The 142,355-nt window shown below is 43.3% G+C and overlaps 7 protein-coding genes across 11 annotated transcripts in view; 4 read left to right on the top strand and 3 right to left on the bottom strand.

The window, feature by feature from the left end:
• The window catches only part of LOC117050793 (E3 ubiquitin-protein ligase RNF182-like), a 1,159-nt gene extending 255 nt beyond the window's left edge, over positions 1-904 (top strand). The window contains exon 1 of the mRNA XM_033156641.1: positions 1-904. This exon is cut by the window's left edge and continues 255 nt beyond it. Within this exon, the coding sequence (XP_033012532.1) occupies positions 1-687 (687 nt within the window). The 3' untranslated portion in view covers positions 688-904.
• CEP89 (centrosomal protein 89) overlaps positions 1-38,027 on the bottom strand; it is a 56,330-nt gene extending 18,303 nt beyond the window's left edge. Inside the window, exons 1-18 of one of the 3 annotated variants that reach the window (XM_033156639.1) lie at positions 37,794-37,963; positions 34,999-35,105; positions 33,173-33,334; positions 32,492-32,690; positions 29,716-29,809; positions 28,553-28,581; positions 27,962-28,016; positions 25,924-26,133; positions 23,654-23,796; positions 23,131-23,181; positions 20,175-20,258; positions 19,191-19,294; positions 17,607-17,722; positions 16,202-16,382; positions 14,432-14,599; positions 11,926-12,067; positions 6,514-6,603; positions 5,083-5,174 (exon numbers count right to left, since the gene is read on the bottom strand). In XM_033156639.1, coding sequence (XP_033012530.1) covers positions 5,169-5,174; positions 6,514-6,603; positions 11,926-12,067; positions 14,432-14,599; positions 16,202-16,382; positions 17,607-17,722; positions 19,191-19,294; positions 20,175-20,258; positions 23,131-23,181; positions 23,654-23,796; positions 25,924-26,133; positions 27,962-28,016; positions 28,553-28,581; positions 29,716-29,809; positions 32,492-32,690; positions 33,173-33,334; positions 34,999-35,105; positions 37,794-37,832 — 1,980 coding nt within the window. In that variant the 5' untranslated portion in view covers positions 37,833-37,963 and the 3' untranslated portion in view covers positions 5,083-5,168. Of the gene's footprint in view, positions 1-5,082; positions 5,175-6,513; positions 6,604-11,925; positions 12,068-14,431; positions 14,600-16,201; positions 16,383-17,606; positions 17,723-19,190; positions 19,295-20,174; positions 20,259-23,130; positions 23,182-23,653; positions 23,797-25,923; positions 26,134-27,961; positions 28,017-28,552; positions 28,582-29,715; positions 29,810-32,491; positions 32,691-33,172; positions 33,335-34,998; positions 35,106-37,793 lie in introns of those variants that run through there. The other 2 variants (XM_033156638.1, XM_033156640.1) reach the window with 2 other exon arrangements.
• A 203-nt stretch (positions 38,028-38,230) lies between these two features.
• FAAP24 (FA core complex associated protein 24) lies at positions 38,231-45,387 on the top strand. Of its 2 annotated transcripts, none has more exons than XM_033156636.1 (6): positions 38,231-38,289; positions 40,084-40,219; positions 40,524-40,663; positions 41,409-41,561; positions 43,116-43,433; positions 44,125-45,387. In XM_033156636.1, the coding sequence occupies exons 2-5, from the start codon at positions 40,111-40,113 to the stop codon at positions 43,362-43,364; spliced, it is 651 nt and encodes a 216-aa protein (XP_033012527.1). In that variant the 5' UTR covers positions 38,231-38,289; positions 40,084-40,110; the 3' UTR covers positions 43,365-43,433; positions 44,125-45,387. The 2 variants fall into 2 exon arrangements, with proteins under 2 accessions (XP_033012527.1, XP_033012528.1); XM_033156637.1 differs by lacking the exon at positions 38,231-38,289 and adding an exon at positions 38,334-38,535.
• A 4,839-nt stretch (positions 45,388-50,226) lies between these two features.
• RHPN2 (rhophilin Rho GTPase binding protein 2) lies at positions 50,227-92,880 on the bottom strand. The gene is made up of 15 exons (XM_033156634.1): positions 92,735-92,880; positions 79,128-79,243; positions 76,562-76,690; positions 73,879-73,954; positions 70,436-70,513; positions 69,561-69,685; positions 68,918-69,084; positions 63,374-63,561; positions 60,203-60,359; positions 57,862-57,981; positions 56,434-56,628; positions 55,248-55,324; positions 53,883-54,029; positions 52,421-52,576; positions 50,227-51,762 (listed from the first exon to the last, which is right to left on the bottom strand). The coding sequence occupies exons 1-15, from the start codon at positions 92,801-92,803 to the stop codon at positions 51,508-51,510; spliced, it is 2,055 nt and encodes a 684-aa protein (XP_033012525.1). The 5' UTR covers positions 92,804-92,880; the 3' UTR covers positions 50,227-51,507.
• Positions 92,881-95,737: 2,857 nt separating this feature from the next.
• On the bottom strand, positions 95,738-96,816 carry LOC117050789 (mediator of RNA polymerase II transcription subunit 27-like). Its single transcript, XM_033156635.1, has one exon. It carries the CDS (start codon positions 96,765-96,767, stop codon positions 95,829-95,831), a length of 939 nt encoding a protein of 312 aa, XP_033012526.1. The 5' UTR covers positions 96,768-96,816; the 3' UTR covers positions 95,738-95,828.
• A 4,109-nt stretch (positions 96,817-100,925) lies between these two features.
• On the top strand, positions 100,926-126,682 carry GPATCH1 (G-patch domain containing 1). Of its 2 annotated transcripts, XM_033156632.1 has the most exons (20): positions 100,926-101,031; positions 102,648-102,782; positions 103,918-104,003; positions 104,295-104,455; positions 104,867-104,964; positions 105,401-105,456; positions 106,024-106,260; positions 108,117-108,264; positions 108,418-108,497; positions 109,424-109,628; positions 110,207-110,497; positions 111,039-111,217; positions 111,450-111,577; positions 111,877-112,013; positions 112,293-112,462; positions 113,143-113,362; positions 114,073-114,183; positions 114,980-115,104; positions 115,783-115,940; positions 126,362-126,682. In XM_033156632.1, exons 1-20 carry the CDS (start codon positions 100,941-100,943, stop codon positions 126,390-126,392), a joined length of 2,847 nt encoding a protein of 948 aa, XP_033012523.1. In that variant the 5' UTR covers positions 100,926-100,940; the 3' UTR covers positions 126,393-126,682. The 2 variants fall into 2 exon arrangements, with proteins under 2 accessions (XP_033012523.1, XP_033012524.1); XM_033156633.1 differs by lacking the exon at positions 126,362-126,682 and having other exon boundaries at positions 115,749-115,888.
• Positions 126,683-130,190: 3,508 nt separating this feature from the next.
• The window catches only part of WDR88 (WD repeat domain 88), a 15,356-nt gene continuing 3,191 nt past the window's right edge, over positions 130,191-142,355 (top strand). The window contains exons 1-8 of the mRNA XM_033156630.1: positions 130,191-130,312; positions 131,487-131,597; positions 132,330-132,418; positions 136,744-136,807; positions 138,314-138,452; positions 139,333-139,462; positions 140,227-140,411; positions 141,908-141,990. Coding sequence (XP_033012521.1) covers positions 130,217-130,312; positions 131,487-131,597; positions 132,330-132,418; positions 136,744-136,807; positions 138,314-138,452; positions 139,333-139,462; positions 140,227-140,411; positions 141,908-141,990 — 897 coding nt within the window. The 5' untranslated portion in view covers positions 130,191-130,216. The remainder of the gene's footprint in view (positions 130,313-131,486; positions 131,598-132,329; positions 132,419-136,743; positions 136,808-138,313; positions 138,453-139,332; positions 139,463-140,226; positions 140,412-141,907; positions 141,991-142,355) is intronic.

The following is a 142,355-nucleotide window of genomic DNA, read 5'->3' as shown; positions in this document are numbered from 1 at the left end:
AACGATGAGCTGGAATGCAAAATCTGCTACCAGAAGTTTAACGTCCAGAGCCGCAAGCCCAAAATCTTGGACTGCCTTCACAGAGTGTGTGCGAAATGCCTGACAAAAATCCTTCATGTGGGAGATGGCTCCCATTGCATTTGCTGCCCCTTCTGCCGCCACAAGACAGAGCTGCAGGAAGAGGAAGTGGAGGGCCTTCCTGATGACGCAAACATCATGTCCAAACTCATGTCAAAAGACAAAACAGCATGGAGCTCGGACTGCAAAGAAGTTGTCTTGACGCCAAAGAACTTGGCTTCCTCCAGTCCTTCTCATGGGTCATCAAACTGTTTGGTGATTACCATCATGGAAGTGCAGAGAGACTCCACAAGGACGCCAAGCCAGAACACCCTCTCGGATTACTACACAGATCACAGCCTTGACTCGGCATCTGTGAACTCTCACAGCCACCTGGATCAAGATCTTTTCTCTAAGCTCTGTAACCATGTCCCCAGAATACTGGTGTGGCTGCTTGGATTTTTCTATTTTGGTTCTTTGCCACTTGGAATCTATTTATTGGTGATTCAGAAAGTGACCCTTGGAATTGTCTGTGTCAGTCTCGTGCCATCTAGTCTAACTGTGTGTCTTGTGTATGGCTTCTGTCAATGCCTTTGCCAAGGAATGTGTGACTGTTCCTCTAGAAACTAACGTTTTTGAAAACTGAATTTTGGGTATTGGCACTATAGACCTTCAAATGTATAGGCTATTTAAAGCCTACTGTGGATTTTTTCTTTTTTAAAAAAAAAATCAGTAGCCAAAAATGAGACATCTATATTTAGATGTTCCTAACATTCCATCCCACTCTCCCAACAGGTAGCCACACTTTAGTGTGACCCACAAACAAAACCCAGAGCGGTTACTGGCTTTGACATCTGATAGAAGGCAAAATTATCTATCTCACTAGGGGCTATTTAGCTTCTATCGCAATGTCCACAATCCTGACAGGGTCAAGCAACACTGAGAGGCCCCCAGGAGAACAGTGCCCTCCCTCCACCTCCTAGAGGTTGTGGAGACAAAATAGTATTCCATCCCCAGCATTTTTTTCCACCCCAAAAGTCTAGCTTTTGAGGGGAAAGAGAGGAAGGCATTTCTTTTTTCTCCCTCGGGGGCTGGAGACCAAAATTGGCTTATGAAAGAGGGGACAGCATTTGGAAGGAGAGATATGGCCTTGCTTCTTGTTCTGCTTCAACAAGGGCTTCAACAATGGACAGGAAGCAGAGGAAATGAAGGAGAACAGCAGGGCTGGGAAAAGACTGGCACTATCACGCTATCTCCCCTCTCTGTCAAACTAGATGCCCTTATAGCTAGGATGAAATAAAAATGCAGATCTGAAGAACAGACTAGGTGAAATGGTATTGCAGATCTATTCCTCAACCAGTCTAGAATTTGTGTATTTTGAGACAGGAATGCCAAATCAAATATGATGGAACTAGAGTGTGTATACTTATGTAAAAGGCTATGAAGCTGGGATGGTCTAAAATGAGATCTGTTTTATTGCATGGATTCTCCTGTTCTGGAATAATGTTCCTCTACTTTAAACAGAGATTTGGCAACTTTTCTGATAGAACATACTGTTACATTTTTTTAAAGCCATTGTAATTACAGGTCATAATTACACAATTACAGGTGGGAAAGAAAAATGCTTTATTTTCTGAGTGAAACTCTTGAGGAAAAATTTCCTAATTAAGGCAATGTCAAGTTTTTGGTCTTTGGTACCAGCAGCCTGTTACTTATTTTATGTGAAAGTAACCTCCACTAAGATCGGTGGGCATGATTCAGCAGTTGGAGGGCAAGCTTTAGACCCAAGGATCCAATGCTACCAGCAACTTAATCTGGCCTCCAGGAGCTGTGTACATCTGGAACACCTCCTCCCTAAACCAGCAGCCTGTAAAGGGACCATGGGAGACCAAAGCGACTCTTAGCTGGGAACTCCAGACTAGGGTCTGCTGAAGCACACAGGTTTCTCCTGAAGGAAATGCATGCAAGACCTGGGTGGATGCAGGCTGCTGCTCAGGGCTGTCAACAGGAGTCAGCATGTTGCTGGCTTCATAGGAGAAAGACACAGCTAGCTGTGGCCTGGGGGCTTTGTAAAGGATGGGATAAGGAAACAGCAAACACCAGCACTGCGCCTCCTGAAACCTGAAACTGTGCACTTGTTATTTGGGCCAAATAGTTACTGTACTACCAAGTTTCTCCACCACTATCCCAGCCTCCTCAAAACCTCCAGGACAGGACCTGCTGGATCTATGACTTCCAATAAGGCTCATAACCTCATTCACTCTACCATCCCAAGATGCTCCTTTCTCCAAAGAGCAGAGGTGCATATATGCTCCTGGGTTGACCAATACCTGGCATATGTAAGGACTGCATCAGGCAATGTGGTATGTACTTGGTAGCAAATAGGCTTTTAACCAAGAAATAATCATAGCCAGCCATTAATTTAGAGATCACTATTTTGTCAAACAAATACCGGTAACCTGCCCACTTTTAACTCCGGCCCTGCCTAGCACTTGGAAGGTTGGCCACAAAAAATGTGGCTCTTAGGCTGGTGTATATGCCAAATAAAATACCCCTAAGGATTTGGGGGCACTAATACAAGAAAAAACAAATGAGCCAGCCATGATCACAATAAAATAGCTTCCTCTTTCACACCTTGGATAAAGGTTAACTTTTTTAAAGGTTTTCCCAACTTCTCAGCTCAAGGCAGTTTAATATACTCCAAACATTAGAATACAATAAAAACTCGACAGTTCTGCAGCAACAGATAATTTAATAAAACAGTGAAACCATAACAACACAGCAGCAAGAGCATGTTGTTGTTTTTAGCTGGACCACCTCATGCTGCAAGCTGCCTTATGCTGGTAGGGAAAGGACCAAAATCCCAACTGAATTTTAAATGTTCAAGAAGGTTCCAGCTGGTGCAGGCTGAACACCTGTAAGTGTAGCTGCTGAAAGGACAGGAGGAAGGAGAATGTTTTTCATCCTCTCTGCAAAAAGAGACACAAAGGGATCAAGTGAGCACTGCAAGTGGTGGCACTCCAAAGCCTCAGGGCTCCTCCCAACTGTCTCACTTCCTGGAGCGAAGGCACATGAAGCCCAACCTGTCTGGCCTTGTGTTGGGAGAGGCAGTCTCTAAGCTGCCCACAAAAGGCTAGATTTAGAGCAGAACTGCCACAGTGAAATATGGGACTGATATGTCACAGGAACTGAACTTCATCCTATTACAAGTTATACTTACGTGACTCAAATTCCCAGGGACTGGACTATTTGCTAGGGAGCCAACCATTTATTTAGTACACAGCTTTTCCACAGGACTAAATCATTTAGTTCCTTTATCTATACAATACTGATATGGCATCTGGGAAATTGCCTTACACCTAGCCATAATATTTGCCTCTGTAGCCCACTACTGTCTACTCTGGCAGCAGCTCTCCAGGGTTTCAGGCAGAGCGTGGTCTTTCCCACCACCTGCTACTGACACCAGGAATTGAAGTAGGGATTTCCTTGCATGCAAACCATGTGCAAAACCAATGAACCATCTTATCATACTGCCACTTACCTGAAAGTAAGCCCCCCATAATATTGTGGCATTTGCTTTTGTGTAAAACGTACACAGGATTGGGTTGTAAATCACCAAAAATTAAGGTGTGGCCATCTCACAGCTGTGGATCTTCCTCCTCCCCTTCCTGAGCATAAGCCTTTTCTCAAAGCATCACAGGGCCTTTATATGCAGTCTTGCTTTCAGATGGCCTGAGTCAAGTTCCCAGGTAATGTTTTTCTGCACTGCACATTACAACAATGTATTTGGCCTTGCTCACACATGTTAAGCCAGGGGAAGTAAACCTCCAGCTACCAGGCCTAACAAGTCCCCCTGCCTGCCCCAGGCCTCCCCACTTAGCCTGCAGCATATTTTGACTCACACTATTTCCATCTGTCCCACTCCCAATGTTAGGCACAGGCAGGCAAACCTATGGGGCCAAACTGGGGGCAGAGTGGTGGTGGGGAAACAATGAGTGGTCAGAGGGAGAAGACTGGAAAGAAGAGGAGTCGGAAGTTGAAGAGGTAACAGGGCTTAGTGAGAGAGTGTGTGGCAGAGAAAAGTCCATAATCAGATGCAGAAGCTGAGACAGGCAAGGAGGAAGAGGGAGGACAAGAGGCAGAGATGAGTCAGGTTGGTGAAGAGTCATGGGTGTGTCCCCATCCTACTGAGAGATCCCCTCCCCCCACCATATACCAGAACCAAAAGAGGGCTGAAACAGCTGCAGGAGAGACAGGCTACAGGCAGGCACCATCTCTGACTGCTTGGGGAAAGCCCTCTCCAGGAAAAGCCCTGGACTTAAGATGGCTGGGGGAAACCGGGGACTTTCAGTCTTGGCAACTGATTTGTGAGTTAAGACCTACCGGGGATGAGCTGCTGTGCTCATTAGGCCTGCCACTCAGCCAAATCTGGGAAGATTGTGGTTTTGCTAATAAAGAGTTAACCAACCTTAAACAGTGTGATTTACTGCCAGCTTGCTCTGTGACATTTATTTAGGGAAACAGTCTCAATAACATTGAAAGGCAGAATATTAAACCAATTCTCCTTTTTCTTTAAATGAAATGATTCTGCAAATTATAATGCAGTTCATGCCTTTAATATTGGATGTGGGGCAAGTGTATTTTGTTCAGGATAGGCTGCAGTAGGATCAGCCACATCGTTAGGCATCCAGCAGATGAGTCTGCTGCAATGAACTCCATGAAGTGTGATGAAGAGAAATGTGTCCCAAGCAACTCGAGGGCATCTGCTGTGGCACTGCAAATGCCTGCCACTCCTTTTCACTCACCTACCACACCTTTGTAGATATGGTATTCCCATTATTCCCTTCACAGTTTTCACTGCAGCAAACACAAGATGGCATGTCAACAGCAGCAACTGTCACCCGGTCCCAGGATGTCAGATCTTGTCCACTATAAACGAAAGCCCAGGGTAATCGTACACAACACTGCACAAGCGGATTGGGCCTTCCCTGTTTTTCTCAAAAATAAATACTTAACTGGAGACACTTAGGAGTTGCAACAGCTCATCCATATTTATGAAGAATTACAGTATTTTGATTAGTGGAAAGCTACCCTCAGCTAGCATTTTTCTTCTAAGACTAAAAAAGAGAGAAACAAAAATTAGGCCAACTGCCAATTTCACTCCAGGGCGCTTGCTTTTAATCAAATATTTATCTTAAGGCTGGCTAGAAGAAAGAGAATGCAAAACAAGCCTGTGAAACCAAAAGGGCAAAAGTGCCTCAGCTTGACGCAGTTTGATGCTAAAAGGTTATGATGTTTATCATTACAGTAATTGTTCCAGAAAAATTAAACTGACATTATTTTACAACAACATCTACAGTACAAAACAACTGTTGTAGTTCTAATATGAAAACCTATAATTATTATTCCAATGCCATTTAAAAGCTGGTAACTGAAAAGACATATTTATATCTATATTTTTGTGTGAAAGGGATTTAAGATACATGCTCTAAAAATACTTCCCAAATTAGCCACCTACTGGCAAATACACACATGCAAAGTATCCATATAATTGTTGGTACAATTAATTCTGAGCAGAACTGGAGCTCTGAAGAGAACTTAAACCAAACAGGTCATTCCCTGAAGGGTTCGGCTAGCAAATTATCACAAAACTGCTAATCTTCCCTCAAATTACATGAGTTCAGGCCATTTTTAAAGTTTCAGTAAGGAGGTTACTGAGGAAAAGCAACATGAAAGGGCAAACTGTCTCTACAACTTGTTTGTGTGATTCCCAGAAGCATCTGGTTGGCCACGGTGGGAAGCCTAATGCAGGGTGAGTCTTTGGGCCGGTCCAGCAGGGCTCATGATAAGGCAGAAGTGCCGCAGGTGGGTGGGTGGCCCTTAAGTCCAGAAATTATGTGGATGACCTGTTCAGGGAAGGGTTGCACTTTAATCTGAAGGAACAGGTTCAGTATGGTAGTGCTCCAGGATTCCAGCGCGTCATTTGAGTCCCAAGTGGCTCATGGCTGGAGTGTGCTTATGACCAGTTTAGGCCTGCTTGTTAGCTACTGCCATTCTGGAGCCAGGATAACCTGGCCAGAGTTGTTCGTGCTCTAGTGGCCTCCTGCCTGCAACATACTCCATGCGGAGCTCCCTTTCACATCCCTCTTTACTGCAGAACTTTAGAAAAAAGGCTAAAGAATCAGGGACGAAACACCCGGTAAAAGCAGAAATGAAACAAACCCCATTCTAACAGCATTTTACAGCTTTGTAGGTCAGATACATTTTCCCAGCACATCCTATTACTGCAGAAATCCATGGCATGCATTAGCCAGAAGCAAAACTGCATGAAGTAGTGGCTGTTGCAGCACTTTGAACCAAGCCACATATTTGTGACTGCAGTTCTAAAAAACATTGAAATATATAACAGAAGAACTGTAGTGTGCTATAGATATACTGTCTGCAAACTCTACTCACCTTCACTTTCTCTTCTAACATCCCTAGGCGCATGTTTCCTTCTACTATTTTGTTGAGAACACCATCCTGCTGTCTTTCCAAGCAACTGGTCTGGAGGAAAAAGGAGGGGGAAGGTGAGCTGGCAAAAGATTTTGCTGTTCTGAAATGTATTCTACTGATATATTTATGTATATATCAATTACATTTCTGGGTTGCCCTTTATACCATAGGATCCCAGGGAAGTGAACACATGATAAAATAATAAAATAATTAAAAGGATTACATTCAAATAGTTCGGAAACAAGCACCAGAATAACCATGCCCATTCACAGGCCCCCCCTCAAATGTTTCCCATCACTTGCTACCAGAGACCCTTTCAGCTGAAGATGCCAGGGGGTTGAGCCGGTCATCACTGACAGGCAAAGCAGCTGCTCTACCACAGAACTGTGCCCCCTTCCCTACTACTGCCCCAGCTGAAAAACACTGTTCAGGAAGCATGTGAGCCTTAAAAGAAATGTTCAAAATGTTTTATGCCAGACTAACTAGTAGAAACTACAGAAATCATATGAAACCCACATGCAGGAAAAATGCATTACAGAATGAATACTTATCAGTTCTGGGGGAAAAACACACACACTTAAATGCTGACTAGTTTTCCAAAATCAACCACTTTAGCAACAGATTTCAATCACAGTAATTATCTGAACAACCAAGAAGAGCTATTGCCTATAGATCTCACATTATTGTTCAGTGAATTAATGGAAACATTCTACCTTCAGTTCACTGGTTTCAAAAGAATCATTTATTTATCATGCTGAGGGAAGTCTAAATGCCAATGAACCACATCTCTGACTGCATTTTGAGCAAAGGTCTCCTGTACTATTTTAACCTTACATAAAACCTATGAAATAAATAAATAATAAAAATGGAAAACTGAGAAAAACAGGACAGGAGGCACAGAAACATCCTATTTCTTGACTGCACTTGTCATGAACCCAAAGGTGAAGGGGATAATATATAATGGATTGTTTCAAATATAAACAATTTTTTTTCCAAACCAGGTGGTGGACCATCAATTGCTACAGTTTGCATTCCTCTCCTTGCTTCTCATCAATTATCTTTTTAAAAGGTATTTTTAAATAAACACACATTTCTCAGTCTAAAATTGTGAGTTCATAGGGTCTGTTTGTAAAGCACCTAGTGGTAGGCACTATAGATACAAAAATATTATTTAGATCCTGCAGGCAAATGGAACTACTGCATGCATGCCAGAAGTATCAGCTTAATTTCAATTATATGACTGTGTGTTTGTGTGCTCCCCCCTCACACAATGCTCATGAGGCCTCAGTTCACCTATTACATTAAAGTGTGTTCAGGGCTCAGCAACCTTTTTCAGCTGTGGGCCGGTCCACCGTCCCTCAGACAATGTGGTGAGCCGTTTTACACCTTTTCTGACTTCCTTTGCGATGGCTATGGGAAGCAAGATGGTGTTTTACATATCTTTCTTTGCATACCTGTATCAGTGGAGGTCAAGTGGTTATTCAAGCCTAGACCAGCAACTTTTACGGTAAAGAGATTTCAGCTTCCTGATTGGCAGGGCAATCCAAATGCCCTCTGTGCCAGGTCAATCAGGATTGGGCAGATGTGTCCCTCCACCCAGCCCTCTGCCAACCTCCCCTATGCAGTGATCCCACTTTCAGCCACTGAACAGGCTGGCAGGCAGAGGTGTCACTGCCAGAATTAGCAGCAGCCAGTATAAGATCCAAAATGGGGCATTTGGGGCTGGGGGATTGTCTGAGCCAGCCTGAGATGGATCTGGAGCCAGTCTTTCTGCAGTCATGGGAGGGTATTGGGCCCAACCACTGCACCAGCTCCAGGCTACTGCTGCCATCTGCCTGCCTCATCTGCCCTCCCCCTCCCCTTCCACCCTGACCGGCATGTTCAGAAGATCTGTGAATGTGGCAGTGGTCCTGCCACTCTGTTAGGTTCCAGCAGGCAGAAACTGGGATTAGGATTTCACCCTAAACCAAAACACTCTGTGGTCTGCACTCCAGTGACACTCAGTTTGGCACCTGCCAATTTCAGGAAAATACTATGCAAAACTGCAACAAATTAGTCAGTTGCAATTCTCTGACAACCCCAAAATAAACACTTATACAGTGGTACCCCGCAAGACGAATGCCTCGCTAGACGAAAAACTCGCAAAACGAAAGGGTTTTGCGAGTTTTTAGTTGACTCGCAAGACGAATTCGTCTATGCCTGTTTTTCGCAAGACGAATTCGTCTGGCGAGGTACCACTGTAAGCTGGCTTACCTTTTCGCTCTGGTCGGGAGGGGTGATGTCCGCGTCCGCCATTTTGGATCGACTGTGCATGCGCAGTCGATCCAAAATGGCAGACGCGGACAACATCCCTCCCGACCGCAGCGAAAAGGTAAGCTCCGCTGCCGGTCGGGAGGGGGCCGTGGGATCGTGCCCAATGTCGGGCATCATCCCACGGCCCTCTCCCTCCTTCCCGGAGCCCCGCCGCTGCGTTTTAAGACTGCAACAATCGTTGCAGTCTTAAAACTCGGCGGCGCGGAGCTCCGGTGCCGGTCGGGAGGGGGCCGTGGGATCGTGCCCAATGTCGGGCATCATCCCACGGCCCTCTCCCTCCTTCCCGGAGCCCCGCCGCTGCGTTTTAAGACTGCAACGATCGTTGCAATCTTAAAACTCGGCGGCGCGGAGCTCCGGTGCCGGTCGGGAGGGGGCCGTGGGATCGTGCCCAATGTCGGGCATCATCCCACGGCCCTCTCCCTCTTTCCCGGAGCCCCGCCGCTGCGTTTTAAGACTGCAACAATCGTTGCAGTCTTAAAACTCGGCGGCGCGGAGCTCCGGTGCCGGTCGGGAGGGGGCCGTGGGATCGTGCCCAATGTCGGGCATCATCCCACGGCCCTCTCCCTCCTTCCCGGAGCCCCGCCGCTGCGTTTTAAGACTGCAACGTTCGTTGCAGTCTTAAAACTCGGCGGCGCGGAGCTCCGGTGCCGGTCGGGAGGGGGCCGTGGGATCGTGCCCAATGTCGGGCATCATCCCACGGCCCTCTCCCTCCCTCCCGGAGCCGCGGAGCTGCGTTTTAAGACTGCAGCGATCGCTGCAGTCTTAAAACACAGCACCGCGGAGCTCCGGTGCCGGTCGGGAGGGGGCCGTGGCATCATGCCCGATGTCGGGCATGATGCCACGGCCCCCTCCCTCCCTCCCGGAGCCGCGGAGCTGCGTTTTAAGACTGCAGCGATCGCTGCAGTCTTAAAACACAGCACCGCGGAGCTCCGGTGCCGGTCGGGAGGGGGCCGTGGCATCATGCCTGATGTCGGGCATCATCCCACGGCCCCCTCCCTCCCTCCCTCCCGGAGCCGCGGAGCTGCGTTTTAAGACTGCAGCGATCGCTGCAGTCTTAAAACACAGCACCGCGGAGCTCCGGTGCCGGTCGGGAGGGGGCCGTGGCATCATGCCCGATGTCGGGCATGATGCCACGGCCCCCTCCCTCCCTCCCGGAGCCGCGGAGCTGCGTTTTAAGACTGCAGCGATCGCTGCAGTCTTAAAACACAGCACCGCGGAGCTCCGGTGCCGGTCGGGAGGGGGCCGTGGCATCATGCCCGATGTCGGGCATCATCCCACGGCCCTCTCCCTCCCTCCCGGAGCCGCGGAGCTGCGTTTTAAGACTGCAGCGATCGCTGCAGTCTTAAAACACAGCACCGCGGAGCTCCGGTGCCGGTCGGGAGGGGGCCGTGGGATCGTGCCCAATGTCGGGCATCATCCCACGGCCCTCTCCCTCCTTCCCGGAGCCCCGCCGCTGCGTTTTAAGACTGCAACGATCGTTGCAGTCTTAAAACTCGGCGGCGCGGAGCTCCGGTGCCGGTCGGGAGGGGGCCGTGGGATCGTGCCCAATGTCGGGCATCATCCCACGGCCCTCTCCCTCCCTCCCGGAGCCGCGGAGCTGCGTTTTAAGACTGCAGCGATCGCTGCAGTCTTAAAACACAGCACCGCGGAGCTCCGGTGCCGGTCGGGAGGGGGCCGTGGCATCATGCCCGATGTCGGGCATGATGCCACGGCCCCCTCCCTCCCTCCCGGAGCCGCGGAGCTGCGTTTTAAGACTGCAGCGATCGCTGCAGTCTTAAAACACAGCACCGCGGAGCTCCGGTGCCGGTCGGGAGGGGGCCGTGGCATCATGCCCGATGTCGGGCATCATCCCACGGCCCCCTCCCTCCCTCCCTCCCGGAGCCGCGGAGCTGCGTTTTAAGACTGCAGCGATCGCTGCAGTCTTAAAACACAGCACCGCGGAGCTCCGGTGCCGGTCGGGAGGGGGCCGTGGCATCATGCCCGATGTCGGGCATGATGCCACGGCCCCCTCCCTCCCTCCCGGAGCCGCGGAGCTGCGTTTTAAGACTGCAGCGATCGCTGCAGTCTTAAAACACAGCACCGCGGAGCTCCGGTGCCGGTCGGGAGGGGGCCGTGGCATCATGCCCGATGTCGGGCATCATCCCACGGCCCTCTCCCTCCCTCCCGGAGCCGCGGAGCTGCGTTTTAAGACTGCAGCGATCGCTGCAGTCTTAAAACACAGCACCGCGGAGCTCCGGTGCCGGTCGGGAGGGGGCCGTGGCATCATGCCCGATGTCGGGCATCATCCCACGGCCCTCTCCCTCCCTCCCGGAGCCACGGAGCTGCGTTTTAAGACTGCAGCGATCGCTGCAGTCTTAAAACACAGCACCGCGGAGCTCCGGTGCCGGTCGGGAGGGGTCCGTGGCATCATGCCCGATGTCGGGCATCATCCCACGGCCCTCTCCCTCCCTCCCGGAGCCGCGGAGCTGCGTTTTAAGACTGCAGCGATCGCTGCAGTCTTAAAACACAGCACCGCGGAGCTCCGGTGCCGGTCGGGAGGGGGCCGTGGCATCATGCCCGATGTCGGGCATCATCCCACGGCCCCCTCCCTCCCTCCCGGAGCCGCGGAGCTGCGTTTTAAGACTGAAGCGAGCGAACAGCAGCGCTGCTGTTCGCTCACTGCAGTCTTAAAACGCGGCTTGGCTTGGCTCCGGTGCCGGTCGGGAGGGGCCCCCGGACTTTTTTTCCCATAGGAACGCATTAATTAAATTTTAATGCGTTCCTATGGGAAAAGGTGCCTCGCAAGACGAAATTTCCGCAAGACGAAGAGTCTTGCGGAACGAATTAATTTCGTCTTGCGAGGCACCACTGTACAAAGAATAAGTGCCACCAAATTGAATTGTGCTTACTCCCAGGTTCAACTCTGCATAAGATTATAGCCCTATGTGTATTTCAGCCTTTAGTGCTCCAAACACTGCCCCATTCATGATATAAACAAGGTTTTGAATTCCTTACGGTTATTCCATTTAACCAGAAGAGGCCACGTATAGGCAAAGGGTTTTTTTTAAAAAAAATAATTACCAAGTTTAAAAGACGATTACGTTCTTGAGTCATATTTTCTGTCAAGTTGACCAGGTCTACTAGAATCCGGCGTGCTGCCATCTCCTCTTCCACTGCCTCTTCCAGCTGCTCCTTCAGAAGGCCTATTTTCTTCTGTGATCGTCTACAAGTTATTTTGTAAGGTAGAAAGAGTCTTTAGGAAGCAATTTAGGATCACCAATATTGTAATTCAACTCTGGTGCAATTCCACACCCACAATGACTTCAACTGAAATATAGCAGCTTAAGCAATCACTTAAAATGCATCCAATTATATTTTGAGATATTTAACCAGTGAGGTTACACCACTTGCAGAAAATCTGAATTATTATTATTACTACACATGACTGTTGTTTCAGTAACTCTGTGAGCTAGTGTTTGATTGCACACAGAGCATCTAGCACAAAGAGCTACTGAACTAACAGTCATGTGCAACAAATTCATGAGTTAGAGCCCAGGACAATTTAGGCTATAACTGTGGGGATCTGGCTCCTTCAGGCCCATTCTTTGAAATTAATAGCTCCAAAGCACACTGCTCACTCTCATGAAACCCGTTTAAAATACCGTATTTTTCGGACCACAAGACGCACTTGTTTTTTAAAGGGGAAAAACCAGGAAAAAAATATTTTCCTGGTTTTCCTCCTCTAAAAAACACGGAGGGGAGTGCTGGAGGGGAAGCCCCTTCTCCCTTCACAGCGGCTCATCCCCGCTTCCTTAAAGGGACATGGGGACGAGGGGAGAAGGTTTCTCCCCTCCTCCCCATGTCCCTTTAAAGCAACAGGGGATAAGCCTGCTTTTGGCGTCGGGGCCAGGGTGGTGGAGAAAGCAGCAGCATCCCCGCTGTTTCCTCCACCATCCCATGCCTTGCACCGATCCCAAAAGCCTGCTTTTGGGATTGGCGGGCAGCGCGTGGGGTGGAGGAGGAAATCCTCTACCAACCTCCCTGCCGCCCACCGATCCCAAAAGCAGGCATCACAGCTGCCTCCCCCCACCTCCCGCCGAATACGGCGGGGGATGGGGGGCAGCAGAGATGTTGGTGTTTCGTGCTAGCAGCTCCGTTCACGGAGCTGCTGGCACGATCCACCAACATCCCCTTTGCTCCCCGCCGCCTCCCCACATCCCCCGTCGCGTTCGGCGGGACGTGGGGGGAGGCGGCGGAGGTGTTGGTGGATTGTGCTAGCAGCTCCGTTCACGGAGCTGCTGGCACGATCCACCAACATCCCTTTCGCTTCCCGCCGCCTCCTCCCATCCCCCGTCGCGTTCGGCGGGACGTGGGGGGAGGCGGCAGAGGCGTTGGTGGATCGTGCTAGCAGCTCCGTGAACGGAGCTGCTGGCACGATCCACCAACATCCCTTTCGCTTCCCGCCGCCTCCTCCCATCCCCCGTCGCGTTCGGCGGGACGTGGGGGGAGGCGGCGGAGGCGTTGGTGGATCGTGCTAGCAGCTCCGTGAACGGAGCTGCTGGCACGATCCACCAACATCCCTTTCGCTTCCCGCCGCCTCCTCCCATCCCCCGTCGCGTTCGGCGGGACGTGGGGGGAGGCGGCGGAGGCGTTGGTGGATCGTGCTAGCAGCTCCGTGAACGGAGCTGCTGGCACGATCCACCAACATCCCTTTCGCTTCCCGCCGCCTCCTCCCATCCCCCGTCGCGTTCGGCGGGACGTGGGGGGATGCGGCGGAGGCATTGGTGGATCGTGCTAGCAGCTCCGTGAACGGAGCTGCTGGCACGATCCACCAACATCCCCTTCGCTTCCCGCCGCCTCCCCCATCCCCCGTCGCGTTCGGCGGGATGTGGGGGGAGGCGGCGGAGGTGTTGGTGGATCGTGCTAGCAGCTCCGTGAACGGAGCTGCTGGCACGATCCACCAACATCCCCTTCGCTTCCCGTCGCCTCCCCCATCCCCCGTCGCGTTCGGTGGGAGGTCGGGGGAAGCAGCGGCGATGTTGCTGGATCGTGCTAGCAGCTCCGCTCGCCGAAAGAAGCTTCTTTCGGTGAACGGAGGTGCTGGCATGATCCAGCAACATCGCTGCTGCCTCCCCCCACCTTCCGCCGACCGCGACGGGGGATGGGGGGAGGCAGTGGGAGCGAAGCCTTCGCTCCATAAGACGCACAGCGATTTTCCCTTCCATTTTAGGAGGGAAAAAGTGCGTCTTATGGAGCGTAAAATACGGTAAACTATGGTTTAACCTTAAGTTTGAATCAGGTGGGTTTGATGATGTTTTCAAACCACCTCAACTTTGAGGACTAACCCTCTTATTTCTTATTTAAAACAACAGCGGAGATTTATTTTAAGGAACATTGCATTCATCTATACAAAGCTTGTTCGTTGTTTTTCACATTTTGAAAAATTTAAATTAAAAACAAACAAAGCAATATTCTGCTGTCCAATGCAGACCAGCCATTTGTTTTTTGTGCAGTCAGGCTACAGAATGTTCTTGTGCTTAGGAGGGAAAAAACGAACCAAAAGGAGCATGGAAGAAAACAGGCAAACCTCTTTGTCTTCTGTGTCTTTTCCAGCTCAACTTTGAGGACTGTCTTTTCAGCTGCTAGGCCATTTTTCTCTAGAAGGAGGGCTTTTTTTTCTGCTTGCAGGGATGTCATTTTCGCCATTAGCTGCTCTGACTCAGTCTCTCTCTTTTGCTGTTCTTGTTGCAACTGACTACAGAAAACAATAATGAAAACCAGGCATCAAATAGAAGTACTATTTCCTTTTTAGAAATGAAAAATGAGAATTAACAGATCAGTGGAAAACTGCAATTACAACAAAATTATTGAATGAAAAGATTCTGTTCCAGTCTGAACAACACCCCCAAAGAACCACCTTTATGTGGTATGAAGAACTAACTGTACACTGAGCTTTGGCCACAACCCAGACAGGATTCAGTCAGATCAAGGACCAAAGCAGATGCTGAGTTTAATGCTGAGTTTAAATTATCAAATTGCAGCAGATGTCAAGGCGGGAATTTAACCCTTTTCTTTCTGCACCTATGGGAGATATCCTCCCAACACAAACAATATCTTCCAAGAAGGATTTCCTCAGGACCCTAGCAAGGAAAGAAAGAGTAAGGTCTCCCTACCACACTTTATATGATCCTGAAAACTATCAACTCCCATGCTCTGATGCTATTCACATATTTTAAAACTTGTACAGTAAAGGCAAAGGAACATATCCAGTTTGGCATTGAGGCTGCAATCCTATACCTACTTACCTGGGAGCAAACCCCATTTAACTCAGTGGGACTTACTTCTAAGCATAGATGCCTAGGCTTGTGCTGTAATTTGGAGACATACACCCAGCAACTTCTGCTGCTTGACGACAATACCAACATGGACACTTCTTCCTGCTTAAGGGGGGCATCGCATTTGCAGTTGCAGAGTGTTCATTTTAAAAAGTACTGTGAATGCATACAGGACAAAGGAGTCACAGTACAGATGAAATGGTGGCTACAGTGGGCCACACACAAGGACTGGGACCAGAGGCAAAGTATATGGAAATATAACACCAACACATGAATTCCTCCCCTCTCCTTGCAACTGGGCAGCAGTTCCACCAATGCCTTGTTCTAAAGCAAAGGGAAGATGAACTACATATTGATCTAAAAAAACTGAGTGGCATTCTGTGCTTGTACCGCTATTTTCAAATGTAGATGTGACACGGCAATTCTCCTAATGACTTTTTTTAAAAGCAGGAGGGACAACAATGCTCCTTCCTTCCCATGGTAAGCTCACCCTTCCTGACAAGGGGAAGGACCACAGTTCAGTGGCAGGTGGGCAGGTGAATTGCAGTGTATGGCACAGTGGCAGCTATGCCATATGGCATCACGCCAGTGCAGTGATAGAGCACATACTTTAGATACAAAAGGTTCCAGAATCAGCCCCAGACATTGGCAGGTGGGGCTGGGAAAGAAACCTTGGAAATTAGCTGCTAGCCAAAGTACAGCAAACAATACTGAGCAAGATGGACCATCTTACCCAGTGTAAAGGCAGCTCTCTATGTTCCTGACTTGAGGCTGAAGGATGTTCACTGTAGCTGAGGCTAACCCAGTTCTTCCAGGTTAAGAGTTTGAAGCTAATAAAAAGTGTCTTTAACTTCAACCTTCATTACATTGTGCCTCAAGTTGTATCAACTGACTACAAATAAACTTAAAACTGGCACAAATAAATTGGAAAAGCAAAAGCAAGTAAATATAAATAGCTACAACCATGCATGGAATCCTCCAAGAGGAGTTTCCTCTGATATTTGCAGTTATCAGGCTCCTACCTTTTGAATTTATTGACCAAAGCCACATGCTCCTCCATTGTGATGTGATCTCCCACAGTGGCTTTCAGCTGTTTGTATGCGGAGCGCAGTTCTTCCAGCTGCTTCTGACACTCGCTCAACTCCTCTTCTTGGCTCTGTCTCCTGGCTTCCAAAGTCATCAGCTGTTTTCTTAATTCAGAAACTACAAAAGAGAAAACAAAACATTTGAGGTAAAGTCAGAAGCTGCCTTAGGAAATGACAACAGAGTGTACACAGTTATTCACTTCTGACATTTTTAGTTCACCATGAAGCCTTCTCAGCTTGGTTCAGTGAGTTAATCTGAAGTATTATAATTAGTTATAAATGGTACTTTTCACAAGTTCTGAATGTCAATGGAGATTAGTTCAGCATATGAAAGATGTGTCAAATGAAAAGCTCATTGAAGCACTAAAGTCTCCAAGAGCTTTCCAACAGACTACATAACTCTCTGAATGGCTAGTTCCGGTGACCAAATTCCTTTTATATTGTTAATGACAATCCTCTGTAAATTAATACAAATCTAAGTTTGATGCCATGTAATGTACTGTACACTCTGATGCTCTGACCAGTGCCCAGCTATCATTTTACCACATCTGAGACTAAAAACAATAAAAAGTTAAGTAATTAATAGTTAAGTACTGTAATATTACAGACCATAACAAATGCTCCAGCTCAGGTTCTATGATAGTTACTGATTAGCAACATTCTCATTCTAAAAAGGCTTATGAAGTGCTTTATTTGGTGCTAATGCTAGCTTACACTTCTGCCCATTCGCAATAAGCAAACATCACCCTTGTGAAACCAGGGATGTTCCTGGGGGAGCAGATCTATCAGGTTACACCAGCTCCTTATCTCGCGGAAATCCACTATGTGGAATACCTCACAGCGGCTAGATTAAATGTCCTCGAATCTGTGGTATTGTGGGGAAGGTACAGGGGAGTCCCATATGCCCAGAGAATTTGTCATTGTGCCCTGGGAGAGGTAGAGTCCACTGAACATATTGTCTTGAGCTGCCCTTTCTATACAGATTTCAGGCAAAATCTTATAGCCCCCCTCTTATCTCAACTTAGCTCTCTATCCAGAGAAAGACAGGTTTTATATTTGTTGAATAATGTTATGGGAAAAACAGCTTCCTTGGTGGACAAATTTCTCTTTCTAGCTTTTAAGCATCGTAAGACTAAGATTGATTGCATTGACATGGGTTTATCTGTATAGCTTCATGTTAGTGCTGGCTATGTTTTATTCTAAAGTCCCTTTAGATGTTTTAATTCTGTATGGATAAATGTATCTTTTCTGACTGACAGTTGAATAAAGAATGATGATGATAATAATAAGCAAACATCTTGGATCAACATAGTAGTCTAAAACAGTTATCAAAGTATTTTACCTTCTTGGACATGTTGGCTGAGGTTGTCTTTTGCTTTTGCTTGTTGTATTTTAAGCTGTTCCACCAATACTGTATTTTCTTCTAATACTAGCTTGGCCTGGCTTTGGAGACACTGCCTGTAAATAATGATCAACTTGAATGTGCAATGTCATTCAAACCTTTGCAAAAAGCACATTAACTAGAAAAATAAACACACTTGGTCTGTTAGGCCAGGGCTTCCCATGGATGTCCTACATGGACATCCAAAAATGAGCCTACATCACTCTCACTTTGTGTTTGTTGTGGGAAACATCAGTGTAACACCAGCACCAGCAAACTGTGTTTGCTGAGTAAAGTTTGGAGCTTCCTGTTTCATATTCATGAAGTTTCTCTTCTGCTGTAGAGTTAGTACACACATATACAAGTCATGCATTCGATTGATGAGAGATAAACTACTCAGAGATAATAGTGTTCTTCTGAAGGAAAAAGTTTATGCTTGTAAAAACTATTTGAAAATACACATGGAAAGTTGTCTTTTTAAAAATGTGTACTTTGCTTAAAAATTATAATTATATTGATATTATGTTATATTATTATATTATTATACTTAGTAGCCAAAACTGTTATACATCAAATAGCTGGCTTGTCAAGAAAAACAAGCAGAAAGTAAAGCAGAAAGGGAGAATAAGAATAAAAATAACGCATAAAATGATGCATGAAAGAGGAAAGGACCAACATAGCAAACAAAAACAAACAAACTATAAAGTACGGAGAACATATTAAAATGAAAACTATCATTTACATTGACATTCCAAAAATGTTTTTTTTAATCTTGATTATTATGTATTGCATTTCTCTCATATGTAAGGTTTTCCTTAACCAAGAAGTTATAGTAGGGGTGTATTTTTCCATTTTTATGTAATACACTGTTTTGCTGTACACTGTTATGTTAATACAGTACACTGTTTTACTACACTGTTAGCAGTGTAGTATTGAGATCTAAATCAGTATTAATGACTTCAGAATGAAGTATCAAAAGGAGAGTCGTTTTAGGGTTTCTTGGAAGATTATAGCCTGCACTTGTTCGCATAATATTCAGTACTTCTGTCCAGAAAGGTGTCTTTTTACAACTCAAATATATATATTAAACCCACATTAATTATGTTACACCTCCAACAATGCATGTTTCAACCAAAATTTTACTAATACTGCATGGAGTTAAGCATCACTAGAAAAATTATCTTAAGATCATTCTCTTTCAGGTTCACACTAATAAACATTTTTGAAATACTTTTAAATTCCCATACCCGTTCTGCTTTGAGAACTTTTAAGCCAATATTTTGATTTTAACTGAATTTGTTATTATTTATTAAATTGGTATACCACCCTATACCCATAGATATCCGGGCAGTTCACAACATAAATCTACAACATAAGAAACACAAAATACATAATAAAAATAAGAACAAAAACAAACCAATAATCCCTTCTTCCACAACATGTTTATCATTAAATATTTTTTTTACCATAATTCAAGTCTATCATAAGTTGGTTTTGTTTTTTAACAAAAGAATAACACAATAGTTTTAGAGACAACACACTTGCCATTCCTTGGTGGTCACAGTACTATTTTTACTTAGTTGCTGGTGTAACTGTTCGTTTTCCTTCACTACCTCTTCAACTCGATCTTTAAAGATCTTCATGTCCTCCTGAAAGAGAAGCAGTAAAGAACATACAAAATATTCACGACCTGTTTTAACTTCATGTTATTTCATGTTTTCCCTCAATAATATTTGCATGTGCTAATTATCTATTATTTGTTCATGCAAATTATCAAAAAACAGCTGATCAAAATACCTACACTCATGATAGGGATTTGTAGAGATATGAATTCACACCAGTTGCTCTGACCCTTAAGAAACATCAACATTTTACACAGCCACAAATGTGTGTTTCCCAGTCAGTATGCCTGCCAGTGACCTACAAACAATCCCAACTTTGACTGGCACATTGACATATTTAAATGCACATTTGAGAAACCTCAGGTGTACACCTAAAATATAATACACCTAAAATGTAGTAAGTGAAAAGGGATTTAGCAGAGGTTATGGAACAGGCCCCATATATCAAAGGCTCAATTTACTAAGGTCTAGTGCTCCCAAACAGCAGGTGATGTGTAAACCTGTGTTCCTTCCACATAAATAGCAGATTGTCTAGGAAAAGGGTTCTTGACTAGTCTTTTTTGTGACATTATAGCTTTGTATTGCTTCAGCGGAAACCATTCCATCATGTGATGTGAGCTCCCATCTGCAGGCTGAAGCGATTCAGTCCAGGCACAGGTTTACGTCCCCATTTTCTGCTTGTGGGCAAAAGGTCTGCTATGTGGGCAACCCATGGAGTCTAAGGAGATGGAGGACAGGGAGTCTCACTAGAAGGGAGATTCCATTATGTACTCTGAGGATGTACATTCCAAAGTATCGCTGAGTACTCTTTACAGTTAAATGACATGCACAGCATTATAGAAGCATATTTTTCTTGATGTTCTATGCAGATTAAACAATCTGTAAAGAAATTAATTTGCAAGCTTGCCTCATGTGAAAGAATCAGGTCTTCCTTTTCCTTCATTCTGTCTTCATATGCCAATAGAAGAGGAGATAAATATTTCATATCCAACTAAAGGGAAAGAAAAGCCATTTCAGTTCACTGAAATGCATCTCAAAACTATATACCGGTAATTCAAAAATATCTGTGTAATGACTCTTTGATCAGCTACTGCCTGGGTAAATCCAGTGGGTAAATCAAGATAGACAGAAAAAAGGTTAACAATCTCTCTCCCCCCCCCCACTCCCATACTACATTAACTAAAGGCTGAATAATGAGCAGATAATAAGAGGAGGAAGTAGAGAGGGCAGAAAATAATTTCGCATCAGCTGGAAAAGGCTAGCTGCAAATAAACAGAGGTGAAATGGTCACCCGTTGCCAGTTACGCAAAGTACTGAAGCATCCATCTGTTTGTTTGTTAAAGACCTTGCTAAGAAATTCATTTAGCATCCTATTTTAAAACAAGCCTCCACAAAGCAAAGCAAGTTATGGCCACAAACTTTTAAAATTCAATTATCTGTAGTATTTACATAAGTATCCCTGAAGAACATAATTCCTGTCTGAAATAGTGGATCTTTTAAGTTCAATAATTCTGTCACATTTTTGCACACAGATTGTATCTCCCTGCCTCCAATTTCCCCATAATGGATTGCATAAATTTGCATTACTTTTCCACAGTGTGCCCCTAAACCAGGCATGTCCAACCGGTCGATCGCGATCTACCTGGTCGATCGCATGCTCCTGATCGATCCCCGCCCCCAATAAAGAAACTCAACAACTTTGGGTCTCCTTCCCCCAAAAAAGCTCAACAACTTTGATCAATCCAATGGGTAGATACTGCCAGTTTTTTTTTTTATACTGGGAGTAGATTGCAGTCTCTTGGCATTTGGACATGCATGCCCTAAACAACCGCCAAGTTACAGCTTATACCGATATCTATAGAGCGCACACTAAAAGCCACAGCAGATGCAGAAATATTCTACCACCAAGGCACAACCCCTGGTTCTTCATGATTTTTACACAGGATGACACCAAAACTACCACCCAGTCATTAATTACACCTGAGGACTTGGAGGTCGCCTATGATTTGCTGGTGCTTTGAGGGAAAATGAGAGTGGCAGATGGCTGTAGTCTTGGGTTGCACTTTGCAGTGCTCAGAAGGGACAAGGAACAGAGAGCTTTATGAGTGACAGACTGTATTTGTGGTTGCTGGGAGACAACATGTTGGCTTAGGGCCATGTTTTCTATGTTTGCGTAGAAAAAAATCAGGCACCCCCCACCTCGGGCTATGTAGACAGTTTCTTTCACAGGAAAACACATTTCTTTTTAACATATCCCTGAAATGCCATCTCCAAAGAAATTTGTATGGCCCCCTTTTGCTTGGCCTTCAGGTAAACTCTTCTTAAATCTGATCTGCATCTGAATTATTTTATTGTTATTATATTGAAGAACCACACTTCTGTTAACTACTTTTACTGTTAATTTAAACCTTGAATTTTAGATTTTATTTTATTGGGAAGGTATGCACCCTGAGAAGCAGGCTAGAAATCCATTTAACATTGGTAATGCATCCAACAGTGTGTGTCAAAGCCACAAAAATGTAACAGCTGAATAATAATAATAATAATAATAATAATAATAATAATAATAATGGCATGGAGAGAAGTTGGGAGAAAGCTTTCAGCTGCTAAATTTGTTTGTGTAGGGCTGCTACTAAGGCATAGGGCCAGAACTAGTTAAAAAGTGGGGAGGGGCAATCCAAACACAGCTTCTTCTCTGCAATAAAAAACAAATATCTTGTCAGCTCCCTTTCGTCTCTACCTAATCCAGGGATGGTGGGGAAGCCAGCCTGCTCCAAAGCTTCAACACAGCCTAGATCCTTGTAGCAAAGCATAAACAGAAGTGGGAGGGCCTCCTGGCCTCATAGCGGGAAGCACACAAGGCTGTTTTGCAAAGCCTGCCTAATGGAGGGGGTGGGAGGAGCAACTCCTAGGAGGACACTCCCCTCCACTGTAGGTAAAAGGAGAGGGGAGATCAGATCATTTAATTTTATATTGTTTCCAGGGAAGGCTGTCAGCTGTTATAGCCTATGATAGCAGATCACTCCGAGGCCCCTGTGCAGATACTTTCACGGGATGACAACATGATCCTGGCACATAGCATCTGAGCTAGGATTCTTGCAAGCAGAAGCAGGAAGAAAATAATTAAGCAACCAGGCCAACTAATTCAATCAAGCTCCCCGCACCCCAGTCTCAACTGGAAAATGAAATGAAGACTGTTTTATTCCTTTGGGAACAGACTGGGGTTGTGTGGTTTTTTTGTTTGTTTTTTAAGGAAAAGGCTTTTAATAGTGCTGTGCTGTTTTTATCATTCTATTTTAAAAGAATCAAAACAATAAAAAAAAACAAACGTATTAGCGTTAAATTACTTTTTTATATTAAAGTTTTTTTTTTAGCTTTTTGTGTTTTATATCTGTTGTTTTTAATATGTGTAAATACAATGTTGGTGGTGATGATCCGGACTCTTCCAAGAGCTTGTGCTCCTTTGGAATAGGGGTAGGAGATGACGAATATGTAATAAATAAGTAACATCACCTTCAAACAGCCATCAAAAATTCCTTTAATAAACACTGGTGACCTGATGCTTAATGAATGCTGACTATTAGAGTAAAATAAGGTGCCATCCTAATCCCATGTACCTGGAAGTAAGTCCTGATGAATTCAACAGGCTTACTTCTATGTAGACATGACTAGACTTATTCTAACTCACTGAGTACCATCTGTTTTTATTCAAAGGAACATAAAAGTGAAATAAGGTGTCTGGGAACTGCAACTATAGATGGCTCTCAGGTCACCAAGGAAACAAGAAATAAAATTGTTCTACACACTTTAGAAGTATCTAGCACTAAACTACTGAAACTAAGAAATAGTGGTTTGCTACATACCAGCCATGGGGGTATTGGTTTTTTCATTGGCAGACTTCCAATTTTTAGACTCTAAAATAAGAAAAATATAAGTTACACATTAATATTTGGATCTGTAACATTTTGTATCAGAGTTTTTTTAAAAAAGAAAAATATTTATTTTTGTTCATCCCACAAATTGGCTGCAAAAATTGAACATGGTGCTTCCAAAACAGTTTGACAATTATTTGTTTAAAAAAAACACCAATAGTTACAACAAGCCACTTTGTCAGGTTGCATTGACATGGCAAATTATGGTTAATCAAATAAGGAAGTGAAAAGTTCTGAACTTCACCTCACGTTGTGCTCAGAAGCAGGAAGTGCACAAGTGCAAGGCCCACCTAGGCTAATTCTCCTCATGCTATACTATGGTTTAGCACAACTGGGACACTCCCTGGTAAAGATGCTTATTTTGCAACTGTAACAAATGAGGAAAAGCTCTCAGTCATCAATGTTGGAACAGTACTATTCTTTTCTTCCCAAGAAGCTTAATAGAAAACATTACCTCATTTGGTGAAATTGGTCTGTATTTAGCCTGGTAGCGACTCAATTCTGCATTTAGACGATGAACAGTCATTTTCAGACTGTCATTTTCATCCACCAGTTCCTGGGCCTGTTGTCTTAATAAAATCAATTCTGCAAGTTCCTCTGCATAACAGAAAATTGTAAAACATTAAAGTGCATTGCAATTATAGAAAATCTTGCTGATTATCCAAACATCCAGTGCTTTTTTTCAGAGGGTACTCAAGGGCACACAGTACCGATACCTCTTTTTGTTGTTGTTAAAAAGTGTGGCACTTACTGTAACAACTTCCTGGTGAGTACTGGCACCTGTTTTTATAGAAAAAAAGCATTGCAAACATCTCCTAAGTGAAATAGGAATTCTGGATGCTATAGTTTTTAAAGGTGTTATAACCGCACAACATTATGTAATTATAAAGCATACTTTGAGCGCAGATGTTCCCCAGATCAATTGTGGATTTGATGTGGAAGCCAAGACCTCTATTTGAGACCTTGGAGACCCTCTGCCAGTGAGAGTGGACAATGTTTGGTGAGATTGCCAAGGAGCCTATGTTAATATAATGCAGTTGCCTATGTTTGATGCAGACTCCTACAAGCCTAATAAATTTAATAGAAACACACACACAAACCTTTAAAAGATTATGTTTTGATTGTTTTTTTTAAAAAACAACCTTTTAGAGTAACATTTCTGCAATATAAATACATACTTACATGCATTTAACTTGTGCACATTCAGCTTTAAATGTGTCAATAAAAATAAAATAAAAAGGGGGTGAAAAGGAAGCAAGTTTGTAGGGGAAATGACTTTGTTAATCCCACCCACCATTGAACCCAATGGGTTTTGACAATACACAATTCTGTCTTTAGGTGCAATCTCCAGAACCTAAGTTGTGGGCTTGCTGTACTAAACCTCAGAAGCAAATGGACCACAGTACAAAGCTATATCCATTATAAATACCACTTGATGGCTATGTTTCTATTTTTACAAGGATGTTTCCTTCATATCTTTCTTTAGCATAAAATAGGATCAATGCCAACCCAAATAAACTTCATCTTATGCTTCCAAGGGTCCTTTCCTGCAAAGACTTGCTTCACAGGTCAGATCTGTGTGCATTTAAATATCAAGAACACTTTCAGCAAAATCTACAGGGAAGGGAACCAGCTGAGGGCTCTTGCTGCAGGATGAAAAGAAAACCCATCGCAGGCACATGAGAAGTTCAGCATGCACTGTGAAGCCAGAAAGAACAGAGAAGCTGCCTGATGGTTAAATTCCACAAGAGAAGAACAAGGCCCTTCCAGCCTATGCTCGAAATCTTGCATGTCTATATAATATACACGTGTACAGCTGAATATACACGTGCAGGACTTGAGACTTTAGGACAAATTTTATAACTTTCCCATTAATCAGGTTATGGATCCCTAGGTAAAAAAAGCCTGCTAGCTTAAACTTTTGTAACTTGTGCATTCAAGTGGTCAGTACTGAACTAGACATTTTTACATGACTGGGGATTAAATGCTTTCTCCAATACAGTCGTACCTTTGTTCTCGAACACCTTGGTAGTTGTACGTTTTGGCGCCCGAACACCAAAAACCCAGAAGTAAGTGTTCCTGTTCTGAACATTCTTTGGAAGCCGAATGTCCGACGCAGCTTCTGAAGCTTCCAATTAAGTGCAAGAAGCTCCTGCAGCCAATCAGAAGCCACATACTGGTATTGGTTTTCAAACAGTTCCAGGAGTTGAATGGACTCCCAGAATGGATTAAGTTCGACAACTAAGGTACCACTGTACTTTGATACTGTGATATCATATACTTCATTTCAAACTTCAATAATTACTCAAACTATCTGAAAATCAAGTAAATTATATGCTATCAGCCTTCAAAAGTTATTTCAATTTTGTGTTGGGATACATTAAACAACAACAAATGCAGAGGGAATAGTTTGAGACTATTCCAGGAGATGAAAAATGAGAAATACAGTATTATTCTCCCAAACACTTACATACAAACAACACAAAATAAAAAATAAAAAAAATCCTTCCAGTAGCACCTTAAGAGACCAACTAAGTTTGTTCTTGGTATGAGCTTTCATGTGCATGCACACTTCTTCAGCTACCATGAAAGCTCATACCAAGAACAAACTTAGTTGGTCTCTAAGGTGCAACTGGAAGGAATATTTTTATTTTTTTATTTTGTTTTGACGATGGCAGACCAACACGGCTACCTACCTGTAATACAAACAACAGTCACTCCTACCTTCACTGTGTGAATTTGGTGCAGTTTCTTTAAATCTTCTATTTTCTTTTTCTAGTTTCTTAATTTCTAACTGGAGTTTCTTCATTTGCTGCTTTGTTGCCTCAAGTTCGGAAAGCAGGGCCTGATTTGCATTGTTCAAATGCCAATTTTCTTCTTTCAGTTTCTGGAACTTTTCTCTAGGGAGGGCCATCGGTCCCTGTATTCTGCAGACTTAAATGGAAAAGAATACTCATTAGTCACACAAAAACCAGTCCTAAACTCATTTATACAGAAGGAGGCACCATGGAAACAAGAGCCATTCATTTCTAAGTGAATGCAGATTTACAAATTCAAGATCTCCCCAGATCATTATTATCCTAAACATTTCAGCTTCCATTTTGCTTATGACTGCAGGGGGGGGGGAATCCCAAATATGTAGCTGTGTTCTCTGAACAGTGTAATTTAAAAATAAAACACTCCAATAAACTATACAACTTGAACATAAAACCAGACACCAGTGAAAACAACATCGGAACAAACTAGTAGAGACCAAGGTCTAAGAAGCACTCAAACATGTTTTTGAAACTGGAAAGCCTGGGGAAATGAAAACATCTTCATCTGGCACCAAAAAGACCACAACAAAGGTGACAGTTAAGGGCATTCTACAACTGAAGCATCAGCTCTGAAAAAACCCTCCTCTTAGTAGTCACCTGCCATACCACCATTGGTGGAGACACCAAAAAAAATGAAGTCTGAAGGTGATTTTGAGTTTGGGACAGGTATATGTTTCAACACAAACATAAGAAACTACATTAATATTTTTGAAACCTTTAGTCCAGTGAACTGAAGGCTAATGTAAGATCGTCAGTGGTTGCTCATGAGTAATCAGCCAGAAGCTGAACTTCTAACAACTAAGTTCTTTATTGTGCAAATATTTAGAGTGGAGCTACAGTAAAAACGTCCATCTCATCCCTCAGCAGAGTCCGGGAATGACCGTTTCCGGTTCTTGGTCCAGCACAGGAGGCGCAGGATTCTGAACCCCCGCCTCCCCCTTCCACGTCCTTCCTCCCTCCGAGATCGGAGCGCGGGAAAAGGTCCCTGTTCCCCGCTTCCTGCTTGGTGTTGAGGCTCTGTGATCCTGACACAGCCCCTGCCCCGAATCCCTGCTTCCATCTCCCCCTCCCCACTGGAGGAGTGGTCTCCTCCGGTGGTTCCCTGTACCGCAACAGACCTGGGAATGCTACCTGTTTGTGTGAGGGGGGTTTCCTGACATCCAACAAAACATTAATTATTGTAGAATTGTTTTCCCAGGGAAAAGCCATGTTTATTAAATTAACTTTTAAAAAATCTTAACTCAGCCACAATTCTGCACCTCCTCTGATATTTTAAAGTCACAAAGAGGCTGGCCCTTCTGCAGAACTACTACTTCCCACCATCCCACCAAAGCATACCCTGTAATTTGATGGGATATTACACAATGGGCTAGCATGAAGAATCAGGGGTTTTTGTCAGCAGGAAAAACCCAAAGTGGAGATTTGCTTTCTATAAAATCAAGCTCTTCAGTTATCAGAAAACATGCCGTGAAAGAAAAATTATTATTTTTTCTAAATCTAGAACTATCATGATTCCTGATGGAAAATAAGACATGAGAATTTCACATGAAGCAAAGTGTTATCTTGTGCTATAGAAATATATAGCAGAAGTTTGAACATAATATTAATGGTTTAGTGTTAAAAGGATAAGCCACAAATTGCCTTGGGCACACAATCTCCCCCCTTGCATGGCACAGTCATTAGGAACTTGGAAGCTTCCTCTCAGATTAACCACAGTTTTAGCATTATGTCTGGGTTAGGACCCAGACAAACAATAGTAAATCTTAACCAGTTAATGAAAACAAGCGAGTTTCATAAACTATGGTTTGTCTGGGATCCACTGATAGGAAAGCTGCAGTTAATCTAAAACATCAGCAAAAGCTCCAAACTCCTCCTCACAGCTTATAGAGAATCCAACACAACCCATTTATACCAACCTAAAACAACAACCACCCAGAGTTAAATACCTGGAGTCAGTGGAGGCTTTTCATTCAGTGTACTTTCAGTTGTGCTTTTTTCTACCTAGCAGGGAAACAAAATAATTTGATCTCATTTCTTGTTAGAACCCTTCTATTCTTTTTTTAATTAAAAAAAATCCTGCAAGGACTCCAGAAAGAATAGAAAATAGACTAAACATTTAAAAACCAATTTCCTGCAGTTACAATTTCAATTTGATTAAACAGCAGCATAAGAAAATTACAAGTAATAGACAGCATTTGGAAAGAAGAAAGATAACCTTGGTTTGTAAGTTGTTATGCAAGAGTTATTCTTTAAAACTTCTTTAAACTTATCATTCTTTGTCACTTTCTGGATATTTCCTGCCAAAGTTAGTTGCATCCATATTGTTAGGGTAGGTTTGCAAATGCCCAGATTCAAATATCCACTTGCCAGTTACCAACCCCCAGGCTGACCTAAACTGCTGTGTGCTTGTGAGGATAAAAAAGGGAGGTAGAGCCAGGTATGCTGCCCCAAACGTCCTGGAAGAAGGTAGGATGAAAATAAATAGATAAGGCAGAAAGATCCTTAAATGCACTTAAGTATCTTGATATGAATCCTACCTGAAAACTCACTCCAGAGGGTTCAATTTCTGTAATACGAGACAGAAGGTAATAAATATGAAGTAGTTCAAAACAGAAAAGGAGAACTGCAGTTGATCAGATTTTTTAAAAATTCTCATCACTGAATCACAAGATTCTACCATTTCCCTCTTTTCTAAATTGTTTTTTATTAAAGATTTTCTGAAGTTACAAAAGTGCATCCATCCTTTTACATCATATTACCGTTTGGCTGAGAGATGATTTTGTATGCCTCATCCATCATTCTACTTGTCAAGTTAGAAACCAAACAAGGGTTCCACTTCTCTTTTCAGGAGGGCTGGAGAAGAGGCAATTCATGGTGTAATATGGTTATGCCCCTTTGATACTGAGGTATCAGAATAAGAGTTGAGAGCAGCCAAAACATGGAATGAGAGGGAATCTATTTCAGGGGGAGGAAAATGGAGTGCAGAGGAAGAGAGGGAATTGACATTATGGCTTACAGTAAGGATCCTAGAGGTGAGATGGTCTTAGGGTTCAGGAGATGACCCCCTGGGATTTAAAAAGCCCCTCCATATACTATATGCAGGGATGTTTCAGAAGCAGAAAGGAAACAGCACTGGCTTTCCCTGTTTTTGTCCTGCGGTGGGTGTGTTGCCATTACAGAGCTACAAAATGTGCAGGTTTAGGGTTAGTAGCCCATTAGAGTTATAAAGCAAAATACTGTATATTCTGGCATATAAAACTACTTTTTAATCCAGGAAAATCTTCTCCAAAGTCGGGGGCCGTCTTATACACCGGGTGGAGAATCTGCAGTCGAGTATATCTCAAACTCTATATTTTAACTGGAAAAGTTGGGGGTCGTCTTATACACCGGAAAATACAGTAGGAGAAAGCTGGGAGCAAGGCAGAGGGAGAATATTTTAAAACGTGTCCTTTATCCCTTTCCGGCTCCTGAAACTCTCTTCATTCCATCCAACCAGAGTCCTGAACAGTACAAGGCTTCTCTTCAGAGTTGGATGGCACCCTGAACAGGACCACTCCTCATACATGTGGGGAAATGCTACAGCGTTTTGACACAAGTCGCACTTGTTCAGTGATGCTTTTGGAACATGAACTACCATGGTAATGATTTTTTGAAGTGACGTTTCCCATCATTTCATCTCAAAGCAGAAAAGTGACATTACCTTCCACCTGAACATTTGGACGAATGAGGCAAGTAGGTTCACAGAGAAAAGAATCATCTTCACCATCAACACTAGAAGATACTGGGGGATTTTCCTAAGTAAAAATATTGCAATACAATTTATAAATCCACAGTCCATCTTATGCATAACCTGCATGTTTGCTACATGAACATATTTTACTCACTGAAATTACTATCAACCCTCACCAGCTACTTTTCTTTTTCACTCACATGGGGACAGTCTAGCATTGCCTGAAATTACTACCATCTGGAAGGACCAGTAGAAGAGGAGGAGGAGTTTGGATTTGATATCCCGCTTTATCACTACCCAAAGGAGTCTCAAAGCAGCTAACATTCTCATTTCCCTTCCTCCCCCACAACAAACATTCTGTGAGGTGAGTAGGGCTGAGAGACTTCAGAGAAGTGTAACTAGCCCAAGGTCACCCAGCAGCTGCACGTGGAGGAGCGGAGATGCGAACCCGGTTCACCAGATTACGAGTCTACTGCTCTTAACCACTACACCACACTGGCTTTCCCTAGTGAAGTGGGGATCCCTGACCCATTGGCTAGAAGCAGCCTGCAGCCAGATTTTATCCAGTCCTCTGGGAGCAGCTGAGAGGTAATAAGGCTTTGATGTTGCAAAGTCTACAATTGAATATCCTTTCTCTACAAGAAAATTGCCTATAAGATCGAAGAGGGAAATGCCTCAGTAGAAGGGGCGATTCATGTTACTTGCAAGTATGCAAAAAGCTGTGTATGCATTTTACAAATGTACACAATAAATTTTCAAGGTTACCACTGCTTTCCGAAGTTTGAGGCTTCAAGCAGTTGGGAGCGAGGGCTTGCAGTTTATGTAAATAAGTCATTTGTATTTTTCTGCTAGTATTATGGGGTTATTTTGCTTTTGGCACAGTCAGAGCATGTAAAAGTCATGGGAGGGCTCTTTTTAATAAGAAATGCCACCAGCAAAGCTGCACTTAGGCTGCATTGCCAAGCATGGCTTCTGTATCTTGCTCATGCTAGGACAAAACAGAAACCAAGCCCATATTAAGTATGTCGTGTGGTTAAAGCAATTTGAGTTGTTTATTTTTACTAACTGATGTAATCTATATAAACTTGCAGATGCACTAATCATTTTGAAGAAACGGTACTTTGTCTAAATCTATCTGCCTAAAAACAATCTTTCTCACAGCATGTTTTCTGATAAATGGGAAGCTGTACCTAGTATCAATGAAACCTAATCTCCACTAATCTGGCTTCTGCCCATGGTGCAGAACCCCCGACTGTCAAAACACATGTGCCTCACTAATGAAGGAGAAACTGTTTGTCACCTGAAAAGCCAGGGAGATGCAGGGCAACTGCTGTTGAAATCGTGTTCCACAGCGGGCCTCATTTGACAAGTCCCACTGCCTTCCCCGTGAAAAAGGAGGAATGCCTCTCCTAAAATGCCACCTGCAGTTCTTAACAAGTACTTGTCATAAAAATATGTGTCAGTATGCTGCTCATTTTAACTAGGTGACCCTTTTTAGTTAACCTGATTAATCTACTGACCCAGGCCAAAGGAAGCACTTATCCATTTCATATAAATAAAGCATGGGAAATTGTAGCAGGAAACAGTATGAGACCCAGCCTTGCTGAGCCAAATTATATCACTTCAGAATACAGGGAGGGGGACACTACTTCATATCAAAATCTCTATGTGCATAGGGAACTACCCTGTCAGAGATCAGGCCACCCTAGAACCTTCTGCTCTGCCCTGTTAGCTTTCTGCATTCAGGGAAGCACCTAGTTGCCACCTGCACTTTGAAGCGGGAGAGTCTCAGAAGGGTTGAGTCACAATCTTTTTCTGAACATATCACTCATCCTTTAGTCTTCACTCCTGAACTTTATCTCAAAATCTTCTTATTTATTGCTGTGGGACTAATGTGCAGTGAAAGATTTCAAAACTGTTGGCCTTTCAGCTTTTCTCTGCCTCACCTAAGGACATTTTCTGCCTCCTTACACAAACACTGTTTTCTTGCAAGTTCCCCCTCCCCACCCCTTTTTCTTTCCCCTCCAATGCTTTTCCATCCATTAATTTTTTAATTTCATTTGGTACAACACTCTAACCTGCTGTAATGATAGACTGTTTGCTCCCTCAGATGCAAGCAATACAAATTGACACCACAAAGGGGGGAAAATCAATGGGAATCTGAGGCAGAGACTTTTATTGATAGATTGTTTTATGAATCATAGCGCCTGTCTCCTTACGGTGGCATCACAGCTTTCATTATTTTGTAGAAATGGTCTTGCCAGACTAGTTTCAAAAATAGCTTTTACAACCAAGTAAAACAATGAGTGCTGAGCAGATATTTCAGCTGGTCTGGCTGCAAAGTGAACAGCTTCCTGGAGTTTGGATACCAAGTATGATGCACAGCCTGCTCATAAATTCTGCTGCTAAAAACTCCATTACACTTATCCTCCCAAGATCATTTGGGAACTATTTGATGAAGGAATAGCTCCAGGCATCCATACAAAGGGCTGCGTCAGCCACAATACCATTTTTAATTACTAACGAGTTGGTACCAACAATTGGAAACTGTCTAGCTTTAAGTGAGAGGTAAAAAGCTGGGATCAGGAAACGCAGACAGTGTGAAGGAAAATGGCATCACTGTCAATTATACATGTAACAATAAGGGAACTGATAACAATATAACATTTGCAAATGTGATTAAAAGAATTTATGATTTTTACAACTGTATTCAGAGAGCTGGCAGAAGCGACACTCCAATGCTTACCTGTTTAATTTTGTGTGGAACAGCATAGCAAGCCTCACTGCTAAAGTTTACTTTTTTATCAATAACCTGATACTTTGGATCTGGTTCCTTTTCTGTGTCTGAAGCATATGTATCCATGTCCTCATCCTCACAACAACTGCCTGATACTTCCAAAGACTGCCCAATGCTCCTGTCATCACCATTGCTCTTCAAGTTGTGACTGCAGGCAAAAAATGCATTAATGGATATGAGTCACATAACCTCTCAAGTCTCCAAACCCTTGGGGTCCCTTCCTACTCTGTAATTCTATGATTTGGGTATGTGTGATTTCCATACCCTTCTTCTCATGTCCTGAAGATCAAAAGCATCTGATTTGGATTTTAAATTACCCACAATTCCCCAAGATGTCCCAACTGTAAACAAACTGTCATTTGTTTAAACCATGGTTTCAGATCCTAGCTTGTTCTCAAACCATAGCTTAAACAAATCACAAATGGAAAACAGATGCTTTCTATTTTCTTCCTCGGAAAGCAAGAGAGATAGAGGAGGGTGAGACTCCAACACTCACACAGACAGGCACATTCATTTTTCTTATTATGTCTGAAATGGGCTATAAAATCTTGGGACTCTTTAACCAGAGGAAATAAAAGTTCCATTACAACTTTCCCAACAGTTCTCATCAATACATGCATTATATCCTACCGCATTCGCAGCTCGGTGACTGTGGCATATGGCTCAATATATTTTTCTTGATCTTGCAAGTAACTGGCATCACTCTCAGAAAGAGATCGATGACGTGGCTGAGGGATGGCAATGGTCCGTCCAGTTAGGGTTGTCACAAGAATAGCTGCGGCCAGAGCGGATCTGGAAAATAAAAATAAATAGATATTGAAGCGTTTACAATGGCTTAGAACATTTTATCTCATTTCTGACAGGAATAACCTAAATGTTATTGCGTATAAGCAACAGAAGATGCAAAACAAAGATGGTGGGCAAATTGCCACCTTTGCTTTCCATTTTTGATAACATACCTTGAATCATTAGGAGCTTAAAATGTAAAGTCCGAATTAAGTCTCCAAGGTAATATCACGTGCCTCCCTCTTATCAACTATGGGAAGAAAAGAGCCTTGCACATACTGGCTAGTTTTTTTCAGCAAGCTATGCTCATGTATCTGTGGGGCACTAAATCACAGGATCAGGCCATCTCCTCACCTTTCTTTCTTTCTTTCATTACCTTGAAGAACAAAATGTGAACAAAATGAACCTCTTAAACCTTTTCTGGACTGTACCACTTCACCCTGCAGGCAGGATGCTGTGTATCTGAATACTGGCTCACAATTTTCTTTTTGAAGGAAAGGATTGCTTTTTATGTTGAAGAACATTCAAGCATGAAACCTGTGTCTGAAGGACTACAGTCCAAGAAAAGCTCCACCACCACTTGATTCTCCTACATGCCTACTCAGAAATAAGTCTTACTGAACTCAGGACTTACTTTCAGCCCTGATTGTATAAATTTGCCAGAAGATGCTGCTGTGTTGTGAGCGTGATTTTGAAAAGGTAAAAAGGGAGGAAGAAAGTGAGATTAAAAAATAATCAGAAAGCAAAATGAAGAAACAGTGGTTCTTTTAAAAGTCAAAACAAAAGGTTAATAATGTTTTTAAAGGACTATATTTTACTTAAGTCCATTTTTCTGGGCTAAATTAATTTTAAAAACAAAAACATTTCATTACTCTTATTTGTCAGGTAAACAATAATAATCTTTGTAAGTGATCTCTTGCAAACACTGGTGTTAAATGTAATTGTATATAGAGCTGCAACGTGATTAAGAAATTTTAACTTAGCCCCACAAGTGTTATTCATTTAATCAATTTATCAATTAAATTTGCATGTAAAACAATATTTCTGAAGCAAGAAGCATACTTTCTATGTTTTTAGCAAATGCACACATGTATTTCTCATGTGTGAGAGAGAATATATATCTCCATTGATGGCCTGATTAATCAGCAGCACTTTTAGTCAATTATTTTTAATCACTTAATCCAACTGTAATCTGCACAGTCCCCTCACACATTCTTTGAATGAGTGAGGGGTGTTGTCTGACCCCTTCTAAGGTAATAGAAAACAAAGCTGCAGTCTTTATTATAGTATTAGGGAATGATATTCAACCATTTCCACTGTGATCAGTACAAGCACACCAGTGTAAAGTATATGTCAACTAGTTCTTGCAAAGGAAGGAGAGTAAAAAAAAAAGAGTCATATATTTGTGCTGCTAACTGGACAGTTCCAATTGTTGCTTTTTTGTCACTCATCAGATTTTTTTAGCCATCCTCATTACCAATTTAAAATTAATTTATAATTAGCATGCTTAAATGATTAATGACTTCAAAGCTGCAACCCTACATATTATTGGAATGTATTAGGTTAATGTTACAGCTGCAAGCAAGAGAGAGGCATGCATTTTAAATATATATCTATATATATTCCATGCAATGACTGGTAATCAAGAGATGAAAAACATTAAGACCTACCTGGGCCTTTCTGGAGAAGGGTTTGGACTACGAGGGGGAGGGGTGCGGGGGACGGCAGCTTTAGGTGCTATGGTAGCTGCAGGGATCAGGCCATGAGCTATATGTTTCTAGACAATTTAAAATAAAGTTAGTTGGCAATGAATGACCAAACACAATGGAGAAACACAAAACTAAGTATGCACAATGACTAGAAACAACACAAAAGGGGAGAGCAATTACATGCAAATTAATGTATGTATTGGATCCAGGGCCATAGCACTAAAGAACAGGAGCACTCAATATTGCAGCATGGCAACTGAACAATGAAAGTACAAAATACATGTATTTGGAACAAATGTTGCAGTCCTGTCTGTATTTACTTGGAAGAAAGTTCCTTTGAAAACCGTGGTACTTAACTGCTAAGTAAATATGCAAAGAATTGCACTATTAGGTCTCATTAATTTCATACTTTTAAGTATGTGCATAGAATCCGAAGAGGACTCGGTGCACAGAGTTATATATATTAATTTACTTCATTTAAAAGAGAATACCACTATGCTATATTACAAACTGGTTTGAAACTCCTCTTGGGAAACTGCTGTGAAAGGAAAACAAGCCTGAAATCTTCTGGGATGAGCAAAACTGGCATGAGAGATCTTTAGATCCTTAGAGACAGAGCAATTGACATGTTTCATATGAAATATTTAACCACTTGAAAGCCATGCATATTTTTGAACATGGCTATCATATCACCCCTTAACCTTCTCTTCTCCAGGCTAAACATATCCAGCTCTCTAAGCCGTTCCTCCTAAGGCATCGTTTCCAGGCCTTTGACCATTTTGGTTGCCCTCTTCTGGACACGTTCCAGCTTGTCCGTATCCTTCTTGAACTGTGGTGCCCAGAACTGGACACAGCTGCTGGCTTTAACTGGTGTTTTTTCAGGATAGCAACCAAAGCTTTCATTTATTGAAAGGAGGCAGCCACTTCTAACTAGCAGGGCAGTGAGCTATAGGCATTTCTATTTTTAAAGGCCATTTACAGAAGCATATTCCGTTCCCTGACCCCGCTCCCATAAAACTGCAATATTGTACAGACTTACACATCCATCAAATACTTCTGAGTAAGTATGCACAAGAATAGAGCTCATTTGCATGCTAAGATAAACCATAGTTATTGCTACTGTATTATATTTATTACCCACCCTTCACCAGAAACAATATAAAACACAGTATTAAAAGCAGCTTACAACAAATTGCAGTCACTACTAGGTTGTGTCTTAGGATGCTATATCTCAAAAGTCAAACATCTGGGTAAAGTGTTGTGTCTTTAGTATACCATGAAAGTTGTGCCATGAAGGTGCCAGACATACCCGGTACCTCTGTGGGGAGGAAATTTGACAGCTTATGGGCTGCCACAGATAATGCACTCTCCCCAGTTACACACAACCTTGAACAACTGAGTGTGATGGAACTACCAAGATGAGCCCTTCTTAACACCTGAGAGGGTCTGTACCTTAGTGGTCTTTCAGATATTTGGGGCCTATGTTGTTTAGGGCTTTTAAACACTAGTGTGAGAACCTTAAACTGGGCTGGAAACAAGCTGGCAACCAGTGCAGCTCTTTTAAAACAGGAGTTATACGAGTTCTAAACAGGACCCCATCCAGTAATTTGGCCACTCCATTTTGGAATACTGTAGTTTAAGTTTCTGAGTTGTTTTCAAGGACAGCCCCTTGTAGAGCACATTGTATTAAGGCAGTCTGGAAGATATCAGAACATGGACTACAGTGGTGACACAACAGGACAATTCCCATGGTCCTCCTAATAGTATACTGTGAACATACTGGTCTTGCCCATTTTGCTTCCCCCAGCTAACATGCAACAGAAATAAACCCACAATTCCTGGCAACTGATGCAATACTGGTCAGATATTCAAAAAGTTGCAATTAATGCCACAAAGCAGTTATCAGTGGTGTCTACTTTGTAACCTGTGTTGCTAATTTCTTATGTTTGATTGCTTATTAATATTGTTCTAGATCTGGGGGAATCCCCCTGGCTTAAACCCTAGGAATGAATAAATATTACGATTTTGTAACAATATTTTTAAAATAAAAACATTGAGGGGCTTTTAGGTCACTGTTCATAGGAAGCACATACAGTATATTTATATGCATGGCCCTTCAAGCATGGTAAAGCTAACACCAACAATGTTCAGTTGTATATTGATCTTGGATGAACAAGATTAAACAGGATGATTGTCCTGAAAATGCTGCAACAACAGTAACAGTTTGACACGGATGTCCATCCAGTGTGGGGAAGGAGCCATCCAACTTGCAGTATCGCTTTGCATGGCAGAAGTCCCCCGGGAGGCCTCTCCAGTTAAGCGGAGCCTGAAGCAGCAAAGACTTTCAGAAACTTTGCCTGAGTCCCTGAAGCACCACCACAAGTCACGGAAGGCAATGGTGGACGAGGTGGCTTCAATATACATGACTCTACGTAAAGAAACTTCATGCCTAAAAAATTTACACTATTCGCATGAGAACTTCCCTTTCTAGAGCAAAATGTCTTGTTTCTGGACTTATTTTTAGGTTACTGGCATGTCCCAAAGAAACAGAACAGGGACATGACGAAGTATGCAAGGCTTTCCTCTTCTCTCCCGCTTCTGGCAAGTTTTCCAGTGGGACTCCGAGAGTGGGAGTGGAAGAGTTTCTCGGTCGCCATGGCAACCGGCGACCCTGACAAGACACGGGGGGAGGAAGCACTGGGGGGAGCTTCCCTTCCCCGAACCACCACGACCCCGACCCCGGCCCTGATACTCACGAACTGGCCCCTCCGGCCGCTCCTGAAGCGAAGCGCCATGTGTGTGAAAGAGGGTTGAGCAGCGTACGCAGAAAAGGACGGCGAGGGAGAGTCTTCGCCGCCGCCGCCGCCGCTGCCGCCGCCTGGGAGCGGGGAGAAAGAAGCGATTCCGCCCGGGCAGCAGAGACGCTTCCCCTCTCGCGACCACGCCGGAACAAGCCGCGCGGCGATTGGCCACGGCCTCCCGCATCCACCAATCGCCGCTCGCTTTACTGCTTTCGCCTTCACCATAGCAACCGGGCAGCCGTTGAAAGAGAAGCGCCGCCCATTCCTCTCGTCGCTCGCTCGCGCGCATCTTTTCGTTTTGTGTTTTGACGCGGGGAGGGGGGGAGGGCGGAGCTTTGAGTTGCGATTGGCTGGTTGGCCCGGTGTCCGTCAGGCGCAGAGGGCGCGATCTGCTCAAAGCTGGGGTGCTCTGTCTCTCTTTTTCTCTGGAAGCGGAGCTGGCGGGGATTGGGTGGGTTTTGTCGGGAGGGGAAGTGGGGTTCTTTAACTTCCCCCCACCCACCCTCATTTATTGCATGGTAGTAGCCTTTGCAGAAAGCAACCTCTAAGGAGCACTAGGTGCCAGTGAGGGGGGAGGAAGGGCAAACTGGACCAGGAAAGGAGGCAGAAGCCGGACAAGCACACGCAGGGAGGCGGCAGCAGCTGAGGCTCCCCTGCTTCCTGGCTTCGCATAGGCATCTGGTTGGCCACTGCAACCGTAAGGAAGCCAGGCTACATGGCCTGATGCTGAATGTTTCCTGCCTTCTTCCTAACAAGTGGCTGTTGCTGGGTGGGCGCCTGTATTTTCAGCCCTGCGTGTGGCGTGATCTCTCTCTCTTCCCTTAAAGCAAGGGTCTCCCAACCAAGGCTGGATTTAGGTTTGTGGCTCTGAGCTACTGAAGGTAATGGGGCCCTTTATATGTCCAGCTGTCCTTTGTCAACAACAAATTGTCGCTGTTTTTTGTTGTTGAATATATGCCATAGTACTGTATATGGTAATTTATGGACCTAGGTAAAGGACCCCTGACAGTTAAGTCCAGTTGCGAACGACTCTGGGGTTGCGGCGGTCATCTTGCTTTACTGGCCAAGGGAGCCGACGTTTGTCCGCAGACAGTTTTTCTGGGTCATGTGGCCAGCATGACTAAGCCGCTTCTGGCGAAACCAGAATAGCGCACAGAAATGCCATTTACCTTCCCGCCGGAGTGGTACCTATTTATCTACTTGCACTTTGGCGTGCTTTCGAACTGCTAGGTTGGCAGGAGCTGGGACCCAGCAAAGGGAGCTCACCCTAATTGGTATCTAAAACCATTTGCACATAACAAAAGGCTAGCAGGCGGGGCCCATTATTTACACCATAGGAGCCTACACGACACAAAACACTGTGCTGTATGTAGGTTTTATTTTATTTGTTTTTTCTCTTATATTTTGGAAATGTACATCCAGGTTTTTTTCCTTTAATTTTTTTGGGGGAACCCCCAAGAGAGGGGGCCCTAAGATACAGCTTGTTTAGCTTATACGTAAATTCAGGACTGCTCCCAACCTTTACTGGACAACCAGTGTGCACATTTTGAAAGATGGCAACATGGTGCAGAGGGGGTGGGAGGAGAATAGTCACAGGACAGCTGTCATGAGGTGTGTGGCCTAACACAACACAGCCACCATGTAGCGGGGAAACATGGCATCATACAAAATTGGAGAAAGTGCAATCATGGTGAAGCTTTTCATATACGCAGCTGTATTTCCATATTTTTAAAACTGCACGACTTGATGAATTTATGGCTAGAAAATAAGAAAGTGTGTTGAAGGGAGGTGAAAAGCAGCAGCTCTTGAGAAATAACACACATACCAATTGCAGCTCAGACTTCTCTCATAAGCAGGCAGGAACAGCCAGGTTTCCTACTCTCACAAAAATAAATTAGAAGGGTACCTGCATATTTTGCTTTGTAACTTTCTGTGGGGCAGGGGGAGGGGGGCTGGATGCTATTTTTAAAAAAGAAAACACAACATCTGGAACCTTTGCTTGGTGGTGCCAATAAATGCCACTGTAGGCACTTGGGTTGGTGATCCCTGGTTTACACATTCCTATTTTCTGTGTCCATAATAGTGCTATACAGGGCTTTACAAATGGAGTATATACCAGAAAGAAATAAAAACCTCTGACAGGTGATTTGTTTATTAACGGAATAGCTCAGTGCAGATATGCAATGCTTCTGCGTCTCGTGAATATTTCCTTGTTGCCTTATTTTTCCTGTGTGTTTTATGACAGGTGTTTACAAAACGAAGGAGGTCAGTGATGGCAAATGAAGGCACTCCTGTCCGACTAGGAGCCGTTAGTATCCCTTATGGGCATGTGATTGGCCATGAAAAATGGAAAGGCTCTCTGGTTACTCAGGGGATGCAAGGTAAATGTGTCAATAGAAAACATAACATTTGTGAAAATGTAATTAAAATACAAGCTCTGGATAGGGAGGTAGAATATAATATTTAAAGCCAGATTTTTAAAGTCAGTTTTGATCTTTTTGTAAAGTGTACTTGCCATGAGAAGCTATAGCCCTAAATATAAGTGGGAGTAAATTTTATTGAAATTAATGGAGCTTTTTATAAATAAATATTAATGTTGAATAGGTAAACAAGGTTTCACATGAATTCATACTGGGTGCTCTTATAGTGACCCCATTACTAAAATCTTGTATCTCTTATTTCAAGGGAAAGTTAAACTAAGTCTAGAAGATGGCCTGGGAGTCGTAGACTTCCATCTTTCAAACAGATCCTGTGTCCTTTATATTTCTGAAGCAGACCTGGTTGCAGGAAATGGCTTCAAAAGGAGACTTGTTCGCTTTAGAAACGTAAGTGCTGCCTGAAATAGCTGGTGTTTGCCTGACTCCCCATTTATAGAACTTCCATCAGCAAGAATGTCAGGGCAATTTTAACACAGTTCAAGGACAGAGACTTCTCTTCTACTCAGTGCACACTGATGGTACTATATCTGATGCTAAATATAGCTAGAAAACAACCCTTTCATGTAGTTTTATCTTTATCTGTCTTGTTTCAGAAAACTTGGGGTTCTTCCCTGGGATTGCTATCTTCATTTTCTGTTTTAATTTTATTCTCACCTTTTAAAAAAACTGGCTGATTCACATATTATTAGTAGGTGAAACTTTTCACACTATCTCCATACCAGGAAATGCCTTATCTGTTTGATTTCTTCATAACCCGAGATAGCTGGTTAGCCACTGTAAGAAACAAGATACTGAGTGTGACACAGTGGTCATTGATGGTGTTGGGTGTATCAGGCACAGGACTAGAACAGAAGTGGCAGCCATCATCTTGCTTGGCAGGGGGTTGGACTGGATGGCCCTTGTGGTCTCTTCCAACTCTATGATTCTATGATCTTTTAAATAAGTTCAAACTTTAGGCTGATAAATAAAAGCTTGTCAGCAGCGAGGTCCCCCTCATCCCTACTGAGCAAAGATGAACATGAACAGAAGCAGAGGCTTGATTAGAAACTGAACATACAGATCAAAGCACTTTCCATGTTACTTTGTTACCACTAATAGCTTTGTTCCATCTAATTCTTGTTTACTGTTCAAGGCTTGCAATCTCCAAGGAATTGTTATAGTTGAAAAAACCCAGATAAGCGGTCAGTATTTTCCAGCAGTGCAAAAATTTGTTGTCCTGGAACTTGGGATGACGTTACTTCCAGTGGCAAGCCAAGAGGAAGCAGCACAGCTTATTATCCAGCTGGTAAGTCCCTTCAGGAGCTGTTTATACTGCCAAATGAGTGGAATTGTGCACATGTCAGTCATATTACATTGGACATGGGTAGCAAATGGGGAATGAAATGAAGATGGAACAGATAATTAAACAATTGGACTGTGAGAACTTAGAAAAGGATGCTGTGATTACGAAGACCAACATGGGTTCCTCGAAAACAAGTCATGCCAGATGAATCTCATTTCTTCTTTTGATAGAGCTTGGTGAATCGGGAGAATGCTGTGTACATAGTGTATCTTAATTTCAGTCAGACTTTTAACAAAGTCCTTGGAGAGAAGCTGGTAATGAATTTCAATAGGGACAAATGTAAGTTTCTGCACTTAGACAAGAAGAACCAGCTGTACAAACATAAGACAGGGGAACCATGACTTGCCAGTAGTACATGTGAATAGGATCTTGAGGTCTTAGTAGACCACAAGTTTAACATGAGTCAACAGTGTGATGCAGCAGCAATAAAGGCTGCATCAAGAGAAGTATAGTGTCCTGATCAAGGGAAGTCATAGTACCAGTCTATTCTGCCTTGGTCAGACCACACTTGGAGTACTGTGTCCAGAGTTCTGGGCACCACAACTGGAGAAGGATATTGACAAGCTGGAATGTGTGCAGAGGAAGGCAACCAAAATGATAAAGGGTCTGGAAACCAAGTCTTATGAGGAACAGTTGAGGGAATTGGATATGTTTGGCCTCGTAAATAACTACAAATACTTAAAGGGCTTTCACATGGAGGATGGAGCAAGCTTGTTTCCTCCGGCTCTAGAGCCTAGGACCCAAACCAATGAATTTAAGTTACAATAAAGGAGGTTCTGATTAAACATCAGGAATAACTTTCCAGCATTAAGAGCTATTCAACAGTGGAACGGACTAACACAAGAGGTTGTGGAAGAGGTTTTTAAGCAGAAGTTCAATGGTCATTTCTTATGTATGATCTAGTTGAGATTCCTGCATTGCAAGGAGTTAGAATAGATCATGGGTAGGCAAACTAAGGCCTGGGGGCCAGATCCAGCCCAATCGCCTTCTAAATCCGGCCCGCGGACGGTCTGGGAATCAGCGTGTTTTTACATGAGTAGAATGTGTCCTTTTATTTAAAATGCATCTCTGGGGTATTTGTGGGGCATAGGAATTTGTTCATCCCCGCCCCGCCCCCCAAAAAATATAGTCCGGGCCCCCATAAGGTCTGAGGGACAGTGGACTGGCCCCCTGCTGAAAAAGTTTGCTGACCCCTGGAATAGATGACCCTTGGAGTCCCTTCCAATTCTATGATTTTATGCCACCTTTAATATTGTGTATCTGTTTTTATTGAGGCTTTGCAGTGTGTTTACAATGCTGGTGATCTTCGCTTTTTTAATTTTATTCATTTTCTCAGTCAGCAGAGGAGCAGAGCATACAGAAAAAGGGTTAACTCCTTTTCTAGAAGGCAGGATCAACACTACTACTAGGGAGAGGGGGAAAACATGTAACAGAATGAAATGATTAACACTAAAAGCCACTAGAGGGTGCTCAGACTCTCCTTGTTGTCTGTTCCAGGTGCAGGAGCAAGCTAAAGATCAAGCCAGCAACCCCTTTTTGGCTAAGAAATGTCCCCAGCTCTTAGAGGCTTCTGTATTCCAAACGGTTCAGCAGATTCCGGGAGTTGGGAAAACAAAAGCTTTGCTTCTCCTGGAACACTTTCAAAACCTCCACCGGCTTTGCAACGCATCCGTCCAGGAACTTGAGCAAGTAGTTGGACATGCTCTAGCCCAACAAATCCATGCGTTTTTTGCACAGGCAAAGTAACCTCACCTGGTTGGGAAGGTGGAAGTGAACCATGTACACCACCTCAAGCTCCTTGCTCAAAGGACAAAGGTGGGTTATAAACATAGTAAAAACCTCCATGTAGCCTGCACACTTGTCCTGAACAGCGTCTCAAACACATTTTGGATTTGGGTAGTGACCTTGCTTGTTACCGCTATGGCAGACGGTTGTCGACTTTTGTCTGAAGTTACCTGATGTAAGCCTTGTATCTGTAACACATAAGTAGCACAGCCAGGATCCTAAGAACTGCAGCTTACCCCACATGCCTAAGAAGGCTTTTTATCATTTTTCAAACATCAGCTTCCATTTCCATAACAAGCTTCCCCTGAAATTGTGGGGGGTTCGCAAAAGCAGTTTGCAGGTCAAAAGACCAAATGAGATTACAAGAATTCCACTGAGTGCCCACCTGGAGCTGCTATTTGGATCTTAGCTACCGTACTTTTCCTTGGCAAGTCGAAGCACCCACTTAATATAAAACTTCTAGTATAGGATGAAATGCCCTGAATGTTAGGGTTAGGGTTAGACGAAGAAGCGCTCTGCTCACAAATGCTTAAGTAGTGAGTTCTCAATTATTTTTGGCTGCCATTCACACACCCTTTTTGCAAGAAGCTTTGGTTTTGTTTATTTTGGAATGACTGGGGAAAAAACCACTGGGGGTCCAAGCCTCTGGAGAGTGAAGTGGTGCCTAGCCTGACTGTTGCAAACATGAAGCCAGCAGTCGAGCTGCCATTTTCTCCAATAGGGACAAGCAACTTAAGAAGAACCATTGCTGTGGTTGCCTCAGACGACTCATTAGAACGAGGCTCCTGCTGTCACAATTGCCTGGGGAAATATATTATCACAAGTGGTGCTATGAAACCAACCAACCCCCCAAGTTGATCGCAAGTCTGTGAAGCCTTATTTATTGCTGTTGCATCAGCTTTCATCCGCACCTGACCTGACCAGCTGCCAGGTTGCTTTTGCGTAAATCATCTTGTTTCAGGTGACATGCTTGCAAACCGGCTGTCTTGGAGCAACCTGAAGATCACTTTTCTGCCAGGCACCTGGGATGCTGCCAACCTAAAACACGTAGGAGTGTCAGAGTTAAAAAGGGTGCCTGACTCAGACTTCCTCATCTGCCGGTGGCATTCTGTATGCCTTTCGGTGGAGTCATGCTTTCGTGAAACTCAAAGGTTATAACCAGGCCCTTCTGGGCAAGGCTCCCAGCCTGCTGTTTGGTTCTCTTCAGAGAAGTGGACACCTGGGAGAACAAATGGAAAGTGATGCATCTCTCTTGATTTTTTACTGCCTGCAGTCCCATTTTAAAGACATCCCCTGTGGATGTTCCTGCATTTTGGCTATGGATGAATCCACTAATTTGGTTCCTGTCCCTTGCACAGTATTGGCCATTACAAGCACTCATTTCTAGACAAGCAAAAAAAAAAAAAAGATTTTGCTAATTAATTGTGTTCTCCAATTAGTGGTCCTTTGTTGGTGGAAGGCATCTGGTAGCTGAATGGTGGAGGGATGCAGTTTTCAGTTATTCCTGTGTGGTCTCCAGATCTGCTCCAGAAGGTCCCCCAACCCTCTGGAGCTGATACTTTGGGGTTGGGGGCTCCCATGTCTTCATCACAGGGACACAAATTGGACAAACTCTTAGTCTATAGGCTGCCGACGCATTCTAATTGTCTCCTCTTAACAGGTTAACTGATTCAGTATTGCTTTTCATCACTTTTGAGGGTCTTTTGGTTAATTTGAAAATTTCACTAAAATTGCTTCTTCTTTTTTGCTATTTTCACTAACACCTTTATTTTAACCTCATCTAAAACCAAGTCTCAATACATGTGTCTGTACTTGTTCATAGTCTCTCCTCCTATTACACTCTCCCCTCCCCTCTGAATGCCCCGCAAAATTGTGATTTGGACAAAGACCCATATGTAATTCTGTAAAATATGGTGTATGGCTTTTATAAATAAAAATAAAATAATCACTAAATGTTTTGCAAGCCCTAGGCACAAGAACCACAGGTGATCAGTTCTAAATTTCATTGATTTAATCTGAAGTGAATAATTTCAATGAACTATAGGGATTTTTGTAGTCCTTGATCTGTGATTCTACTGTATTGAAAGAAATGTGAGAAGTGGACTTGGGGAAAACAAATCATTGAAGGGTCCTCGAAGGCCATGTGGGACAAAGACCCATAGAGGTCCGTCTTGGCTAGGGTCTAGGAATCTGTGGAAAGTGGCCCTGAGGTGGCCCTTGACTCCTCTTAAACTGGAGCACATGGGGACTCTTCCAAATCCAGAGCCTTTTAGTGGGATTGCTGTTTGTTTGGGATCTTCTGCCACACATGGTGCCTATTTCCAGATATCAAGCCATTTGGACTAGAATTTTCCAAGAGATTTCTGGCATTGTCTCTCACATCATTCCACCCTCCCCTCAAATTTGCTCTGTTACCTATTCTCTCAGAGCAGCTGCAACTATTGGAAATACAGCCTGCATTTCATGTTTGATGTTTAAAAGTATGATCTTTTAGAGAAACAGATGCAACAGAATAAACTTGGTTGAGGAATCTTCAGAGCGGATACCTTTATTGAATCTTGGTGGCTTACACCAAGCATGCTATCAAGGACAATAGCACCAGTCACCCTTCCCAGGGGTAAGTTGGTAGAACGATGGATATGACTTGCCTTTGTACATTAGGCTACACTTCATGGAACCATAGAAGTCAGAGGGTTCTGTGCACACAGACCTCTCTTGACATCCTCTATCCAGGCAAGCAAGTGGCATTATCGCAGTTGAAGTCCATGTTCCAACCAGGCAAAAGCAATCCAGGTAGGCAAGGAGGTTGGGGAGAGGTGTGAATGTGGGGGCAGAATGCTGAGAGCCAGAAAGGCCTGAGATTCCCCACACCTGCTTTCCATGGTGAAGCAGCTGCTCCAACTCCGCTGTTTTAATGTTGCACTAGCACCTTCTAAACCAAGCCTTCTGTTAGGTGTAGCCGAGCACTACAGGTGGGCTCTTGGGGTTATCATTCAAACATCAGTGCTAGGAAGTTCTCTGGGAGTTCAAAAGCAACCTTTTGCAATCCAGAGTGCTGAGGCATGCAGAAGCAGGAAGGACATTCAGGTTTCGACATCAGGTCTTTTCATGAGTCATCAGAAGGGCAAAAGCATTAAGGCAGTCTTGCACTGAAAGATAACAAAAGGTGCCCTCAGGCACACAGACTTCTCAAGGAAGCTCAGCTGTGGTCATTAAAGAGAAAAAAGTTTTGTCTATGACTAAAGCCTTAGGGATTTAGGTCATAGCTCAATGATCAGATACTTTGCCAACAAACTTGATTGATACAGTATGTGTTACATGTTGAATCATGGATGAACTAGGCCTTACCCTACAAATACTTGATGACAAATACATCAGTTTTCTAGGTGCCACAGGGCTTTGAGTGCTTTCGATGTTGGCAGAATAACATTTGGAATGCAAGTCTCTATTTTGTAAACGTACATTGCATGTATCTCTGCAACCCTGAAGATTTTTTTAAAAGTATTTCTGAATGCCTGCCTTCTAGAATGTTTATTTTTTAAAAAAACAACAACAACCCACATATACATCTAGCTTTGTAATTAATCATTAGGCTGTTGTGGCTTTGTTTAGTTTAATCTGAGCTGCAAAGCACTATCTGTTGCAAGGGGTTCTCTTTGCTGCCTCCATTTAAGCAACTGACCAGCAGCAGCTCAGCCCGTGCCTTCAGTCTGCGACTCTTTTCAAGTCCTATTAGGACATGCATTGGGCCTTCCACTGTGTTAAGAGAGGAGTTGAGTTGTGGGCCAGCAACATCTTGAATGCTGCAGGCTCCCCATTGCTTGCGAAGAGAAGCCAGGATCAAACCTGAGAACTTCTGAACACAGATCTCGTGTGTTATTACTGAGCTGCAGTTTTTTGCTGCGGTGCTTCTGGGGCAATTTAGAAGCCCTCCGGGGACCTCCCTGTGAACTCCTCACTGAAGTGTGGGTGCGCATACTAATCTCTCAAACAGTGGAGGTTCTGGGATGGAAATAATTTAATCACAGTTGTTGCAAAACATTACTACAGTTCAAATGCAAAGAGGCTGCATTTCCATAGCAATGCAATTTTATGGGGATGCAGATTCCCATATTCCATAGATATGAGTTACTGGAGCCTCAAATATAATTATTAGATTGCCATTGGTAGTTAGGATTTCTTGCAAAAGCAGGAAAAGTGGTGGCTGTGTTGGTGTTGTTTGATTGTCTGAAGTATATGCCTTCTTTCTGGTGTTTCTTTTCCCACTTGTATATTTTTCTGCTTTGTGTGTACTGAGATGCCTTCATTTGTTGTTTTCCAGTATGTACGTCCAGTTAATTATTTTAAATGGTTGGCCTGTTCCATTAGATTAAGGAAACCAAGAACATGAGTAATTAAGTGCAAGGGCTGTTCCTGCTAATGAAGTTAAAGTCTTACTTCCTAATCTATCAAAATCTTTATCACAATTTGTGAAACAGCCATGCTGCTTCTTTTTCACACAGTGGGGTTATGAAGATTTTAAAACCAAAGTATTATTTTTTTAAGTAAGGGTCTGGGCACACAAGGCTAACCTGTAACTCTTAACACATCCTAGTGATCTTGGAAAGGCTTTGGAGAAGAGGCAGATCTGAGAATGAATTGTAGCACTAAGCAAAAAAATAAAATAAAATAAATAGCCAGGGGGGCTGTGTGACATTTCTTTTGCTTCTGTGTCCCTGTCTTGATCTGGAGTGAAAATATGCAAGGGGGAAGTGGAGCCAGAATGCTTGAACAAAACTATTTTCCCTATTATGCAAGAGGGGACACAGGAGAGTGGGTGAAAGAAGGGAATTTGACTTGGAGGAAGCATGTCCCCCTGTTTTCATAAATTTCCACCACCACCTCACCCTGATCCTTTATTGGCTCTTGCAGCTTAAAGAGGAGGGTGTCTTAGCTCAATGGTTGTGCACCTGTTCCTTATGCTTAAGAACCCAGGTTAGGAACAGTGAAAACTGCTTTAAACTGAGTCAGAGGAGCAGACAATCTACACTGACTCGCAGCAGCTCTTCATGGTTTCAGGCAGGGGTCTCGCTCAACCATACCTGGGGTTGCAAAGCAGATGCTCTGCCAAATCTGTGGCATCTCCATTTAAATGGATCAGGCAACAGGCGATGGGAAATACCTCTGCCAGAGACCCTGGAGAGGTGCTACTAATCATGGAAGATGATATTGAGCTAGATTGAAGAACAGCAACTGTGCAAGATTGTAAAATTAACACAATATATCCAAATATACCATACAGTTTTTCAACAATTTAGATATCAAAACGTTATATTAAAAAATAGAAATGCAAGTATTATACTGTCTGTGTTGCTATATGTAATATAATGACATAATCAGAAGATTCGCTGCTTGGCTTGCTACACATATTTTATTAATGGACAGATTGATTCCACAGTGTTAATTCAGATATTGCACAACAACACAAAACAATAGCAGCAGCTGCTATTTATGATTTTCCCTTTCACAGAAGGATCATTATGAAGCAAGTTGTTTTAAATCTGCATTCTAAACAAACGTCAACAGTCAATCAGAATTGAAACTGTATCACACTGTTCATATTCAAATGGAAAATAAGTTGTTCCTCAGCAGAATTCACCTGCAGGACTCATTCTTAAATAAAATCTTTTAAAATTTATATATTTACACCCTACAATGTATAAACACAAAAGCCTAAGAAGAATCATAACAAAGTTAGTGGTCCAGATCTTCCAAAAACTTTCCACTTGAAACATTCTAAAATTTCAAATCAGCAGAAGCAATCTCAACTCCAGCACAACCCAAAGCAGGAGCTCAGATGGAGTTAAGATTTCATCCACTTAATCTGTATTGACCAAACATTGTAAGATCTACCCTGTAGACAATATTCCAGTCTAACACAACCGTGTTAGCAACCTGCAACTTTACAATGAATAGAAGTTATAGCAGCAATAAAACACAAAATTATGGTGTGGGGGAGAGATCACGTTTACCAGCTGGCTGAGTTCCGAAGTCACTGGTGAATCCCTAAATTTCTCTTTAAGGCACTGTTAATTACATTGGAAGCACTTTGGAATATTACTCCAAATACAGTGGCACTATGCAAACTGCAGCTTGGGGTTGGGGCTGTGACCCTCCAGATGTTGCTGGACTACCAGTCACAAAATCCCTAACCAGCAGGCCTGCTAACTGGTTCTGATGCTGGATTCCAACACAATCTGGAAGGTCACCAGTTCCCCAGCTTTGCTGTAACTGAACTATACGTTTTTACAATGGTGTGAGCTTGATCCAGGCCAAAAGCAATTTTTTTATTGCCCCTCCCTATCTTTAACATCTGTAGCAATATATAACCCGGATAGTTTTAAAATTCCACCACAAATTGCCATATTTACAGTTATTATTCGGCTTCACAGAGGTAAAGAACCTACAGCATATCATGCAATTCTGAAATATTAGGACTGCTAAACCTTTTTTTGTGAAAGGTATACTCAATGCCCTCTGCACATTACATAGCAGCACCATGGAAGATGCATTGCTGTGGATCTATCCCGTGGTGGTGCTGTAATGTTGGACTCTAACCACACCTGGAGGGCCAGAGGTTCCTCACCACTGGTTTAAATTCATGTAACTTCATGGAAGAGAGGGCTATCAATGGTTGCTAGCCATAATGGATAAGCTCTGTCCTCCACAGTTGGGAGGCAGCAGTGCTTCTGAATACCAGTTGCTAGAAACCACAGGAGGGGAGAAGCCTCTTGTGTTCGAAGCCTGCTTGCTGGTTTCCCACAAGCAACTGTGAGAACAGGATGTTAACTAGATGGGCCATTGGCCTGATCCAGCAGGCTTTTATTCTGTTCATAACTGGGACCATCTTCCAAGTTTGAGGGGACCTTTGACAAGTGCTCTTGGATGAGCCCCCCTCCTAAATTGACAAGCCCTAGCAGTGGGTGATGCACCTTGATCGGCACTGGGCTGCTGCCATTTTAATTTCCCACAATGCTCTGAACCTTTGGGGCATTATAGAGTACAAATGGCAGCTGCCCTGAACTGACGGGAGCAGTGGTTTTAAATGGTGACCCAGGGAAGGAAGGCAACAGCAGGGGTACTGTGGCACAGGAGTGCCGAGGGTACCAAGCCTGGGTGGAGTCAGTAATGTTGGTTCCTTGGGGCCTTTGAGAATTTCATGCAGCACTGCTGGTGAAGCCACAAAAAGTTGCTCCCTTAAGCCACAAAGGGCACCAAAGTGACGTGATGTTCTTCATCAGTGGGATGAGGAGTATTCAGTTGCTCTTTGTCAACGCCTTGGCACCATGCAAACCTTCAAAAAAGCAGTTTAAAATGTGTTTGGCTCTTTCTGGGTGTGATATTTTTAATCCTTAATATTAACTTGACCAAGGGATGGGGGAACCTGCTGCACCCCTGGTATTTGGGGACCCCCAGCTGTTTCTACCAGCTTGGCCAGTGATTAGGGATTATGGTCAGAGATTATCTGGAGGGCCACAGGCTCCCACCATATCAGTTTCCCCTGTAATCTTTGCTGGATTTCAATGGCTCCACATCAATGTACAGCAACAGGAGAACTGCCCCTAATTCTATGGCATTTTTGCAAGCAATTGTTTTCCTTCGTCTGCCAGTCTAAAGGGGACATTCAATCAGCCTTCCTTTAAAATTGCTGTTCATCACTGGTATCATGTCATGAACTTGCCCCTGCTATATACAATGACATTTTAAAAAATCCTTCATAACTCTTTGCAGCATATACTGCATGCTATAAACAACTTTGTCTATAGTTTTGCAGGACAAATAATAACTAGGACAGAAACCCAGACAGGAATCTCACATGTAGTCTGGTAGCAACGTATGTCATTTTCTTTTCAAGCAAAAGGACTCCCAAATCTCTCCTGATGACAATGCTGTGCTTCTCCAACAGTGGCAGCGCAGGATCCTTAAAAAGCATGTAGGGTGGGCCAGATGTGAGTTGGCAGTGCCGTAACTGGGCTTACTCCAGATTCACAAAAGGGTTACATTTCAGATTTATGGCACATGCATTCAGGGAACATTTCCAGCAAGAAGCCTCTCTTTTCAAGTCCTAGTACAAGGAGCTGTCCGTACTCAGAAGTGTGAAAGGCGAGACAAGTTTCTTCTTGGTTGGGGTGCTTCCAGGCACAGCGGAAGGCAGGCAGAGTGTGCTGGCTGCTTTTTTTCTGTTCTTCGTTCCCCAACTCAAAAAGGAAAGTTTAGGAGTCACCTTCTTGGTCTTATCTATTTTATCTTCTTCCATAGCCAAACAAATCAGAGAGTATGTTTTCTGCATTCCCGCAGAATAAGTTGCACTTTTGTTATGCTAGGAGGGAAAGAGCATAAACAATATTAATAATCAGTCATCCATGATGGGTCAGCATTTGGAAGACAACAAAAGGGCATGCAGTGTGTGAACCATTTGCTGAGACAGACTTTGCCATTCTTCAGCATTAATTATATTCCATGATGGACACAAGCCAATCTAGACCACTGAACTTTGCTTGTTAGGTCTGGAAAGGCTCATAGGGGGAAGCACGTTTTGTAAGAAGGCAATTTGTCCAGAGCTGCCTGCTTTTGAAAAGGGCTCTATGCTTAGCATTAAATCCCTGAAACATATACTTGGACAGATCACTAGCAGCAACTTTGGGAAAATAAAAAATACTAGTCTAGTTAGCATGGAGGCTGTGGAGAAAAGGTGAAATCCTTTCCCTAGTTCCTAGATTTAGAAAACATCCAAAACCAACACAAAGTCAACAGAAAAAAACTTTAGAGGGAAACAACCATAGCTCCTCGCCCAGACAGTATATTCAGTGGGCATGGAATGCTGGCAGGCCTTTTTTTGTGGGAGAGCGAGAAGGAGAATGGAATGGAGTGTCTTTAGAAATGGAATGGCTACCTAGTGCCTTGAACAAGAGCACTCCAGGTGGCAACGTTTTGTTGTAGATTCCCAGCTCATATTTGAGAGAGAACTCTTTACTTACCATGGACACTGTGTTATCTTGGCAGCTGATGACCTGGATCTCAGTCTCCTGCCTGCTGACGTTTCTCAGTTTTTCCAAGACCTCACTCACTCCCAGCCATTTGCAATCCACGCCTTCAATGGAAACGACACAGTCTCCTTCTTTCAGACCTGCCAACTTAGGATCATTGGGTGCATCTTAGTATCTGCTGAAAGCAACATGGGCCCCTCTGGACATCCTTTTTATTGCTTATATCTTTGATGCTTCATGCTCATACACAATCCTATTTTAGTTCTGTTTGCACATTCAAATCTTTTGGGGCTTCATTTCATTACAGATTCTGTAACTTCCTGCTAAAATTCCATGTCAAATATAACAATTGTCTGGGTTTTTTGGGGGGGGGGTTGTTTGGTCCTCCAGACAGCAATAATGTGGTAGCATTGGAGAAGTATTGCAGAACTACTAGTGCATCATTATTGTGTCAAAAAGATGTCACAGAAGATACCAGCAGAAAAGCCCCTGTCCAGAGGGGCTCCAGGTCACATTCTCTGGAAATATCTTATTTCCTCCTCTTCCCATATATGGCAAGTAGTATGTGAGTGGTCAGGTGCTGCCTAACCCAGAGAATGCTGCCTCTCACAGTGAAGGACAAGCATAATTAAAGTCACAGGTATGCAATCCTATGTACATGTAAACTGGGAAGGAAGCCCCATTGAAGAGAGTAAACATGCACAGGACCACACTGCTAAATCTGCACAAAAGAGACTGACCCTACCCTCTCTTCTGGGAGCAGGCATGGCTCAATGGAAGAGCACATGCTTGGCATGCAGAAGAACCTTAGTTCAACCTCCATCATCTCCAGCTGAAATAATTCAAAGCAGTGGAGCCAGGAAGGGCATGCCCGAGACGCTGGATCTGGGGTGGGAAACATGTGACCCTCAACATCATCTTACTCTCTGAGCACTGCAGGCCCACTCTTGCACCACCAATCAGAGAAGGTAACAGTTGGCTGACTCAATCTAGAAGCACCTTTGTGAGACCATATGATGACTTGGGGGTGCTATTTCTTCACATGGTTTCCTTTTCAAATACCTAGCCTTTTCTCTCCACTTGCTGCTCTTTCTCTTTCCATTTCTTATTCCCTTCCAAGGCTGTGCCCCAACTTCACCTTGTCCATACCTGAAATAGAGTCTGCCTCCACTGACCCACCCACTTCACAGGCCTGCTATTGTGAGCAAGACCTCAAGGTACAGGAGAACAGATTTCTTTTCCCCTCAGGCCTTCCTACCTCTGCTGTAAGGGGAAACCAAACAGCTGTGCAAGAGAGGGAAGGTTCAGCTTTTGCAAATATTTAACTCTGAATTTCACTGAAATTAATGCGATACCCTCTACACCAAATATGGAAGGTCCCAGTGTGCAGTAAAGCTTTCCCACAGATCCATGTAAGGCCAGTAGAAGGCAGCACAGGGAGAGTCCTACTTACTGATGCAGGGCAATCTGGATCCAGGCAGTAAACGTGCACTGGGGGGCCTCCTTTCAGGGTAAACCCCAGACCCTCAGCTTCACACTGGAAACGGACGGTGCGAGGAGCAGTCCACCTCTGCTTTGCTGAAAAGACCGTCAGCGGACCCTGAAAGAGGAAGAGCAGTACAGTCCATTATCCTTGGTTATCTGCAAATGTTAAGGTGAGCCACAGAAACTCTCCACCGCATGTGGAGGGCAATGGCCTTGTTAAATCAAGTCAGAAGGCAGGCAGGTGCAAGCTGGCTGAGGGTACACTGAAGCTGGTGAGGCAGTGCTTCACTAGCCCCAGTGGAACAGCCTCCACTACACATGGTCATCCTCCCTCTTTTTCTCTCCTTTCATATTACCTAGAAATGTCCTTGCAATTTTTATGACATTTATGCCATCCTGAGCTCTTTTGGGAGGATGGGCAGGATATAAATTTAATAAATAAAACATAAATAATATTTTCTTAGGCCTGGTACAGATGTATGGCCATTTGATCAATTAGGTCCAATGTTACGCATTCTCCCGACTAGTTCGCTAAACCATAGTTAACATTAACAATAATGAATAAGCCATAGTTAAAGCTGTGAATGTACCAGTTCCCAGAAACTACAAGTGGGGAGAGTGCTGTTGCACTCAGGTCCTTATTTCAGGCTTTCCAAAGTTGGCCACTGTGAGAACTAAATGCTGGACCGGATGAGCCTTTGGCCAGATCCAGCAGGTTCTTTTATGTTCTTAAGAGGAAGGTGTACACAAGGCCAAGGGTGGCAGGAGAGGAGTGCTCAAGCCTGAGGGGTATTCCTAATGTCTTAACAATAGGTACCAGGAAATGCTCTGTCTGCATCAGTCTGTCAGTGAGGATCCAAGAGAAAAAGCAAATTTTACTTTTTACCCCTCTTAATCCAAGTGGTTCATGGTGGTGTGCGTGTTTGTACACAAACATGCACGCACACGTAGCCTAAACACAAATAGCTTAATCCACATTAACACACACAAATCTATAGTCCAGACTAAACAGACATGTACTTCAACCCACCTGACAGTCAAAAGATCCTGGCTAGGTCTGGCTAAACTGGTATAACCCTGACTTGGGATGAGGATGTGCCTCATCTGAACAGAATGGCTAATTCTGTATTCAGATCACAGAAGTACAGTCTCCATTGCTAGTCACAAGGGGTTCAATGTATGCAATTTGAAAAGCTTCCCTTAATGAGCTCTATTAACTGCAGACTCATAGTGAATTTCCCTTTAACGAGAAAAGGAATTTGCATTCATTAGAAGCAAAATTACAGAGGGGCACTCGAGCAAACAGGAACAGGCAACGTTGCTTCATACATACCAGCTTCTCAAAGAAGTCTTTGACTTTGACCTTGGAGAACAGAGGAGCAACCGCTTCTATTTTATGGTCTGTCTTAGCTATAACAAAACAAAACAAAACTTAGTATTATTATTATTTTTATCCCACACTTTTGGCAAGGAGTGCAGAGCAGCACACATCACTTTCCTAGCCAGCCCCCATTTTATCTTCACAACAACCCTCTGAGGTTGTTAATGCTGGAACAGGGAGCACCTCCACACAGAGAGCACCTCCATATGAACTCCTGTGACGGAATGGAGAATCAGTGGCACCCCCAGATGTTGTTGGGCTCCAACTCCTGTCAGTCCCAGCCAGTGTGGCCAGCAGCCCCAAGGCCAGAAGTTCCCAGCCCTGCTCTGTGAAATCTGAGGCTTTCTGACAAGGCCCCGATTAAGCCTCCACCTTGTCAGGAAGACAGACCACAGGCGGCTTGTTTCGCCCCCTTCCTCACAACGCTGAGGCATTTATTTATTATTTACAGTATTAGAGGTCACCCAGTAACAAAGCCATTTATAATGAAGCTGAAAACAATGGGTTTTCCTATCATATTGTTGGGAATTAGCCTTTTCTTTTAGTATTTTTTTTTGGCTCCTGGTTGTTTTCAAAACAAGCTTGGGTTTCTTTTGATCAGTTTTTTTGAACTGAGATTGTGATACAGTCGTACCTCGGGTTATGTACGCTCCGGGTTACGTACTTTTCGGGTTACGAACTCCAGTAACCCGGAAGCGCAACCCGGAGCGCGCGTTCTGCGCATGTGCAAACTACTACTTCCGGGTTTTTCGTGCGCTTGCTCGGGTTGCGTACTTTTCAGGTTACGAACTGTAACCTGGAACCAATTACGTATGCAACCCAGGGTACCACTGTAAAGTTTTTCTAAACCACCCTGGTGCCATTTATTTGAAAAGCGGTATAATAAGGAAACTAACAAAATTAGTATGCCAAAAACCTCCCCCTGCCTAGTGGGTCCTGGGCCGACACAATATTTGGATGAGGCCCTTCTCAGCCAGCAGTTCAACAGCTAAAGTTCCCGCTTGCTGCTGCTGCTGCTGCTGCTGATTTAAATCCTGCCTTTTTCCCTGACAGGGATTCAAGCTGTCTTTCAGATAAAACAGAAACAGTATATGGAAGGGATTCGATTCTGGGGCACGCCAGACTATAAAGGACTTACGGAGGATATCTGGAGCCTGCAGCAAACTCGAAAAGTCATCTTCATGCTCCTGCTGTGAATATTTGAGAAGGGACCGCTTGTGGGCAACTGACAGGATTTCCTGGAGCACCTCAATATTCCGGAGCTTTTTGCACAAGCCACAAACCCTCAAGGCTTCTTCATGATGAACAATGGCTCTCCGCAGGTGGGCCTTTGCTGGGAAAAGCAAATATACAGGACCATAACACAAGGGTTAGCTCCTAAAATATTCTCCCCGCTCCCCGCCACTTCATGTTCCATAAATGTCAATGTAGATTGGCCCCATCACAACCAGAAGCCTAGCTGTTGTGGTCAAACACCCAATTCCCACAATCCTTAGCAAAACTGAACAAGCTTTGCAGAAGACCGGCATGCAATTGTAAGGATTGTTTCCAATGAGGACAGGAACATGGGATCTTCTGAAATTTTAATGCCTGACTTGCTGGCCACAGCAAAGCAGGTACATACACACACACACACACACACACACACACGCCTGGATTCACTCTTGCCAGCTGTATGGAAGAGCAAAACAATCACCTGCGTTTGAGTCACTGTGCAAGAGCCAGATATGGGAGCCTTGTGTGCATATGGGGCATAGCTGTCAACCGGGAAATTCCCTTATTATAGCATTGGGAAACAGCAGGGAGGGTTGACAGCTATGTATATAGCAGTGGGGAACAGCAGGGAGGGTTGACAGCTATGATAAGGGGCTTGAGAGCTTAGTCATCGCAGATGCTCCTGTCACAGGAGCATTCGCAACAGAGGAGCCCTTTTTAAATCATTAAATAGGTTGCCTGCTATCTTCAGGCAAGGGTAAGGCAGGACACATGGCATCCTATCACTATCTCACCTGAAAACACCCAACATCTACTGCTCGTTCTTCAACCTCCAGATATATGGTTATGAATGCTGTCCAAGTTTTTATTTATTTAATTTTTGCATCCACATCTCACCTTTCCTTCAAAAGGTTAGAGATCAATAATTTTCAGGCAAATTATTCTTTGTGCTCCTAGGTGGGTAACGCTGCCCCTGGGGCATCTCAGTGCTTGGGGAAATGGGGGACACAGGTAACAATCCCTTTTGTGACTCACAAGTGGACATGAGGATCTGGCTAGCTGTGAGTGGAATAATCAGGGTTCCTCTTCTGTCCCTCCACACCTTCAGTCAACAACCTGCGCACTGAAGGCAGCAGAGCCATGTGGACAAGTCTTACTGAGGACTGGTGGGGTGGCTGTATCAAATTGCACCAGTTTGGGGAGGCATGGGAAGGTGGCTGGAGCAAAGACCAGAATCTGCCTGTGTGTCTGGGTGTTCAATCCATGATTTTTTGTTCTAAACCAGGGTTAGTGAAAGCCCTGGTTTGAGGCAATGTCTGGACTGAACCAAGATAAGAGAGCTTGCCCTCACCAAGTTGTTTCCGCTGAACTCGGTCCCGCAAAACGGCCAAGGGGGTCAGTCCTTCCGGCATGTGGTCATACAGCTGGGAAAAAGCCTTTTCCTGTTGGTCTTCATCATCATTCTGGCGCACTGGAATGGTGTAAACAAATGCACATGAAAGAGAGGATAAATACTGGTTTACTTTCATTTCCGTCTGGTGGAGATGCCTCAAGGTCTGCTAAGTGAAGGTGTGGCCTGAAAACATGAACAACAATCTCTAAAACCTGTTTAAGTGGACAACTCTTTACATTATTTTGGATTCTTCATAGGCTCGTTTTGCTGACAGGTGCCTGAATGTCATGGCATGCTCACCAAGGCTACTTTACTCAGAATGTTAAAAAAAAGCACACCTTTCGTCTTCAAACCTGTTTGCAAACATTAGCTAATTGCAGAATAACAAGGAACTAGAGGGCAGGGGAACTTGAGCTCTACCAAAGTGCAATTTTATTATTTAGTTTAAGATTTACTGCCATATGTAGCAGATTTTTAGATCAAGTATGGAGAATCTTCCCAGCCAGAGGGCCACATTCCCCCTTGTTCAAAGGTCCAGGGGCCACATACCAGGTGGGTGGGGTAGGTATGGCAAGGATCAAACACACAAAGTTTACAGAGCACCATTTTTGAAATTAGACAGAGGAGAGGAAATGGCAGAGCACAAAAGGATAATTTCTCTGGCATAAGGTGCATATTAAGATACACAAATAATATACTCTTCTTAAGCTGGACCATTAGGGTATCTTATTACCTACCCTAAATAAATTGGTAGGTGGTACCAGTGAATCATCACCAGCCAAGCTTAGCAACTGGCAGGTTTTTTAGTGATGTAATTTGCATACATGATATAATAATAGTTGCCTCCTCCTCAAGTCTGCATGTGCTGGCTAAGTAATTCCTCCCATTTTTTTCATCAGGCTGTCCAAAACTGCATTAAGCAAGCATCTGGTTGGCCACCATGAGAATAGGATGCTGCACTTGATGGACCATTGGCCTGATCCAACAGGCTAGTGTTATGCTCTTAAGTTCTTAAACAGACAAGGAAACCAATTTTCCAGATGGGGAATGTCAAAGTTATTAAGAGGCTGTGTCCATGGGGGGGGGGGGTTGTTGTTTTCTGGATAAGGGTGATATGATCCTCAGACAACAATCTGACTCCATCCCTACCACACACACACACACACACACACACACACAGGCATGCATGCAGTTTGGAAGAATTAAAAAGAGGCTTTTATTTTGCTGATCAAAATATCCTACATTTCACCCGTGAAAAAACAGAGACATTATTGCATTCAAATGCCTGCTGTAACCAAGTATAAACACCTGTAACTAATTTTATTTTATTCATTTGTTCGTACATAAATACATGAATTTATTCCTCATCCAAATGCATAAGCATCATTCAGGTTAGCTTCCAGCAGTTAAAAACGCAATCATAATAGCAAACGGATTCTTAGTATAAAATGTGAGAGAGAGAGGCCAGCATGCTGTGCTTTAAAGCTACTGATTTCCTGGCGAGGCAAAAGCCTAACGGAACAAAAAGGACTTTCACTAGCCAGCAAAAGATCATCAAACGCCTTGCAGGACAAAGTGTACCACAATATTGGCACAGTCACTGAGAAGCCCCCACCCTCTCTGTCTCTCTCCCCTTACCAACAACCATGTCTCTGCCTTTGGTGGGAGACAAAGTAGAGCTTCCTCCTTGATCAGATTTTGTGCCGTGTGTCACTCAAAGACTAGCCTTCCCCACCCTGGTGACCTGATGTTTTTTACTACAACTCTCATCAGCCCCAGCCAGCATGGCCAGGGGTGATGTCAACTGTAGTCCAAAAGATCTGGAGGGCATCAGGCGCGGGAATGCTGGCTTAAGAGTGTCCAAGACGTCTGCTGGGCTATCTCATAAGAACAAAAGAGCCTGCTAGATCAAGACAATGGCCCATCTAGTGCAACATCCTGTTCCCACAGTGGTTGAACAGTTGTCTGTGGGAAACCAGCAAGCAGGATTCGAGCACAAGAGCAAAACTCTCTTCTCCTGTGGTTTTCAACAACTGGTATTCAGAAGCATTGCTACCTCCAACTGTGGAGGCCAAGAACAGTCACCATGGCTAGCAGCCATCAATAGCCTTCTCCTCCTCCATTAATTTGTCTAATCCTCTTTTAAAGCCATCACTGCCTCATATGGGAGCAAGTTCCATAGTTTAACACACACAAGTCTAACACACCAATTCCTCCCATGTTTCTTGGCTTGTGCCATTTGCTGAAACAAAGCACTCTGGGTAGGTAAAGAAGTGAATGAATACAAAACCTGACTTACGTTGGTGGTCACTCAAAATTGTTGCAACAAAATAATGTGCCAACGCTCTGAAATGGTCCGATTTGACTTGGGCCAGTTTTGACCAGGAATAAGGGATGTTCTCCTTGACTGGTGCTTGACTCATTGCTGTGTTAACAAGCATGTATGTTTCTCCAACCTGAAAACAAAAGCACAAAGTCAAACTCTGAGACATTTTCCTTGTCATTAAAAGCTCAGTCATCTGTGGGTAATGCCAACCATTTGCGGATAGTTAATAGGGTGTGCACACCTAGGAGGGTTTGTAGGCTGGAAAGGTAGAAATTAGGAAGGATTCAAAACAAAAACTGTAAACCATTGGTGTTTTCTCCACGTGCATTCACCACATGAGTGTAGAAGCTGAATGGCTGAAGCAAGAAGAGTGACTTTAAATGAAACAGGAAAAGCAACAGTCTAAGGCCTCCTCACTGGATAAAATCTGCCATGGACCCTGAGAAGTGCAAGCAGAGTTCCACTCAAGCTTTCTTGCCTTATCCTTCCTGATGAGGTTTGGGGGGCCCTGAAGAGCAATGTGTGATTTTGTGTGCATATACAGCAGCAGAAAGGAAATCCATGGGAATTGGTTAGTGCACCCCAACCCCTGGCCTAAGCAGAAATCCTTTCAGCTATTGCAGGAGCATCTCTGGATGTTGCCTGTTGGGACCAGGGAAGTCCCACCCAGCAATGCCTTAAGATCCAGGGTGGCTTGGAAGTAACAGCCACTGTGATACTATAGGTAAAGCTCAAGGGAACCCTGACCATTAGGTCCAGTCACAGACGACTCTCAGGTTGCGGTGCTCATCTTGCTTTACTGGCCAAGGGAGCCGGTGTACAGCTTCCAGGTCATGTGGCCAGCATGACTAAGCTGCTTCTGGCAAATCAGAGCAGCACACGGAAACGGCATTTACCTTCCCGCCGGAGCAGTACCTATTTATCTACTTGCACTTTGACGTGCTTTCGAATTGCTAGGTTGGCAGGAGCAGGGACCGAGCAACGGGAGCTCACCCCATCGCGGCGATTCAAACCGGCGACCTTCTGATCGGCAAGCCCTAGGCTCTGTGGTTTAGACCACAGCACCACCTGCTTTTGTACTATACAATCCACTATTCTTTCTCAGAGTCAAAACTTTGCCTCTTGTCCTGCCTCCTTAAAACACCAGGTTTTGCACAGGAAGCTGCTTCATATCAGGTCCATCTACCAAAACTAATGACACCTCTTCAGGGTCTCTGGCAGAGGTCTTGCCCATTGCCTGTTGCCTGATCTTTTAACTTGTAGGGGTGGGGAGGGGAGAACCGCAGGCCTGAGTGAAGTTGAAATGTGGCCCTCTGGGGCACTTTATCCAGCCTTTGGGGTTCTCCTTTGGTCACGTCCCCTTCACCAGCCCTGCACTGCACCTTCCTCAAGTGCTTTTTCTTGGCTGGAATGCATCCTGAAACTACAACAATGCCTTTTGTTTGCCTTAGAATGAAGGATGGATGTGTGTGTCTCTCTGTGTGTAGAAACCTCTGACTTGCAAAGCCTGTAATGTAGACAACCATACAAAGGAAAAAGTCACACCCCTTGTTCTACCCACTTTGGCCTCTGGCCCCAACCACCACTGACATGTGGCCCCCAGATAAGTGACAATAAGAGGCATGAGAGAATAAGGCACTGAAGTAGAGGACAGAACCGGATATCTTCTCCATGCAAGGCATGTGCTCTGTTACTGAACCAACACTATCCACATTCTCTCATTACCAGCCAGAGAGTTTAACCCCCTTTTTAAAAAAAGGAAACAGTAGAAACTTATTTGTTTTCTAATGAATGTAAAACTTCACATTCTTAGTGTAATCTAGATTTTCTTGACTATGAAAGGGCACTGTCTGAGTCCTTTATACTGTGGAATATGCTGTGTAGAAACTGTACCTTTAAAGCACTTAAGCACCTTCCATCCCTTCAAACAATTCTGGGCACTGTAGTTTCCCTCTCACAGAGTTACAATTCTCCCAGCAACCCGTCACAAACTACAGAGCCCAGAATTCTTTGTGGGAAAGCAAGTGCTTTGAATGTGCTTCAGTAATCTACCTGCTATAATGGGGGTTGCATAACTGGTAGGCAAATCTTTCAGTTGCCTTAATGAGAAGAACTGCTGGCAGATGGCTAATTTAATAAACGTGCACTTGTTTCCGAAGAGCTAGATTAAAATCTGGATTTAGGTTCTGCTTGCAACCATGCCACTGGCACTTAGCATTTGCAAGCCAAAGTCTGCAGAGGCAGCTTTAAGTCATGTGCTCCATGACCTTCGTTGGCCGCTGCAAACTGAGGCACTTTATTTGCTCACCAGGTTATGCAGTTTGGTCATCAAATCCAATTTCTCTCAGGCACAATTCATGCATTCCCTGGCAACCTTCCTCTGCCCGTTTGGAATTCTGAGGAGGAGCATTCTGTTTCTGAGAATCCCAAGGTAGGCAGGGCAAAATTCCCAGCTGCAATGTGCATACCAAATGCCCCCCACCCCCGCTCTTTTAAAAGTTTGGCTGGCAGTAGAACAATTGTTTGCAAGTCAATTCCAGCAGTGGGAGAGATGGGAGGCAGGACCCATTCCATCAGCGCTGATGGGACCCCATCAGACTCCTCCTGTCCTTGAACTGTCCCTATTCCAATTCCATTTCATTATAAGAAATACTATAAAACTTTTAAAAATTGTGCCTGAGCTAGCCTTTTCCTCTTCCCTCCCCATTTCCTCTTCCTTATGCATCACATCTTTTTTACATTGCAAGCCTGTGGGGAAGAACTGCCTTGTTTTTTAACTGACTGTATGTAAGTTGCTCTGAGAGCAACTTTCTGGGAGAGTGGCTGTCTGCTTTGTAAGCAGGAGGCTCCGGTTTGGTTCCAGGCAGATCCTGATAGGGGACATTCCCAGCCCTATCTGCAACCCTGGAGAGCTGCTGCCAGCCAGTGTGGACAATACTGAGTTAGATGGACCAATGTTATGACTCTGTGTAAGGTTCTATGTGTGTTCCTATGTTTCCATTTTTAAAAAAGTATTCCATTCATATTGACATAAGATTATATGAAAGTTCTACAGTTATGATTCTACGATGGCTAGTTCAGACATGCCATAATCAAATAATAAAAACATGCCTATGTGAACAGGACCTTCACCTTGTCACCTACCTTTGCCACTTCCTGGGCCATTTTCACAAGCGTGAAAAATTCGTTTTGTATTCCAGGAAGGCAAATCAGCTCAAAGTCACATTCCTGAGCCTGAGCCAACATCATCTTGACCAGCACACTCAGCATGGCAGGGCTCATGTCGTAACTTGGAGTGTGAGTAAAAGTCTCTTTTAGGTAATTTAAAACTCCTGAAATGGGGAGGGGAGGGAACAAAAAAATGTTAGTAGTGATATGAGGTTTATAAGGTATCATGATTACTGGCTAACAAAATATCGAGTTTAAATTAAAACTGTAACAGCAGCTACTTTGGCTGTGTGTGTGGCGGACACACTAAAGTATTCAGGTGTGGGAACCTTTGGCCCTCCAGCTGTTGCTTAACTACAACTCCCAGAGACCCCAGCAAGCATGGCCAATGGCCAGGGGTGATGGGACTTGTAGTTCAGCAACAACTGGAGGGCCAAAAGTTTCCCATACCTACATTAGCATTCAGTATGCATTATCTGAAGCAGGCCAGACTTTGATCTGCAACACAGGTATCCAACAAGTGGGTGGGGCTCCTTTTGCCCTTGCAGTTTTGAAATTAAACTGCATGGGCACAAGGCCCAGAGCAGCACGTGGATGTCCTATGGCTCATTGGCACTGACCTGGAGCCCGGAGTGGCTCTTTGAAGCCCTGGCAATCTACTGATTACTCAAAGGTTCAAGAAAGGGCAACAAAATGATCAAAAGGGTGGAGTGACTCCCTTATGAGGAAAGGTTACAGCTTTTGGAGCTTTTTAGTTTAGAGAAAGGGCGAGTTAAGAGGCGACATGATAGGAGTTTATAAAATTATGCATGGAGTGGAAGAAAGTGGATAGAGAAAAAGTTTTCTCCCTCTCTCATGACACTAGAACTTGTGGACATCCCATGAAGCTGAATGTTGGAAGATTCAGGACAGATGAAAGAAAGGACTTATTCAAGCGGCGCACAGTTCAACAAAGGAACTTGCTCCCACAGGAGCTGGTGATGGCCACTGAAGTGTAGGTGGATTCCCAGAAGGCAAGACATAGTGATAACAGCAAGAACCTTTATTGAACTAACAGAACTGGACAACAGGGGCAAAGCAACTGCTTGTATACATTTCTGAAGGCCTGGGCCACTCTCAATGTGATTGGCTGTCTAAACTTCCAATCTGCGAATCATGACTAAGAGTTTAAGGGCCAATGGCAGAAGTCCAATTCCTGAAATGTTCTGTGATTGGATATCATGTATCGAATCAGAACACAGGAGCTCAGGATCCTTAGTCCAGACTCCAGCTCAGGCAAACACAGACCACCACTGATTACATAACGGCCACCAACTTAGATTGCTTTAATTTATTATTATTATTTATTGAATTTATATACCGTCCTATACCTGGGGGTCTCAGGGCGGTTTAAAGATGATTAGCCAAATTCAATGGCTACTAGCCATGATGGCTATGCTCCAACTCCAGAGACGGAGGCAGCAATGCTTCAGAATCCCAGTTGCTGGAAGCCACAGGAGGGGAAGCTGCTCTTGTGCTCAGGTCCTGCTTGCAGGCTTCCCATTGGGGCCAACGTGAGAGCAGGATGTTGGATTAGAAGGCCCACTGACCTGATCCAGCAGGCGATTCTTATGTTCTTAGAGCACCACACATAGTTCTACGCACACCTCTTTTTGGCCCAACTCACTCTTTACTTGCTCCACCCCTAGCATCATATATGACATCAGTTGGGCAGGTGGGTGAGTCTTGGCCAAAACTGCCTCAAAGGCCAAATGCGGAGGCCTGGTGGACCTAATGAGGCTCATGGGCTGTAGGTTCCCTACCACAGAGTTAAACTGTGTGCACACTATATGTATAAAACACCTTCTTTCCCTCAAAGAATTATGGGCACTGTAGTTTGTTACAGGTTTCTGTAACACTATGAGTGCCCAGAATTATTTAAGGAGAAAAGATGCTTTGAATGTGCTTTAAAGGCACTGTGTGCACAAAGCCCCAAGAGTGCAGGACTACTACCAAGGAGACCCAGGTTCCAAACTAACTCTGCCACGCAGCTTGCTGTGTGATTTTGGGCCAATCACCCACTCTCACTCTGGCCTACCTCACAGGGTAGTTGTGAGGATAAAAGAGTGGCAGTGAAGAGGAATACCGCAAGTGCTACCTGAGTTCCTTGGAGGAAATGTGGGATAAAAACAATTGACAGCAACACTGAAATGGCATAGCAGTTAGGAGAGGGACGAAAAAGAGCAGAGACATTTGAGGGTCTGAGGAAGAAGAGAAATCCCTGCGCAACTGAGCCAGGGCACTCCCTTGAGCAGAGTCTGGAGCCGAGCCAGAGCTCTGCAATAGCAGAAAGTAAGCCAAAATGAAGTTAGACAACAAACTATCCTTTTGGAAAATTAAAACAAACATTTACTGTAGTATAAGCACTAAAGTAATACTTGCATGCTGGTGCTGAAATCTAATCTCAAAAATGCACCCTACCCAACCAGTTTGTCAAGATTCAGAAGCAAGTTTTTAATTGCCCAATATGACAGAGAATGGAGCATTGCATTATTTGGTTCTGCGAATTCCCCCATCCCCCACTCAAGGGGGGGGGTTACTGACATTATGGTGGAGCTTTTGCTAGTTTTAAATTTCCTGCTTCCATTGTCATATGAAAAGCAGCCTTGGGTGGGGCAATCTTTTATTAAATGCTCCATTTCTACATTTCTAATACGTTTTGCCTTAAAAGCGGCTGTAATAAATTCTGGGAGCAAAGGTTCTTCTCAACTTCTCACAGAAAAAGATGTCAGCTTTAGATTTAAAAAAATTGCCAAAGCCTCAATTTCTTAACAGATCTACAGACAAAAGTCCACAGCAGCTTGTCTTGGTTTAGTTCATCCTTACATCATAAGTACTTAAGCTGTGACTTTTTTGTTTTCTTTTTTTCTTTTCTTTTTTTGGTCTCTTAAGTACATATATGTATGCACAGGGTTCTGTTTATAGACCAAAGCCATAGCAACAATCTTCCCTCTGTCCACAAAGAACTACGTGTACTGTTATGAATGATAATGCATTGTGCACAATGCTATGTGGTCACGCCCCACAGGTACAATGAAAAGCATTTTGCTGGAAAGGCAAACTGAAGCACATCTTTGAAGCAGACAGATTTAGGCTGGGTGCCCATCTCAGAATAATCTCAGCTGGGCCTGTGTGTAGTTTGATTGTGTTCAAGGGTGGGGGAAGCAGAATCCTGCTCCAGGGGCGAAAAACAGATTCTGTGCCAAGTACAAATTATGCAGATTAGACAAACACAAGTGGGACCTGCAATAAAATGTTGCAGTGTGTAGCTTGAAGCTGCTGTTCAGAGATTAAGCCATTCCAATTCATTCCATTCCTCCCCCTGCCAGCCAGCCAGCATTCCATGACCACAGATAACATTTAGTCCTTGTTAGGCTGTATCAGTCAACCCCCCGCCAAAAACAACAACAAACCCCACAACTTTTTTGGACTTCTGAATATCTTGGCTTTCTCCCAAGTCTTCTGATATTTCCCTCTTGTGCACAGATGGTACAATTTTGGAAAATTGTCCTGCCAGGCTTAGCTAGGTCACAGCCCCTTGCCTTGGGAGGAAGGGCTACCAACCCCTTTGGGTCTTTTTTTCTTCCACCATGTGAACCCAAACAGTACAGATGTCTAAGCTGGATGCTTGAAGCTTAGACCGCATGGCTTTGCCAAGCCATCTTTGTATTATAGAAAGTCTTATCATTTTTTAAGTTAAACTGCCTGTCTTTTGCTGCTGTATGTAAAAACACATGAATCTGACCTTTGAATAATTTGTAAGTAAACCATTTTTAACTTGCCAAATGTATGGTCTCTTTCTATGCTAAGATAAATGGGTAACTTTGGAAGCAACTTAGAAGGGAATATTTTAATGGTCCAACAGCCTATATTTCCACACTTATTTTGCTGCATGTTTTGTGATTTTAAAATCTCTGCTGGGACTCTCTCACCAAAGAGTATTTGTCCCAAACCTGGATCTGGGCATCCAGGGAATTCTCCTTATATTTCTCCATATTCTATTTTTCCCTTTAACTAAACCAAATTAAAAACCAGCAAAAATAAACTTTAGGGCACAGAAAATGCCCTCAGTCTCCTGTGACCACCACTGCAAGGAAATACAAACCAAGGTATGTGCTGGGACCCCTGAAACGTCTGACCCGTCAGACATTGGTGTGCACAATACAGGATGCCATTGCACTTAGGGTGGGGATAATTTAAAGCATGGATCATTGGAGACACAGGAAGCTGCCTTACACCAAATCAGACCCTTGGTCTCTCCAGCTTAGTACTACAGTGACTGGCAGCAGCTCCCTATGGTTTTAGCCAAGAGACTCTCCCAGCCCTACCTGAAGATGCTGCCAGGAACTGAACCTAGGACCTTCTGCATGCAAAACAAGTGCTCTGCCACCAAGCTACAGACAGCCCTTCCTTTGGAGTATAAGCTGCAATAAATATTAAATACCAGCCAGTGCAATGCCTACGTTAGGGAAGGAGAGGAGAAAGACCACATTATGAGACTAAAAAAGCTGTTAATAATAGACCACAGTCTCTAAGGCCTTGAAACTACAGCTCATTAATTGTTAACCATAATATTCACTTTGGGTTACATCCAAAGTTAGAAAGGAAACCCATGAAAATAGCTGAGTATAACTAACACTGTCACTTTATTTCAATGGGTTTACTCCTGAATAAAACTTAGGCTGCATGCACACCACACGTTTAAAGCGTGCGCGCGCACACACACACACACACAGACAAAATATTGGGAATTGTAGTTTACCCCTCACAGAGCTACAATTCCTAGGGTTTGGGGGGGCAGGGGTTATCAATATACAGCGGTACCTCGGGTTAAGTTCTTAATTTGTTCCGGAGGTCCGTTCTTAACCTGAAGCACCACTTTAGCTAATGGGACCTCCTGCAGCCGCTGCACCGCCAGAGCACGATTTCCGTTCTTAAGCGGAGTTCTTAACCTGAAGCGTACTTAACCCGAGGTACCACTGTATGCTGTGTATGTAGCTGAAATCGGATACAACCCTTAGTCTCAACTAAATGAGTTACTTGGGCAGTTTCCTATTTAATGGGACTAAACTTGAAAAGCGAATCTTTTAATTATTATTGTTTTAAGTGTGTGCCCCTCTCATGCTAAAAACCCGTTTAATCCTGGGTCTCTTTTGAGGGCAAAAACGTTGAATTCACAGTAAATGGAGGCTGTGTACACACTATATCTTTAAGGTACATTTGTTTCACATTCTTTCCCTCAAAGAATTCTGGGCACTGTCATTGGTTAAGGACTGCTGAGAATTGTAGCTCTGGGAGGATGAACTACAGTGCCCAGTAATCTCTATGGGAAAAAACACACCTTGGATGTGCCTGAAAGGTACAGTGCGTACACACAAGCTCATGTGAAACGTGTAAGGCTCTATGCATGCAAAAGAGAAGCAACTGGATCAAGCGACTATCCAAAGGTGTTTGGGGAACCAACACACAACTCTTCCCTACCTGCTGCTTTCTGAAAGGCCTCAATGGCCTTCTGAAGCCCAGCCTGCGTCTGCCGATGGCACCTTGTGCCAATCTGGGTGTAGAGCGCTCCAATGTTGAATAGAACACTAGCTTTTTCCAGCAACAGGTTCTTCTGGCAGACGGGAACACCAGTGAAAGAGTCGTACCTTCAGCAAAAACAGAAACAAAACCTAGTATGTATGTAATTAAGAAGAGTGGTGTGGTGGTGGTGGTGAGGGGATTAGAACAAAGAATAGACAATTTTAAGACCCACGCCCAACCCTCTTAGCTACAGTTAAGCATCTGACAAGCATTACATTTGCACCAGCTCATTGATGGGCTCTTTTTTACTTTGACTAAGAGTCAACAATGCTCATAATCCAGGGCACGTAACACACATTAATTGCTGAGCTTTCTCAACTAGAAAGCACATTTCTTCTTGCTCTCTTAAAAGCAGCACACCCCTTCCTTGCAACGCTTGACTGGATCGCTAAGAGCTTTTTTGGCCAAATGGGAGGCTTTGCATTTTGCCTCCAGGAACACAGGCCTGCAAATCCTCCAGGTCAAATTTCAAACCCACTATGCAAAGCTGTACTCCCAATGCATTAGAACCAACGCTAACAACATTCTAAATGGAACTTACCAGGTAAATAAAATCCCCAGGTGTCTGCTTGGTGAAAAAAATCTATTCTCTACAAAGCCGAGCTGAACAAAATAGCTCATCAACATCTCAACTCCCGATTCATCTCTGCTGGGGGTACGGCAGGCCTTCGAATACAAAACATACATTCACCATGGTATGTCATCAACATGTGCTATGTAAATGGATTTTACATCATCACATTAGTACAGAGTTCTGAACACATTTTCATAAGCCGCAGCTCACTTTGTCATGCCCAAAGTGGCTTTTTAAATGATTGGGAGTACACTTACAAAAGTGAAGTCAAAGTGAAGGCAAATGAAAACAAAGCATGGCTACACTGTTAGGCAGTGTACAAATGAACACAAGATCCAGGCCATAGCTATCAACTTTTCCCCCTTTTCTTGCAAGGAATCCTATTCGGAATAAGGGAATTTCCCTTTAAAAAAGGGGAAAAGTTGACAGCTATGATCCAGGCAGCGGGGGTATCCAAATTCCAATTATTTACTAGTAATAAACTAATGGATAGCAAGCAAACACCTAAAATATGGCAATTACTTTTTTGTAGTGAGCTCATTTCTCCCGGCATCTAGAGAATCATAGAGGTGGAAGTGACACCAAGGATCATCTAGTCCAACCCCTTGCAATGCAGGAATTACAGATACTATGTCCATAGTTTATACAGCTACGGGGGTTTTCTTGGGGGGAGGGTCTAGTTCAAGTTCCTATGTGGCCAATGTTTCTTTGGGGAAATGCCTAGGGCCAGTCTTGCATCTAAATCATATTTTTTTTAAGTTCTCATGTACAGTTTTGTTTTTTTTGTTTTTTTTAAACCACAACTGAAATCCAAGTCCATTTTCTAAACAGATTTAACTTACTTGTCTTAAGTCCATAAGATCAGCAATTTCATTTTCGTATTCAGAACCTTCTTCACTGTAGTGTTCCAGAATAAAGTCCTGGAAATGATAAAGGAGACATGGTACAGTTCAAATCCTGAACTTCTTCACCATGGCTGCACAAGTATTTTAAAAAAAAAACTTTGACAATGCTATCAATAAGTAATGAAGAGCTCACCTAATCATGTAGCCCTGAACTGACATGTGCATTTGCCAAAAAGTAACTAACCTTAAGCAAGTAGAGTCCTTGACTCTGTATGAAGCCTAAATCCTCACCTAATTTTTAAAAAAGCCCCAAGCCTTGAAGGCTGGTTTATAACACTGAAGCTTGGCCATTGAATGAGATTTGTTCAGCATCTCTTAGTAAAGACAACCTTCATCCCCATAGCACATTCTAAGAGACAAAACACCCAGAGAAGCTCATGTCACACACACACACGCACTGAAAATTGAAATTGCTGCTTAAAGGCTATGACCACCGCTATGCAAAAGATGACCCAGTTTCCAATTTGTATTTGTCAATGACAGAAGTATGTGAAGTATGCGACTAGACAGTATGCACACCTGGGATGGAGGAAATGGACCGAGAATTTCTCTCTCTTCTGTCACATTAGAATTTTGAGTCATCCAGCAAAATCAACACCACAAAATTAATTAGCAGAACTGACTGCCACAAGGCATGGCGATGTCTGCTAGCTTTGCCTGAACACAGGAATGATCAAACTGGATGGAACGAGGGGGCACATACAAATCCGGTTCCCCTCTCTAGTATAGAACCTTCACATTTAGAAGCAGTCTACCCTTGAATAGCAGTTGCTGAGGAGCAACATCAGGACTGTGTTTTGACCTTGATGACCTGCTTGTTGGCTTTCCGGATGCATGTGGCTGGTCACTATGAGGAAAAGGATGGGTGGCCCTTTTTCTAATCTAGCAAGACTCTTCTTACACTCTTGGGTATTCTAGAAATTGCTTCACGTCCACTTTGCTCCTCTGAGATTAAAAGGCTGACTATTCACAACTGGCCAGGTTAAAAGGGGGCAAACTCAACTTCAAACCTTAGAAATGTTTGCTGGGAAGATCAGTCTGTTGCCTAATTCTGACAATTCTTTGCCCTCTGGCAAAGACAGGGTTTCCTACACACACATCTGTTTCATAATCCCCTTCAGGGCACAAGAATACTATTGAAAATGGACTGTGCATTTTTACATGAAAGGGGGCAGGGGGTAAATTAGCAGAATAAACCTAGATGTGCACAGCATTGTGGGAGGGTGGGTTCATTTGGAGGGAGGGAGAATGGCCATGGAGAGGGGTGGAGAACCTGATTTCATTCATGGTGTAAATATTTGCCCAGCTCCCTAGTGCCTCAGACAGAATCTTGATAAATCTTTCTCTGTCCTTCTCTGTTTCAAAAGGGGGGTTGTTCATGTGATTCATTTACTGCCCAGAAGCAGCAACAGCACTTGAAACAAAGTCTATTAAAAGTCACAACTGCCTGCCTCAGCCAAAGCCTGCTCTCCATTCAGATTTCTGCGGAGATTTATTTGGTGTTTTACTCGTACCAAGAAAATTTAAAACCAGAGCTCTTCAGTCTTGTGTGTGATTGGCTCATTAGAAGGCACATGGGAATTACTTTGGGCAGACAGGGAATTTTTATACCACCAATTCATGGAGGAAGGCAATACACACACACAAAAGCAGATCACTAGATCAGTCTAGGAAAGAGAGCCATAAAACCTCACGACGATATTGCAGTAAAGCCAGTAAAAGCTGTCTACCACTTGCTAAAAACTACAGGCCAACAAACCAGCCTTGGCCAACTTAGAACTCTGGGGCCCTTATCTAGGTTATTACACTGCAGGGCTACCAATGGCCTCCAACATGTGACACTCACTGCCCTTACCCCAACCTCATAGTGGCTGCATTCAGATTTCAGCACCCGCATTCCCTTCATTCCTACCTTTGCATGATCCTGGCAAACAGGCTTCTGCCAAGAAGTCTTCCATTAAATGTCGCCCAAACCAACAAGTTAAGGGCTTTGAAACAAGTCAGGATATTGACTTTAAACCATAGCTTAACACCCTGGCTCATCCCAAAGCTGTTAACTACAATTTTGGACAAAATGGGTTGTAACCAATGAAGTTCTACTTAAAGTAAACCCACTGGGCACTAGCACAATGAGAGTCCTCCCCCTGTGTGTGCCTTCCACCATCCCCAGATCTGTTCCAGAGAGTTGGGGGAAGCCCCAGAACAGATTTACAGAGGACATACAGGGAGAAGAGGGGTAGATTTCTCCATTGTGCATGGAGAAATTCTTTCACTAATAGAACAATCTGCTTAATGCTACGTTGATAGCAACCCATTTAAATTAATGGACCCAAGTCAGTATTGTGCAAATAACATTGGATATCACCCAGTGGCAAACTATAGTTCATGGAAGACGTCTGGGTTTGCCGGAACATGCAATGGAACTGATTGTGCAGCCAAAAGGGTTTTCTATAGTTCAGCTTAATGAAGCAAAAAAACAAAAAAACCCTGCTTGGCAGGGGGTTGGACTGGATGGCCCTTGTGGTCTCTTCCAGCTCTATGATTCTAGGATTGTCTGAATATGACCATTGACCCAAGTCCCATTCCTCATGCTGCTTTCATTTACTCTGCAACAGCCAGTCTTGAGCTGTTTTAAAAACCAAGGAAGGGGTTCATTCTTTCACGTAAATATATCTTCAAAATAGCACAAGTGACTACAATCTGTTATCAGCTGTGTAAAATGAGCCTCCCCAGTCTGGGGACTGGCAGGCTGTGCATTATGTGGTGTACTAATGCTCATCCATGTGGACTTGCACATCTGTGCAGGAGAGTAAATCCAGCATCTCACGGTAACATTTGATAAGGGTAGGGAAAGGCCCCTATGGGCAAAAATGGGCAAAACATCTCTCCATATTCCTAAAGAAATGGTTCTTCGCTAGTGCCTCCACCACAGTCTCTGGACACAATAGCACAGTAGAAGAACCACAAAGAAGTGTGCAATTTTAATGTTATGACAGCATGAATGAGACAGTATTGTTTTTCTCAAAAGACAAGGTAATGCCTGGCCCATATTTGTAATCTGCTCCTGGAATTTAAAGCATGAAACTCACTTTTTTTTTAATTCTCTTAGAGAGCTAGAAATAATCTAGGTGGAAGTGATAAATTTACAAGATTTTTCTTAACAATGAAACCCTGAGATTCACTGTCGAATCATGGTTTTTATTGTGAACCTAAACCAACTACAGATATTGTGGCTTCTAAATCCCTCTTGAAACATTTCCCTGGGGAGCAAATTCATAATGAGAATTTGAATCTGTCTTATCACCCCAACATCTGCAGTGTATACTTTTTCCTGCCAGTGTAAAATATTGCTAAAAAAAGTTGCTTAGTAGAAATGCTACCTTCAAAGGAACTGCGAAGTCAACTTCTTTGGTCTCTTTCAAGCCAAGTGGTATCAGAGGAATGCTGAAAGCCTCCCTGTGTTAAAAAAAGAAGAAGATTAAGATCAAACCTCACCTCCCCCAACTTTTCAAAAACCACAAATTGATGTAGGAAAGTGGTTGTTCTGTGAACCTCTATATAGTGTCCGTAAGTGTAGATTAGCTTGTTTGACACCTACACCCCAATAGGCTCAATTGCATCATTTAAAAAGCAAGCAAACCAAAAAGTGGTTTGCAAACTCTTCCTTCACCCTCTGCAACAAACTGCTTCAGTAGGCAGTGATCCTTTCCATTTCAAAGAAGAGGAAGTGGAGATGAAAGTTGAAGTGACTTGCCCAAGGCCATGCAAGGAGTTAAACATAGGCAGACATTCATAGGCAGACATAGACTGACCTCTCTTAAGGTTGACCTCCTGGTTCACCTTTTATGAGCCTGAGACCACACTTACAAAATGGGGAAACTGCTGTGGTCACCACCCACTCCATGCCACCAAGCACACATGCCACTCAGCCTATTCCAATGGTGAACAGAACACTTCTTTCAAAGCTTAGTTTCAGAAAGGAAAGGGGACCCGGCAGGCACCACGTAAGGCCTCTATGGACACCCATGGGTGTATGTGTGTCACCAGTTCTGTTGTTGTCACCAACTCAGCTCCTGAATCTGACTGCGGGGGACGGGACGGGACAGTGTTTCAAGGGAGGGTGAGTCTGCTAGAGCCAGCACTGACATTGACAAGGGAGGAGGGTGACTCCATCGTTCTGTGATGATTGCAACTGCCATCAAGCCAGCTCTGCCTGAGAGAAGGACTGTGAGGCAGGAGCTGCCATATCCTCCCAGTCTGGACACTGTTACCTGCTCCACTCCTGAATCTGATCTGGGAAGAGAGCTTGTGGGGGGGGGGGCTGCTCTTTATCAAGAGATAAAGCCACTGACTGGAGATTGCTTCTTCTGCCTCCCTTTTCTCATGGAGGAGGGGGCTCTTTATGGCTACTATCCATGATGGCTATTGCTCTGCCTCCACAGTTGGAGGCAGCAAGGCTTCTGAATGCTGGTTACCACAGGAGGGGAGGTGACTCTTGGGCTCAGTTCCTGCTTGCTGGTTTTCCACAGGCAACTGTTTGGCCACTATGGGAACAGGATGCTGAACTAGATGGGCCATTGGCCTGATCCAGCCAGCAGGCTGTCATGCTTTTATGTGTGTTATGGCTTTCTAGATTGTGAACCTGAGGACAGGAACCATCTTAACACTGTTTTTGTAAGCCACTCAAACAGCCTTTTTGGTTAAAGTATGGAGTATAAATGCTGCAAATACAATACAATACAATACAATACAATACAATACAATACAATACAATACAAATGTGTTGTTCAACTCTAGCATAGGGAAGGGCTCCATGAAAGAGGGTAGGCCTTCCTTTAAATACAACCCCTCAGCATTTTCACATAAAAGTCTGCCAAAGTAGTTTAAGGCTCCCTTCCTCCCAGCCTTCCTTCCCCTCATCACTGATGTACAAATAAACAACCTGATGCAGAACGGGTTACAAAACCAGTCATTGTTATTCACAGGCATACCACTCTCAGAGAAAAAGGAAAGGGTGGGGGGGGGAACCACATGAAATCAAAACCAAATCCCTGGCATTAACCACGACATTAAAACGAACCCTTCGCTTGTTGATTTGAGGCATTCCCCTCTGATCCATCTTTATTAAGTTTGCCATGTTTGTGCACAAATTTCCATGGGCACCTGTGTCCCTGCCAGCTCCAAGATGAATGCAGGGTGGAATTCAATCTCTCATTGTGACCCTTTGAAATGCCAACCTCATGGTGGGAGAAATAATAAACTTCTCAATTTTGACTGGCAGCACACAAAACCTTTTTCAAAATGTCCCTTAAATCTATGCTAAAGTGTGGGCTGTTAAGATCAATCAAGCAAAGCAGCAGCAGCAGCAGCAGCAACAAAAGCATGGGGGGTGCTCAAGAGAACTACAGTATATTGCCTTTAAAAAGCAGGCTGGGATATAGGTTTGTGACAGTGCCGACAATGGGCTTGAAGTTTAAGAGAATTAAAATGTATACCCCTGAGAGGAATATTTATTTATTTATTTATGAGAGAAAGAAATTATGAGAGACCCAGCCAGATGGGCGGGGTACAAATAATAAATTATTATTATTATTATTATTATTATTATTATTATTATTATTATTATTAAATGAGAAGGACAAATAACTATGAAAAGGGAAAGAACAGCTAAGCCTGGAATTAAATGTATCACTGCAAATCAGCGCCCCACTTTGCCTGCTGGCTTTGTGCAGCTTAATACCAAGAGGAGAAGTTAGTTCTGGCCTTCTCTGCCACTCCCCATTCAAGCCACCTCTTCGAAGGCATTTCTGAGGATTAGGGATCAGAATTAATTGCTTTTAATACCTTTCCCAAGGAGGAAGGTAAATACCCGCTGTAATCACCTCAGTCAACAGCCAGACCAAACTGAATATTTTTGCCTCTCTCCTGTGCACTTTTGTTCTCTGCATTTTCCCCCCTATGTTAGACCAATATTTGTTTTTGTGGGTTTTTTTTTTTTTTTTTTACTCACAGGTAGCATACTTGTCTGGGGAACAATACTACCATAGCTCCTCCCCCACTCACTCTGTGTTCTGGTAAACCTCAACAGAGATGTTGAGTCCTTCCAGCTCCTCCTTAAGGATCTGCAGGTCTGAGTTGACGAAGCTGAGTTCCAGTAGCACCTGCTCGCGCACCTTGTTGCTGGTTGTCGCCCTGCCAGGAAGGAAAAGGCACACACACACATACACACGTCAGAACATCAGAAAAGCCAGCTGGATCAGGCCAGTGGCCCATACAGTCCAGCATCCTGTTCTCACAGAGGACAACCAGATGCCCCAAAGGGAAGCAGGACCCAGACACAAGAGCACTTTCCCCTCCTGTGGCTTCCTGCACCTGGTACTCAAAAGCATTGCTGCATCCTATTGTGGAGGGAGTGCTTAGCCATTGTTGATAGCCTTAACCTCCCTCAATGAATGTGTCCAATCCTCTTTTAAAGCCATCTAGTCTGGTGGCCATCATTGCCTCCTGTGGGAGCTAGTTACATAGTTTAACTATGCGCTGCACCTTTGAGAACGCTTTGAGGACAGCCTCTTTATTGTAGAATGGGCCTTACCGGCATTCTCTACATTTCTGAGATTTCCCCCTTAAGAACAGACATGAAAAAAAAATTCTGGCTTCAGAATTGATATGGCCCACTGCCAAACGAAAAGAATGTGGAATGGCTTTCAAGACAATATTCGTGGCACAGATACTATTGTTATGATTGTTAAGCCGAAGAAGACAAACAAAGCAACAGGCCTGCCTAACAATTCCACTGCAGTTTTTTTAATGGCAATGGTTTCCATTGACCCATAGCACTGTAGCCAAGGCCCACAAATACAGTTGACAGGTCGCCAAGTGGCAGAGCTGAGTGGCAGAGAGAACTTACAATTTATCCCTCACTTCTTCTTTTTAAAGCTGTTGCTTAGGGCTTGCCCAAGACATTTTGCTACCTGAGGTAAAAAAAAGTCAAGATAGTAGCCGCCCACATAACTCTACCAGAACAGCTGTTGAACTCTGGTGACAGGAGTATCCTTCACTGAATGTGAGGGCAGCAGGCTAGAGTTTAGAGAGTACAGGGCAAGCCACACAGCACAAACAGCTTAGCCCTCCATCGGAATGAAATGGTATGGGGGCCCCAGGAAGAGCAGCTCTCTGCTGTCCCTGCCCTCCCACCTGGGGCAGCTGCTTCTTTCTCTAAAGGTAGGGCCTTAGTGAAAGGTTTACTTCTTTCAAAATGGTGCCAGGCTGGGCTTTGTGCAGGGGCCCAGCATGGATCAGAGGAGTTGCTAGCAACAAATGTTGCACACACACACCACACTTTAAAGCACATTTCACCACTCAAATAATTCCAGGCATTGTAGTTTGTTAAGGGTTGTTGCAAATTTAACTCTGTGAGGGGTAAGCTACAATGACCAGGATTCTTTGGGGGTGGGAAATTTGCTTTGAATGTGCTTGAAAGGCAAAGCAGGTACGCAGCCAAATCTAGGCTTATTATGCCCAGCTAAAATCTGCAAACTTCTCACCTTCTCCAAGCAGGACTAGCTCATATTTTTGCTATGGTTTCAGCTTCAAAACTCTGAACTAGATCCCTTTTAATAAAAGGGGGTCATTTTAATAGCTACCTTTTGTCCAGGCTTTTGATGGACTATGACAATGTTGCTTTTGCTGCTTGTGCATTGTCAAAGCTTTCTGAGGTTGTCTGGGGCAAAGACTGTTTTGCATATTTTAAATTAATTGCATTTAAATTCATACATTTTTGTATGAATGTGTCAACATTACAATGTTATAATGTGCTGAAAGTTCTTTGGAAACTGCTGAGTAACAAGCAACAAACAAGGCTAACAAACACCAACATGCACAGCTTTCAGATGTTTGCTTGGATCCCAAGTTAACTTAAGAAAGTTTGGGGAAGGAATGTCTCCCCACCCCACTTCTGTGCCACTTTCTTTGGGATGGTCCCTATCCCTGATTTCAATTTGCTCAGAAAATGAGGGCCCCCAAACCTCCAGTCAGGTTGCATGAAGAAGAAACGGACGAGAAACTTTCCTTCTGCAAAATTTCTTAATTTACCTTATCTTAGAACCCAAACCATTATATTTATGAAATGAATTGTTTGAAATATTGGAATCATATTGTGTACTGAGCTATCCTAGCTGCCCCCTGCTGCTGAAAAATATTTTTATTCAATTATTATGACATCAAAAGATAGCTATGAAATTATCTATTATTGTGTTTGTTAGAAATGCTGACATTGTATCTGTTTAAGATTGCTTTTTCATTATTTCTGTTATGCAGTTTGGAGTAAACACTGAGTGAGTTGTTTTAAATGGAAAGGCAGTACACAAATAAATGTGATTTCTTTTAAATAAAATAAAACACGTGTAAACAAAAGCAAGGGAGAGCTTTTAGAGCAGACAAATATCCGATAGATGAAAGACTAAAAATACTGTACTACATGCAGGATTATTCCCAGCTACAATTTCTTCAGTGAGATGCTGGGGAGTCACTGGGCAGCTGGCTGGGAATTAGAGGCTGCTCCTGTTGGATAGAACAAAGGCTGCATTCTGGGGCTGTGGGCAGAGGGAGGAGGGAAGTCGTGGGAACATACCGGAGGAGGTTTTCAGCGCCAGCTCTCATCCTCACCGCCTTCAGTATCTGCTGGTTGAGGACTGCTCTTTGGTTCTGCAGTTTGCTCCGTCCAGTCTCCGCAAGAGGGTTGCATCCCTGGATTACAGAAGTACACATCATTTATCAAAAGTGGATGAGCAAAGAACTAAAGAATGAATGGACACCTCCCTAAGCAGATAACACTGATCTCCACATTTTTTAACTAAAAAATAAATCCATTTATGTCATCCAACACAGTGTTTCCCAATCCTCTTACTAAAAAGGAAGCAAGGGGGAGTTGCATCTTTGACCCAAACCAAGATCTCTTTGCCAATAGCTTCTGTCCTTCTGCAAATACTTCTGTGACTCCAAGCGTGCCTCACACAGTAACAAGTGGAGCCTGCAACAAAATACTGCAGCGTGTGGCGCTTGTGATCAGGACACTCCATTCTATCATCTCGCCCTCCTGGTTTTCTTTTTCCAAACCCTCCAATAGTCAGCCCTCACTGAGCTGTTTGGGGTTTCTATTCCCCCCCCCCTTAGAAGTTGTTTTTTCCACAGATTTATTTCATACCTCTGCAAACCTTGGGGTTCCTACAAGTCTGCTCATATTTCTTTCTTGAGTGATGCTAAATAAGGCTCTGCCCCCCCCCCCCAGTCCCTGCCAACCGCGCCAGTCTTGGCAATAGAATACATTGGAAGAGGAAGGCAGTTGGTGGGCAAGAGGAGGTCATTAGTATTAATATTATTAAGATTTATATCCCACCCTTCATCGCAAAAGTTTTCAGAACAATGAGCAACAATCCATTTAAATAAAACAAAATGCTAGCAAATAGAAAATTTGAGATCTCTTTCCAGTACTGGCTTTCCAGATGGTTGAAAACATGGCTGTGTATATGAGGGCTTTATACAGGGTGTGTTTTCCTTCAACGTTCAATTACAAAATATTGATTAGATTAAAAAGAAAAGTCTTGCTTGCATTCCTGGTACAATCTCACAAAGAAAACCAGAAGGCATTCCACTTCTGCTATATTGATAAAAGCATAAGTGTTTTCATTTTTGTGGTCAAAATCCTCTTACAGGTGGATAAGGAGTTCAAATATTATTATGACTGAAGAACAGAGTTAAAAGGGTTTGTTTAAGAGCAAACCCAGTCATGGGAACAAGGCCTTGAGACCAAGAAAAGGCTGGTATCTGAGGCTTGTTTCAAGTTTTAGGGGCCTTGTTTGGACCAGTTTGAGAGGAGGCATAGCAAAAGTCCTCCAGCAAGGCCCCACATACGGGCTTCCAACTGTGGGTCTAACCTGGCAGCATCAGACAAGCAGTTTAATTTCCCATAAAGCCTCAGAGTGACACTACATTGCAGATATTGTGAGAAAGATTGGCTGAGGACTAGGACTGTCCTGTGGAACTCCCAAAATAGGTAGAGGTTCAACAAGAATAATTCCTGCCTTCCTTTAGATGTCTCCTAAAAATGCTATTATTCAAGGAGGCCTTTGCAATGTTGATTTCTTCTTACCAGCTAATATTATGTTGTTACTGGTGTTTTATTATCATTTTGTATGCTTGTATTTTTTATGAAAGTGCAGTTTATAAATATTTACATAAAAATAATATTGTCTAGAGTGGATGGGCAACCCTGTCTCATGGTGAGTCTGCTACCTTTCCACAGATCTGGATTTAGCTGAAATTACCCGGTAGTAACACCCATGATATACTATTAGCTATAGTGTTTCAGGAAAAAAAATTGACATTTCTTTGAACTAGGATAACCTGGCTACCAGTATTGCACAGGATTGTTGCTTAAATTGCAATTTCTTGGATTAGTACCTAGGATAACTGTCTCACAAGACTGGTGGGTTGCTTAGGTACCTTGTCTCCATAACAGCATTCAAAGCCTTAAGTCTAAATCATGTCTTTGTTTAACCCAATGACAAAATAATTGCTTAATCACCAACACATCCTGCTACAGTTTTTTTCTCCATGAAACACAGTGTTCTAAACCTCTACATGAAGTCCAATTTCAGCAAATGCTGGGGCTCTTGGAAGAAACATGCATCGTAGGTGCTGAGACTAAAAGCATCACCTGATGTTCTCCATTCATTAATGGGACTAATTCATTCTGTGATGTTGATGAAGTCTGAAAAGCACACCCACCAACACTGCAAATATGAAAAGAGGAGCAAGCCAGTAACACCTCCATCATAATTGCAAGTGATTACTGCCCAATTCCAAATTACACATTTACTACATTTGGATGTCATGCAAAAACATAGCATGCATCCATGGGCAACAAAACAAGTTGTGGTTAATTTAAATCTAAAGCAGAAGCAAAAGTTTTCAAAGTCCTCTTCACAGCTGGGCTGGAGGTGGGAGAGAAGAGAAATACATGAGCCAGAGGCTCATCATGGCTCATTCTCATCACATGAAACTATGGCTCTTCCATTGCTAAATCTCAAGTCTGTATTTATTTACTCTAAGTATAACAGCATGCCCTGCAATATTCTCAAAACCAGTAAGATGTTTGGTCATTTAGTTGCCTGCCAGTTCAAACTGAGCTTCACCAGCACAGGAACCTTAAAGTTCACATGTGTGTGTATGCACACATTAGACACACACATACATCCATGCCCTTAATCCAGACTTAGTCAATTGGATACAACACAGAGATGTTAACTTCCACAGACCTGAAGCATGTCAAATGTCACAACTCACACTAACCAAATCTCAATAAGATGTGCCCCTGAAAGGGGGGGAGCAGGTGCAGAGTTTTCCCATGGACATGTTTGAGAAAACAGGGGGCTGTCCCTGACCAATAGGGACGGTTGGAGTATGTACCGGTATGCAAATTGGCCCAAGAACTTGCATAATCATCTCTAGGAAGCTTCATGTTTGCCAAACTGCCTGAACAACATGTCACCGTGAATTAATCTCTTGTTACTGATGAGCTTTGCTCTCTGAAACCAAGTACAAGGGAGAGCGGAAATGCAAAATCTGTGGGCCTGCTAGAGGCACTCCTTCCGGAGGGAAATCTCAACCCAATAAAAATCTCAAGTTTACATGCTCAGGCCTTGCCCTGTAGGGATAAAAGCAATATTGAATCCAAGCTCTGCTGTACGTATTTCAACAGAGGTAATGGAGTGCATGCAGCTCACTGGCAGAGCACACACTTTCCCAAGTGAATCCTTAACATCTCTAGCCAAAGAAGGATCAGGGTGAGCAGGGCCAGCCCTACCATGAACAATGTTAAGCTACATGGCTCAGGCAGCAGGCTGGGAAGCACAGTGGCTTGTGTTCTCCCAATCTCTCCATTCAGTGACAAATCATGCCAACAGTGCCCTTCAGCTCTCTATATTGGACAAACTGGCCAAACCCTACGCCAAAGGATAAATGGACATAAATCTGATATCAGGAATCACAAGACAGAGAAACCAGTAGGAGAACACTTCAATCTCCCAGGACATTCTATAAAAGATCTCAAAGCAGCTGTCTTAATACAAAGAAATTTCAGAAATAGACTGGAAAGAGAAGTGGCTGAATTGCAACTAATCACCAAACTTAGAACCATGGAGAAACCTGGTCTGAACAAAGACATTGGATTCTTATCTCATTATACATAACAAAGCTATCTTTAGCCATCTCACCCCTTGCCTTTCCCTGCTCACACAGGTTTTCCACACCTATCAGCTGATCACCCATTCCCACCACCCTTCTGAGTAATACCCCTCCCCACTCCCTCACTATATTTAAGGATCTGGTGACTTCTGTTTCAGTGTATCTGAAGAAGTGTGCATGCACACGAAAGCTCATACCTAGAACAAACTCAGTTGGTCTCTAAGGTGCTACTGAAAAGAATTTTCTATTTTGTTTCGACTATGGCAGACCAACACGGCTATCCACCTGTAACTTAAATCATCGTATGCCACTGCTGCCCACCCAGCTCACTTGTCCACTAGCTGTGAAGCAAAGTAGTGATGTGGGCACTCCAGGTCTTGCTTAGCACCTGTGCCAGTTTTCTGTAATAGCAGCAAACTACTATTTAACATTTTATGGAAAGGGGGGGGGCAGGTAGCCACCACACCAGAACTTTCCTGGTGACCTTGCCCACAATGCCTCAAAGGAAAGGGTAATCAGAGTTTAATCACTAGGTGGCACTGGGTTTAGATGCATCTGGGAGGAGTAAGGATCTCCCTCTGTCTATAGCACTCTAGATGTTGCTTCTAGATGTTGCAGCAACCACCATATATGACCATTTGCCAGGCTGCCTGGCACTGAGAGGCACTGGCCTTCCAACAATACCTGGAGGGCCACAGATTCCTCAACCCTGATGTAGATCCCACATTTATTGTAAGAATGGATATATACTGGAATTCTAGCAGCCCAAAATACTTAAAAACTGTCCTTAAGATTATTATTTTGCAAACGGGGGCAGGACGAAAGAGTCCCGCTGTTGTGCAACTGTTGTTCACCTGGAGAGAGAGAGAGACATAAACCGCCAGTATTCACATATTTATTTCTCAAGTGTACAGATTGCTTCATAGCAGGGGCTCTCAGAAGTTAGCAATAAGCTGACCCTGCTTAGGCAATATCCCACTCTTAACTGCATTAATGTGATAATTGATGGTGCTGCTATCAAATCTGGAAAAGCGAAAGATGTAACAAAACAGAAGCCAGATATACCCATCCACTTCTACACAGACTCTCCATTAAACACTGACAGTGTTGGATTTTGAAACTGGAAGCTGCAGTTGTGACATCATTAACAAAGCTCTGATTGCCAGATTATTCAGCGGAAGAGGTACAGTACTGAATGTATTCAGTGCTGCCGGTGGATGAGATATTTCAAATGATGTCATGATAAGCTGACAACTGATAAGCTGAGATGCATGTTAATGGCACAGAGAAGTTGAAACTGAGTTGAATCTGGGTGTGCCTCAGTGGTTAAAGCAAGGCATTCTGCTCCACCCTGTGTTACTGTCCTACCTCCAGAGCAAACAAACACTGACACAGCAAATACTCCCAAATACAAAAAGGTTTCCTCAGACAAGGGGCTCCATTAACCCCTTTGCTTTGTATCCTTTACATTCCCATGTCTGTTAAAAATTTCAGTTACTCAATGAAAGGAATTGATTCTTCGTGTGACATATCACCAGAGTGATACTACTCCACTACCCCACAATGTGGCAATTGCTTGGATGGCTTTTTAAAAAAACAGAAGGCTCCAACAATTTTATGGGAGGCAGGAGACTGTTCATTCAACCATAGGAATGGCTACACAGCAAGGCAGTGGACTCTCCCTTCCTGGGTGTCTTCAGAGAGTGGACAGCCATCTCTATGGTTGGTCCAGCTATAGAGCTCCTACATCAAGCATACAGTTGGGCTAATGCCCTGCAGGGCACCCTCCAACTCTACAGTTCATTCTGTGGGGCTTCTGTATGTGGGGTGGTGGTGGCCATCTAGTCTTTCACCTCAGGCAACAAAATATCCTGGGGCCAAGAGGGCATCTGGCTGTCCATTGTTTGAAACAAGAATGCTGAATTAGATGGACCTCAGTCTGAGCCAGCAAGACAATTTATTCCTATCACAGAATGGTGTCGCTGAACATAATAGGGAACCTGTGTCTACAAGTAGAATTGGGGTGAATGGATATTAAAAAAAGCAGCAGTTAATATATAACCACCTTCTGTGTGTACTCAGCACATAACAGTTACATAAATCTGATACATATTTGTGACAGCCAGAAGGTGGATCATAGCATAGAGGCCTGAGGCAAACTTGCCAACACAAGCTTTTAGGAAAGTAGCTTGACTAAGGCCTGTTAAAAGCCTTTTAATCAATCACCAGAGGCAATGCAGGAATACCTCCATGTTCCCAGGCAGAAAGGCTGGGAAAACCTGTAATCTGCAAGATGGTTTGCATATGCACACTTTTATCAGGCTGTAGCTATTGACATGAAATTAGACAAGCAGAGAGCCCTTAAGCAAAGACAGGGGAAACCAATGGTGCGTCCTATTACATTAGGGATGGGGGAACTTGTGGCTCTCAAGATGGTGTTGGAGTCCCAACTCCCAGCAGCCCCAGCAGCTGGCCCAGTCAATAGCTAGGGATGCTGGGAGCTGTAATCCATTAACATCTGGAGGGCCACAAGTTACCCGTTCCTGCCTTAGATAAAAAGTGTGAAAACTCCATGAGACTGTGTAAATAAAAACTGGCAGGTATGCTGACATTAGCCTTCTGCCCAGACTTCCTGTATTTACATCTTTAAAGGCATGGGTGGGTGTTCAAAAAGATAGAGGTCCATTTAAGCTCTTCCTCTTTTTGTATAATCATTGACAAAGGCAAGGACAGAAAGTTCTCTCTCCTTTTCAAATTTTCAAACGGTGAAAGCGGGCAAACAAAACACATTCCTAAAATGAAGCTGGGTCATTTCCGCTTGGGCTTCCGCACCACCTGCAGCAGCTCAACCTACACTAAAGCACCTGTTCCGTGTAGCTTTTCTACCCTGGATCTCTTCAATATTTTAGATCACTCCACACATTCTACATGTGAAGGGGTCCTGACATAGTTGATAGGGACAATGATCACACTGCTGACCTCACCTCTGCGTCACATGGCTTCCTTTGGCTCACCTCTGATGTCCACGCATTGGTCATGGATAACAGAAGGAGGAAAGCCTATGCATGCACATCTCTCTATAACATTTCGTGGAAGCTGGTTGCTTGATTGCACAGGGCCCAGCTTCCAAGGAAGTCTATGGGTGTAGGCTTTCCATCTGCAAGTGTCTGTCAGATGCTGGGAAGGGGCGAAGCAGGGACAGTGGGTGCTGTTACGTCCTGCTCATGGGCTTTCCAAAAAGATATGGCCGGTTGCTGTTGGAAAGAGAAATGTTGGAGTATACAGGCCTTTGGCCGGGGTGGGGGATGGGGGTGTCAATACAGAGTCACAAATTAAAAACTTCCCTAAACAGGGCTGCCTTTAGGTGTTTTCTGAATGTCAGGTAGTTGTTTATTCCCTTGACTTCTGACGGGAGGGCGTTCCACAGGGTGGGCGCCACTACCGAGAAGGCCCTCTGCCTGGTTCCCTGTAGTTTTGCTTCTCGCAGTGAGGGAACCGCCAGAAGGCCCTCGGCGCTGGATCTCAATGTCCGGGCTGAATGATGGGGGTGGAGACGCTCCTTCAGGTATACAGGACCGAGGCCGTTTAGGGCTTTAAAGGTCAACACCAACACTTTGAATTGTGCTCGGAAACGTACTGGGAGCCAATGCAGATCTCTCAGGACCGGTGTTATGTGGTCCCGGCGGCCACTCCCAGTCACCAGTCTAGCTGCCGCATTCTGGATTAATTGCAGTTTCCGGGTCACCTTCAAAGGTAGCCCCACGTAGAGCGCATTGCAGTAGTCCAAGTGGGAGATAACCAGAGCATGCACCACTCTGACAAGACAGTCTGCGGGCAGGTAGGGTCTCAGCCTGCGTACCAGATGGAGCTGGTAGACAGCCGCCCTGGACACAGAATTAACCTGCGCTTCCATGGACAGCTGTGAGTCCAAAATGACTCCCAGGCTGCGCACCTGGTCCTTCAGGGGCACAGTTACCCCATTCAGGACCAGGGAGTCCCCCACACCCGCCCACCTCCTGTCCCCCAAAAACAGTACTTCTGTCTTGTCAGGATTCAACCTCAATCTGTTAGCCGCCATCCATCCTCCAACAGCCTCCAGGCACTCACACAGGACCTTCACCGCCTTCACTGGTTCTGATTTAAAAGAGAGGTAGAGCTGGGTGTCATCTGCATATTGATGAACACCCAACCCAAACCCCCTAATGATCTCTCCCAGCGGCTTCATATAGATATTAAAAAGCATGGGGGAGAGGACAGAACCCTGAGGCACCCCACAAGTGAGAGCCCAGGGGTCTGAACACTCATCCCCCACCACCACTTTCTGAACACGGCCCAGGAGGAAAGAGCGGAACCACTGTATAACAGTGCCCCCAGCTCCCAACCCCTCTAGCCGGTCCAGAAGGATGTTATGGTCGATGGTGTCAAAGGCCGCTGAGAGATCCAGCAGAACCAGGAAACAGCTCTCACCTTTGTCCCTAGCCCGCCGGAGATCATCAACCAGCGCGACCAAGGCAGTTTCAGTCCCATGATGAGGCCTGAATCCTGATTGGAAGGGATCCAAATGGTCCGCATCTTCCAGGCGTGCTTGGAGTTGTTCAGCAACCACCCGCTCAATCACCTTGCCCAAGAATGGTAAATTTGAGACTGGGCGATAGTTGGCCATATTGGCCGGGTCTAGAGATGTTTTTTTAAGAAGCGGTTTAATGACCGCCTCTTTCAGCGGGTCTGGAAAGATTCCCTCGCAGAGGGAAGCATTCACCACCGCGCAGAGCCCATCGCCCAGCCCTTCCCGGCTAGCTTTTATAAGCCAGGATGGGCAAGGATCTAGGAGACAGGTGGTCGGTTTCACTCGTCCAAGCAGCCTGTCCACATCCTCGGAGGTAACAGATTGGAATTGATCCCATGAAACATGACTAGAAAGGTCACTAGGACTACTGCTTCACAGATAATAAAAGAAAATAGTGAATGATTTGTCGCAGGCCACCCACCCTGAATATGTCACACAGAATTCACTAGAAATCTTTGCTTTTTAACTTTTGGAACTATGCACCTTTCTCTCTCCGTCCCTTCCTCACATGAGATTTTTTTGGACAGCAGTATCTGGTTGATAATTCTGCTCTATAAGTAAAAAGGAACATTGTGACTTTAAAAAAAAATCAGGAAAGAATTCCTTTTTCTCATGTCTTTGCTTCCTCCAGAGCTCAAAAGGGGAACACTATAGGAAAACAAGCATTTTTCTAACATAGCTTTATAGGGGGTTTAAGTGAAATTTCTCAAAGTCTTCCCCAAGTACTTAATCAAATGCAAAGAAGCCACAGGAAAAATGAAGGTGGAATTAAATGTGGTCAAAAAGTATGTCTTAATTATTGAATCCACACTAAGAAAAGTGTTAATAAGATCACTTGCCAGCTGTTTCAACTGAGCAATGCAAATAAGAAAGTCAAACAGAATTTGAGCCAAAGCTTGTTTTCCTTTGTGCAGGTTTTATTTTTTCTTCTAAACGTGGGGAATGCACTCAACATTTCCCACCCATTGGCACATGCACTGTCCACGTGAAGATGAAGACTGGTCACAAATGTTCATAGCCCTTTCATTCTCCAGAGTTAATTTCTCACTTGCCTGCATCTAAATATATAGCTGCGTACTTAGTAATAAGGAAGTCACCAGCTCCAGCTTCTTGCTGGTGAGTGTGTTTGCACATTACAATGGAGTAGCTACTGTCCATGCAGCCATGTCATGCCCTGTGATTAATCATTCAGCTATCTGTTCCAACAGGCACAGGGCTGCAATGAATGGCACCTCTTGCCTACATTTGCCAATGCTTGAAAGTTCATGTGAGATAGATTTTAAACTTCTTCCCTGAAGAGAAATTTCCAACTATCTCATACTCAACCATATCTACCGGTATATTGTAAGAAAAACAAAACTAGGTTACTTTTAAAAGCATGACTTTATTTTCTTTTTTTGCACCATATGAGAACTTGCCTTTAAGATTATCTCAACATTTATTGGGCACATTTCTTTTTTTTTCTCTGGATAACTCTTTAAAGCTCACCTCCTCTGTTAACTTTTACAACCTTCAAAGCCCCTAAACAAGGACTCCATCAATTCAGTGACTAGCTCTGCATGAGCCATAGCTAAATTTTGTCCAAAGTTTCCTTCCCAATACGCAACTGACTGTAGACTTATCCTATGCAATGACTGATACAGTTATTAATGTTCTATTGATGCAAATGTTTTACTGATAATTTTTATATTTGATTGCTACCATTCTGAAACTTGAATATTTTTGTTATGACCATTTGGTACAACATAAAATGACTACACATGATTTACTGTAAGAGGCAGGTGGGGAAGATTTTTCAGACATCAGGATTGCTTCTGATGGATATGAAAAGACTCTGCCCAATCCACAGCAAGAACACCACCTCTCTCTGCCATTTGCATGACTTCTGTTATCATATACATGATTCTAATGAGATATGCAAACAAATCAGCCTAGATTATTTTTTAACATGATCCTTGCTAACGATTATGCATGCAGCTGAGTGGCGAAAGCAAGGCTTTGAATGAGGTTCAGCTGACTGGCAGTTATGACAACTGCCATTAAGCTTTGACAGTTGTCAGCCACGATTATCATGTCAGGTGAATGACAGGCAGATGGCCTCAAAGTTGTCTGGGTGTGAGAGATAAGGATCTGGCCCACAGATGGAATCCTGTTCCCACCCCTGCAGTAGGGCATGGAAAAAAATCAGATGAAAATTGAAAATGTTAAAATTTGAACTTTTCCAGAAAACCCACATCAAATCTCTGTGGCTGAGCAGCGATCTGAACTTGGGTCTTCATAGTTAAATGCTCCAATACATGGTCCCCAGGTTCCACAACTCTCATGAAGAAATAGCAGATTGAATATGCAAAGATGGCGGAACTCTGCCTCCCCCAATTACTAGAAAGTAACATATGCCCAGGGCTGAGGTTGGATACATTTTCCTACAGGGAAATGTCCCAGCTTCTGCCAGCCTAGCAGTTTGAAAGCACACTAGTGCAAGTAGATAAATATGTACTGCTGTGGTAGGAAGGTAAATGGCGTTTCCGTGTGCTCTGGTTTCCAACATGGTGTCCCGTTGCACCAGAAGCGGTTTAGTCATACTGGCCACATGACCTGGAAAGCTGCTCCCTCGGCCTGAAGCAAGATGAGTGTCACACCCCATAGTTGCCTTTGAGTGGACTTAACCATCCAGGGGTCATTTACCTTTACCTACATCTTCCTAGACCGAAGTGCTTTCTACGCAGGAATTCTGATGTTTGTACCACTATTTAAAATGGAAATTGTTCCCTGTCTACACATTATTAGGTCTGATGGTATGTTACATAGAATCATTGTAAATGGACAAAGAGTTCAGTCAAGCACATATAGCAGCACTTACATAACTTTCTGATGAGGCACCTGATGAAACCTGTTGGGAGCTCACAAAATGAGCTGCCAGAGTTTCAGAAGTGCCCTAAATTTAACCCGGGTAATCTGATATGCAGGGAGAGGTTTACAAACCTTTTAAGTACTCACCTGGGGCTAGCTGCTGTATTGTCAGGCTCTTAGCCGGCTGAAAAATGCCCTAATCTAAAATGCCTTATCTAGTTTCCTTTTGAATAGCTTTCCCTTTACAAGCCTGGGGCCAGCAGTTCCCTTTATTAGCTGCTTTTCACTAAAGTTAACTCAAGTTTCAGACCAGCTTCACAACCCATCAGAGTTAGGAGAATGTTTGAGGGGAAGGGGTGTTTGCACTGTGATCAAGTTTGCAAGCCGTTTTACCAAAGCTATAGTTGTGGTCCACATTGTTTATTTATAACCCATCTTTCTTCCATGGAACTCATCCTGGCATTGACCAGACCTGACCCAGACCTGCTTAGCCTCAAGGTGGAGGCTGCATCATGGAATTTCAAACATTCCCCGACTGGGACACAAGAAGCCACCTTTTACGGGGTCAAATAATTTGTCCACCTTTCCCAGTAACATCTCCTCTGACTGGCACCAGTTCTTCCTACAGGGTCTTTCCCCCATACACACAATACACCTGACCAGTTTAATTGGAGATGCCAGGGATTGAACCTGTCTGCCTCTGCATGCAAAGTTAGTGCTCTACCCCTGACATACAGTTGCATCTCCTGGGCTCAGCTTTAAGCCCAAGCGCCCCTGCTGAAATAGCTTGTGGATCCCACTGCATGAGGGCTAGTCTAGAAATGTAGACTGCAATACTTATTATTTTTTTTAAAAAACTGTTGCACTAAAGAAACCTTTACTTTAGCTCACTAAACCACCCACTTGGTTTGGTCTGGAAACTGCAGACACGCACGCTTTAGTAAAAAATTAAGCTGAGCTGGCTTCTGGAAATCCCTGCCAAGTTTATTTTCTGCAAGGAGTGGTGAGGTGGTGGTAGTAGAGACAGTGTTACATTTTTAAGAGGCTGCGATTCCCATCTAAAAGTACTGTACAAGAGTAGCAAAGGGCAGAGGTCACTTCTATATCAGATTCTGATAATTGCAGCAGTCTCCAAAATGGGAGGAATACACCATGCCATGCCATCCAATCTACAGTATTAAAGAGGTTGCTTACTACTTGTTTTCTTACTTAGATGTACCTAGTGCTGGAATGTACCAAATTAGTACCTAACTCTGCAGCAAACTATCAAGTTGTACCTATTTGGATGGTATAATAACAGCTTCCTTGTTTTATAATAGGATTGAATAAATCCTACTCTATAATGAGTTTCTACCTTCTGAAATTTTGAGGGCAATAGATTTGTCTCTCTCACACAGTTTTGAAATATAAAACTATGGGCTCTCTAGACATTAGAAAAAAAATATGTTATGAAGCTGAAAGTTGCAGTCACTTAAAAACTGGGAGTAGTATAGTTTGTTAATTTCATTGCAATTTATTTATTTATTTATTTATTTATTCCCCACCCATCTGCCTTAGTTTCCCCAGCCACTCTAGGCAGCTTCCAGGACATATAAAAACATAATAAAACATCAAACATTAAAAACTTCCCAACCAATAAAAACTGGGAGTAGGTACTATTGAGTTCAATGTGAATAACTTCCACATAAAGGCAAGGATTTGGCTGGATACAAATTATTTTTTCATTTGGTAAATGTTAGCAGTTACTTGTGTATGGGCGTAGGTGGGACAGACCTTTTTTTGGGGGGGGGAAGAATGTCAGTTTGCTACATATTTTGATTGAATTTTATTTATTTAGGGGGGAAGGGCCCTTCCCTGTCCCCCCTTGGCAATGCCTATGTACTTGTGGCTACAATCCTATATATGTGTACTTGTGAGAAAGCCTCACTGAACACAGTAGCACTTATTTTTGAGTAAACATGTCTAGGACTGTGCTCTCTCTTTCTCTCTATTTCCTCTGATAAGAGCTAACAGCTGTTCCCAGCATAACAGTTCCCTGCTGGGGACATCTGTCCCTGTTTAATTTTTGTATGTCCAGACACTATTATGGACAAGGTAGCCCTGCTAGGGGAAATGGTAGCAACTCTAAAGATTATGCACGCTCCTTCTAGAAGGCAGCAATGTCTCCAACAATTCCAGCAACTGCTAAATGCCCTCTCACGGTCATTTACCGTATGTTGTTTCCATAAGATAACTGTTATTATCAACTTGCTCTAGGCAAATATTCAAATCCCCCAAAGACTCCCCACCCCACCTGTTATGCTTAGCTTTTACTAGGAGGAAAAAAAAAACACCCTTCAAAAAGCCAAATCAAAGTTTTGACCATACAGGCAACAGCATAACCGCCTCCCTTTCCAAATTCCCGGCGGAGCGAAGAGTTCTTCAGGTCACAAAGTACTGTATAGATCGGGGTGGCAGGCAGATTCAATCGCGCTGCGCCTTGCCTACGGAGCGCCCGGGGGGGGGGTCTGCGCTGCCTGCCACCCCACCCGCCTGTCCGCAGGTCAGGTCGCCGCGATGCTTTTGCCTCGACTTACCTTTCGAAAGTAGCAGTCTCCCCTCTGCTCCGCCGCCCGGCAGCCCGAGGGCAGCAACGCGTCCGTCATAGCCAGAGCAGCAGAGTCCGGGGCAATTCCCACCTCTCGCCCTGCGATAAGAGACGAGAGTCGCTGCGCTTGCCGGCCAGTCGATGAATGTCTGAGAGAGCCCGGATCCCGGCTGCACTCTCGATCCCCTCGCCTTCCGTCGCTCCTCCTCCTCCTCTTCTACCTGGGGAAGCCCACGGGAGATCGGGGTGGGGTTGAGGGAGGGAGGGACCGCCTCCTCGGATCTCCTGTGTATTTGTGGAGCCAGGCGGAGTCCGCTCCTAGCAACCGCACTATCAGGACAGCTGAGCCAGCCCTTCGGAGAGTCAACAAAGACACCTCGGGGTGTGCAGGGAGCGGCAGTTTCCCTCTCCCTAACAGCAGGCAGAGGGAGGCTCCTCAGCTGATGCGCCAAGGAGTTTTTACCGAAAGTTAACGCTGATTCAAGCAGCCGATTTGCCATGGAAAACTTAGGGTAAACACCAGCCAGGAACCCGATTCCGCAACTGCCCAAGCGACACTATTTGTGTCCTCCTGAAGTCTTCTGAAGAACCAGGTTGCCTCCAGACTGTCAGCATTTTGCAGGAGGGAATCAAGCACGTGCTGGATATTTAGAATGGCAGTGCTAAATATTTTACCCTGGTGTAAAAAAATCCACTTTTAAAAAAATTAAGTGATGTTGAGGAAAGGCACTGAAAAGTGTAGAATGAATGAATGAGGAACACGGAGGTGAGGCATGCTATAAACACTCCAAAGGCAAATCAGGAGGAAGGCTCATTGTCCAATAACTCCATGCAAGCAAATTAGAACTGATGCTCAATAAAGGCCAGAGATAGACTAATAATCTGTGTGTAGGTCTTGTGTAAGCAAATGAATGCAAAATAAAAAGGTGACCTGGAGGAAAAATCCCCTCCTCCATAACTGTGTGTGCAAGAAAAAACTCTCCAAAGTCTTTGTGCTGATAAGGGTTGGTCAAGATTTGCTTGCATCTGAAGGGGATGTCCACAATGCCATCCCCAACGCCTGTGAATACAACAGTAACAGTGGTGGGACCTGCCTAGCTGTCAAAGGTGGGCTATGGGCATCAGCCAGAGGGGATGAACCAGGAGAGGGCAACCAGCAGCTGCACAATAAGCCAGGAGTCAGGGCCAGAGCAAGTCAAGAACCACACATGCACCAAAACTTACCAACCAAAGCAATCAAGGATGCCAAAGTTCAGTAAGACCAGTGTGGGCAGGTACAGTCAGTCAGGGGCTGGAGTGCCTTTTCCCAAGGTGGTGCCACTTGCAGTTCAGTGGCTTACCAAAGTGGGCAGCTGCCCATAGATCCAGCCAATTGTGGGGGTTTTCTTTTTAGAACAAAGTGTTTTATTGGGGGGGGGGGTTATCACACAATAAGCAAATTTGTCGATTTATTCCTACTCTCTGCTTCCTCCCACTTAACCAATTCCTGATCCACAAATGGATGTATCCTCTTATTCCTTGACTGTGCTAAGCTTACTCTGGATTCTTTGGTGAGGTAATTTGTTGAAAATAGTTTTGGCATCACCTGTTGCCAAGTTCCTTGGTTGTGAATTTCTGCAAAAAGAGTTCTCCATATACACTTTTGTTGTTATTTGGTCCAGTTTTTTGTAGAATGAATCATTTTATGAGTAGACAGCTACAATCCTTGAAGAACATTAATTCTTAAGTTAATTCAGAGCAAGCTTTCCATTGCCTCTTTGGCATGGGCAGACAATCTCAAGTGGCAGCTGTGTGAATCAAAGGAAAACAATTAGTTGCCAGGAAACTCTTCCCTGCTGGAAGCTTTCCTCTCCCTGGTGTTTTAGAGCTGCTTCTTTTGTCATCATTTTGTCTCTATTTCTGGAGAAGAATTTTCTTTCTTTCTTTTTAAGGAGAAACAGCACTGTTTTATTTTTCTTAAAGGGAATGCAGATCCTCTAACTTTCACATTAACTTCTATGTATGCCCCAAATAAAATTCAGTTAATTTTGACCTCCACACTTAAAAGTTTCAAAATTTTGCAGAAGGTAGATTAATCAATCCTAGTTAGAGACCTGAACTGGGCAGCTGATCCTGATTGGGACAGATCTACACCATTATGAATATGTAACTGTTAAGAAAACAAAATCAAAAACTAATTTTCTTAAGAAATTTCTTAAGAAATATTATTTGATTGATGTACAGAGATTTCTTCATAAAGAAAAGGATTCTAGTTCCTACTCACAAAGGCATGGGGTGGTGGTGAACAGATTATATACTTATCTCCACTTCACTTAAATTCAAGAAGCAAAAATTGGCACATTCCTGGTGACCTGATCCTTCTCCAGTCTAGTCTACTATTCCTATTTTAAACATGCATGGAACCACACAATCATGGCATTTTGATGCTACATTACTAACCAGCCAATTAGCTGTGGAAGCCATCTCCACAATCATCTCAGAACATTTTGAACCTATTGCAGATATAGATTTACCTAAAAAAAATGATGTGTGGTACTATGAAAGCAGCAGTATGGCAGGAAAGAATAAGATAAGTAAACAACTTGAACAAATAGCAACATCCTTACATATTGCATTGGAAAAAAATAAAACAGCACCATAAACCAACTGGATCTACAAAAATTAGGAAACAAATCAAAGTTACATGTCATGAATCGGAAACTAGAGAAATTACACAAATAACAAAAAGTCTGCTGTATCTGAAACAAAAATAAATATGAGAAAGGAAATCAAAATTCTAAATTATTTGCCAATAATTTAGGCCACTACCGGTACAAAGGCCACTACTCTCTCTCCCTGCACCTCCAAATGCTCCTCTAAGATGAGTGCAATGATGGGTGAGACCGCCAACTCCTCCAGTCCCCAACACCTACCTCGTGTTTATTTTACATTTTTTCCCCAGCCAAGTGCATAAAGCTGAATTTGTACAAATTAAGTTGCGAGTTGTCTATACAGATATTTGGAAAAACAGTAAAGAGGTGTTTATTGGGACCCAACTTCTGAGTCTGTTTTCTCCACAGACTTCTGTCAGCCTCCAGGTTGTACTACTGCCTACAGGTGTCGTGGAACGCCTCCAGTGTCCGAAAGTCCCGCCATGTGGGTGGTAGACCATCTTGCAGAAACCTTCCGCAGAGCTGGCATGGAGCCTGGAACAGCTTTATGTAACTTCTTAACCAGGTCATAAATGACCTGACCACCACATCCGGCATTTGAGGCAACTGGTAATGCAGTAAGGCAGTAGTAGCATGATCAGTTACCTTTTGAAACACTTGATAGTTGGACTTGGACCATATGTCAAGCTTGCCATCGTCCGTGTATACATTTTCATGATACCCCTTGACAATTGTTCGGTCAATGAACAGGCCCCACATTACCACTATGACTTTTAACACTTTCCCTAATGTAACCAGTAACATTGCAGAGGTCCCATTTGGCCTTGATAAGTGGATGGACATTTCAGGAAACATTCTATCAATGCGGCTGATCACATCATCAACGTACTGAGGTGGAAGCACTAGGGTGGTAGGCTGGGCTTTCGGCCTCCGTTTGGCAGACTCCCCCATTTGGTTGGCTGACCGTTTCAAAGACTGCTGATTCAGAAGACCAGACGCCAGCCGTGCATGGTATTGCAACTTATTTGACCATTTATAAGCCTGAAGCAGCTGGCTGTAGAGGGGTGTTTTGTCCTGAACAGAATCTAAATTCAACAATCCACTATTGTGGAGAGGATGGTTCTCCAATGGCTTGCCTACAAGATTACTTAGACGTTCCAGTTCACCCAAGTCTCGGCTGACAGAGTGGAGGCTCTCTTGGAAGCTGGAGAGGAAGCTCTTCTCACGGCCCTCCAAAGCCTCCTTGTTGTGTCTGCCGTCCTTGAGGCAATCAAAGACGCGTGTGAAGCTGGAGCGCAGCGCCTGGATAGCCGCAAAAGCCTGGGCAAAAGCCTCCAGGTTGATGCCTGTGCTCAACACCCCATCCGCCATCTCTGGCCAGCAACCTCTTCAAGAATTTTCTTTCTATTGTTTTGCTTTATCTTCTGCAACACAAGAGATAATGTGGTCACTATGGCTCATTACCCTTCCCTCTTTCATGACTGAGTCATTCTCCATAGGGTGGGGAGCAGCTCCAAAATGCTATTCATTCACAAAAAAGGTCTCAGGGTGAATTGCAACAGATTTACACCCAGCATTCTTGAACACCCAGTGGTGTTCCAGTCAGTGGGAAGTACACATTCATAGTCTATAAAAATAGAAAGGTACGTAAGAAGGCTTTTACAACAACCATGGCCAAGATGACAAGTGCTATTTTTGTAGTGTTATTATTGAAAAACCCAAACCTACTATTCTAAAAAGCTGTGAATTTAATTTTCTATTCGTTTTAAAGTAACATCAAGGCAGAGCCATAGCTACAGGAGTGGGGTGGGGTAGCCAGTGGGCTTCAAGAGTACTTCAACACAGAACCCATGGCCTGTACATCATTGCACAGGAGAAGGGAGCAAGGTCAAAATTTGTCGCCCCACCCCCACCCTTCATGCTGATTTCCCAAAGCCAGATAAGTAAGGTGCCAGATTTCAGAAAGGAGGTGCAAGGCTCTGTCAGAATTCTAGAGCCGTACCACCTTCTTCCTAATGCTGGGAAAGCGCTAACTAGGCTTTGGGAAGGAGATTGGAGGACCCGAGGACCCTGTCAGAATTCTCATGCCTCCTTCCCAAAACCAGCACCTCCTCAAATGCTCCAGTGGGCTGACACAAAAGGCCTTGAGGTGGGCCTTGGGCCACATGTTGGACCGCCCTGTTTAAATGTAGCACATCAGAATCAAAAGGCCAGATAGAAATTAAATCAGTCAATAAGTGTGCACAGGATTGCCTAAATTAGTTGCTACTGGGCAAAACAATTATTGATTATACCTGCAGCAGTGGTTCCTAAACTCGCCCCATCCCCACGAACTACTTGAAAATCACTGAGACATAGTGAGCTCATGGCAGGAATTTGGTATTTTTGACAAAAGCATTATTAGTCATCTGTGATAAATATTTTCATCTAACACACCTCAGACTAGGCAGGAATCATAGAATCATAGAGTTGGAAGAGACCACAAGGGCCACCCAGTCCAACCCCCCTGCCAAGCAGGAAACACCAGGAGATGATAGATAGATAGATAGATAGATGATATTTTCTGTGGGTAGAACCCTCGTGATCTCAAGGGTCAAGGGTTCGAGCTCCACGCTGGGCAAAAGATTCCTGCATTGCACGGGGTTGGACTAAATGCCCCTCGTAGTCCCTTCCAACTCTACTATTCTATGATTCTATATATATCTGGTATGTTTGATCAATCCCAGCTTGTTTATCTTAACTATTATAAAGCTCTAGGTGGGGTGAGTGTGTTGTCAATTGTAAAAAGATTCATGTGTATGTGATGCTAGTGACGAATGCACAACTCTACCTGTAGTTCTAAAGGTCAGGCAGAAATTTTTATGGGTTGTCCAGCTAATATGGCAATCTGATGAGTGAGTTAGGATGACTATGTTGATAAGAACTTTTCTCTTAAGGCTGCCAACATGTTCCTAGGCTGAAGATAAATGGATAGGAAAAAGATTATTATTTATTGAATTCATATATATGAATTTATAGAATTTATATACTGCCCTATACCTGGAGGTCTCAGATACTTTCTTTTGCACTGAATAAAATATACTCTTTTTGGTTTGTTAAAGTGAATATTCAAAAATTAAAATAAAATTTGACAGTGATTAGTAGAATGAGAAAAAAGACAGAAAGGCCTCTTCAATTTTATCCACAGAACAACCTTGCGAGGTAGCTTAGGCTGAAAAGGGCTGACTGACACAAGCACATCCAGACAGTTTTGTGGCCAATCATGAATTTGAATACAGATCTCCTGTTACGTACTCTAACAATACTAAATGTACACTATTTATTTATTCTTGTATTTATCCCATTCCATTTATAAATCACTTATTATATGATATCTCAAAGTGATAAATAATAAAAAACCACAAATTAAAACAATCAAAATAATTCCATTAAAAAAATCATAACCAATACAGATACAGGTTGGGATAAAAATATCACTTAAAAGTCTAGTTGAATAAGAAATGTCTTCAACAGGCACCAAAAAGACCAAAAATCTCTTCTGCAAATTTATTTTGTTTTTTCAGCCTTAAGTCATTTATCTGCACTCAACCTGAGGGATTAGTTTTTTGCATTCAAATTCTGTTGGTTGGAGACATCTTTAGGACTTGTTGATCTGGTCTACATGAGTTTTTACTGTTGTTATACTTCATGCCAACTTTGTGCATGGACACAAAACTATAAATTCAATTAACAACAACAACTGCTTTCCTTCAATAATTCTGAAGTTATGCTTGAGTATGTTTTATATAGATACCATTTTACCTTTAAAGATTAAAGGGAGCCAGAGGGAAAAGTGCAGTGACAACATCCTTGATGCAATGGCTTATAGTCCTGAAAGTTTTTATCATAATAAATGTATTAGTCTTTAAGGTGCCCCAAGCTCGATCATATCCATATCATACATTTGAATCCTGGAAACTGACCATTGTCACTGAGCTGCAGTTCCCAGGACTCTTAATGAACTGCACTTCCCAAGATTCTCTGGAAAAAGCCATGACTGTAAAAAGTGGCACAAGAGTGCTCCTACTCTACTTGCTGCATCAAAATGAGAGAGCAAGGCTTCTGGCAATCCTTCATGCCAAAGTCTAGACATTGATGATAAATCCTTGACTGACCTCTTCTGGCCAATGTATGACAGGTTTTAGAAATGTATTCTTCAGAGACATGGGGTTAACTGCCTCATAACTTTTAAAACTGGGGTGGGAAAAGTCACACATACACATATAAACCAGCCAACTAAGGATCAGATGCATGCATTGTGCATCTGGCAAAGTAGACTCTTAACCCAAGAAAGCTTATGCTACAATAAATCTGGTAGCCTTCAATGTGCCACAAGGCCCTTGGTTGTTTTCACTGTTAATCTTTCAGGTGCCAGAGAATACTGGGGTGGGTTTTTTTTTTATTTTAAGAAATTGAACTGACTTCCTGGCCCTTGCATACAAAGCATATATTTGAAGCACATTATTTCAATCAAAGAGTTCAGGGCACTGTAGTTTATCTGTCATAAAGAGACATTTCTCAACAAACATTCACAAATCACAGTGCCCAGAATTATTCAAGGGCAAAAAATGTATTTCGAACGTGATTTAAATAAGACAGAAATACAAGTGGAGTTCATTCTCAGTGGACCCTTTGTTGTAGGATGGGGTCCAAGGTGCATCCTAAGTGCCTAACGGTTGAAGTCAGGTTGCTGTAGTAGTGGTTAAAGTGTTGGACTAAGACCTGGAAGACCAGGGTTCAAATTCCTACTCAGCCATGAAGCTCACTAGGTGTCGTTGGGCCAGTCATGGCTTTCCTACCTCACAGGGTTGTTGCAAGGATTAAATGAGAGGGAGAACTTCCTTGGAACTCCTTGGAGAAAAAGTGAGATAAAACGCAACAACTACTAATAGTAACAATAACAATAGCTGAGGAACTGATAGACTGGTATCGACCTTTTTTAGCATTATAATTCGGTCTTCCCGTTATATCGACGTTATATATATTCGCTTCCGAAAGGTGCTCCTGTTTCCCTCGGACTTTTTTTTGACACCCGAGGTGCTTATTTTCCAGGACCTACCTTATCCTTGTTGTTGTTGTTATTATTACGTTATGATCGGAAGTTGTTCCCGGCTGTTTTCAATATTGTGTTTTGACGTTGCAACCTGCCTTGGGGCACCTTAGGGTGGGGGGGTGGGTAAAATAAAACAAGGAAAGAAAAAAAATATCCACGCTATTGTCCTTCGTTATAAAAGGGTCCATTAAATGGCCTGCTGGCTGGCGTTGTGGTGGATGTGTAGTCGCTATGGCGTTTTGTGCAACCGTCGCCGATGAGCCGACGGTCGGTGTGGGGTTTTGCCTTTCACCTCAGGAGCAGCAGGAGATCCGCCCCGTCGGTTCCTCCGCCCGCACTCCCGGCCGAGGCGTGCCAGGCCGCGGCGCTGAGCTCGAAGGCGCCGCCCCGCTGAGGGAGGCCGAGGAAGAGGCGGCACCGAGGCTCTGCCGCCCCTTTAGAGGCCCGGCAAGATGGCGGCCGGCGAGAGCAGCGGCGGCGGCGATGACGACGAGGAGGCAGAGCTGGTGAGCTTCGGCACGCCGTTGGAGCCCCTGGAGGAGGGTGAGTCGGCGGCCAGGCCCACCTCCCTCCGCTTCTTCTCGGGGCCTCGCTGAGGGGAGAGCGCCGCCGTGCTGGGGACCCCGCGCCCCACAGAGTCCACTGGGGAGAGGGAGGCGGGAGGGCTGCTTGTGCTCCTCTTGCTTGGGGGAAGGGTCCCAGGGAAAGGGGTTCAGGCAGGCTGGAGGCTGGGGGGGGGGTGCTTATTGGCTATGGGGGGCGGACCTTCACACTACCTAGAAGGATGTGCCAGCCCTTTTATTTCGGGGTTGGGGAGGTGGGGTACACACCTCCAGATGCTGTTGGGCTCCAGACTCCATCGCACCCGATCTTTTTGATAATGGTGGGGCGGTGGGGGACAGTCCTTAAATCCTCATGAAGTATTTAAAAGCATTAAAAAATACTTAAGAAACTGAGGTTCTGCCCCCCCCCCAAAACAGAAGCCTCTCCCCGTAGTATCCGTTTTTTGGTGATATTTTTACATTTTAAAGGAAATGTCTGTGTGATCCACCCCCCCCCCAAAAAAAGCTCAGTCATTTTTGGGGCGATCTAACAAAGAAAGCTCAAACACTTTTTAACACACACACCCTAACAAAAACGCCCATGTCTTTGCCTGTGATGGCTGCTGGGGCTGGAAGGGATCCCCAAGGGCCAGCTAGTCCAACCTCCTGCAATGCAGGAATCACAGCTCAAGAACCCCTGACAGATGGCCTCCCAACATCCACTTTAAAATCTCCAGTGAGGGAGAGTTGTTGTTATTCGTAGGATTGTACAATTGTAAAGTTTGAAGGGATCACAAGGGTCATCTAGTCCAACCCCCACAACGCAGGAATCGCAGCTCAAGAACCCCCTGACAGGTGGCCATTCAACATCTGCTTAAAAGCCTCCAAAGGAGGGTCCACCACCTTCTGAAAGTTCTTCCTAATGTTTAGTCTCCCTGTATGTTCCCCACAGTTAATGTGTAGATCACCTCTCACACTGGTTCAGGTATTCTTGCTTTCAAATGGAGTAGGAATTAAGACTGCAGATCTACTTGGGAATAAGTCTCATTGAACTCAATGGGCTTGCTTCTCAGTAGATATCCATAATCTTGCACCATAAGACTGTTAAGCAAGTGGCTGAACTGAAGAAAATGATCATACGAAACCAGCCTAACACAGGAGATTGTGTGTATGTGTGTAGCTCAGTAATCCTAAACTGAAACAGTACATATTTCAGTGGTTTTGTTTGACTCCTTACTGGTGCCACACGTAGCTAGAAGTGCGTGTTAGAGGTAGGGTGTAGTTGGAATGGAAAAGTAAGTGAAAATCACCATATTTCCTACCTTTTGATCATACTGGTTTGTTGCTGCTCTAGCATAGTGTTGGTTGACTTTCCTGTCTCATCATGTTTATGTGAATTTGGGAGGGGAGCTAACATGTGAAGGAGCTCCCCTCTGTGCATAAACCAGGAGAGGAATGGCTTCTAGGCTCTTTCTCCCCTGAGTCTGCTGTGATAAATTGGCATTGCTGGGCAGGGTGCGAACTAATTTTCATAGTGGAATAGCAAACCCATATGCCTTCTTACACCTTTCATTCACTGTTCTGATTAACTTATGCTTCTTCAAACAATAATTGTAGGTGAGCGAATTAAGAAACCAGTTCCTCTCCAAGAGCAGACTGTCAAAGATGAGAAGGGACGGTACAAACGTTTCCATGGAGCATTTAGTGGTGGTTTCTCTGCTGGCTACTTTAACACAGTGGGCTCAAAAGAAGGTGGGTAATTACTAATGTCTAAAAGTTATTTTCTTTCTATCTTACACATTGGGCTCCCTCTTAGGGCTCATTGGGCTACCTCTTAGGCAAGCTTACTTCACAGGGTTATTTTGAGGATAAAATGGTGGTGCTACCCTGGGCTCTGAAGGCAGAATGGGATATTTAAAATATTTATAAATTTATTTGAATAATTTTCACCCTGGCTTTTGTGGCACATTGTCCTTGCAATGTGACTTACAAAAATATTTTAGAACAAAATACATGAATATGATAAAGCACTATCCAATTAAAGCCAGTGGCATTTAAAATATAACCTATGATTGTTCAGTTTCTTGCTAATATTTTTTCATTATACACTGTTAGTATTCTTTAGCTTTGGATATTAATAAATATATATTATTTGTTTCTAGTTGCTATTAGATGCCATTACATTATTTTTATACATCATATGTATTTACATTATTTTGTGACTAGTTTTTATTCTAATCTTTTTATCATGCCTCCAGTTTGTTGGCATTTACCAGTATTTCCTTTTTAAAAAACAATTACTTGCTTCTTATAGACATTTGGAAAAGTACCTCTCAAATCCTCTTGTGGTTCAGGCTTGGTTCATTTAAAAGACATCTATATTGTTCCATCATGAACTCACGGAAGCCTGCATGGGGTTCCAGACAATCTCTTATCCAAGCAGTGACCTGAACTGTTTGGCTTCAGCAAGGCCCCTGTACCACCCACCTTCAGCCCATGCTTTGGCACAGCCAGAAAGCTGCTCTGTTCACTGTAGAGATCGCTATGGAACAAAGTGAGGATAGTAATTGCAACAGTATGAAGGACCCAAGTCATTTGGGCTCTCATAGGGTAAAACTAGCATCTTGAATTGGGTCCAAATGCCTTGGGGGCCAGTGTAAATGCTAGTTTATTAGCACTGCATAATTACATTGCAATGCTATGCATGTTTACTCAGAGGTTAACACCATTGATTTCACTGGCACTTACATGTGAGTGTGCACAGGTTTACAGACGTAGGGTAATGTTACATAATTTTAAACATAACTTTCCATTTCCACTACGAAACATTATGCTAGTGTTTTAATTACTCATGTCTTATAAGAATGAATTGTTACTGTCTTTAAAGGATGGGCACCATCAACCTTTGTATCATCACGTCAAAACAGAGCAGAGAAAACGGTTCTGGGACCAGAAGATTTTATGGATGAAGAGGTAAATTTGTATATAATGCATTTTAAATAAATAAATAAAACACTGTCATAATCCTTTGAAGTTCCAGATGTGTTGTGGTTATTCATTAGTCTTAAGTATGTATATGTGTACTGGTTATTTGGCAATGCACAGTAAATATGAAGTACGTTTAGCCAAGAAACAGTGCATTTTATGTTACCATGAAGGTGCTCTTTGTTTTCATTTCAAGATAATTGTTTTAATATGTGGATTTGAGGAGGAATCCTTTCTAATTTGATTCATTTCTTCTTACTTTCTCCCCTTGTTCCAAAGGATCTTGGTGAACATGGGATAGCACCAAAGGAAATTTCAATTACAGATGAATTTGCTTCCAAAAGCAAAGATAAAATAAAAGAGAAGGCCAAACAACTTGCAGGAGTTGTTGGCCCAATCCCTGGAGCCACTGTGTTGGATGAATTTATAGCACCTGCAAAGTAAGTACCTATTATGGAAAATTATTTGCGTTAATGAGTAAAAGACAATACAACTGATAATGTGTTAAAATTGGGGAAGGGGGCATAGACTTGGCAACACCAGCTTTTCCTCCTCAGACTTCACTGATGTGAAATCAGGAGCTCAGAAAACCTGGCCTGTGTTTTGCTTGATGTTTGCAGGTATTGTTTACACAAAGTTTTTGGCATATGTGGTTACAAAAACTATTAATAAATTTCCTTTTCCAACTGTAGAAATAATTTTTTATTTGATTATATTACTAATGTAATTACCTGGACATAGCTGTGGTTGTTTGGGGGGGTTAGGGGAAAACTGTATTTGATTGCTTGTATTTGATTATATGTTGTTATTATATTCAACTAATAAAATATTCCCAAAAAAATCCTTTTCAGAATAACCATTGGTATTGACTTGTTGCGAAAAATGGGCTGGAAAGAAGGACAAGGAGTTGGGCCTAGAGTAAAGAGGAAACCACGGAAGCAGAAGCCTGGTATATTCCATGAAATGTTTTGTATTGTATCACTCAGCAACATAAAAAAATGTGGTCTGTCTATTCCAGTCTACTAGAAAGTTGTTTGTATGATCCTCATTTATTTATTACACTTATATGCCATCTTTCCTCCAATGAGCTCAAGGTGGTTCTCCCCTCCCCTGTGAGTTAGATTAGGCTGGGAAATTGTGACTGGCCCAAGGTCAGCCAGTGACCTTGGCATGAATCCTCATGGTGAGTGAGAATTCAAACCCTGGTGCAACACTCTTAACCATTTACACCAAATTGGCTCCTATATTCCATTCTATAGCAAACTTATTGTGACCTACCTCAGTGGAGCCACGGCAGTATAGATTCTGGGCACATTGCCCTTTGCATAGTCATGATAATGATGAATGATAGAAATTTAACCTTGTGTCTTCATACTTGGTTGCAGAGCCTGAAGTGAAAATATATGGCTGTGCTTTGCCCCCTGGATCTGAGGAGTCGGAGGTATTGCTTGTGCAACACTTTACTTTGGGTGGGGGCCATTGTTTTTTGTTTTATCTGCAGTTGTGCAAAGCACGCAAAGGATCATTTCCGATGACACTAACATTCTTCTTAAACTGTTACTCCAATTTTCTAGATCACTATTACTGTTCGTAAACATTTACTAGATAGCATAGCTAACCAAAAAGAAGTCTCAGGCCCCCCAAAAGCTTGCAAATGTAGCAACTCACAATGAGGCAGAGCAGGGCATCCTGGAGCCACATGATTCCATTGGCCTAATTTCAAAAGCCTTCCACAAGTGGTCAGTTTAGATGAGTGTTATCTGTCCTTGCAGCCTTCTGGATGAAGAGAAATGGGGTTGGGGAGAGAGCAAAGGCTCACCTTTGTTCTGGCCTGTCCCTCCACTGGATTGAGCTCTGCAGTCAGCCTGTGGCTTCTGGACACAAAACTGTTGTCCCCTGCAGCAGAGGAAGGATTGAGGCAAGGTTTTCTTGGGATGATTGCATGCAAGGTTTTTTTGCTGACCTCAGTAACAATGTTTTGTTCCAAATGTGTGCTAATTTCCTAAAGGAAGAAGAGGATGAATATCGCCCAGAAAACGTGACGTTTGCACCCAAAGATGTTGTGCCTGTAGACCTAACTCCTAAAGATAACGTCCATGGACTTGGGTACAAAGGCTTGGATCCCACCAAAGCCTTATTTGGCTCTTCAGAAGAACACATCGACCTTTTTAACCCCAGTGCTCAAAACTCAAATCTTGGAGATCTGCGCCACAGTAAAGGGCGGAAGCTTGGCATTTCAGGCCAGGTAAAATGCTGCTGGTTAAAAGCTTTTTCACCCTTGTGGCTGTGACGATAGATGGCTTGTAAGTGAACGGATGGTGCCTGTTAAAATGTTTGAAGCTAAAAGAGGATTTCCATGGGTGGTTTCAGTGCCCAGCCTAACTTATTATTCACCACTGATTAGGAGAAGGGGGGCAGGGGAGTCAACTTCCATTGCTTACCCAGTTCAGCTTATTTTGCTGCAGAATTTGAGTTAAATTCTGGGTAGATGGTGTGTGGGTTTGCGCATGTATACAGTGTACCCAGCCTTGTGTGTCATGATATCAATGTCACCGCTTGTCTTGTGCAGTTAATTTGCAGGGCCAGTGTTGTGGGTCATCACTGGGCAGCTGCCAAGTTCGTGCGTTGACACACTGCTATACATAAAGTACGCTCACTCAGCTGCACTAGTAGCCGCCCCCACTTGCATCTGTGCCTGGATGGCAGCAACAGTGGCACTAGGTCTGGCATCCCTTCCTCCACCCCCTTCTGCCTGCCTGCTGCCCTTGGAAACGACCCTTCATCTTCCCTCCCCTGCCTGAGAAGTTGAGGGAAGTTGCCGTTGACCTGCTAGTATGTGAGCCAAGAGCGGTGGGAGGCAGGAGCAGCTGCTGTGAAGGGAGAGGATAGAACCGGCAGCTGCCACTCACTTGCCAGGTGAACAGTTGAGCGGCAATGGCTGGGAGGAGCAGAAGCTTGCTCTGCTTGCTCATTGCCCCCCAACCCTGTCTAACAGTGATGGTGGTTCCCCCACCCACCCACCTGAGTGAGCAGCAATGGCACCTAGGAGCAAAAGGTATCATCACTTGCTTGCCTTGTCTTCTCCTGCTTGAAACTGATGGTTGTTGCTAGCAGCAGCCATCGCTGTCTGCCCTCTGTCCTGAGGAAGGAAGATCCCTTCTTTGATGTTTGTTCCACCTACATGGAGTGGGATTTGGGTATTCACTCACTGGCACATTGCCAGGCCCCTTCTCCCAAAAAACCTGGAGCCAGTCATGCTTGTTGATGAAAAAGCTCAAAGCAGAACAGAAGTGTTGCTGTTTGCAGAATTCTAGTAAATAAATGTTTGTGTGCTACGTGGAAGCTCGCCCACATATTTATTTCCATTTCTGTGAGTTCTTAAGTGGTTTCTGAGAAACAAGACACATGACTGGTATAAAAGGTACATGGTTCATGTAAAAATATCAGGAAATGAGTAGCACCTTGGTACATCCTTCAGGCAGACTTTTGCAGGTAAAATGACATTGTGTGCTAGGAGGATAAAGAAGTGTACTGGGGTAATTTGTGTAATAAATTATTTTAGGAGCCCTGCTTAATCCTTATAGATCACTGGCTTTTGCAGCTTGTCATTGAAAAGGCCCTGTCCTGAGCCATTGCCAGTTTTGATTCCACGTGTGGTGGAGCATGGAGCCAGGCCTTTGTTGGTTACTTCAATAACTAGAGTGGTTCATATGAGAGAATGTGAACCTTTTAGATCCCCTAGATTAAAACAGTACAGTGCTTTGAATATATTTGACAACACTTTGAATTGTCCTTGGAAAGGAGTTGGCTAAATAGCATCCTAACTTGACAAGCAAGATAGCGTTCAACTTTAGCCTATGGCCAGGTAAAACCAAATAAGGGAGTGCATTGACTTCCTTGTGAATTCTGTGTATATGACCTTTCCCATGTTGGTGCCAGGGTGGCAATAGGGGCCCTGCCAGGGTTGCAGTGTGCACAGTTATAAGTTCTGCACCCTAAAATTAACTGTAGATCCCCATGTGCATTTTTTTTAAGACTAACACTTAGTAGGCTGTTGAAATATTCAGTTGTAACCATTCTATGTTATGTTGTTTTGCTTAGGCTTTTGGTGTAGGAGCTTTAGAAGATGAAGACGACGACATTTATGCAACTGAATCACTTTCTAAATATGATACTGTTTTAAAAGATGAGGAACCTGGAGATGGGTTGTATGGATGGACAGCACCTAAGCAGTATAGAAGCAAGCAGGGTATGAATCTGGAATTTCTGGAGCCCCAAAATCCTGTTCATCTGAAACTTCCTAGAGGGAGGGTCTTGTAGAGGAGGTTGCCATATATTTCCCAGCTCCACTCCCATTTGTTTTTACTTTGAAACCACTTATGGTTTCTAATTTTGTTCATAGGAACAGAGAGAGAACATAAGTACATTGGGAAAATTTTGGATGGTTTCTCACCAGCACCTAAGCCTGTAACTTCTCAAAAGGTAAGTAAACTAATTCCCCCCCCCCCGAACAAGACATTTCATAAGACAGCTCCCTTTCCCTACTTACCTGCAGATTTTTGCTCAAATTGGTATGGGGGAGGAGATCAGGAGATATGTTAATGGTTTATGGCAGGAAACACAACTGCCAACTACCTCGCTATTTATGCTGGTGATGGCTTAGCTGTATAAACAGAAGTGCTTCTGGTGGTATCAATTCCGTTATCTGTTAAATTGCCAACAAGATTAATTTTCATTTTCAAAATCCACAGCACAAAAAAACCCTAAAAACATTTTTGTCAAACCATTTAACAGGATCAATTGCTTAATCCAAACAGGCATCTTACTAATTCTGTTTAAAAGTTAGGAGGATCTCTCCAATAAAGCTTATGTCAAGTTTTCACAAACTAGAGACATTGGTTCCTTAATACTTCTTTATCCTTTCTCTACCCTAGAAGTAAGGCAGGGAAGATGTAATTGGTTGGAACTTCACTGCCCTGATTTGATCCTGGCAACTGAGATTGTATAGCCAGGGGAAATGACATAGAAGATTGATTCTTCCAGTGCTTAAGTAGCATAGTTCTAGGCACAATTTACCTTGCCATATAATGGAATGTGGCGTTTTTGCAGAGGTTGACAAGATTATGAAAACAAGAGAAGCTGTGGAGGTATTAGGGCAACTTGGTGCCATGTGATGCCAAATGATGGTGTTTGATGGTCTGTGGCTACCAGGGATTTTGTTTACAGTTGAAATATTGCAGAATGAGCAAGACCTAATTCTGTGTACTGGTTTGTAACCTGATTCAGTCTTAAACTTGGACAGTGTCCTGTGATTGATATCGACATTGTATGTATTTAAAGCTTAAGTAATCTAAATGAGACTATGTCTACAAAATATTCAGTGTGCTCTGTTGCTTTTCCTTTACAAGATTTATCCTCCTCCTGACCTGCCAAGGGATTACAGACCAGTCCATTACTTTCGACCTGTGCTAAAAGTTAGCAGTGAAAACTCTCATTTAGTGCAGACATTAGCAGAATCCACTGGGAAACTTGAGAGTGATGCAGCACTGCAAAGCAGACACCAGAAGACTGCTGCTCAGCGGAGGGAGTTGCTGGGCGAGAAGTGTCTGGAAGGTACCCAGGATGTTGTATATTTCCTTGCATTTCACTTGTTTCTACTGTAGGTTCCTTTTGCTTTGACCATTTTAAGGTATTTTATTTGGCAATTTTTTATTAAAGGCGTTCATTTCTTAAGTTTACAGCAGTCCTCTCCTTATTGATCAGCCCCCTCCTTACTGAACATTGATTAACCCAGTGGCTTAATGGGTATCCCCCTTGTAATCATGCATAACAAGCACAGATATTCTGAGCTGTATTTGCTCTGGTGGGTGTGGGTGTGGGTGTGCGCACGCACCTATGCTTCATGTTTTCAGACTTCACATACATTTTTACTCAGCAGGTTCACAGGCTCTTCAGTGTTGGAAGAGAAAGTCAGTGCACCCCCTTGTTTGTTTTTTCTTGACCATAGGCTAAAGATGAAGGCCTAAATTTGAAGGCCATCTTGTTTGTCAAGTTAGGATGCTATTTTAGCCAGTTCCTTTCCAAGGACAATTCAAAGTGTCGGCAAATATATTTAAAGCACTGTACTGTTTAGATTCTTAAAAGAAAAGTTTTCCTTGTCCTATTTTTACACCCTAATGTTTCTTTCTTAGGTCCAGCGACTTCCGTTCTGGAATATTTGTCAGATAAAGACAAAGAAAGAATCCGAGAAGTGAAACAGGCAGCAGAGCAGCAAGTGAAAGCTCCAGCGCTCCAGCCTCAGGGGCCCTTGCCTGACAGATCCCAGGTGTCTGTGTTACCTGTTACTCCACAGAGGTGGCAATTGGTGCTAGGAACCCAGTTGGCCACCACTGGATCTAGTGACTTCAAACCATTTGCAAAAAATCCAGAAAAACAAAAGAGATACGAAAATTACATAGAAGGTCTTAAAGATGGAAAGAAAGGTAATTGGCCAAATCACATGCAGCTCTTCTTCCCTATCATGAAATAGGTTTTACATCTGGATCTAAATGGTGTGCTTGTGATAAGCAGAGGGGTAACAGAAGTTCAAAAAGTGCAAAGGAGAGGCAGGGTGTCAAACTGGTACTAATAAACAGAAATTTACTATGATGTTGACTATTGTTATGTCTAATACATTTTGATGCCATCTTCAGGAGCAAGTAAATCTTGTGGTGTCATTGCACAGTTGTGTGATAGTGATTCGCTTTGTATTGTTGCATTAAAATACAAAGTCTATTTTCTGTTTCCTAGAACCATATTGATGCTTTAGCAGTTCATGGCTTTTTAGTGTTTCTGTTGAGGCCATTGTCTTGTAGTTTTCCTTTTTGTTTATGCTTTTTTGTGTATCATTTATTGGTGTGAACAACTTGATTGAGTTAAGAAATGCACTCCCCTTTGTATATGTGTTTTACAAGATTCATTCGTTTTTGTGTTTTTAGTTTAGTTTTATGGGCTCCTATTCACTCCTCCTCTATCTTCCTATAGATGTGCTAGAAAGCTGCTTAGATCACAGTATGACCGAGTGGGAGCGTGGAAGAGAGCAAGATGAGTTTTCTCGCGCTGCCCTGCTCTACAAGCCCTCCAGCTCTGTTTTGGCCTCAAGGTTTACCACTGCAAAGCATGAAGATGACACAGAAAAAGTTGAAGTTCCTCGTGATGAAGAGGTCTGTTCTGCTTCAGTCCTTCAGTAACCAGTGAATTGTGATGACCTGTAGTCATCTCCACAAAGCTCCTCTGTTTAAGATCATTCCCAAAGCTTTATTTTTCATAAATTTTAATTTAAAAAAAAATTATGTTTGGAAGCGACTAAATTCAGAGTCAGTGTACATTTACTGTAGCTAGTACATTATTTCCCCTCCAGCACTCTAGATACTAATCCCTTTGTGATTATTTTAGACAGCTGTCAATGACAAAGAGGCTGCTGCAAAGATGAAGATGTTTGGCAAGCTGACAAGAGAGGTGTTTGAGTGGCACCCGGACAAATTATTGTGCAAAAGGTTTAATGTTCCTGATCCCTATCCAGAGTAAGTTGCTTGAGTTTCTAAAGAGCATTGAATAGCTGAAGAACAGACGATTAGCTATGAAAAAAGCTAATTTTAGAAAATGTAGATTCCATATGAAAACCATCTTCTTTAGGCCTTCTTAGTCACATTGTTAATTTTAGTCTTGATTATTGTCAAGTTATTTTCTACAAATGTCTAAAATTATGCTTCACTTGTAAACAGTTTCCTTGTTTCCCATTTTGTATGATCTTATTTCTATGTGATAGCAAAAAGTTAAAGAAACTTGATGTGAAAAACCCCATTTTTAAATTTTTCATCAGGTCATGTATTGTTGGACTGCCCAAAGTGAAACGTGACAAGTATTCTGTGTTCAACTTCTTGACAGTATCAGACTCAACATCAAGCGTGTTGAGCCAACCCACAAAAGCAGGAATGCAAGAAAATAATGCTTCAAACAGTAAGTGGTCCATTTTGTTATCACTTGGGAGTAAAAGATTCAGGCCACTAAAATACTTGAGGCATTTTAAAATAGCAAGCTATCTTTTAAGGAACAAGAGAGGGGAATCAAACAGGACAGATGTAGAATGCCAAGCACCTGCGTGCAGGAATAGCAAACAACAACAACCTCCAACTGCTATTTAAATATCAAATATGCTTTAAAATATAAGCAGTAATGACAAAATCAATATAACTAGAAAACTAAAGAAATCTGGGAATTTTGTTTGTATCTTTTAAGAGCCAAAGAAACCATCTAGATGGGATGTATCTGACAAAGAGAAGAAGAAAAATGATGCCATTAGTGAGTTCATTAGCGTGGCTAGATCAAAGGTTGTACAGGAGGTACAGTCGCCAGCACTGGTTGAAGCAAAGGACAAAAACAGAAAAACTGGAGCTGTTTCCAACAAGGTACAGTAGCGCCAGTGTTTTCATGATTTCATTGTATGTTCTTCACATGGATCTTCCTTGTGAAGGAGTGGGGATGCAGCTGAGTGGTCAAGTGATTGTACACACAGCATTTAGGGTACTTTCTTGTCACTGATTTCCCCTTTGTCCCGGTGCCCAGTATAGGCAGAAATGTGCTACAACTAGTTGTAGACTGTTGTAATACAGGAGTGGATTCTTCTTTAAAATGAAAGGTCAAGAGCATGAGACTGAAGGAAGCACAGACTCAGCAAAAGCAAGCAACAGCCACCCTCATCCAAAGGCCAAGCAGTTAAGAGAGCTATAGCTGGAATTTGAATGGATTGATGAATTGGTGGCCCCTTCTCAGGGGAAGAAATCTGCTCTAAACAAGACTGAGCATTGAACTGTATCTCCAGATGAGCAAATCATCTGGAAGACCAGGGGCTTGGGCGCTTCTCATGAGTATCTAACATAAATATTAAAATAAGCATTTTATTTCTGCAATTTTTGCCAGATTAGCATTGTGTGGAGCAGAGCAGAGCAGTGTCTGAAATGTTGTGGTCATCATGGCTCTATAGTCTGTTGATCTTTAGAAAACCTGTGTTTGCTATTCACATTCATAATGGGGCATTTCAAGTAAAATATGTTAAGTAAACCTCTTTCCTTTTGGTTCTCTTGTGCAGACACTAAGTGAAAGTACTGGTCAGAATGAAGAAACAGAAGTAGAAGAAGAAAGCAGGCCATCAATGGATTTATTTAAGGCCATCTTTGCCAGCTCCTCAGATGAAAAATCATCTGAAGAAGAGAGCGATGGAGAAGAGCAAACAACACCAATGACAGAACCAGATTCTGAAAGTCTGAAGCCTAGTGATGTGTCAAGCGCTCCTTCACTTCATAAACAAGGTAAAAATCAGTGGCTAGTCCAGGACGACTTCAAACTGTGCTTTGGTAGTGAGCCATGTACTCCCTTTTCTAATGCATAGTGCTTCAGGTAGTTCCAGTTTGATGCAAACTATAGTTTGCCACTATGTCCATATGGGGGCTTGTGCTTTCCTTTGTAACCAGGATTGAAAACCATGGTTTGAACTTAATTGTATCATACTGATTTGGAGGGCAAGTGCAGGCTGTAGTTTGCTGTCACATCCTAGCAAATTTTGGCTTCTGCAAAAAATGAAGCAACTGATGCAGCGCAAGAAGAGGGACGCACAGGGATGGTTTTGTGTTGCTTATTATGTTTGAATCAGCCCTAAGTGTCTGAAGAACTCTTGTGTGGTCTTGAGAGCTTGGTAAAATCCTGACACTTTCTGATATACCCTGTAAGTAGAACTGGAGATAGGATAAAGTTTACTGGACCAACAGTACATTAATTGTCGATAGAAACCCTTAAAGTCCCTTTAACTAAAAGAAAAGGTTCTGAGGTGGCACAAGCTCATAGAAATATATTATAAGAACCATATCATTGTCAGAGATTGGATTCTGAATGGACCAACAAATCAAGGGCTATATGTTCGACTCAGCATGGTGATTCTTGTTGTGGTATTGTATTATACTTGAACCATTATTATCAAAGCACCACTTCATTATTTTTTTTAATTGTGCTTTTCCAATTAAAGAAAGTGAAGTAACCACACCCAAGCTTTCTGTTACCTTAACACCACCCCCAATGGACGTAGTTGATCCAGGAGAGGAATTTGGACCAAGATTGCCACCAGTTGCTGCTTCTGGTAAATACATTTCAGCATAACGTGTGAATTCTGCTGAGCACTTTGTATGAATTGCAATTATGTAGTTTGTCTAAGTGTATATTTTTAAAAGTTTGCATACAGAAATATTGAGGACTTTCTTTATGGAGTTAAATATGAAGGCAAACTAGTTGTGTAGACAACTTTGAGCTTGTATTAACATCATGCCTACCAAAAGGATTTTTTGGTAGAGTCACAAAATGTCATCACAGTATTAAGGGATTTCCCTCCCTGTTCAACTTCTTCCATCATGAGAGCATGCAGTATCCTGTGAATGAAACACATTTAAGATCCTTTATTATTTAAGTGCACCTGGATCTCCCTGTAGCATAGTTGGGAATGAGGGAGAGATCATTTTGTTTTTTGGGGAAATGTTTTATAGGGCCTTTTTTGCCTAGAAATTTTCTTACCTCACAAGTATTTTTCTCACTAGAAAATGTTTGTTTACTTTTAAGAATGTAACAAACTTTGTTTCTGTCATTTTTGAGAAATATTTGAAAGTTGATTGAAAATACTATCATTGAACCACAGACTCCTGAGCAAGGAAAATTTGAATCCTGCTCATCCTGATGAGGCTCTGTACAGATTCCAGAATCAGTAGATTTGGAAGAAGACATAACTTTTTTCAGTATCTAAGCCTATAGTTTGTATAAAGATCTAAAAGCTTTAGTAGGATGTCCAATTCTTTAAAAGGACTTCAGAAACCAAACGTTGACATTCCTTGAGTATTTTTGATGTTTCTTGATCAGGCACTTCCTCTGTATGTGTTTGATTTTAGACATTCCTTTGAAGCATGAAGAAATCCAACCTGCAAGCTCTCCTGAAGCCGCTAAGAAAGCAAAAGCTAAAAAGAGCAGAGAAAAACACAAGACCAAGAGAGAGCACAAACACAAAAAGGAGAAGGTGTTTTTTCATTGTCACTTTTTGGGTGTAGAAACTGAGATTTATGCAAAACCATAGAAAGTGCTTATAATAATTGTCCTATGGAGATGTCGTGCAGCTCCCTCCACTGAACAGAATTGCATTGTTCAGTCCCTCCTCCTCCTGCTGCTGCAAATGTTTTATCATTGGGGCTTCAGCTTTTATGTATAAACCTTCCCTGCATGGATCTAGTCTGAGCAGCTTGTGATGTGCAGATAATAGAAATGGTGCTTAAGTTTGTTGGATTCTGCACATGTCAGTTCCTATACAAGCATGAAGTTCTAGCCCTATGTAAATTCTGTGCTTGGTATTGACATGCCTGCATTGGGTAAATTCCATAAGGAGGCTTGGAATAACTGAGGGAGTTAAGTGTAGTTATTTATTAGCAACTTCAGAGTTTTAGGGAGACTCTTCAGCTACATTTTGGCTAACACCTTCCTAAGAGTAAAACCCATTGAAGTTAATAGGGCTCTTTTTTGACAAACACCATCAAGCTAACCTTACCAAGCTTCTTCCAGCTTTTATCTTGTAATAACCATTGTGTCATCTCATACATGCTCATGGTATAAAAGTTCGTTTTGGGTTTTTTGAGTTTTTCCTTTCAGTTTTGGATTTCTCTTTGTAAGGTGCATCATATCAGCCTTGGAACTTGTTTTGCAGAAAAAGAAACACAAGAAAAGTAGGCACAAGGGCAAACACAAGAATAAGAAATCGGAGAAAAACAGTGACTTGGAGAAAAACAGTGGCTCGGACACAGCCGATAGCAGCAACAGTGAGGAAGAGACCACAGAAATCCCACCACAGGAACTTCTCAGAAGGTAAAGAGATGAAGAGGCTGATTTTCCTGCCGGGGGGGGGGGAATAATCCTCAGGTGGGTTGTGCCTCCCACTTGCTCCACCAGTTCCTTCCTTCCTGACCCCCCTGTGCAGGTCAAGTGACAGAGAATGCTACCCCATATTGTACTGAACAAGCTTTGGTCTTTCTTCATCAAAGGAGATTAGAGAGAAAACATCACTAGTCAGCTAGAAATGGCACACTTGCCCTTGTTTTCAGCAGACCCTTCGGATGACAAGATTTGGGGAGCAGAGGCCACCCATGGTGGTGCGCGTATGTTCTCAATGGCTAACATTCCTCCCATCAGGGAAGAGATTGTGATCCATGAGGTGATGGGAGTGTCTTGAACCAGCTCCAGAACTTTGTCATTGGGGCCACAGGTGGCCCTGAGACCTCAAAGGGACCTGGCTTCTCCCGAGGCGGTGGGGTTGAGGGGTAGACAGGGTTCCTTTCTGGCATCTCCTCCCATTGTCATTGAAAGGCTGGCCTTGTTCCAGGAGTTCTTCTCTTGGGTTCACAGCAGATTCTGGTGCAGGGCTATTTCCCCCGACTGCCTCTGCGGCAGCAACTGAACATGATCTGGTTCCCATCTGTACCTCAACTGAGTGGGAAGCCTCCCATGCACCCCCTGTAGTGGTGCTTCAGGGTTCTTCATCATCACAAATATATGTAACAATCTCGATACCTTTTAAAAAATCCCTTAGGAAGAAAACATTTTGTAGTAGGGAGGAAATAATCAACTCTTTTCTCCCCACGTGGCCTCCAAATCGCCCTTTGCCTAGTTTCAAATGTTTGTTTCCAATGGAAAAGGCTCCAGGTTTTTCAACAGTTTACTGTTTTGGGTTTTTGGGGTAAACTTCCTTGGACAACTTAGCTGAGTCTTACCAAGGCTCCTTGTTTATTTATTATGCTTCCTTTAGAAAAAGTGCTTTAATATATCAAAGGTTAATAAATCTGTCCCAGTGGATTGTATTTTAAGTTGCTTCCGAAGAAATTGTGCAATATAGCCTACATTGTCCTTTGCATAGCTTACCTATGGCTCTATTCATTTCAGAATCTACTAAAAGTTCTAGAATTTTTGGGAGTGTTTTTTCTTAAGATTTAGTGTCAGGAGTATAACGTATTCCTGGACACCGCAGAGTTAGACGCAGACTTTTCGGGAAGCTTCTGGCTGTTGTGTAATTGACTGGACAGCACAACGCAGGAACTCAGCAACTCACTGGATAACTATATACAGCATTTATTGATTGAAGCAACTAGCATCCATAAGTTACTATTTACAGACTTTACAAAACAAAAGAAACAAAACATAAAATCTTTCCTCTCTGTCTCTCTCTCTCTATACTGACCACTTTCTCCACCAACACCTGCATCACACACTAACCACAAAGAGCTGAGTCTTATGGAACTCGTTGACCAATCACAGGTCGTTGCTAAGGGTCTGAGAGAGAGCAGATCTGGGCTTTCTGCCAACTAGTTAATTGCTTAATTGCTTGGAGATAGACAGCTGCATTTCTGCACGTAGGCCAATTTGCAATCTCTAACACCCTCACAGCTGTTTATCGTAGCAATTAACTCCTGTGCATATACAGAGTTCTTTTAACTCACTTCATCAAGCAAACCCAAACTTTTACACATTTGTTTTTTCTTCACTTTGTTCAATGGCTTTGTTAACACATCTGCAACATTCTGATCACTTGGTACATAGATATATGAAATTAAATTGTTCTGTACACTGCATCTTACATTCTGATATTTCACTGACACATGCTTTGAACTTAAAACTTTTAGTATTACTCAAGGCAATGCACGCTTGATTGTCAATGCAAATTTGGATTGGCTTTTCACAGTTTACATTCAGATCTGTTAACAATTGCTTGAAATACGTCAGTTCAGAACATAACTCACTTAACGACGCAAATTCTGATTCTGTCGAAGAAACACTCACTATACTCTGTTTCCTTGACTTCCAGCTAATTAAAGCTCCTCCAAACATAATGACCAAACCTGTAACAGATTTTCTATCCGGTAAATTTGCCCAATCACTATCTGAATAACAATGTAACAGTTCATCTCCTGCATAACTAAGTTTTAACACATGGCCAATTGTTTGTTTCAAATACCTTAGCAAAAATTTCACTGCTTTCCAGGCATTAAGCGATGGCTTAGATACCTGCCTGCTAAGTATTCCTACTGCGTAACTTATATCAGGTCTTGACCATTGACTCAGAAACATTAAGCTTCCAATTGCTGACTGATATAACTCTGGATGTTCGAATATAGGACTTTCATCTGTGTGAAGTGACTTAATGAATCCTAGTTCCATAGGAATAGCAGATCCTTTACAATCTTGCATATTATATGTTGCCAGAAGCTGTTTAATTTTGCTTTGCTGACTGATTAAACAACTCCCATCCTTTGCCCAGCACACTTCCAGACCTAGATAAGACTTAATTGAACCAAGATCTTTCACTTTAAACTTTTTGGATAGTTGTGCAGCAAATTGTGAAACCTTTGAGGCTTTATCGTCACATTACACACAGTGTTTGTGCTAGAACAATAACGATCCGGAGGTACTCCTTTGTTTTGTCGCTGTGACCTCCTAGGAGTAAAAGTTTCTTTCGTTTTATTTCCCCCCCTCAGACGTTCGCCCCCCTTGCTGTTGCTTAGAAACAGGCGACGACTGATCTGCCTCTTGCTTTGGAGATAACAACTCAGCACTTTTCTCCCCACAGTTTCTGAACTCTGAGTCTCTTTTTCACTTTCAAGCCTCTGGGAATCAAACCAAACGGTGTTTGGGATGGCGCGAAGAAAAGTCTCGCTAAGACCCTAGCAAGCTGCCCCATCAACAATGCATTGCAAATCATTGCATTGCGTTTCCCCCCTGGGCTTCCTTTAGAAAATAGGTAAATAAGTCGACCGGTGGAAATCAAGCGATTGTGTGCTGCATTTTAATTATGCCCCCCCCCTTAGAAACTCCTCCGAAACTTGCGCTGCTTGGTGCACACTTTCCTCACTGCGGTCTCATCGGCGGGGAACGCCCTCCGTTCCTGTCCAAAGAAACAGCGTCTCCCTTTCCAATTGCAGGCTCGCTCGCATTGCAACGCTTTTCTTTCTCTCTCTCTGCTCCCCACCCCGCTGCCGGATCTCTCGTCTGCTCTTTCCTACAGCCTTGTCAGCTTCCGCATCCTTTCTTCAGCCGACTGCCTTCCCTGCACGAGATCTCCCCAGTGTTTGCAGGCTCCCCCCATCCTTCCAAGTATTCCCACTACCCCCTCTCCTAGTCTTTTAGCGTATCCCCGTTTTTGCAGACTATTTCCAGGAAACCTCTCCACTCTCCCTCCCTGCCTCTAGTCTTCCCCAGAACACTTCCCACAATTCCTCTCTTGCAGAGCATCCACCTCTCTATCCTCCCCCCCTTGGCAAATATCTGTTTCGCATGCATTCATTCTCTCTCTCTCTCCTCGTCTCCAGTTCTCTTCTCTGGGACTGCTCTTCGCGTGCGGTCCCTCTCTTTCTCTCCACCCGCTCTGCAATGCCTTCCTTGCGCAGGAGCGCAGCAACCTCCTTCCCACAGGGTTGTTGGCGCACATGGGCATACCCAGCGAGGGGCAGGGGGGAAGCTCCCCCCCTAGGAGCAAAAAATAAATAAATGCCCATGCCTCTGCGCCTTTCCTAACCCAAGCCCCGGTGCCTTCCGTTGCGAGAAAAAACCCCTCCCCCCCTCCTTGTCCGCAGCTCCTCGGCTTGATCCAAAAGCTAAACTTAGTTGGAAAAAGTTAGCAGCGAAAAGGCCAGAAGGAAAGCGCGGGGCGGATTCCGCCGGGATCTGGTGCTGCTGCGTAAAGCCAGCAGCCAGACACATACGCACATCCAGAAGGGGTGGACTGTTCTCTCTTTTAAAAATAAAAATAAATGAGGTGTCCGATGTTTATTTAGGAGGTTGGGGTGTGTGCATTTTTAGCTGAGGTTCAATGCCAAGTCTTGCAGCAAATTAAACAAAACTAAAGCCTTAATGTAAGGATTTATTTGTTTAGAATCCTGTCCTTTATATAGCAAACCTCACTTTGCTTGGAAAACCCTCTCAAAATGTGGCAAATCTTACGGGTATTTGGCTTTATCTAACTGAAAACCTCGATATTCAGGTTTAATTGCAGTGTTGGCACTTTGAAATAAAAAAGTTGGTTTTCCGCTGAGGTTTGGGCACTCGGGCTCAAAAAGGTTCGCCATCACTGAGCTAAAGCTACCTGACTGCTTTGTGTTTGGCCCTTAGAAACAAAAACTTTCTCTGAATTTACAATGTGTCGAGAAGCTCCTGAATCTACCACCCAGACAGTCTGTTTCTCATCAGCACACTTAACCACGGCAGTCACAAGTTGCGCTGACTTCTTGCATTTGAATTTCTTCTGTCTTTGCTGCTGCTCCTGACGCTGCTGCTGCTCCTGTCGCTGCTGCTGCTTGGCCGCCTCTGGACACCCTTTTCTCAGATGCCGCGTTGACCCACAGCGATAGCACCGACGCACAGCATAAGCGGACTCTTCACCAGACGCCGGACACGGACGTTGTTGCTTCCCTTCTGGAATGCTGCTTGCATTCTTTACAAGCCGACCGCTTGCCGAAGCCTCTGAAACTAACGACCTGTCCTCCCGCAGAGTTAGACGCAGACTTTTCGGGAAGCTTCTGGCTGTTGTGTAATTGACTGGACAGCACAACGCAGGAACTCAGCAACTCACTGGATAACTATATACAGCATTTATTGATTGAAGCAACTAGCATCCATAAGTTACTATTTACAGACTTTACAAAACAAAAGAAACAAAACATAAAATCTTTCCTCTCTGTCTCTCTCTCTCTATACTGACCACTTTCTCCACCAACACCTGCATCACACACTAACCACAAAGAGCTGAGTCTTATGGAACTCGTTGACCAAACACAGGTCGTTGCTAAGGGTCTGAGAGAGAGCAGATCTGGGCTTTCTGCCAACTAGTTAATTGCTTAATTGCTTGGAGAGAGAGAGATAGTATGCCAAAAACAGGTGGTATCTTTCTCGTTTGAAGCCTTCACTAAACAACCCCATGCCGTTCTCTCGGCTTTTTGTTTTTTCCTCTTGAGTGTTTGTTTGTAGTTTCGTCTTAAAGAGACGTATGCCGTAAATAGAGAGGGTGCTCCGGAGTTTCTATATTTGCGGTATGTTAGTCTCAGTAGTTTCCTTGCTTGTCTACACTCCGCGTCAAACCACCTCGCTGAGTCTTTTGCCCTCTTTGTGGAGGTTTTGAGGATTTGTGATGTTAGGAAGCTTTTCAGCCTCTCAGATAGCTCTTTGAATAGGTCCAGGGCCAAGCTCGCAGCAATAGCTGATACGATGGCCGAATGGATCGTATTCACTTCTTCCGAGTGAAGAAGGTGGATTAACTCGGTATTGAGGATGGGAGTCCATTTAATTCTTCTAGGTACAGGTAGGCTCAGGTTGGCGGTGGGGATGAAATATAGATTAGCCATAGGTTTAGTAAGAGGTGGACCATCTAATGCTAAGGTTAGTGGTAGATGGTCACTCTCAGTGTTATGCCCCACCTGGAACTTCAAGACAAGGTTATAGGCAAATCTTGATATCAATATATAGTCTATGACACTTCCTCCCACCTTTGAAAAGTGGGTATATTCCCCTGGGCGATCCCCTACTTTGTTGCCATTTAATATAGTCAATTCCCTTCTTTTTGCAACCTGGGCTAAGCATAGCCCCGAGTAGTTACATCTACTGTCTCTGGAGAGTCGTGTGAGACCTGTGTCTGTTGTGTTTCCAGGGTCATGGATCTGGTTATATTGACTGTATAGGTTGTGATCATCTGTTCCCATGCGTGCGTTGAAGTCCCCACCGATTATAATTGGGGTGGATGGATAGGAGAATTCAAGGGGCTCTAGGAACGCTTCCAGCTCTTCCCAGTTGGCTTTAACTACGGATTTCTTTTTACAGGGGGGCAGATAGACATTGACCAACAATAATGCTTCTTTCCTTAGATTGACTAAGACAGCCGTTGCTAGTGAATTGCAGCTTGGTAGGACCCTTAGGGAGTGTTCTAACTCTGTGGAGACAAGACTGGCTAGGCCTCCGCTTGGCCTGCCTCCCCTTAGGGATGGCGTGGCGGACAGAGAGTGGCAGCAGTAGCCGTTAAGCAAGATGGGATCATTGTGCCAAGTCTCCTGCAGGAAGATAATATCGTATTGCTTTAGGAATGTTATAAATTGTTGATTGTTTTTCTTTGCTTGCCATCCTGCGATATTCCAGGACAGCAGCTTTAATTCCCGGCCCCTCCGTGGTGTCAATTCATCCATTCCACGCGGTCCAACAGTCCTTTTGTGTCTAAAAAAACACTCCCGTTGGATCTGTCAGTGGGCATCTGCTTCATAGGAGGGTGGTATACCTTTGCTCTTGGTATAGGGTTTGAAGTTTCGGGAGTAGCTGTTTCACTGGGGGAGAGCTTAAGGAAGCCAATCCATGCACTCGGGGATGTCGGCGCCTGATTTAATTCTGCCTTTTCATAGACCAGTGGGGGCTGCGCTTGAAGTTCTGAATCTACGCATTTGAAGGAGCCTCCCACCGTCCTCTTATCCACTGAGCACTTGGGGGATATGGGCCATATATATGGGCCCTCCTCAGTCTTGTCACGGTCCTCCTTTCTGACCAGTCTGCTTCTCAGTGTGTCCAGTCTTTTCAGGATTTCAGTTTGAGCTGGTGGTTGTAATGTCCAAAATCGATTTATTAAAGCATCCTCTTCTGAGGAGACAGAGTCCTCTCTGGCACTCAAGTGTGATGGACTCTCTGGAGGGACAGTGGCTTCATTCTTGAGTTTTAGTGCAACGTATTCTGCATGCTCCTGCTTTTGCGCTTGATTCCTATTTTGTTGCTGATATGCTCTACCTTTTTGTTCTTCTGCTCCTGTCCTCCTTTCCCTCTTGGATGCCAGTAGGGAGGTTGGTGGAGCTCTGTTTTCAAAGATTCTTGATAATTCTATTCTTTTCTTTTTAAATAGATTCCTTATTCTTAGAATAAAGTTAACCATGTTGTAATCAGTGAAGGTAATCAGGGCTCGTACCGATTGTCCGTCTTGATATAGATATTCTATATCAGCTAGATCGTCTGCTTTAACTACCCCCGGTAAGATACCATTTATGATAGTCAACAGAAGTTTCACACGGTCTATCCCTATACAGGGGCCCAGCGGTTTAGGATAGTTTGCGAATACAATCTTTTTTGGGTTTAGGACCAGGTTCCATCTATTCTTGATACATGGGGCTTGGGAGTCCAATAAAGCATTCCCAACAGTGTTAGGTGCCCCTAATTCACTTCTATTCACAGTTGCAGCGGGAGCCGTAAATAGGCTCGGGTCAGGAGTGTCTGGAGGAAGAATTATTTGTTTAGTCAGACTGGGGGGACACAGGGGAGCAGCATCCATGGAAGAGGTGCTTTCTTTGGGTATGCTCGAGGATTTGCTCTCACGTCCAGAGTCACATTTGATCTTTGTCGAACCCTCTTTACCAGTCTCTTTGATGCCTTGTACCTTGGATTTTTTTGTTATGGGTAAGGAGGAGGATGGTAGTAAGTTAAAGAGTTTCTGCCACTGTTTTTTGCTAATGTGTTGGGTTCTTATGGACCGCTTTATGTTTTTGATATTTTTGCTTTTCTTCATTTTGGCTCTTCTCTTGCTTGGTTTGACATTGCATAATGTATGGGTTCTAGCATCTGCCTCAGGGACGTGATCTGGTGCTCTATCTGTCTGTTTAAAATTGTCCACAAGCGTCAGGAGTAACCCATTTGTTACTGCTAAAAAGTTTTTAATATTGAGAAGGTCCATGCAAATCTGTTGTATCTGGTTCTGCAACTGGTCACCCTGCTCTTCCGTACTATCAGCACTCACTATGGGCCAGTGTCCTTGGTGTCCTTGATGTCCTTGGTGGTTTTTCCTGGGTTTTTGCGGTGATTTTTGAGGTTTAATGTCCTTAATATTGAACAAGTTACTTGTCACGTTGTTCTCGGCTAGAGCAATTTCCTGTGCCAAGCTCATAGAATAGCTTGTGCTTTCATATTCAGTTTGTAAGTCTTTGCATTGGATTGACCTATCCAGTGCTGAGGGGGTGGCTTCTTTTAAAGTGAGCTCACTCTGGGCGCTCTTGTCCCCTTCTTTGTGGGAGAAATAATTGGTGATTTTACTTTGCCTCCTTTGGGGCCCCTTCTCATCCTGGGGCGATGTTAACACAATTCCCATATCCTTACAGTGCTTTCTGGTGAGGACCATCTTGGGTAGGGGGTGGAGGGTAGGGAACAGAGAGTAAATAGTTGGTAGCAATTGCTGAGGTCTCTTTATTTCAGATTTACAGTTTTAAGGCTGATACTGTTAGCCGTGATACTGTTGGCTGTCTTATTAAAGAGTATCTCTCCACCAGTTTACTCCTACGGTCCGGCTTTCTCACCTTTGACAATGAAGAGGCTTCTGTAAGTCTTTCTCCCCAATTAGTTCTTCTTTGAACATTCACTGCAGAGCAGAGCAGCTTAATCAGCTTAATCAGTGGTACGGCGTCAGCCACAGGACGATGAGCCAATAAAGCAATAAGTCGGCAATTAGGGAGGCGAAAACAAAGACTGTAGTGGGCTGATAAGATAGTCAGTAGGTCATTAAAACTATAAAACTATAAAAAAAACTATTAAAAAAGGATTCCTGGAGGGTTTAAAAACAGTTTAAAGTCTTGATTACGGGCGGCGAGGCTGACTAAGCTGCACTCCTCGTCGCCATCTTGGCCTCCTTGTGATCAATTGCTTGGAGAGACAGCTGCATTTCTGCACGTAGGCCAATTTGCAATCTCTAACATTTTTCAAGTTTGTTACCTGTAAGGTTGCCTATCATGATGACAGGTGGGATGTGTGCAGAGGAAGAGCTTTAATCCTGCAGCAATTCCATGTAAGGTACCATGCAGGTGGCACTGTGGTCTAAACCACTGAGCCTAGGGCTTGCCGATTGGAAGGTCGATGGTTCGAATCCATGCGATGGGGTGAGCTCCCGTTGCTCGGTCCCACCTCCTGCCAACCTAGCAGTTCAAAAGCATGTCAAAGTGGGGGGAAGAATCAGTGCGGTGGAGAGCGGTGGCAGCGGACATGTGGGCGCTGCGCGTGTTTCTGGTACTGGGAGCTGTGGTCTCCGGTTCTGGGTTGCATTTTGAGGAGATTGACAGCGTTTCCTTTGGTTTCTGCAATAAATCCGAAATTATCATACCGTGCCGAGTTCTCATGCCTCAGATGTCCAATTCCACCGATAACCACGTTGACGTGTGGTGGGAATTTGATGGGGAAAAGTTTTTGCTTTATTTCACCATTAGCGGTTATTATTTAAAAACTGATAAATTTCCGAGTGTAGATCTAGTGGATATATGGAGCGTAAATGCTGGTGTTGCATCAATAAAAATGTTGCCAACCGAAGCTGTTCCTGGAAACTACACATGTAATGTAGAACTCGAGTATCATCACCCAAATGGCCTAGAACATGACACAGATCACGGAAATCATACAATTGAACTTCGATATGTTGCAGAATTTTGGTTTCCACCAGTGCAAAGTCACTTAGTCATTGGTGCAGCCATAATGGCGGCAGCTGTGTGTTTGCTTCAGGTTGGCTTTGTTGCTGTGAAGTTTGAGATGAGTCGTCTTAAGAAGATCAGCCTTGGTGCTGCAGTACTGATACTCATGACTATTGTTGGGTCTGGTGCTGTTCTTTTCGTCAAAGAGGGCTATTTATTTACATCTCAATTAGGTCTTGGCTTAGTTGTACTCCCTACTATCATTTTGGTGCCTCTTCTCTTCTTTGTGCTTCAGTCAGTTTTCAAGAAGGCACTGGTCTTGGGAAGTACTCTGATAATTCTGAAAGCAGTTGGGTATGGAATTGCTGTGGCAGGTTTTGCTATAAGTTTGCCAGAATGCCCACCAAAACACGGTTCTGTTGTGATTGCAGGCTTAGGAATTATGGGTCTTGTAGCGGTAATTGCTTTCTGTTATGTGGTTGATATTGGTACCAGAGTCAAAGTTCATCAGTCTCCAAAGAAAGCTGTCGAAATACCACTTTAAGCAAAGTAAAGCAATCTGGCAATGGAAACAAGTGGAGAAAGACTTTTGTCAAATTTATTTATTGGGGTGGGGAGATTTGTTTATATTGGGGAACAGTAGCAGATGTGTTGTTCATTGTTTAGCTCAGAATATACCTGGACTTGTTTGGATTGCTGGTCAAATCAATATTTTGAAGACTCTGCTTGGATTATCTAATGTTAGTAGCTGATATAAAAAAGGATTATAATGGTTCAATTCTGGATGTTTATTTCCATTATTTACTTATTCAGTCCTTCCCATTTGCTTTCTTCTAGGCTGAAACATCTTCCACTTGTGAAGCGATAGTTCGGATTTTTAAACATCTTTTGGTCTCAAAATGGATCTCCTCTATGATGGCAGATCAACAGTGCAAAGCATATTTGAATGTTCTGTAAATACTGTATTTATGTTGGCTTTGATAGCATAAAAACATACAAGTTGAATTTATGATTTCAGAGTAAAAATAAAAGGAAATGTGGTTTATGTTAGAGAAGTTTGTTCAACTTTATTGTAATATGAAAAGGAATCATGAAAATTATGCATCTTAAAGAGGATGAGCATGAAGAAATTTTAATAAAGTAAATTTACTGATCTTATGCCTAATGTCTTACAATCATTTTTCAAGCCTAAAGTATAAATACGAGAATATTGTAAAGCAGTAATATTCACCAACAGCTGCCTTTTTTGAAATCTTCGACCACTGAAGTAGTATAGCAGTGTTCTGTTATTGTTATGGGGAAAATCTATTTAAAATTACTATTTTGGGGGCCCACTCTAAAGAAAAACTCATGACGATGGGGCTTGTGCCTAGCTTTCTTTAGACCAGGGCTTTTTTTTTGTCTTATTCAGGCTTTTCATGCTTGCTTATGCATCCAAACCTCCTGCAGGCACGCACGATGGTTTAAAAGGCTGAAAAAATTGTTTGCAATTAAGAGACAAGTGCAGTTGGTTGGAAGAGGGAGAGAGCAGGCAAAGGTGAACTTGATTTCTTGTGCTAGCCCATCTTTCCCAGGAAACATTTCTTTGAGGACTGGAGCTTGCTACATAATCCAGCAACCCTTATTTGCAGAAGAAATGCCCCACTAAGTTATCATTATTCCCATTTTTCTGATGTTTGGGGGTGTGGGTGCCATCGCTCATGTACAGGAGAAAAGTATCAGGAGACTCAAGAGATCCCCAAGATTTGCAGAGGTACAGAAAACCTGGAGGAGGAGGAGGAGGAGACCACTAAAAGTGGGGGCGGGAAGGATGGCCCAAGGAGGACTGAGCATGCTCAATAGCTGCAGAAAGTATCCTCGGTGTGGGAGGGGAGAAATGGAATGACCTGCACCATGGGAGCATCTGCATTCAAGTGTCAGGTGTAAGTCGTCCATACTGATAGTTGCTTTTGTACTGTAATAGAAATTGTATGGGATTTAGAGGGGTTTTACGAAAGGATGGGAAGGTTCAGTACTCTATAACCACTACAGCACATTAGAGAGTGGAGGGAGAAAGCTGAGCTTCCACTGTATGAGCCCCACAAAACATAAATCCCACACATATAGAAAAGTGTTTTCTGTTATATGGCACTGAATTGCATCCAACCCAATACTTTTCCTTCAGCACAGGATCTTGTCAAATGCCTGTCCCTACAATATTGCTCTGTACTATGGGGCATTCCAGGTTTGCCAAATATCCCTTATACTGATGACAAAACATAAGCACTGGACAGCCTTAAGAGGAAAAATGTGCTCTTGCGGATACTACCATTCGAAACATTAATATGGATGTGGTTTGTTGTTGTTGTTTAAAAAAAACCTTTTAGTTTGAGTACATTTCCAGTATGGAGAATATGACAAAGTTCTCATTTCTCCAGTCTACTCACCACTGACTACATTGCAGTCCCTTACTCCTGTTTTGGATCCTACCTTATTGTAGGGTCCTCTCAAAATGGGAAACAAGGCTATATCAGAGTGTGTAACTTTATTTTTGGTATAATGTTCCTGTCTCCCAGGAGCAGCTTCATCTGGACTTTGGTGACCTGGACGCAGGATGGATGCAAGTATATCAGACCATCTGTGGTCAGATCCACACCCTAGACCTCTAGTAAGATTGGGAGGCTATCTTCTTAAATATGGGGTTTGGAAAGGCCTAGTTCTCGGAAATAAAGGGTTTTAGCTATACAAAAATTATGGGAAGGTAAGACAGTAGGATAAAATATGGATGGAAAAAACCATTGAAATCTATTTCAGTCCATACTAGGGAAACAGTGTTAAAACTTTGGCATAAGTGAGACAGCTGCAGTTCAAATGCCTTGTCTTCTGTCTAATGTGGCCCCTGAATGCATAGTGACCAACTTTCCCTTTTTTTGCGGGAAATTCCCTTATAATAATAATAATAAATTTATTTATACCCCGCCCTTCCCTGCCAAAAAACCGGGCTCAGGGCGGCTAACAACAATTAAAATCACAGCAAAAAAACATAAAAACGGTCAATTTAAAATAACAGATTAAAATACAAATTTAAAAATTCAATTAAAACTGCAGGTCTCAATTTCAAAATAACCCACCAATAAAAGATGAAGCATAAATATTAAACAGAAACCAACCCAAAGGCCAGGTGGAACAGCTCCGTCTTGCAGGCCCTGCGGAAAGATGCCAAATCCCGCAGGGCCCTGGTCTCTTGTGATAGACTGTTCCACCAAGTCGGGGCCAATATTGAGAAGGCCCTAGCCCTAGTTGAGGCCAACCTAGCGTCTTTGTTGTTCGGGACCTCCAAAAGATTATTATTTGAGATGTTCTGTTTCAATATATTTTCCTTTTCTTTAGTGGTAGCTGCCTGAGTTGACCATTGTGCAAAAATTGAAAACTTTACAAAACGTGGACCTCCTGGTATAGTACAAAAAGTGTGGAACATGGCTCTTTATGAAAAGCTTATGTTCCATCGGGATCTTGCTAAAGCTGATGGTTTTCCCACTATTTGGTGAGATTTTGTAACATACTTTGGCAAACATTACTTGCAACAGGAACACTCGGCAAACTCTCTTGAGATATGGAACTCTTGATTTGATCCCTTGTTAAATTACAATGGTCTGCATGATGTGATCTGTTTTCCTTACTGTTGGTTTTTTTTAAATTATACTGTACCTACATTATCAATGTAGACTTTTTCTGTTCTTTCCCCCCCTTTCATATATATCAAAATTAAATTTAAAAAAACGTTTGAACAAAAATGCATGCCTGTACATCAATGAAATCTAAATAATAACACTAGCATTAAAAAAAAGAAGTGTAGGCTCAGATGTGATTCAATACTTGGTTTAAAGAGAAGACTCTGCTGGCATAGCCAGGATTTTTGGGGGGGAAGGCAGGCCTTTTGTTAGGGGGAGCAGAACCTCAGTTTGCTATGTACTGTATTTTTATTGATTTAGTGGGGGCAGCAAGGCCCATGGCAGGGTGTGTGATTATGTGATTAGTTGTGTGACGCAAATCAAACTCCTCAGCTTGCTGCTGAGGGTTCCCTGCCATAAAAGATTGTGCCTAAGATTGTGCTGCAAATATCCATTGCCGAGGGGCAAACACTTTATTTTGTTTTGGGGGGGGGGGCTGGATGGGTGGGTTGTTGTCTATCACCTTAATAGTTTCCTTCTAGCCTTCCCAGAAAATGTTCTTGATTTTGATTTGTGTGTGTACGCACGCGCGTTGTACTTATACTGTACTCAACAAACAGTACTTGGGTTTTTGTAATAATAATAATAATAATAATAATAATAATAATAATAATAATAATAATAAAGCTGAGGCGTCAAGGAGATTGCCTCAGGGCTTGCGCAAAGTACAAATTCCTGGTTTGTTTTCAGAGGTTCAAACTCTGCCCCCACAAGCGGCGCTGAGCCTTTTCCCGGGAGGAAGCCGAGAAGTGCTCCGTGATTTCTGAATTCCGTCGTCCCGCTTCGTATCAGGCCGAGAGGCGGCTCTTTCCCCGACGGCGGAGAGGAGGAAGGGGCTGGCGGGAGAAGGCGCGAGCCAGGCCGGTTGCTAAGCGTTTGGGAGGCCGCCGGCGGCGGAGGAGCAAGAGGGAAAGCGCCCCCCCCCCCCGGAGTAGCTGCCTCGGCCGTCGAGAAAGAGAGGGGAGGATTCCCGCCCTTGGAGATGGCGCCTCCGCCGATGGTCTGCCCGGACGACCCCCTGGCCACCGAGACCCGCTCGCCGCAGTCCCGCGAGGGGGACCACGAGAAGTTGGCCAAGGTGGGCTGGCGGAGGCGAAGAGGGTGGGTCGAGTTGTAAGGACCGAATGATAAGGGGGCGGCGCAAGTTACTTGTCAGTGGATTTATTCCTTTGATTAACATCGACTTCTCGTTCCTGCAAGAAACGGTGCATCATTGGGTGGTATGGTGTTAGTTCTGTTGTAAGGGTAGACCCCTCTTAAGTTAGTCCATCTGATTAATTGCAATAGATCTAATCATGGGCGTAGGCAGGGAGGGGCAGCTGCCTCCCCACATCAATAAAAAATACATAGCAAACTGAGGTTTTGCACTCCCAACAAAAGGCCTGCCCCCCCATCCTGGCTACGCCCATAGATCTAATTCTGAATAGGACTGCAGACCCTCCAGGTGTCCCTGTTTTCTAGGGACATCCCTGATTTAGAGAAGTCCTGGTTTCTGATTTGATCCCGGAATTTCTGATTTGATCCCGAAATGTCCCGCTTTTCCTTAAGACGTCCTTATTTTCATTGGAGAAATGTTGGAGGGTATGGCGTTATCTGAACCCCCATGCCGTCTGAAGGCGATCCTGTATAGAGAAGGTTTTTTTTTTAATGTTTAATTATGTTTTTATATATGTTGGAAGCTGCCCAGAGTGGCTGGGGCAACTCAGTAAGATGTGTGGGGTATATAAAATTATCATTATGGAATGAGACATCCCTATTTTCATTGAAGAAATGTTGGTAGTCACCTGAAAAGGAAATCTCTTAAAAGTCACTCAGTGCAATTCTAACCATGTCTGCTCAGGATCTACCTGTTGGACATGCCTGCCCTATTGCATTCAATAGGGTTTACTTCCCAGGAAATGGGATTAGGATTGCAGTCCTGGTTAAGATAAAGTATCAGGGGGGTCATGTAGCACTTTTCTTCAGACCCAGATAAAAATGTTGTTAGGAAGCCAGTGGCAACCACTTCACACAACTATCAGCAGCCACCAGGAACCAATTCACATGTGAAGAGATTTAAAATAGACTCCAATGAGCCATTTGCCCAGGATTCATGTAAATTGGTTTCAGTGGATGCTCAAGAGAGAAACCGACAGAACAGAAGGTACTTCTAATTACGTTTTGTACAGCCCTGTTCTTGACTGGTGTATCTACAAAAAATAAAAAATGAAAAAATGACAGAAGATAACATGAGATACTCTGTTCTTTCACAGGTTCATTTTAAAATTTTAAAAGGACATTCAGCAGCTGTGACCTCCTGTCATTTCTGTTTTGATGAAACAAAAGTTCTTTCAGGCTCTTACGACAGCACAGTGAAACTCTGGGTAAGCTTGTTATAGACCTGAAGCAAGAAATCTAATTAATCATATTGCTCTGAAGTCTAAACTGTAGTTTATCATATTAGCACAAAGGTTAAGTAAATCATTGTTGAAAGTGCCAAACATGCACTGTCTCTAAGGTCGCAGTCCTTAGCACACTCACCTTGGAGTAAGTCCCACTATACTCAATGGAATTTATTTCTGAAAAGACGCATATAGGATTGAACTGTAAAGTATTTGACACAATTTTACTTGCCAAATGAATTTACTTGCACAATGAACACTTGGTCTGCAGAGCTTATTTTTGTAGGCTGTGGTGATGGTTCGGTATATATTATGTTTTTAAAAAAGAGTAGAAAGGTTAGAAGCTATAAATAATATAAATGGAAATGTGGGAAAAACATTCCACTTTTGCATTGTGGGTACCTCTAAACCTGAGACACTGGGCAGAGAATAAGAATACAATTTATGCCCTGTGTGGTTGCATTTGCCTTCAAATAGCCCAAAATAGTCCTTTTTGAAGAGATAAATGTATCATGCAGCCAGTGTATAATGTGGCCTTCATCAGGTAAACAGAGGTAATTGATTTATTGGATGCAAGTTCTACGGGCAGCTTATAAGCAGAACTATTTGGAAAAATTAAGTGAAAAAATATGTGCTACGAAATAGCCTTCATTAAGTGTCTTTTTCAGTCTGAACACACTTCTTAATAACCAAGTTTATCTTTATTTCTTGAAGGATATTGCCAGTGCTGCCTGTATTCAGACCTTTGAGGGTGAGCACACTGGGCCCGTTTCTGAATGCTGCCTGAGTCCTGATAATAAAAGGTGATAACACTGTTGCAATTTATATATTAATTAGTAAACCACAGAACTGATTATATGCAACAAGTGGGTTGCATATAACAGGGGAAAGGATGATGACAAAACAGAATGGTCAATGCAGTCCTGCCTTACAAAGCTAGTAGGAAAAATTATTACCATGACTGTGTTGTTATATATATGTCTTATAAAATATTTGATTTTTTTTTAAAAAAAGTAAATAGAATAATTAGATTTTAACTCAGTGTTGATATAGTATTACTACCACATGTAATGAAGTCCACAAAAGCTTATGTCATATTATATATGCCAGTCTTTAAGGTGCCACAAAACTGTTGTATTTGCTGCAAGAGACTAAGACAAATATTCCTTGGGAGAGGGTATTGCCACTGAGTCTGGCTGCTGTAATGTGGAGGAGCCAAGAAAGGAGCATATATCCGCAGTGCTACTCCATGGGTTCATATTGGGACTAATAATAATAATAATAATAATAATAATAATAATTTATTTGTACCCCGCCCATCTGGCTGGGTCACCGCAGCCACTCCGGGCGGCTTCCAACAAATATTAAAATACATTAAAATATCACAGATTAAAAACTTCCCTAAACAGGGCTGCCTTCAGGTATTTTCTAAATGTCAGGTAGGTGTTTATCTCTTTGACCTCTGATGGGAGGGCGTTCCACAGGGCGGGCACAATGGAAGATGGTGGGGTGGCTGGGGTCTCACCAGACACCACCATCATTCCACTTGCAGAGATCAGATGCATTTAGTGAGTGCAGCTGATATGAGAAGAAAATTCTGTGTGAAGATGTACTGTTTTGCAGAGCCATCTTCAAGGGACGGAGATAAGCTAATCTTCCTTTTGCTCCCACATTTATTTGTCACATTGCTGAATTTAAGACGTCAGTGCAGCTGTTGTCAGAACTGAGTGGAGAGCCAGTTAAGAAGCATGAAGAGTTTCTATAAACCACTGTTTAGTTTTTTAAACTCTTTTCATTAAAAGACAACAGCGATGCAAATCAGTACAGTATATTCAATTAAATCAATGCTTTCACATTATGGCTAATTAATTTAGAAGAGACATGAGCTATCCAAACTGGTTATAGATAAGAGGAAAGCAAACACACATGATAACAAAATCATCTTCACGCCACGTTAAACCATACCTAATGTTTAACTGCAATTTCACGCCAATGCCCAGCATGCTCAAAAATCCCTGCTTTGCTCTTCCATTGCTCCTGACTGTGCTGAAACAAATCATGAACTTTGCATTGTCCTGTCATCTGAACCTGGGCTGCTTGTTTCCACTGGTGGAGGAAGAGGAGTGCGGGGGGAGCGCACTGCCCCCGGCAGCGTGATCCCGGTGGGGTGCCATTGCGGCTGCTGCCCTCGCCCATGCTGGGTGCTACGCCCCTGCAGGTGGCGTGCCCCGCCCCAGGACACACGCCATGCCCCTCTAGGCGGTGTGCTACACCCCCAGGATGCGCACCACGCTCTTGTGGGCGGCGCACCATGCCCTCCGGGACGTGTGTCAGCCCCAGCCTCGCCTGCTCTCTGCCCCCCCCCCCCCGGTGCCGAAGCATGAAGCTCCACCACTGCTTGCTTCCCCCAACAACCTATGAGCGTTAAGCCAAGAACAAACCTGGGCTGCTTTTCATCGAAGAGAAAATAACCAACAAGCTGAGCCTGAGTTCAGATGACACATCAAGTCGAGACTTTGCGGTTTTTTGCTCATGGCATAGAGTGGCTAGGAGTAGCTGGGACTTTTAAGCTACATGAACCAGCTCACTGCTCATTCGTCTTACACCAGAGCTAAATGTATTTTATGGTTTAACAGGATGCGCAGATCAGACCACAGCATTAGTTGTCAAAATACTGAAAGGCCATTAGGATAACAGTGCTTACATTCTGGATTAGTCAAGAATTTTTTTTATTTTGGTCTAATGGAAGGTGCTGAAAAATAAACCGTGGGAGACAAATATAGATAATTATCCACCTTGGGATAAATATAATTGAGTATCTTTGTTGTATAACGGACCTTAGTGCTTTTTTTTTTTTTTTTTTACTGCTGTGTCAATGACAGAGCAGTTACCAAGCAACATCAACTGCCGGAAAATGCACAGGAAAGCTAGCCCCAGAAAACCTCATATTCAGAATAGCATGCAAATTCTAAATTGAGTACAATGACAGCTCAATCCTGTGGTCTCAGTACATCAGGCATCCATCACTCCATCGTTGGGATTCTGTGCACAGCCATCAGCGGCAGAGGCAACATTTCAACAGTCGCCATAGGAACAAAAGCCATAATAGCAACAACAACAACATTGCAGCAACTGCATCTCTGGCAATCCTGCCCTGTTTCCCAACAACAACCGCACATTAGCCATGCAGGGGGCGACAGCTGAATGACCCCGTGATATAAGGCAGGATGTGGTGAAGCTTGAATGTCTTTGCACGCCTAGTCTTTGCACGGAAAACCAGGCAACCAGCACGAGACGCAGTTGCTTCTCCGCCGTGTTGCAGTTGGAAGGAGGGCAGCTGCCACAGACTCCAGGGCTGTCTGACACGGGTACAAATTGTCTGGCGGCACAAACACAAGCTGTCTGCAGCAGCCAGCTTTTTGCCAAGCAGGCCAACAGGGAAGAAAGGAGGACTGTTCCAGTCGCAACCCTCAGCCGGCTTCAGAGCACAATAGGTGGGAAAGAAGCATGGGAAGTGCAAGGTCTACTTAGGTGGAAGCTCAAGACCTGCTGTGGCCCAAATCCTTCCTCAAAGCACTCATCATCGGACCATGCCAACCACTCCCATTCTCCTGGGTGTTTGTGTGAACAGAGTATTTTATATTCTTCGCAAGAGGAGATGGTTGCATGATCAAGGAAGAGCAGAAATGGCTGTAATAGAGTAAACTCATACAGAGCAGCACCAGAAGCCTCCGGGAGGATTAGTGTGAAAGAGCACCGAGGTTGGATTTGAGTTTCAGTTCAGGAGGTTATAAAAACGATGCCCACAAGGCAAAGTTTACCTGCCAGGTTGCTCTACCAGAAGTTATTTTAGGTGAGGGCACAGCAGGACTGGAGTGACCAAATCTGCACAGCAACTGCACTGCCACCACATAGGCACGGCAGAAGGCGAACTGGCTTGATTGATCAGCCTCCCAGGATCCCAGCCTTCCTGCTCTCTTACCACTGGGCATAGCACCCAGGGGCACAGCCAAACAGAGCTAACTTGGAAGCGTGGGCCAATGGAACAGCACAGACTTGTGGCTTGTGGAGTCTATGACTCTGAGAATGATGGGGATCCATTCAGCAGGCCTTAATACACAAGGTACAATTTCTCCAGAGGCACCTTGCAACCATGCGGCAATGGGCTGTGGAGGCTTGCAGAATTAGTTGGACTCCTGATGCTGTGGGACTGATGCAAGTGGTTGTCCGGGGTTATTCATTAACTTCAATGGGAGAGATTTAATGTATGCCAAGCATAATGTTACACAGGGGGAAGGAACAAGGCCCCAGAGAACATAGGATTCCTGCTAAGTTACATTCCTCCTGGCTCTGTTCCTTAATTGCTATAGGGGCAGACATTTTTGTTGCCACTGTAAAAGTGGGCTGTGCTGGCACAGGGATTTTGAGAAACAAATCCATCCTACCCAGTGGCCACAACTAAATCATATGATTTCCCCCCCTTAAATATCTTATAAGCCGAGTGAGCGGTTTGTATTTTCCTGCTTCCCAGGGTTTTCTGCTTCCTCCATAAGCAGATCACATAAAAGAGAGAGAGAGAGCCGGTTGATTTGCAAATGTGAAACATCCCAGTTTCCAGTTTGAGTGTAACTCAAATGAACAAAATGGAGCTATAGTATTTGAAGACATATCTATAGTGTTATTTCTCGTATACTGAGGGCTTATCCATGCTTCCTCCTTTCCCGCTGCTTTCCCCCAGGAAAAACAGCTCTTTAGCAGTCAATCGGAGCAAACACAATTTGGGTTTTCTCCAGATTGACATTTGCTCCTATTTTGCACTAAAAGCAGGTTTTCCCTGCGAAAGGAGCTGGGCAAGGGGGAAACTGCTTGGACCCACGCCTAGAAAGCCCAGGTTAAGCGGAAAACCATTCCAACTCATGCTTTTGAGGCAGGGAACAAGCAGAAGTGTGGACAAGCACTAAATACTATATATGATGGAGGGTGAATCTTTCCAGAATATGGGAGTGGAGCATAAAGCACATTCGTAAGCTATTTATTATTGCTATCTTAATAATAATAATAATAATTAATTAGCATGAATCAAACGTTTTTGCTGTCTTTGAACATGTAAATGTGTTTAATGTTTTAGGTTGATAACAGCATCATATGATAAAAGTCTAAGGGCCTGGGATACTGAAACAGGGAAAGTGCTTGTATGTATTGATTTTTTATTATTATTATTTAAAAACCCCTATTTAATCACTAGAAGCTAAACTTCCCTTTTACTCAAATGTTGTTCTTTGCAAACACATGCAATCATTTGGAATGGGGGAATAGTTTGGTGAAGCTTCTTGCAGAGAAAATTGGTGGTAGTGGGGTTATAGTTTTTTTTATTACTATTAAGTTATGCATTTTGTGTTTTTATGTTGTCAACCGGCCTGTGATATTCGGATAAAGGTTGGCATATAAATTTAATAAATAACAATAATGCAGTAATCTCAACGCTTGTCTGCTCCAAATCAACCCCTCCCAAAATGACTTTTCTCAGACAAAAGCTGATTTTCTGTTGCAATTTCTACCTGCCCTTCAAACAGATTCCAATGATAAGCTTACAAAAATCAGAAATATACTTTTAATAATTGAGCATACAGTCAGAAACTGCGGGAAAACAGCAGCCAGTGACAGAGCACCTTAGAGTGAAAGTCCTGGGAAAACAGAAAGGTCTTTGACACCAACCAGCATGACATGTCTGAATGGGTGTCAGTGGGGGGCCTTCCATAAGAATGGGTTAAATTCATTTGTGTGTAATGTTTGGTTCTACCCTAATGGTCTAATTCAATTGGTACAGTTTTTGATCATGTAATTTATAAACCAAAAAACAACAACAACAATTGTAGCAAAAGATAAACGTGTGCTGCATTTCATGTATTTAGATATAATTTCTGACTCTGACCAGGATTCTGGCTCTGACCAGGATTAAGCTTTCAGAAGTTACTTACTAAACAGGATTGGGATGTGTGTGTGAACCATAGCCTTATCTCAGAATGTTCTGAGGCATAAATACAAGGTGAGACCAGAAATTTTGGTGAATGGTACCAGGAATCGGACAGTGAGGAATATTCGAACATACACACCTTACAGGCCTTCAAAGTAGGCCCCCTCTGACGCAATACACCGTTGACAAGGTTTGTAGAACTGTTGGAAATTTCTGGAGAAGTCCTATTTTCATACTGCTTTCAGTTCCCTTGTCACAGCAGCTTGGACAACTTCGATGGTTTGCCAACCTTCATGGAAACGCTTAAATCACTCATGTCTTTCAGGTTACAGCTTCATCTCCGTACACCAATTTCTTTCAGGTTACAGCAATGTCTTTCAGGTTACAGCTTCATCTCCGTACACCAATTTTGAGCATTTCATGGGTTTCCAATGCCGGTTGTATGTTCGAATATTTCTCACTGTCCGATTTCTGTGACCATTCACCGAACTTTCTGGTCACACCTTGTATAAATGCTAAGAAGTGAGTTAAATATTCTTTTTTTAAACCTGTGAGCATGATCCAGTCTTCCCTCTGCACACTGCCAGGTAAATGGTGGGCGTGTCGCCTTGGTCTCAGTCACAAGTAACTTGAGCTGCATCTGGGCTCGTGCAGATAAGTTTGGTCCTTGGCTGATCGTTAACCCTAAAAGCATAACCTCAAGGGCTTCTCTTCTCTTCTCCAGTGGACTCTAGAGCAGGATGGCCTTTTGACTTCATGCCATATTTCCCACGATGGCAAATATGTCGCCTCCTGTTCAGATTTGGAAAATGCTTTATTCATTTGTGGTGTAGAAGATGCGAAAAAGGTGGCATATGTCAAAGGTAACATTTTTAAAACTTGGTCACGATCCTTTTTGTTATACCTGTTGAAAGACTCCCAGACATACACATTGCCTCTCACTTCAGTGGGACGTGTAGAGGATACAATTCTGTTTGGCAGTGCCCCTGTCTGTTTGCATATTGGTACATGTTTACCTGAATCTTAGAGTATATATGGATTTCTTACATACCCCTCCCCCCTTAGCATATTGTTCCCCATTCTAGGATGACATCAAGCCAGGTGAGTTGGGAAAAGGCCCGTCCATTTGTCTCTGGCAACCTCTTCGGACATGTAAATAGCAGTACTTAAGACTATGACCTTAACAAAGGAACTAGCCTGACCAGTTTACCAGGTTTCCTCTTGTAGATTCTAACTTCGCACAGGATCACAGGTTTGGAAGGGACCAATGAGTATCATCCAGACTGATCCCCCCCCCCAAACCTATAACAATATACACAGCACATATATCTCCTGAGGATGCATTCCTATGGCACAAAATTGGGCCAATTGAATTAGAGTGAATTCTAAGGCTAGTTTTTGATGTGTAAAATTGCTAAGAGTTGAATAAATTGGGGATCAAGTGGTGGGTGGGTGGGTGGGTGGGTGGGTAAACTGACTAAAAAAAAAAAATCAAGACAGTATTACTGTCACTACTTCAGCATTATTAAACTGACATTTTGCCCCATACTTAGATGGTTAGTTGTTGTGTGTGCAAGTGTTTCAGTTCCTGCTGTGTTTTGGAACTATAGAGACTTACATTAAAAAAACAAAACCATGACAATAAGCTGAAACTCAGATGTGAGTAACCATCAAACTAGCTGCTAGCTCTAACTTTGTCCAAAGTGCTTGCAGCCTGTTACTTGGAGTGTTTCTTTCTTTCAGAGTATCACAGAAGCACAGTGAGAAGATGTCGTTTTGATCCTCAGAACCAACGAATAGCTACAGTGTCGTCTGACATGTCTTTAAAATTATGGGATATTATAGCACAGTCTACCACAGTCACAATTGAGCGGTAAAAGAGACAGTGAAGCAGCTACCAATGCTTCCTATTAGTGTAAAATCCGTAGCAGTTAAATGGGTAATGTGGCCACTTCCACTAAACTAGATGTTTAGTTCGGAATCGCCTTTTTCACTCTCATTTTATGGGAGGCCCATCCACATAATAGTCACCCTCCTGTGTTTTCCCACTCGTGAGGGCTGAGAGTTCATATTTTCAAAAGATTATTATGTGCTTTTCGAGCAGTATTGTTTTGATTTTGGCAGTGACGTATCAGGCAGCTGAACCTACCACGGCTCAGAATATCCACACTGTCTTTTTATGCTTTTCCAGTTATAATTTTTTAAAAATATTAACAAAATGGTCCTTTAATGAAATAGTGTTGATTTCATTAATTTCATAGCACTTCTTTTTCTTTTTCTTTTTTGAAGCCAAACTGGTTTTCTGAGAAAGAAAAAACAGGAGTCCATTTTTAAAAGTATGCCTGTTTGCAATCAGAACATCCTTGGCCCCAACTCATCTTTTCTCCTTATTTACCATGTCCAGACTGGTGTTAATTTTACTTGCACCTCACAGGTGATTCTCCAAAGCTAGCCTTTGGAGGGCATTGTGTGTCTGTGACAAAAAGCATTTGAAGCTATGAGGATAGCAGAAAGAGCAGCAACTGGGTTTTTTCTGCAGTACCAGGGCTGAGGTTAAATAAATAGTGTGCCCTACAGAAGAGTCAACACTGTAAATTTGATGGTATCCTGCTGCAGTGATCTGCACATCTTTTTCAGGGCACACACCAATGCAATTGCAGATTGCCGTTTCTCCTTGGATGGCCATTATTTGTGCACAGCAGGTTGGGATGAAGTCATAAAGTTATGGGATATCAGGACAGGGGAGTTCCGTTCTCATGGACCCATTATTTTGGATCAGGGCCATATAGGAATAGTTGGCTGCTGTGATATTAGTAAGGATGGTGAGTAATGTGAAATGGCATATAATGGCACCTTCTACGCAAATGTATAAATGTGAAAGAAAAGTGGGTTTATTTCAGATGAGTCACAGGGGTCACGCTCAAACCGTTAATTCAGTTCTCAACTTTCAGAATGAAATGATTTTCCGTTTTGATTAAATGGTTGCTCATTTAATTGAGGTAGACTGAACCTGATGACTTAGACTGCTCTTCATTCAGCCTTCTAGAACACTCCTTAATTGATAAGCTCATTAAGATCTATTGTTAGGTGAACATGTCTGAGCAGAGAAATAAGATGTCAAGCTCTATGATGCTGTGTCAGCCCCTGCTTGTTCTATTCAAACCTCTGCCACTGTTTAAAATAGCCACTTTGCCCCTATCAGTATGTTTCCATCCTCGCTTTACTCAAAACTCCTGCCATTGTTTTAAACCACATTCCCCCTCTCTGTGGCCCTCCCTTCTCGCTCCCATGCCATGACCATAGTTGATTTACAACATACCTTCACTTTTGCTCCCCTCCCCTACCATGACTTCCTGCAAATCCAGGCCTGTGATGTGGCCTAGAAAGCCTCCAATGGAAGCTGCATGATGACAGTGTTACATTTTTATTATATAAAAAGATATGGCTTAGTATTCTTAATGCAGTAATTCATTTGTATTAATAGTCAAAAGATTCATTCACTTTTTCCTGCATGAACGAATCTTAGTTTATTTAATAACTAAGCACCGGGCACAGGGGCGTACCCAGGATCAAAACTAGGGGGGGGGGGCAAGCCATGGTCGTTCAGGTTGTGACATTTCAGCACAGAAAGGCGAATGAAACCAAAATTTTAGGAAAATTATATATAATTATAGCAGTGCTTTATTACGGTAGTTATTACAATTATTTGCTTGATTTTTAAAAAATTTTTTATTCTAGTTACATGTCTTATACCAGGGGTGGCCAACTCCCAAGAGACTGTGATCTACTTTCAGCAGTGATCTACCCTCGTTTTTTGGGGTTCAGCTCAAAGTTGTTGACCTTTTTGGGGATGAGGAATGCCCCGTTTTTTAGGGGTTCAGTTCGTTTTTGGATTACTGACCATATTATGTAAACAGCAAACAAAAACAGCTTCAACAGACAGAAAAACTTCCCCCCCAAAAAAACAGAAAGCCCCCAAATGGCTGAAAAACTCAGTTTCCTAGGATCCTCAGCCATCACAACTCACCATGCAAGGGAACTGTTTCCAAAGCTCCTTTGCAACGATCAGCCGGCGCAACACACACACACACACACACACACACACACACACACACACACACGCAGTGGCCGGCTGCCGGCAGAGCTCAATTGTTATTTAGATTTTGGGAGGGGGAGAAAGACCAGTAGTTGAGCTTTTTAGGAGAGCTTTTTTTTCCTTTTAGGCTGCCGATAACCATTTAATTATTATTATTATTTGCTTGGGGGGGCAGGTACACCCATGTACCGGGCAGTCACCTGACATAATTTTATATTTCAGCATCGCTTGTGGTGTCTGGAGGTTATGACAAAACAATCATTATCTGGGACTCACGGGAGGCATATAAAAAGATATGTTTAAAGGTACTGTGTAAGCATTTGCCCTGGGCAAAGGAGGACTTAATTTTGCTTCTGTAGAAGTTAGCTGTGAAACTACAATTGACTATGCAAGATTAGTTCCTAAATTAGAGATTTTTTTTTTGAAATAATTCAATTGATGTCTCTCTTTTTCTCCATCTCTTCATGTCATGTTTTATATCCCAGTAACAATGTTTTAAGCACTGACAATTTCTCTGCTTTTATAGCTGATCCATTGGGCAGTGCCCACATATCTCCTGATATTCAGAAACCATATCCTGCACATTCCCACCTCTGGCACTAAGCCATTGAGTAGTAGTTGCTAGGAAACTAAACCATAATTCCTAGGGTGGTTCATGATCAAGCATCAC

Source organism: Lacerta agilis, chromosome 8 (genome assembly GCF_009819535.1).
Source record: "Lacerta agilis isolate rLacAgi1 chromosome 8, rLacAgi1.pri, whole genome shotgun sequence".
NCBI lineage: Eukaryota > Metazoa > Chordata > Lepidosauria > Squamata > Lacertidae > Lacerta > Lacerta agilis.
This window is presented reverse-complemented; position numbering and strand designations above follow the sequence as displayed.

What these genes read in the sequence shown, in the direction of transcription:
- RHPN2 (XM_033156634.1), bottom strand. Translation starts at nt 92,803, where the DNA reads ATGACGGACGCGTTGCTGCCCTCGGGCTGCCGGGCGGCGGAGCAGAGG. An exon ending in GGCGCTGAAAACCTCCTCCG is followed by an intron (nt 76,691 to 79,127) that starts GTATGTTCCCAC and finishes CCTTCCTGGCAG; the next exon opens with GGCGACAACCAGCAACAAGG. An exon ending in AAGACTTCTTTGAGAAGCTG is followed by an intron (nt 54,030 to 55,247) that starts GTATGTATGAAG and finishes TTCCTCTTTCAG; the next exon opens with GGTCCGCTGACGGTCTTTTC.
- LOC117050789 (XM_033156635.1), bottom strand. Translation starts at nt 96,767, where the DNA reads ATGGCGGATGGGGTGTTGAGCACAGGCATCAACCTGGAGGCTTTTGCC.
- GPATCH1 (XM_033156632.1), top strand. Translation starts at nt 100,941, where the DNA reads ATGGCGGCCGGCGAGAGCAGCGGCGGCGGCGATGACGACGAGGAGGCA. An exon ending in GGGCGAGAAGTGTCTGGAAG is followed by an intron (nt 109,629 to 110,206) that starts GTACCCAGGATG and finishes TTTCTTTCTTAG; the next exon opens with GTCCAGCGACTTCCGTTCTG. An exon ending in TCTTAAAGATGGAAAGAAAG is followed by an intron (nt 110,498 to 111,038) that starts GTAATTGGCCAA and finishes ATCTTCCTATAG; the next exon opens with ATGTGCTAGAAAGCTGCTTA.
- FAAP24 (XM_033156636.1), top strand. Translation starts at nt 40,111, where the DNA reads ATGGCAAATGAAGGCACTCCTGTCCGACTAGGAGCCGTTAGTATCCCT. An exon ending in GGTTACTCAGGGGATGCAAG is followed by an intron (nt 40,220 to 40,523) that starts GTAAATGTGTCA and finishes TCTTATTTCAAG; the next exon opens with GGAAAGTTAAACTAAGTCTA. An exon ending in GACTTGTTCGCTTTAGAAAC is followed by an intron (nt 40,664 to 41,408) that starts GTAAGTGCTGCC and finishes TTACTGTTCAAG; the next exon opens with GCTTGCAATCTCCAAGGAAT.